The sequence below is a fragment of the Rhincodon typus genome, chromosome 1 (assembly GCF_021869965.1).
Source record: "Rhincodon typus isolate 14 chromosome 1, sRhiTyp1.1, whole genome shotgun sequence".
In the NCBI taxonomy this organism is placed as follows: domain Eukaryota; kingdom Metazoa; phylum Chordata; class Chondrichthyes; order Orectolobiformes; family Rhincodontidae; genus Rhincodon; species Rhincodon typus.
This window is the reverse complement of record NC_063332.1, coordinates 88,155,607-88,299,785: the sequence shown is the minus strand read 5'-3', so window position 1 is coordinate 88,299,785 and position 144,179 is coordinate 88,155,607.

The window sequence follows — 144,179 nt, the reverse complement described above, 5'->3', positions numbered from 1 at the left end:
GGGGCCTGGATTCAATGTTGACGACTCCCAAGGAAACTCTCATGACTGTATACCATTGCGCTACCACTTCTGCTGAGTCTGTCCTGCCGGTGGGACAGGACATATTCAGGAATGGCGATGGTGGTGTCTGGGACGTTGTCTGTAAGTCATGACTTTGGGAATATGACTATATCAGACTGTTGCTTAACTAGTCTGTGAGATGGCTCTTCCAGCTTTGGCCCTAGCTCCCAGATGTTAGTAAGGAGGACTTTACAGAGTCAATGGCATTGTTTTTTGCTACTGAAGTCTCTGGTGCCTTGGTCGATGCCAGGTGGTCCATCTGTTTTTGTCATGTTTTTCCTTCCTTGCACATGATACAACTGAATAGCTTCCTAGGCCATTCCAAAGGGCGGTGGGTCTGGAGTCATATGTAGGCCAAACCAGGTAAGGAAGCTAGTTTCTTTCCCTGAAACTTTTATACCAACAGTAACAGCATCGGCCAAAACAATGCAGAGGATCTTTTTTCTGAATGTTATTTAATGGGACTGAGTGGGTAATGTCACCTTCACTGCCTGGGGCCACCATTCACTCTGTAATCCCACTCCAAGTGCAGTTTAAAGATTCGATCTTTCTATGCAATTCGTGCTGTTTATTGTAAAAAGCACATGGAGGCCCTCTCGATATCTTTTATTCACGGCAATATTTTCTGCTAGTTTATGTGCTATGAAAGGGATAGTTTATTGGTCAGGCAGTAATTAGACATTTTGTGGTGCTAAAGATAGCTAACCTCTTGACTCCGATTCCTGTAGCTGCAGCTAAAATGCCATCTGCTCACACAGATGATGACGACTATGTCTAGGTATAGCTCTGGTGTTCATAACTAGCGTGGATGGAACCTGGCCTATATGGTGGAACCTGTTTGTTTTAATGCTTTGACTGTGTCACACTGGGGCATGTGGGGCTAACTGGCACAAGAGCAGGGTCATCCTTCTCAGCTGGAACTCCCACAAGGTTGAGAGTGGCAAGGAGGATGGAGATAGAGGGCCCAAGCATATCTAGAGTGCCCTGAGTAACAGTTCTTGGATCCCTCTATAAGATGGTTCCTCAATCTAGATGCCTATTGCACTGCCCTGTCTCCTTATGAGGAAAGCTACCTGAAGTGAGTCAAGCTCCCTCATTTCCATGACAATTTGCCCTTGATGCTGAACACCAAAGGCTTGATGATGAAATGCTGGTCTGTGCATGTATCCAGCAGACATGGAGTGGACCGGGCCTAGCTCTCTCTGGCAGCTGCCAACTTATCCTTGGAGAAAGCTGGACACTCACACGCCAAAGACAGTATGGTATTCACAGACACCAAAACAGAAATTGCTGGAAAAGCTCAGCAGGTGTGGCAGCATCTGTGGAAAGAAATCAGAGTTAACATTTTGGGTCCAGTGGCCCTTCCTCAGAACAGCATTCACAGTACTCACAGCATTCATGGAATTTCCCACCTTCGGGTCAGTTTGCTCAGCGCCTCTGTATGCTGTTTTTTGTGTCTCCTTCTGCATTTGGATGAAGCCTTGGATTGCCAACGCCATGGGACCTTCTTCTGCCTTGGGCTGTGCAGGCTTCTGGTCTCTGGTGGTCCTCTGAGTGCCAGCAGCCTGGGCTGTTTGTTCCTCAGCCAGCTGCAGACATATGGCAGCAGTGTGCTCCCAAACGTACTCCAGGTAGCATACCCTCCGAGGTGTGCGCATCTGAGCTGCTGAGGGTGCAGAAGGCAGTCTGATCAGTGATTCCACTGAGTGATCTATGGTTTCTTTTCAGAGATGGCCTGAATGGCTGGCCTGTTTGTGGCAGTGACTGTGTGGATGCTGTGAAATAGCGGTAGAAGTTCGAGTTTTTTACATTCACATTGGTAGTAATGGGAGAGCATTACAGCACCTGACCACTTTGGCTGCTGGATTATGGAGGTCTTGCATCACCACATGAATGGTCATGGTTAGTCTCACTAAGGCAAGGATCTTCTCCTCAGAGGGACTGAGGAGACAGATGTCAGACACCTCACCATCTGTCTTGGCTCTTTCTTCTGTAGTGTGGGATGTTTTCTCCTGGAATGAGACAAAGGGAGGGTTTGAATGAGGTGGAAATTGACTGGCACAACTGCTGGTACTGATTCAATTGGGGATAAATGCTGAGCCAACCCGAGTGAGTGATTAAGCAGCACAGAGCGTATGCAGAATTAGTAGTCTTGGTGGATTGAGGTAGGGAAAGCAGGTACGGAAAGATGTTACATGGAACAGTGGGAGTGGTAGACCATGAGCTTTCCAGTGCACTAACAGAGTTAGAGTGAGTCTAATTTAGCAGAAAGAAAATGGTGGCACTTACCCTCCCAGAGGACAGAAGATCATTGACCTTCTTCCTGCATTGCTCGGCAATCGTTTGGATATTGGTCACTGCATTCACCCAGGTGGAAACGTCAGACCAGGCTGGTAGGCTGTGGTACCATGGTCTCTTCTGGCAGTTCTGAGGGTGGAGGGTGGCCCACCACTCCACCATCCAATCCATTAGGACCTCCATGACTCTGTCAGAGAAGTGGGGTGCCAACTCTCCTTTATTGACCTTTTCTGGGGCAATTCTTCACACAAGTAACTGTGAAAGGCAGTTCCTGATTGACAGCCCTTGACCTGATGCCCAACTGCATTTTAAATATGGCACCTGCACCGGGAATCCCAGGAAACCCCAGAACTGGCAACGTAACTGCTGCTGGTGACCGTACACAAGCATGAGTGGGGTGCCATAGAGGCATGGTGCATACATAACAAGGAGAACAGCGAAAAATTATGTGAGATAACGCACTAGAGCTCCAGAGAGAAGTCTTCTATAAAACACTCCGAAATTGACACTGAGCTGACTTTTTTTAAAAATCCAGCCCTTTGCTTTGAATATAACGTCCTTAAGAATCTTAAGCAAATCTCTCCTTTTAGTCAGAAAATAATCTTCGCCTTCTGAAGTCCCACTGATTATTATACATGAAGTGTTACTCCTCAGTAATCTTTTGATTTGCACCTGACAATTATTTTCATTATTAGTTATCAGTGTAATGTCTTTTGAGTTGCCCGGATTTGATTTATTTTCTTTCATGAACATGAGTGCTATGTTAGGTGGTTTCTAATCCAGCAGGCTGTCCTACATATTCAGTCATTCTGCATGATGATTAACAACATCTCATTATTAATAGTCAGTTTCATCCGTACATACAGATTAGAAATACTCTTAAAAGTTAATATGAAGGATAATTTCTTAGCTGACTTGCATCTACTCTAGGCATTTTAGTGATAAAATAGTTAACTTTTAGTATTTTCCTGAGAAATATATTAAGTACTAATTAATTCTTAACTTATTCACATTTTGAAACTCAATGGACCTTTGATCAAGTGAGTACTATATATTTTGCAGATAGAGATAGATGAACTGTTACATGCATATCTTAAAATGCTGTTCCCAGAAGCAAGATTGAAACTGTTTCAGATCAAAAATTCCCAGAGTATGGCTAACATCTGTAAAATTATGCAGAATAAGAAGGAAGGTGGTCCTGTCTATTGAAAATATGGTACAAAATTCATCATACTAATCCATTTGGCGTGTTCTGGTTGACAGATGTTCAATGTCTTTAATGAAGCATTTTACTTGATTAAATAAAAATCAAGAATATAAATTCCTCTGTCCCTCATTCTGTACCTTTGTAGAGGATTCTGCATCAGTAGAAGTTGACTAATCTAAAGTTATAGCAGTTTTTAGCTATTTTTGACTCAGAAACTGGTAGTTTGTTAAAAATAAACTCACTGCAAAGTCATTTCATCAATGGCACAACTAACAGCATATATATAATTCTTAAATACCAAAGATCAAAAGGTTGGTTAGACAGGGTGGAATTGGATTCTGTTCAAATGACATTCTTTTGGCACCCATAAACATTACAAATTATGGACTCATGCAATCATGACAGTCACATACTTAGCATCAATTGGCCACCTGTCAAGTCAGACACACATGCACTCATTTTTAAAAGTCTCCTCACTTTGCTTTTTCTACTTCACTTTTCATACCTGACACTGGAATACAACATTTTCACATCCTACACATATAAATATATATATTCTATGAAAATATACATATTCTATGATGTTTAAGGGCATCTTTCTTTGGACAGGATGCTATCAATATTTGTACCACCAGTGTAGATTTGCTTCACTTTAGGCCCTGCATGGATATCACCAATGTGGAGCTGGCTGACCTACAGCTTCTGTTCAAATTCTACCAATGTACAGGCCTTACTCTCTTTTATCACTTTCTGTATTCAGTCCTCCAGATTCTTTGATATCCAACCGAACCATTTTGTGTGAACTTGCGATGCTAAAAATGGGCGTTAAATAAAATATACTTACTTATTTTGCAGTGTTGCTCTGATGGTTCGAAAAGAGTTCCCTGCAATCTGAGTGTTGTCTGACTGGATGACGTCAATCAATTGTTGGAAACTGAGTACAGGTTATATGATCGTTTTAATCAGGCGACACAAGCAGAGCTCTGCCTCAGTTACAAAACCAAGGCAAATCTCAGGAGCATTCGGAAATGTTAGTGTTTTTAAACAGTACGCTTTCCATTTTCCAAATTTATACAAACAAAACACACAGATGTTCATCACATGTTATAGGCCAGTACTGCTCAGATCTTCTCAACCCAGACAGAGATGAACCAATCTCACATAAATGCCTACAGTGATCGTGCTGATGCTAGTATTGAGGATGCATAAAGTTTACTCGATATAAAGTTGACATCTGCTTTTTGCTTTTCATATGGAAGTAGCATTTAACCCTTACAATTTCCCTCACAGAAGAAGTGCCTGCATTTAACTTTCCAACATATCACTTGTGCTTTGGTTCTGCGTGTACATCTGCAATAAGGTTAGAGCTATTTATCAAGGTATGATTTTGACCTACTTGAGATGGCAAAGCCTCCTTGCCACAATGTGTGAGGCCATAACATATTGTTTCATTGTGATCAATGTGAGGGATCAGGAGTACCGTATGCTTATCTGCAGTTCTATTTCTGACACTGTCCACAGATTATCTGCTCACTGTACTCAGAGAATACCTAATGGCATTGTTAGAAATCAGATGACTACATTGAAGAAGATATCAATTGGAACATTATCACCAAGCACAACAACACTAGAATCTTTCGGCAGCTGCTATACATCCTCCAATGAGAGAGACTGCAGCTGTAGATCCCCCTGGAAATGAGGAGAATGACAGGAAAAAATAATAGAATTGCAGATGTTGGAAATCTGAAACAAAAACAGAAAATGCTGAAGAAACTCAGGTCTGGCAACATCGGTAGAGAGAAAATAGGGTTAATGCTTCAGATCTGGACCTTTTTCTAATTTTCTAATTAAGCTGTTCAGAGATGTTGTGACACACTTCCGGAGCAGGCAGGACTTCAACCTGGGTCTCCTGGCTCAGGGATAGGGACATGGACATTGCACCACAAGATCCCTCAGACCTAGAATCTACTGACCTCTTCGTTATTATTTAGATCTGTTACTGAACCAGCGTAGGCAGAGAATAAAGATATCTTGGGTAAGCACTGAACCGTGTTATCTGCTAAAGCAGGTTTTGAACACAGAAGGAATAGGTGGCAAGTCTATCCTCCATCAAATTCAGCCTCAGCTTGACCATGTTGCAGCCACCCACACCAAAACATTTAAGTCATTACTTCCATCTGAATTATGTAGAACAGCAGCAGTTTCACCATCCATTTGACATAATAATCTATACTTCTTTGATACAAACTTAGTTCTCTCCTTATTTCAGGTCCTGGCAGGCCTCATTCATCTGTACAAAATTTACTGGTGATCATCTGTAGTCTAATAGTGTAGAATTTAAATCTTCCATTCTTTTTCATTAATCCCTTGATTTATCAGAACTCCTTACTCAGCTTTTCCCTTCACATGTAGATAATGGGATGAACTTGTGACATGAATAAAATAGTATTCACATGTAAACATTGTGATTTACTCATTTGTAAACTGTGGACTGTTACCTGAAATTACATTTTTGGAAATGTTTTGATTTTCTTGACTGATAGTATCATTGTTTCTGCCATAACTTTTCATGGAGAGTTTACCTTAAATTAATCTCAAGCAGAAATCAATGGCAATAAAAAAAAGATTCTGCCTTTAAAGTCGAGGTATCATTTTCAGAAAGAAAATGGCCATTGTGGTGCTTTCTTCTCTTGGCTATTCACTGTGCATGCTAAAGCACTTCCATGTACATTCTAATGCTTTGGTCTTTTCTTCTGCGGTTCTAACTATTACTATGTTGTAAATGTGGCATATTACCAAACCAATGCCTTCCAATGTGTTGGACATTGTTCTTTGGGAAGTTTCTGGTACATATTCTATTCTAAAGAGTAATCTGTGAAAGCAGTAACATCCCAAAAGTATAATAAAGGTAAGCAACATTCTGGAGTCTTCACTTAGAAGTAAGCATCTTTGATTTGCATTCTTCATGAAGGTAATGTAGTCCTCTTGTCTTCAATTTATCCAAAATCTGTAAATGATATTGAGAATTCATTTTACCTACATCCATAATCTCATTGCCCTATTCATTCACTAAAGTGGGAGATATAACTTTGCAATGCAATTGCTTTCTTCATTAATAAAGAAAATTAACACTATTTCATTCATGCAGGAATATATGTATACCATTGCACAAGCATACAGCATTAGATATAATTAGTATAGTGAAGCTCATGATGGTGTAGGGAAAGTTAATATGCGTAATATATTTTCAAGACATGGAATTGCATAGGGAATAATTTTAAACTTGAATGTTGAAGCCCTTAAATATGTTGACAGAATAAGCATACATTATTGTAATAAATTAACTTATCATTTAATAATATTATGCGATTGTATGTTCATAGATAATGAAGAGTTAGGTTAAACTCTGTAGAGTTAGTTTTCACCTTACTCATGCACATGATAAAGTAGTGACAAAACGTTTGAAATAAAAATGGAACACGCTGGAGAAACTCAGAAGGTCTGGCAGCATTGTAAAACAGAAACAGGGTTAACATTATGACTCTTCTTCAGAATTGTTGTGAGTCCTGAAGATTTAAAAAAGTCCTTCACTCCTATATGATATGCAACACTATGAGAAACTTCACATGTTGAAAATGATACATCTCCTGTAATTGCCAATTACCTGGAAACAAGAACCTCAGTAGACACAAACTTTATGAACAGCTTCTGTTTCAATGAGCTCTTTTATTCCAAAAACTTCGAAAAGAATGCAAAAATGAACACAAGGTCTTTCTCTCTATCCCTATAGGTATGATGCTCCTTTTGATAGTATTTATGGAAAGAAGCACCAGAGAACTGAAAACTTGAGAGATAATTGAAATATTCACTTTGCTGATGGTATTCAGAAATGATTGAACCAACCATGGTCTCAGGTTAAAAGATTAGAGATTGATAAGGGTAAAACCCAATGCCACAAGGACATCCAATGGACCCTAGACTGTGTTTATTATAATAAAGATTATTTTATATTCTTTTGAGCTGAACACTATCATCTTTTAATTTTCTACTTGTATGTGTGTAAGGGTTAAAGGAACAAAGGCTTAGTACTTTTAGAGTCAGGTAGCTCAGTTGGATAGCTGGTTTGTAATACCGACTTCTTTTAAATTTCAAAAATATACTTTATTCATTAAAAAAAAATCTTTATTTACATATATAGTCACTCATGCAGTTTGGTTTTGTACAGTGGCTATGAAGAAACAAATAAACATTGTAGTTTGATTCTACCCAACAAACAAACCAAAACCATTTCTTACTTGTACCAAGTTATATTTACATATATTTGGGGCAAGCAGGAAGGGGTTCGATAATTGAATGGACCTCCATTTAACTTCCTAGAAAGACCTTAGACAGTAGTCCTTTCCCACTGTGCCTTGGTGGCAGCTATCCTAAGCTTAATGTATCCCTCAGCACCTAGCCCTGGATCTTGAATGTGTCAGATTGCAGCACTCAGTTGATGTCAACCCCTTGCCCTGTAAGAATAACAAGGTTCGGGCAGATCAAAGAGCATCTTTCACCAAGTTGATGGTCCTCCAGGCACAGTCGATGTTTGTCTCGGTGTGTGTCCCAGGGAGCAGACCATAGAGCACAGACTCCTGCGTCACGGAGTTGCTTGGGATGAATCTTGACAAAAACCACTACATCTTTCTCCAGACTTCCTTAGCAAAGGCACATTCCAGAAGAAGATGTGTGACAGTCTCTACTTCTCCCTTGCTTCAAGTATAGTGTGCAAAGATGCACAGAGTCTGGGCGTACATGAAGGATCTTTTAGGTAGTCCCTTTCTTACCACCAGCCAAGCGATGTCTTGGTGCTTCTTAGAAAGTTCTGGTGATGGAAGTCTGCTCAGGGAACCACCTGACAGAATCCACCTTCTCCTTTTCCCACAGCGTCTCAAGATCGCAACGTGCCGACCATCATGATGGACATGTGGTCAAAGATGTTTTTCTTTGCAAATTTCTCCATGAAGGAGAGGTGATATGGAAAGGTCCAACTGCTTTGGGACAGTAGAACTCAGTACATAATGACACTTGGTGTTTGCATACCGAGGGTCTACATATAGCTTGACACAATCGCACGCAAAGGTGACTGTCAAGATGAGGGCAGTGTTGACCCTTATCCAGAGTTTTGTACATAGTGTCCCGGCGGACACAGTCCATCTTAGACCTCCAGCTGAAGTGGAAGATGGCTTGGGTGACTGGGAATGGGCTGGACCTGCACCATGTACAACAGAGAGAGTGCCTCACATTTGATGACCAGGTTTTAACTGCAATGAAAAGGGACCAGTGCTTCCAAAGCACAGTTTCTGCCTCACCTTGAGAATACGACAGATTAATAGGTTGCACTTTCCATTCCAATTTGAGTATGGATAAGTGAACACTTAAAACCTGGAATTGAATTATCTTGCTTATTTTCTTTCTTTTCTTTCTTAGTTATCTTTGCTACAGACTGGTCAAATTTTTGCGACTGCTTTAGACTGAAGAAGGGTCACTAGATCTGAAGCGTTAACTCTGCTTTCTCTCCACCGATGCTACCAGACCTGCTGATTTTCTCCAGCAATTAATTTGTGCTAACTGAGCAGTTAAAAAAGCAAATTGTTGATTTTTAGTTGGTCTCTGGAATCAGGCATTAACCCTTAATCTACAATATTCCCAAGTAAGACAATTCTTACACTTCTGGATACCTTGCAATTTTTGTTAGTTTTGGTTAGTCTAATGCAGTAAAAGCTAGGCTAAGGTTACAAAGCTTCAGTCCAAGTCTTAAACAAAAGAAGTTGCTGTCATAGAAATACATGCTAAAGCAGCAAAAATTTGAATGTATGCTTGTAAAATACGATTGTCTTATATCACACAAAAAAATCATACATTGATTGCAGTAATGGTGCCAATTTAGTCTTTACCCAGATCATTAAGAGTCATTGTATGTATGATATAAGCAAGCAGTTGATGACTAGCATGTGAAAAGGTTTTGTGCTGTACCCAATATCTCATCATCAGCATAACTTTAAATACAAGTTGTGCTATTTAGTATGAAGGTTTATGATTGTTATTCACAGTACCTCGTTACTGCAGCGTATTTTCCAGTCTGACAAACGTGCTTGAATCACTGAGCAACATTGTCCAAACCCGCAATTAATTGAGTAAAAATCTTTCATGATTGCTGTACTTTGTAAAATGGAGGTGAATTCAAGAATTTGCTCTTTGGGTTTTAGTGAACCATTACTGATTACATTAATTTAAAAAAAAATCGTGTAATATTTCCTGTTTTGTTTACTCTGATGGGACCCTTTTATTGAAGACTTCAGCAGGAGTCTGCAAATTATTAGATTAGTACTCCATTGAGATGAAGAAAAACTAAATATATTTCTATGCTTTCTTTAAAATTAGCTATAGTTCACAGCTTTTCTGTGATGTTGTTTTGTGTAGTAACTGATATCCAATAACATTTATTACTGTAACCAGCTATCCAACTCAGTGATGATCATATTTACTACCACAAAACTACCACAAGACTGTGCCCATACAGTCCTCTGTGGCAAGAAGTCCAAAGACTCTCAACCCTCTGAGAGAAGAAGTTCCTCCTTATCTCATTCTGTAACATTCATTGGCATAAATAAATTCTGTCAACTTGACTTGTGATGATGCCGTCACTTTGAAAAGGTTATTTTGACCTGGGTTTTTTGAAGAGAGATTTTTGAAGAAAGCTGGCTACTGAGGACAGCTTTGGTAAACAACTTAGGAAGCCTTTAGGTTTTTTTCAGGAAAGGCTGCAACAATGGAAGCAGCTTGTTTGGGGTTTCAGAAGATTTGGAAGCTTGAGTGAATGATTCCTAGCTGCTATTTTCGCTGAAAACCCTCTTAATGTTGTTTCCTCCTTGATTGGAGAACTGAATGTAAGAATCTATGTCTGAATTTACCTTTTTGCCAAGGAGTGTATTTAGGGGATAGGTAATAGGTACTGTATCTATTATTTGGTTAAGTTTTTCAATAGTTAAGTTATTCTAAATTCCTCTTTCTTTTGTTTGTATTTTAAAGATAATGTTTAAATAAATTGCTTTGCTGAACGTTGAGTGGTTTGACCAGTCGCATCGCATCTGGAGCATCCACATCATGTCTACTTTCAAAATAAGAAAACATTAGGGTCCATGCTACCTTCTTAAAATATTTTAAGGGCATCTGGTCTGATCCATTACAGACTCAGGTATCTTTTCTAAAGATTGTTATATGATAATAACATCTTGATACGAGGAAATATTTGACTTTTTGTTGCTCTATGACTATATCCTGCATCTGCACATTCTCTGTAAGTGACCTATAATATTACAGATGTGTCATTAATTTGTCAGAGCTGGGCACTTCTTTTGCCTTTCAGGTTTTTGTTATTCCACAGCTCTAACTCTGACTGTTAGTATCTGCTAGTACCTTCTTTTATTGTACAGTTTTGTTGGTTTGTCACATGGGCCTTGTAAAGTGGTTAGGTTCTGTTGCTATCCTATGGTAAGGTTGACCTTTTATTCTCAGGGTTTTTTTGTGAGAATTCCTGACTTCGGCTTATTGTCATTTGAATAACTTACTCCAAAGTCAGATTCTCCTTGGACTGTAATAAATTTGTCAAATACTCATCAATAGTTATAATAGTAAGTCTCTCGCTTATGAAGTCCGATTTCAAAATTTTCCTTTTCTGTAGAGGATATCAATGGAATTACCTATAGATTCCACTGGATACTTTTATCATCTTTTAAATCATGTCAATTCTAGGATTTTATTTGATCTTGGGTTGAAGTAATAAAAAGTATCTATTAAATAATTTGTGCCTCCCTTTATATTTTGGTGATTTATAGTATCATCAGATATTGGTCCTATTGATAACAATCTTGCATTTACTTGTTCAGCTCAAGATATTTACTTTTGAAGCAATTCTGGATCTGATGAATTGTTTTCTGCCAAGATGTCGAACACTGTTTTATAATTATAATACTGCCACTGTGAAACTTAAATCGTTCTGGTAATATTACTTATCCTGCTTTTTCTTTTGTAAATGTTATTTATTCCTAAAACTATAATATTTTTCAAGAGGTAAAGTCAAGTCTTTTCTGAAAATGCTTTCCCTTGGGTCAAATAATCCAGCAATACAGAGTTGTAACCTTGAGGTATTTAAGCAATCACCCTGTTCTTTGTGTACCGTGAATTTAATACAGTTCAACTTTAATGACTCCATACATTATCTGTATACAGTGTTGCAACTCTGCCTGTCACTTGGCCTGCTGTGGGTCTTTGTATTGTACACATAGAAATTAATTGGTTTGCTAAAATGTCTGCTTCAAAATTTATGAAACATTTCACTGTTTTAAATAGACCGATACAAGGAATTAATCAATCCCTGATGAGGAATAGATAAGACAACCAATATCATTAACATCACAGATCCCAGTACTGATCACCATATCCTAGGTCTGCGGGACCAAATTGTGCCAGTTATTCGGGTAGAGTCCAGTCACCAGCAATAAGGGCCTTTTGGCTAACAGCGATAGCGAATGTGTTCCTAATAAGTCTTAACAAGAAAAAGAACTTGGATTAACAACAAGATTTAATTTGTTGGGTGACGGCAACAGGTACATGTTATATTGGCTAGTTAGACATAATCAGCAAGACGATCAGGAGCTAGAGATAACAGTTCTGATCCCATTAGTATCTTAAATTGGACTCCTTGATCCTTCACCGCGGATTGTATTGCATCATCAGGTTGTTTGGAGCCTAATACCATCTCCAACATTGACCATTAGACAACAATACTTTCTACAGGTGGGCCCTCAGTTTAATATTGCATCAGGAAATCAACAACTCCAACAGTGCAGCACTTTCTAAAGTAATGCAATAGAGAGACAGCATAGCATCTTTAATTAAGTCCTAGCATGGGGTTTAAACCCACAGCCTTCTAACTCTAAGACCAGAATGCTGACAATAGTGTTATGGCTAACATTCCTTTACAGAGTTGGATGTCTCACTCATGATGAAGAAAATGCTGAAGATGTCAGCCTTCATCTTTCGAATCACCAGCAGAAGGTTATAGGTGACAAAGAGCCAGTTAGATGAATAGTTAAATGTAATCTTGCTCAATGAAACACTTGCTAGAGTTTCAGAAAGTGATTCAGTAGCCGCAATAAAGCTGTAAAGGACATCAATGTGTTCAAATACAAGGCAGCAGAGTAAAAGCTTGCATCTTCAGAACATTTGATATTTGCAGAAGAGAAGATTGTACATTTTGACTTTCCCCATGGATTTCACAAGGTATTCAAAAAAACACTTTTGCTTTGATATTCAAATCGTATCTTTCACTTTGTAAAAACCATTTCTACAATCATAGCTTCTGTGCCCACATAAGCAATCCAGGCTCTTGGTCACTGGAGTGACGACTGACAGAGTGTTGGGAACACTGAAGAACCAGATTTAATGCTATCAGAAGCCAGTTAAGAAATTCAGCTACTCCATCTGATTCATTCAAAATAGAAATGAGCAATACAAAATTTAAAGTGCCAGGCTCTAATGAAAGCAGCTTCTGTCACCATGTCCTCTCCCCCACCGACCACCACCCCCCACCCCTGACCTCCAGCATTTTTTGTTTTCAGTGCAGATTCCAGTATCTGCAGTAATTTGCTCCTACACTGGATTGAAACTGCAATTCCAACAGGACTACATGCAGGTTCCAGTAACGTATTACCCAAGAATCCAAGGTCACCAAGATTCCAGAGTCTTACCAGCCATCTTACTCCATCCAACAGCAGGTGAAGCAGGTAGAGCAGTGATAATGTCACTAGACTAGTAATCCACAATGAAGGCTGATGTTCTGTGACATAGGTTCACACTCCACATTGGCAAATGGTGAAATTTGTAGTTATTTAAAAAAAAAATCCATGGCATTGTCCGAGGGTCTGGAAACAAGAACACTAAAGACAGTCCTGTTGAATGGAGAAACTCAGTGGGTCTGGCAGCATCCATGGATTAATAAGGTTAATATTTTGAGTCTGGAATAACTCTTCTTTGGCAATGTTAACACTGAAAATTCCTCCCGACTATCATCTGGAGAATATGTCAAAAGTGGAAGAGTTTTTTTTTAAATTCATTCATGTGGGCTTCACTGGCTTATTGGCACTGGCAGTTAAGAGTAAACCACATTGTTGTGGGTCTACAGTCACATGTAAGGATAGTAGATTTCCTTCCCTAAAGGACATTCTTGAACGAGATGGGTTTTTCCTGACAATTGGCAATGGTTTCATGGTCATCATTAGACTCTTAATTCCAGATTATTATTGAATTCAAACTCCATCATCTGCCATGCCAGGATTCAAACCCAGGTCCACCAGAACATTACCCGGTCTCTGGATTGATAGTCTAACCAAAATACCACTGGGCCATTGCCATCCAAGGTGTCACAGATTAGTCAAGCAACAGCCTGGCATAGTCATGCTCATGGAATCATACCTTACAGGCAATGTCCCCAACACCACGATCACCACCCTGGTATGTTCTGTCCCACCGGCAGATATACAACGGTATACAGCTTGGAGGCAGCTGCCTGAGAAGTCCTCAACATTGACCCCTGATTCTATGAAATCTCACAGCATTAGGCCAAACATAGGCAGGAAACCCCCTAACTGATTACCATATACCCACACAACTCCCCTCAGCTGAGTACTCCTGCGTGTTGAATGTCACTGGGAGGAACCACTAGTGGTTCCCAGGTTGCTGAATGTGCTCTGGGTGGGGGCTTAAATGGAAATCACAAAGAGTGGCTCAACAGCACCACTACAGACTGAGCTGGTGAAGCACTAAGGAAGATAACTGCTCGACTGGGTCAGGTGTTGAGGGAAGCAACAAGAGAGAAAAACACACTTGACCTTATTGTCACCAATCTGTCTGCCACTGAAGCATTGGTAAGAGTGACCACCGCAAAGTCTTGTGTAGAGAAAGTCCCATATTAACATCAAGTTGTATGGCACTATTAATGTGCTAAATGGTATAGACTTCAAACTAATCCTGACAGTGCAGCCAAATTGTACTCTTATAATATCTGCAAACTGTCAAACTCCCATTATACCATTACCATCAATCCCAGGGATAAACCCTGTTTCAATAAAAGTACAGGCAGGCATGTCAGGACCAGCACTAAGTATACCTAAAAATAAAGTGTTAACCTGGTGAAGCTATAAGATAGGACTACTTGTGTGCCAAAGAAACAAATATACAGAGCTAACTAATTCCCCAATTAATAGATTAGATCTAAACTCTACAACACTGCAACATCCGGTTGTAAATAGCAGTATACAATTCAGCAACTCACTGGAGGAGGGGTCTTCACAAACATCCCCATCCTCAATGATGGGGAAGTCCAACACATCAGTGCAAAACATAAAGCTGAAGCTTAACAATCTTCAACCGGATACCCCGAGTGGGTGATTGATCTTGATACCTTCTAATGGTTCCCCAGCATCAAAGATTCCAGTTTTCAGCTAATTTGATTCACTCTAAGTGATATCAAGAAAAGGTTAGAGACACTGGATACTGCAAAGACTCTTGGTCCTGATTACATTTCAGCAACAGTACTGAAGGCTTGTGCTCCAGAACTTGCTGCTCCCCTAGCCAGAATATTCCAGTGTTGGATCTACCCGACAATGTAGAAAATTGCCCAAGTATACCCTATATACGAAAAGCAGGACAAATCCACCCACTCCATCAGTTTCCTCTTGAGCACCAGTAAAGTGATGGTAGATGTCTTGTCTTCACTGGTCAGAATATTGAGTATAGGAGATGGGACATGATGTTGCAGCTGTGCAGGACACTGGCGAGGCCACTTTTGGAATACTGCACACAATTCTGGTTGCCTTACTACAGGAAGGATGTTGTTAAATTTGAGGGGGTGCAGAAAAGATTTACAAGGATGTTGCCGGGACTGGAAGATGTGAGCTACAGGGAGAGGCTGAATAGACTGGAGCTGTTTTCCTTTGGTCCTCAAAGATGGAGGGATGACCTTATAGAAGTTTATAAAGTCATAACTCATGAGAGTTATAGACAGGATGAATAGTCACAGTCTCTTTCCCAGGGTAGGGGATTCCAAAACCAGAGGATATAGTTTTAAGGTGAGATGAGAAAAATTTAAAAAGGACTTGAGAGATAACTTTGTCAGGCAGAGGGTGGCACATCTATGGAACGAGCTGCCAGAAGAAGTGGTGGAGGCCGATACAATTACAAAATTTAGAAGGCATTTGGATGAGTATTTGACTAGGAAGGGTTTAGAGGCGTGTGTGCTGAAAGCTAGCAAATGGGACAAGGCAAGAATGGGATGTCTGGTCTTCATGGACGAGTTGAACAGAAGGGTCCGTTTCCTGCTGTATGACTCTATGTTGCGTCAACAACAGTGCTATCAAGCAGCACATGCTCTGCAATAAACTGCTCAGTGATGCCCAGTTTGGGTTCCGCCAGGGCCACTCAGCTCCTGACGTCATTACAACCTTGCTTCAAACGTGGACAAAAGGGCTGAATTCCAGAGGTGAGGTGAAAGTGACAGCCCTTGACATCAAGGTCATATTTGATGAAGTGTGGCATTAAGGAACCCTAGCAAAACTGGATTCATTGAGATTTAGGGGGAAATATCCATTTGTTGCAGTCATAGCTGACACAAAGGAAGATGGTTGTGGTTGTTGGAGGCCAGCAATTATCTGGGTCTGTGAATTAACTGTCCAGCAGTAACACCACTAGGCCATTGCCTCCTCTGTCAAGGTTACATTTTTCAAACAAACTCCTGGTCAGCCTTCAATACACCCATTTCTATATTTAATTGATGTAGGTCAAGATGGGAGGGATTATTCAAGTTTCATGGGGGTTCTAATGAATGGTCACATACAAATTTTGGTCAGAAATTTTCGGTTGTAGGCTAGAAAAGCAGTTGGGGTTCAATCCAAATCAGAATACCATTTCTGTTCTGCAACGTGGACAGGCATGATTTTCATCTCTTAGACACCATGCCAGCCTGAAATCTGCCAATATGCACAGGGTGGAATAAAAAGTAAGCCAATGCGAAAGCATTTCCAGAAACACCAGCTCATTTCTGAGATCATTCAAAGGCTCCTCATCCTCACCCCTTTAATTCCCCTACACCTTTCATCCCCTCAAACCCATTAATCCTGACACACCTTTACCACCACCATCACAACTTATCCCCCTACTCCATCACTGACCCTTCACTTCCTCATGCCCAACTAACCCATCCAGTTTCCACTTCAAAAGCAGAACTGACAAGTGCAGATCATTTGGAAGTCATTAAAAATGAAAGGCATTTGAAAGCCATTACCCTCTTCAGAATCTTAATTATTTTTTCAAAATAATTGAACATATATTTCTTAAGAAATTTGAATTAACAAACTTGTTGAACTGACTCATCATAACCAAATTATATTCCCCAGGATAGCTGTAAATCAAACCTTGAGTGCAGCTTTTGAAGCCAATCAAAAGCTTGTAAACCTCTCAATGCTTTCAAACAAGCCAAACAGTTGTCTGATTGATCCGCAAAAATTGAATTAAAGCTTATATATCTACCAAATCTATCAAACAACAAAACAGATGGCTGACCTGATCTTCAAAGAATGAAAACAACTGGGGAGAGTCAAAACAACTCAGTCTGGCTCTCACATTGGGATATCATTTCAATATTGTATAATACAGAACAGCATACTTATCCTATGCATTATCTATTCTCAGGCATCTTAATATGTATTCACTTTTACAATGCTGCTTCATTTCATTTGACAATTTGGCAGCTGTTAGAAATAATGTCCTGTTTAATTTATATTACTTGATGGTCATTTACTAAATAAGACTTTAAGACATGGAAACAGAATGAGGCTATTGAGTCCATCGAATCTACCCTGTCATTCCATCACGGCCAATATGTTTCTCCTGCCTTCGCCATATAACCCTTGATTCCCTTACCAATCAAGAATTTATTTACCTCTGTCTTAGATACACTCAATCACTAGTCCTCCATAAATAATTAGCACATACCTCTCTTGTTTCTGTTTCTGTGTTGTTGGAGACAGGCATTCTGAAAATTGAAAAGCTTCCTTCAAATCAAAGTTGATGCCTTTAACATGTCTCTGATAGCTTCCTTAACCATTGTGATTTTAAAAAAGAGATTGAACAGTTGAAGAGCCATACACACCCTTCCTTTATGTTGCTGGTAACCCACAAATGTCAAGCAGCTCCACTATGCCATCTTGCAGTCGGTGCAGGATTTCTAAAAACTCATTTCGACATCTAGCTTGGATACCTCATAAGCTACCAGAGGTGAGGAATGTTTTAGTCTATGTGGTGTAGCAGAATAGATATTCGTTAAGTAAGTCGAAAAAAAAGCAGCATTAATAAAAGTGATTAATTGTAACATCATATACTCTCATTTTCATTCGGGAAATTGGTCCTGTTTCCCCCTTCCCAAATGCATGTGTGCACACACATACACACACACAATACACACGCACACACACACACACACACACACAAGCTTTCAGCTGCTTCAGTAATAAATTATGGAATTTCTTCTCAAAACCTTTCATGTTGTTCTCTCTTTGTACCTGTCCTTCCTGTAAGAGGTGCCTTAAATCCTACTGTGATGATCAAACATGTTGTCAAATGTGTTAAATTTTGTCCAATTAGTCCTGTAAAACAGCCATGCAGTATTTTATTAAATTCAAGGTGCCTTCTATAAATGTGGACAGGTTTTGTTGTTGTGTAGGAGGAAAATGGTGAGTGAAGTTGATATGATGAAATGTTCAAGATAATTTAACTCATTCAATGCAATATTGCTATAACTTCATCACTGCAGTGAAATGCTTTGTCCGAATTGGATGAAATTAAAATGTGCTATAGGCATTTTTCTTTCTATTTTCTCTCAGCTAACAGCCATCTTATTGGGATCTTGGTGATGTGAACGTATACGTAGCCCCAAAGACCAGCAGAAAATGATAAGAGAATTTCTGAGACATTCTTTACATTCGAATTCAACATCTTCCACATCAGGGATCTGCTGCCATTGCAATTAGCCATTAACATCGTCAGTTCAGACGACCAGGCAGAAATGAAAGTCAGCAAAACTTTTCCTTCATTTGCAAATAATAAATTTCATGCCTGGAAAGGTCACATGCCCTTTGCACTCAATTAATTTGCACTGCAATTTCTCTTTAATTTTTTGCGCAGTGTTTATTTTCATTAGAATGCAATGATGCAGCAGGCATTGGAATAGAATGAGATAAACAAACCTCCCTTTAATCATTATTTTGTTTTAGCTATTCTAAATTACATATATTGATTTTTCTTAGCTTAAAATAACAGGTAACATTAATATTGTGCAATAATTATGTCATACCATATATCACTTATATGAATGGAATAACTTTACCCATTTCTATTCATTACACATTATAGTTGGTTGTCAATATAAACTCACAGGATATATTGACAAATAAATTTGCATTTATATAGCAACTTTCATGCTCTCAGTATCTTCTAGAATGCTTTACATTGAACAAGGTATTTCTAAAGTGTAGTTACTGTTGTAGCGTTCTTGTTTCTGAGTCACAGGCTTTTGAGTACAAGTTCGAGTCTAGTACAAATATCAAGGCTGACAGCATCTGCACTTTTTGAACTTTTAATTTTTCATATGGTGTGTAAAACTGAGGCCTAATCTACTTGCTCAGACAAACGATCCAAAGTGAAAGATACTTATAAACATAAGCCTTTTCAAATGTAAGGAACTCAACAGGCAATTTACACGCTGCAACAACAGTGGGAAAATGGCAAGACTTGATTTGATTTGATTTAATTGGATTTTGATTTTACTGTTACATGTCCCCAAGGACAAAAGTACAGGAGTACAATGAGAAGTGTATAATGCCACCATGCAAGGTACACCAAGGTACCTAGATACAGAATATTAAGAACAAGGTAGAAAGAAACAACAAAGTTAAAAGTTAACCATTGTAGTAATTATAATATAGCGTAAAACATATGAAATAAGGTTAAAAGTTGCATATTGCAGACGTTCTTAGGTTTAAGCAGTAAATAAAGAAATAAAGGTGAAAGTTCAAACATTACATTCTTAAGTGTTACCTAAGCCTCTCCATCATCTGCAAGGAACAAGTCAGGAATGTGATAGAATTTTCTCCACTTACCTAAATGAGTACAACTCCAATAACACTCAAGACGTTTGACTCTGTCCAGGACAAGGCAGCCCACTTACTTGGCAACCTATTCTTGATCTTTACCATTCATTCCCTCCAAGACTGACTCGCAGTGGCAGGAGTGTGTACCAGCTTCAAGATGCACTATAACAACTCATCAATCCTTTTTCAACAACACATGCCAAACCCGTGACATCAACCACAGAAAAGGAGAAAGGGAGCAGATGTGTGGGCCCAGAACTACGCACAAGTTCTGCTCCAAGTCAAACAGACATTCCTGACATGGAGCTACATCATCGTTACTTCAGTCATTGGGCTCAAAGTCCTGAAGCTCCCTTCATAATTCCACCTACCATCAAGAGACTGTAGCAATCCAGGAGGGCAGCTCACCACCACCTTCTCAAAGGCAATTCAGGATGAGTGACAAATGCTAGCCTAGTGAGCGATACCCACATCATGACAAAGAATTAATACTTACTGTTTATAATTGGAGTAGTGATGATGGTATAGGTATCTATACTAATCTGTGCAGATTTTCTTAACAATATTTGTTCATTTATTCATGCACAGCACAGCAACCTACAGTTGAACTGGAGAAATTAGATCTGTAATCAGGTTGACTTTCATGGCATATTTTGTTTTATTTTACTAGAATTAAGTTATTTCTGATAGACAAACTTCGAGCGATATCTAGAGTTTAGCTATGTGCTTTAATGTGAAGTAATAATGCTACTCAAGGCTACTAGAATTAACCAGAAGACAGCTGCAGGAAATCTTTGCCTGCAGGCATTCACATCTAACTGAAGCTTACGCATTTCCCCAGGTAGGGAAGGCCATTATATCAGCAATCTTAAGGTGAAAACTAAAGTCTATTGATACAATTACATTGAAGTTTTATGTATTATTTTACTTTTTGTATGTGTTTGGTAAAACTTTCCAATTATCACGATGATAGTCTGCAGGCATATCCTACAGAAATGGAACCCTTAACGCTGTATGCAACAATGAGGAAGCAATCATGATGATTATATGCATGAAGATTTACTATTATTATGAAACCTAATTTAAATTTAAAATTTTACACACGTTATCAAATTACTTCAATTTGTCTCTACTTTCTGTGGGTCTCTGGAAGTTATATAACATTTCTGGATCCTGAGCTGTATTACAGGACTGGGCTTTTTTCGAAATAAAATCAGAAGTTGCTAGGAAAACTCAGCAGGTCTGGCAGCATCTGTGGATAGAAAACAGAGTTAATGTTGCATATCAAGTGACCCTTCTTCTGAATTATAGATAGGAAAAGGTTGGTATGTATATATATTTTTAATAAATTCACAGATGAGGGCATCAGTGGCTAGGTCAGTATTTATTGGCCCTCCCTAATTGCCCAGACGGGAATTGAGGGTCAACCACATTGCTGGGGGTCTGGAGTCACATGTAGGCCAGACCAGGTAAGGATGGCGGTTTCTTTCCCTCAAGGCATTTATGAACCAGTTAGGTTGTTTCCAACAATGGACAATGGTTTCATGGTCATCATTAGTCCCTTAATTCCAGATTTTTATTGAATTTAAATTCCACCATCTGCCATGTCAGGATTCAGCCCTGGTTCACAGATCATTACCTGGGTCTCTGAATTAAGAGTCCAGCAATAATACCTAGAGGTCATTGACTCCCCATAGATGCTGAAGATGAGGTGACAGAAAGGGGAAACAGCAAATAATGGACGGAGATGGAGCCCACAGAGAGACATAAAAATAGTTGGGCAGACAAAGGAATGGGTAAAGGTCAGCCCGGGAGAATGAATAGCTGTTAGTGGAGACTGTTAATGACTGAAATGGGCTATTTGTGGTAGCAGTCCATGTGATGACAGGGCCTAGTGTGTGGCTGGTGGGGTAAGAAGATGGGAGAAGGTGCTCAGGCCCTAAAATTATTGAACTCAATATTGAGTCGAAAAGGGTCACTGAACCCAAAACATTAAGTTTGCTTTCTCTCCAGAGATGCTGCCAGACCTGCTGAGTTTTTCCAGAAATTTCTGACCTTCCCTCCAGTGGCAAAGGCCACTGTCATGTCCATTAAACACTGCCCCATATTTCTTATCTTTTCCTTCACTTTTGGTAATACAGCACCTGAATGCTTGGCTGGATGGCTGGTTTGTGATGCAGCCTGATGTCAACAGTGTGGCCTCAATTCCTGTGCTGGCTGAGGTTATCATGAATGACAAGACTACTCAATCTCAGCCCCATGCCACTGGCCTGAGGTGATGTGACCCTTAAGATAAACCCCTCTCTCTCAATGAGACAGCAACCCTAAAGTCCTCTGGGATGATGGCAACTCTACTAACTTTTATTTTGCTTTTCCCAACAGAATGCGGTGACTCAAAGTCAAGTGGAAGAAAGGCAAACACACTGCAGCATTCCCACTAAAGTTAATTCCTCTAGCATTGCAAACAAGATCCATTGGCCTGGAGGCTATATCTACATGCTAAATAGTAGGCTAGAAAAACAAATCTTCTTTTCACAAGAATGGCATCTGATCTCAGGAACAAGGAAGAAAGTTTTGAAGGTCCATTGAAAGAGGACAAATTGAGATTGGTGCATGCATAGAATATTGTTGCTAATGACACTTCATGGTAGTCTTCATCCAACAAGACCCAATGCTATTAGAAACTGATCAGATGATCTCTGCTGTAGAAAAGTCACAGAAATCAAAAGTGATAGAGCTGAATGCTGGCTGTAGACCCTCCCTCCCTCCTTCAGATCAACTCTTAGCCTGTTTTCCAAAGATCTACAGTTCCAGGATTGACATGCTGAAGACACACAAATCGTGAAAACTGGCAGAGTTTGTCTTTCTTTCGATAAACAGAAAATAACAACAGCCCGAGATGGGAAATTCATTGTCTGGGGAATTACAGATCCATTGCTATAACCAGTTACTTTGGCAATGTTCACAATTGTGGGAGTACCATAATGCCCCAAGACACCTTACCAACATTAGCCCTAAACCTCCAGACCAATGCTAACATGCTTTACCATTGAATTCTCAATATAAGGCGTAAGCTGGTATGCAAAATCAAATCCAAAATCTCATATCACTATCTCTCAGGTTATGTTTGTTAATCATGATTGTTGGCTAAAGAAAGAAAAGTTAGTTAACTTTTATGTTTTTATGTTTACAACCTTGGTACCATATTTGACCCTGAATTCATCTTTCAACCACGTTTACATGCTATCATTTTGATTATCACTATAATCAACAACAAAAAAAAACACATGGAGGCTCTGGTGGACAAGGTTGTCCAAAGACTGTTCATCCTCTTCCTCGAGGGCTGGTAGAGTAGGCCACACCACCAGTCCCTAAAAATCTGGTCCAAGGTTGTCACCCAGACCAGTGCAATCACCACAGGGGTCTGGACAGATGACAATCAGTGCTGTGAAATGGTCAATGTCCTTCCCCGCTCCAGCAGTATTAGTGTCATCATCTTCCTTCTGCTACCTCATATGCACCTTATGTTTGCTCCTGTACCCATAGGCTACCAAGGCAATGCACTACCGCTCTCACTATGGCTCACTTTCCCTTGTCTCAAACCTCCAACATCACTCATCTTCCATGTCTACTTGTCCAGGATGCCTCATCACTTTGTGACTACTTGGAACAGCACTAGCAGCTTTGCCCCCAATTTTCATCTCATTCAATCACTCCCTTTCTCTCATTCCAAGAGAAAATGGCCCAAAAAAATGGACAGAAAGGGCCAGGAAGGATGGAGAGGTACCTGCCATCAGTCTCCTCACCCATGGCGAAGACTGTATTCCTCACAGGAAAAGACCAGCATCGATCCTGCAGATATGTGGAGTCTTCAGTGTCCTGCTAACTGAGTAAGTATGATTCTTCATTCCACTGTAAGTCTAACATTAACAACATTCGTGTCATTGATTGTACACTTCTCCTAACTATTTAATGTAAAACTGACACTCAGAGGACCACTGGAGACTAGTTCCTGCTCAGCCGCTGGTGGGAGATGACCCAGCAGGTTTGGAAATAAGGGATTTTGTCCACATAGACAGAAGCAGTAGACGACGATGTTGGAGCCAATGGATCTCATAACCCAGAGGCTGGAAGAGCGCAGAAGCACTAGTGGGACCCAGAGGCCTGTGATCATCTGGCTACCTCCATGGACAGGTTGGCAGCTGCCATAGAAAGCCAGGTCTAGGAACCTCAGGATCTGCTGGTTACACAGATAGACCTGAAATCCACCTCCTTAGCCATTGCTTTTCATGCCTGCAGGCATGTGAACTGGAGATGAGGAACTTTACACTCACACCAGCTGCCCCTTCTGGCACAAAAGAAAATGGGAAAGGTCACTCAACTGTTGCTAACAAGCGAAATTAAGGATGGTATTCGGTCAAAGGAAGGAGCATGCAAACTAGCCAAAAAAGCAGCAGAGCTGAGGATTGAGAGCAGTTCAGATTTCAGCAAAGCACAATAAAAGGAACTGATTAATTGCAAGAAAACAGGATATGAGAAAAAGCTTGCAGGGAAGGTACAAACTGGTTATAAAAGCTGATATATATGTAGTTGGAGGTGCTGCCCCCTTTTAAGAGAGCTAGTCAGGTGACCCAGAGGGATGGGGCTTGGGTCCAGTCTTGGACTGGCTGTGGAGGTATAAGCATCATTAATAAAGTGTTTCTGTTCAGATTTATCATTTGTCTCCATGGCATATAATTCCTGGTTTTAAAGGAAACGCTAATATAACAATAGCTTCTATAGTTTTGTGAAGGAAAAATGATTCGTGAAGACAAATGTAGGCCTCTTACAGTTGGAAAAAGGGAAGTTACAATGGGGTTCAAAGAGAAGGCAAACCAATTAAATACATGCTTTGGTTCTGTCTTCACAGAGGACACAAATAATGTCCCAAAAATGTTAGGGAACACAGAATGTAGCATGAGAGAGGAGCTGGAGGAAATCAGTCTGACAAGGAAAATGGTGTTGGCGAAATTGATGGGATTAAAGCCTGACAAATCCGTACGTGTGTAGGGTTGGTTAGCCCAGTTGTCTGTTAAGCTGGTTTACAATGCAGAGTGATGCTAACAGAGTTGGTTCAATTTCCATACCAGTGAGATCACCCTGAAGGTAAAATGAAGAACTGTGGATGCTGGAGATCTGAAACAAAAACAGAAATTACTGGTGGAACTCAGCAGGTCTGACAAAGAGTCACCGAACTTGAAACATTAATTCTGCTTTCTTCCCACAGATGTTGCCAGACCTACTGAATTTCGTTAAATACAGAAATTGCTGGGAAAAGCTCAGCAGCAAAGTTTTGAGTTTCAAGTCAGGTGATTATGCATCAGGCCTGCTGAGTTTCATCAGCAACTTCTGTTTTTGTTACCATGAATGTCCTGCCTTCTCAACCTCAACCCTCATTTGAGATGTGGTAACCTCAGGTTCAATTCATCTCTAGTCATCTCTCTCTAATGAGAGGGCAGACCTAGGCTTCTCTGGGACTATGCTGACTTTTCCTTGACTGCGCATGCTTTTGAGTCAAAAGACATAGGGATTAAATCCTCATTCTATGCAAAGTATACAGCTTCTGAATTCTTGTGTAAGGTTGACTGAGATATTCATGTTTGTTGGGTATAAGTGCCACCATAACACCCACCATTTTGGCAAAGCTGTGCACTGAAATAGGACTTACCATCCCATTGTCTGAATGACAGATATTATGACCATTTGTTCACATTGTCGATTGTCAATCTGATAAGCAATGAATCCTTCCATACAGTTCTCCAATTGAAAGAGTATTGGATACAAAATAATGATATCAACAATCCACAGGAATGCAATGAATAGAATAGAGCAGAATATCCTTTATTGTCACATGTACTCAAGTACAGAAGTATAGGAGCACAGTGCAAAGTTTGCAATGTTACCTCTTATGGCACCAAGCCTCCAGCATGCTTCGCTCCAGCTCTCAGCTGCTTCACAAATCTTAGGTACAAAACTAAGAATAAAAAAGAAAAGTTGCATTGCCTTACAGTGATTCATAGTATAAGTTAGAAATGAGACACAGTTAAAAGAATAACAATTGCTGTCAGATAAACATTACATTGCGGAAGCTCTGCGCAGACATGTGGTCTGATCGGCCTCGCAAGCTGATGACAGCCTGTGCCAGACCCCAGTCCAACATCGACCCCGCTCTGCTCCAGGCCTCCAGCCCGCTCCAGCTCTCAGCCTCTCCAGGCCTCCAGCCCACTCCGCTCCGACTCTCAGCCTCTCCAGGCCTCCAGCCTACTCTGTTCTGGCTCTCAGCCTCTCCAGGCCTCCAGCCCACTCCATTCTGACTCTCAGCCTGTCCAGGCCTCCCGCCCACTACACTCTGGCTCTCAGCTGCTCCACGCCGCCCCAGGCCTCCAGCTCACTTTGCTCCACCTCTCAGCTGCTCCAAGGTAAGTTCTATTATCAGGAAAAAAACACTTTAAAATCTTAGTGAAAAAGAGAGGAAGAAAAGGGGGGACAAAAAAGCGGACGATTGACAATGCCTGGGCTGAGGAACTTATACGCTGCCTACTCTGCCACTATCATAATGTAATCAATAGACATGCAAATTAGTTCTGGATAGTGTTAAGAAGATGCAACATTATTCATTTGTTTTTCAGGATTTATACTGAAGGGTTGTAGACAGTGCTCCATTTGGATGTGTCAACATTTTTTATATATGAAAGGAGTCACCACAGAACATTGAGAATTTTGTTTTGAAGCCACTGTTTGGAATTCTCATGGCTTAGGCTTGTGAGATATTGTGTTATAGGTCTCTTTACTAACTCACTCACCAGCACTCTATATTCACCAACATCGCATTCCCATTTATTCTTTCATAACCCTTTACTAACTCACTGTTTACTATATTCTGCATTTTCATTCATTCTTTTATAAAACTGCAATTTTTGTAGCGTATTTGACTATTGCCAGATAGTCTAAATTAAAACATTCCATCCCAAACCCATTGCTGCTTCCTCACACCTTCAACCCTTAACAGACCTATTTACATTAAAGGCTACGTCTGAATAAATATCAAAGCCAACTAACCAATTCAGAAACAATACCCTCACTGCCGTAGTATTCTGCTCCACTGATGCTGCTTGCCTGCTGTGTTCATCCAGCTCTGCACCTTGTTATCTAGTATCTCCACAACTCACCCAAAGCTATGAAAAGATTATAATATTAATCAGCCCCTTAGCAACTATCTCTTGGGATTTGAATAGGCTACAGAACATCAAACAAGTTTCCTCCGCGAGCATGTACCTGTTAAATACAATTGAATAGGGCCTCTGTCCCTTTAAGAAAGTTACTATCAAAACTGCGCTTCTGTGAAATTGCATGAATGAATGAAACTGACCCCGGCAAATAGTAAACAAAATCACGACCCAGCAGTCATGTGTTTAATATCCTACAAACATCTATTTGGTGCATATATAATTTCTAACTTAATTGGATCATATAGGTCCAGTATTTTCACTAACATTTACTAACTTAAAAGATAAAAGGATGGACAACTCTTAATTATGTAGGCAGACTTGACAGATACTCTATTCCGAATAGCAACCAGCATTTAGCAAATGTTTAAACAATGTCCTGCTTCCCCAGGACAGATGTTACACAAATTTCTGTGTACAATAGATAAAACTGTGTAACACCATAGTGATAGAATTTGAATATATGTAAGAACTGTGTATAAAGAGGCCACTGTAACAACTGTAATTCGGGATTCCATCACCACCTCAAACTGTGCTACTGCAGATGTTCAATAAAGAGGCTATTTTCGTCACTCACTGTAGGGATTCTGGTTTGTGATCAGTAATCTGCTGATTTTTAGGTCGTTCGAATCGTCCCCAGATCCCTGGTTCTGGACTTAGTTTAGGAATGTGAAGAAGGCAGTAGGCAAATGTTTCAGGGCAAAGAATCTCTGTGTTTATTAAATACAAAGGTGAGTATATCACAAGAAATAAGAAGGCAGAAGCAATAAACAGGGAAATAAAACAAAGGTGAATAAAAATACAAGAGTTAAGAAGGCAAATTCAAAACAGTGAAACTGACACTATCAGTTATTAACTTAACACAGGCTAAGTGCTATTAGAAGCTAAACAGTAGTTTCAAACACAGACATTTAAATCAGCCAAATGCTAGTAAATGGGACTAGATCAATTTAGGATGTCTGGTCAGTGCTGCTGAGTTGAACCAAAGGTCTGTTTCTGTGCTGTACATCTCTGCTGACTCTATGACTTAAATATGATAGAACAGACTACTATATGAATGTTGAAAATCTAAAAATCTAAATCCATAGAGAATTTATCTTTTAGATAAACACTTGTCTAACATACAAGGAACATGGACAGTGAATCAACAAAATGGCCAATGAAAAGCTGCCATGTATATATAGAGGAATAGAATAAATATTTTCAAAATCCTGTTAGATCTCTCCTGGAGTACTGCAAACATTCTTGGGCACCTCACCTCAGGGAGAACACACTGACCTTGGATGGCATATAGCATTGATTTGGCAGGATTGATTTGAGCTCTAAAGGCTCAGCTACAAGCAGTGATTAAACAAACAAATCATTTTATTTCCTCAAAATAAAAAAAACTAAGGTAAATTTGATTGACATTTTCAAGATATTAAACAGGATATAAGGGGAGAGTAATGAAACAGTTTCCACTAAACAGTCCAGCACTGGAACAGGCCCTTCAGCCCACCATGTCTGTGCCAATCATGATGCCATTCTAAAATAATCCCATCTGCCTGCACATGGTCCATATCCCTGTCCAAATGTCACTTAAACTTTGCTAATGTATCTGCTTTCTGGGAGCGCATTCTAGGCACAATCTGTGTATAAAAAAAACTTACCTCACACATCTCCCTTAAACTTACCCCTCTCATCTTAAAATTATGGCCCCTAGTTTTTGACATTTCCACTCTGGGAAAAAGACTGACTATTCACCCTGTCATGCCTCTCATAATTTAATGTGCTTCTATCGGGTTGCGCCTCAGCCTCCATTATTCTAGCGAAGCATTCCAAATTTGTTGAACCTCTCCCTTTAGCTAATACACCTAAATCCAGGCAACATCCTGGTAAACCTCTTTTGCAACCTCTCCAAAGCCTCTACATCCTTCCTAAAGTGTGGCAATCTGAACTGCGTACAGTACTCCAAATGTGGCCTCACTAAATTTTTATACAGCTACAACGTGACATTTTAAGTTTTATACTCAATGCCCTGACTAAAGAAGGCAAGCATGCTGATAAACGTTTACAATCTCATTCACTTTGTGTTGCCACTTGCGCCCCAAGATTCCTCGTATATCAATGCTCTTAAGGGTCCTGCTATTTACTGTACAGTTTCCTCTCACATCTGACAATCAAGATGCATCGCCTCACACTTGTCCAAGTTAAACTCCATCTGCCATTTTTCCACCCAATGTTCCAGCTGAACTATATCCTGCTGTAACCTTTGACAATCTTCCTCAATATCCACAACTCTATTGAATTTTGCTTCATCTGCAAACTTACCAATCAGAACACCATACATTTTCCTTCAAACCATTTATATATTACAGTCAACAGAGATCTCACCACTGATCCTTATGGAAAGCCACTGGTCACAAACTCCAGTCAGCGAAGAACCCTTCCAAAATTACCCTCTGTCTTCGATGACCAAGCTAATTTTCTATTCAACTTGCCAACTCACTGTGAATCCCGTATGACAGAATCTTCTGGACCAGCCTACCATGAAGGACCTTGTCAAATGCTTTAGTAAAGTCTATTACCCTGCCCTCATCAATCACCTTCATCATTTCCTCAAAAACTCAATGAAGTTTGTGAGAGTTTTTTAATCATTCATGAGATGAGGGCATTGCTGGCTAGGCAGCATTTCTTGCCCACCCCTAATTACCCAGAGGGCCATTAACAGTCAACCATATTGCTGTGGATCTGGAGTCACATGTAGGCCAGACTAGGTAAGGATGGCAGTTTCCTTCCCTAAAGGACATTAGTGAACCAGATGGGTTTTTCCCAACATCGGCAATGGATTCACTGTCATCATTTGATTGTTAATTCCAGATATTTCTTGAAATCAAATTCCACCATCTGCCAAGACGGGATTTGAACCCAGGTCCCCAGAACATTATCTGGGTCTCTGGATTAACAGTCCAATGATAATAGCATTAGGCCATTGCCTCCTTCCTCCTGCCTCCACCAGACCTTTCTCGCTTAAAGTTATGCTGACTATCCCTAATAAGTCATTCTTTTCCAAATGACAGTAATTCCTGTCCCTAAGAATCTTCTTGAGTATTTTTCCCTGCCACTGATGTAAGACTTACCGACCTATAATTTTCTGGCTTATCCCTGTTGGCCTTCTTAAAGTAACAAGATTTGCTATTCTTCAGTCTTCTGGGACTTTGCCTGTGATGAAGGAGGATACAAAGATCTCTGTCAAGGTCCAAGCAATCTCCTCCTTTACCTTTCTCAGTATCCCAGGATAGATCCCATCGTACCCTGGAGATCCATCTACCTTAATGTATTTCAAGACTCATCTCCTCCTTCTTAATATTGAGGTTGACAAATCCAGGATTAGAGTCAGAATTCTCTTCCACCAGGATGGTAATTCATGGGGGATCAATTGTTAATGTCAAATATATGACTGATATATTTTTATTAACCAAAGAGATTATGACTTACGGGACAAAAGGTGTATTGGCAGTTCAGTAGGAAATCAGCTGTGATCTTATTGAACAGTATGAAACAGGTTCTGGAGTTGAAATAGTCTGCTTCTCTTCCTATGGTCTTGATTATAGCAGAGAAATTTCTAGGCATACTTATTCTGTAGCTGTTGACTGTTTCAGTTTTCTGTGCACATCTTGAGCTCTGTGCCAGATGATGTGCGGGTTTCTTATATTGGACTATGCTTTAACAATCTACCAAAAGGCAAATACGAACAATATGCTACCTATACTGTCGTAGAATCCCCACTAAAGATGTCCCAGCTGTTCAATTCCAGTTTTTCTCACTTGTCCAGCTACTGATCAAAAGATTAGTCAAATACTCAGACTCAATAAATCTTTCAAAATTTGGCCTCTGATGGATTTAAAATCTGTCATTATCTGAGTGTGAGTCTACTCTCTTTTATGCACGTAGAAAAGAAAGAGAAATCTTCAGACAGCAACGTACCTTTCAGTGAAATTAGTACCATAATTTATCAGAATTGTTATGAAACTTGATTAATTTGAGTTAGCTATTTAAAAATGTATTGAACATAACATTTTTTTTGATTGACTTCTTCAAACAATTATAAGATGATGTTCTAAGAATCAAACCAACTTTCCATGATATTGATTTAAAACTTGAATTACAATTTGTTATTTTACTTTAATCACTTTGCTGACGAGATCATTAAAATTTAGTTACATCCATGAATTTACTTTTAGTAAAACTACTTTAATTAGCATTACAATATGAACATTAAAATCTCCGATGATTATTGCAATACCTTTCTTATGAGATCCTATTGTTTGATATTTTGCACTACAGTATAGCTACTGTCACAGCTTAGACACCATTCTTATCAGGAAAGTGGTCTCATTACTGCGCTAATTCTTGGTGATTTTAATCGTCGTATAAATTAGACAATAAAATTGACAAAGATTGCCGAGAGGATGAGCTTATTGAACTGTTTCTTAGGATGAATCATTCTGGAACCAACAAGGGATTAGGCTGTTGCAGACCTGGTAATATGTAATAAGACCACATGACTAAATTTCCTCAAAGCAAATGATTCTCTAGGTAAGCATAATCATAGCCTGGTATAATTTCACATTCAGTTTGAGGATGAGAAGCTTGGATTTGGGACCAATGTTTTAAAGTTAAAAAATTCCAATTTCGTACATGTGAACATAGAATTGACAAGAGTGTATTGGACAATTAGGTTGAAAGGAAAGACTGAGGAGAAGCAGTTGCAGATGTTTAAGGAAATATTCATAGCTGAACATACCACAGAGAAATATTGTCATGACGAGCTTGGTGGATTTCACTGTTTCTCTCTTGTTCCACTACTCCACTAGTCACAAGATTAATTTAGATGCTTTACCCAGTTGCTGATATGTGCAATTACAAATTTTAATCATATTAGGTTTAGAATTTTTTTAAAAATCAACCAGGCTTCTTTAATAAACAACAATATTATTGAGTTAGTGTTAAATACAACATAGTCAGGAAAGATGTAAAGTTAATTAACAGTTTAAAATAGTAATGTGTAATTATTTAGTTGAATAAGTAGGCCCCATACACATGTGTACTCACACCAATTAGAGAAAACAACTATATATTTTGTCAAAGTTTTTCAATTTGCACTCATCAGGATAATTTGTAAGAATGCCAATTCAAGGACAAAACCAATATTTGCCAACTTGTCAAACAATCAGCGCTCTCCTGTCGGTTTCCCCTTGAATTGGTATTCCTATATATTGTCCTGATTATACAAGATGAAAAGCATCAACAAAATTAGTACTTCTTTCCAGCAATACTCATGTGCTAACAATAACTGAAAAGTGAAAGAAAGTATGACTTTTTCTGCAGACAGTAATTTCAAAAAAGAAAACATTTCAGGTAATAAATGTTCATTATTGAAAGGAAAAATAACATGGTATAAAATGTTGAAGATGGCTTTCAGTTGGTGCCCTGCCACTCCTGGACATGTGTCATTAAATACAGACAATTGTCATGGGATTATTGCAGATGAAATTCATTCAAGAATAATTGAAAATTCATGGAGTCCATAGAATCCATAGAATCCCTACACTGTGGAAGCAGGCCATTTGGCCCATCGAGTCCACAATGATTCTCTGAAGAGTAACCCACCCAGACCCACTCCCTACACAATCACTGTAATCCTGCTTTTCCCATGCCTAATCCACCCGGCTTGCACATCCCTGGACACTATGGGAAATTTAACATGGCCAATCCACCTTATCTGCACATCTTTGGTTTGGCCTTTTAAGAGAACAGCTGGATCGGTTTCACTTAGTATATGAATTGTCCCATGAAGAATTTTCTCAGAAGGGCAGAGGATGAATTGGATAGCTTCTTGTCTCATTCAGTAAGCTGTATCCCAACGGAGCTCCAAACAATATCCAAAACAAAACCATTAGCTGAGACATGTGAATTGCATTTAACAAATCCAAACTGAAGCCATTTACCTTCCAAGAAGTATACTAAAAGAACATGGGAATTTTTTTCATGTCCCCTCTTATAACAAAAAAAAATCCAGTTATCTCTTCAGCAGTCTTAAAGAACCATAGTCCACAATCCTTTAAATATAACATGTCAGTAATGAAACATTTTCCTAACAGTCTGATATGTTCCTTTCCCTACAAGGAGATACACCATCTGTGGATAGCCACGAGTGATAAGAATGTATCAAAACAAAAGAAAGATGTTCAATGCCTCAAAGATTATTGGTAGGCCAGGAGATTGGAGAAATTTTTAGAAACAGGGAATGATTAAAAGGAATCATAAAGTTGAGAAATTGGAGTGTGTGAGGAAATTAGAAAGAAATTAAGAAAAATAAAACTTCGAAAAGTATTTAAGAAAGAAACGATTAGCTGCAGTGAGCATTGATCCCTCAGATAGTGAGCCTGAGGAAATAAAGTTGTGAAATAAAATAAATAGCAGAGACTTTAAAATTGTGTTTGTCTTCACAATGAAAGATAATAGATGGTATGATAGAAAATGTAGAGGAAAAGAAAGGGAGGAACATTGGTCATTATAAAAATATTACTAGAAACCTTTTCTTGGCTGTGACTCAGAGCATGGAAGATGTTTGCTGTAGCAAACGAGTGAGGGAAAGAGATAGAGAAAAAAGGAAAAAGGCTATATATAAAAGATAGGAGTCAAATCAATAAATGATAAATAATGTGGAAAAAGAAAAGCAAAATTTTAGGGAAGAAGCAGCATTTGAAAAAAAAATCCACATTTCACATTAGTAGGCAGTCACTAGTCAGTGTAATGCTCATGACAAAATTGGCAAAATTTCAGATCTCGGATATTTTTAAGTTTCCACTGATGTATATATACACAATGTATAGATTGCCTAACATTGGGTCAATGCATAAACCCCTACAGTGATTATTACAGTGGGAGTGCAATGATCTGGAGGAGTAGTGCATTAACAAAATTTGAGTAAATATTCCAAATGTAATCAATGATAAACCCGTAACATAGGAACAGAGTCTTTTGCTAAACATAATATAACCTACCATTATCAGCTGACTTTTAACCCTTGTCTGCAACCTCGCCACTCCTGGACCCTCTACATTTAGTTTCCACTGGCTCTTCTCATGACAGGACATATTCTATGAATGGCAATCAATTTGAGGGCATGCTTATTGTTTCATTTAAAAAAAAAATGTCATGCAGAAAATTACAAGAAGTACAGAAGTGAAAGTCTCGACAGAGCTGTACATGTGTTGAAATGTATAATTGCTTCTGAAGAATATGCATGTGAATGAATGCATTTAAAATATTCAATGTTACAAAAACAATATAAATGATGATTTTATTATTTTCAATCATGGATTTTAAAAAAATATTCCTGCATTATTGATTAGAATTGGATTTACCCCATACTACCTTCTGATAATGTGGTGACTAGAACTGTACACAGTATTCCATCACTTCATAAAAATTTGATTAGGCCATAGATGGAATACTGTCTGCAGTCCTGGATGCTGCACTATCAGAAAGACATGATTACACTGGAAAGGGTATAGAGAAGATTCACCAGGATATTGCCTCAGATGAAAAGTCTCAGTAATGAGGAGAGACTGGATAGACTGGATTTGTCTTTCTTTGAGAAGAGGAGGCTGAGGGGGGATCTGAATGAGATATACAAAATTATGGGAGGCATAGACAGGGTTGATCGTGAGAATCTTTTTGCCACGGCAGATATGTCTAAGACTAGAGGGCGCAAGTTTACCGTGAGGAGTAATTGGTTTAGAGGAGATCTGAGGAAAACCTTTTCCGATAGAGGGTGATAGAGATATGGAACATGCTGCCTGTGAGTGTGGTGAAGGCTGGCACTCTCACAACATTTAAGAATGATCTGGATGAGCACTTAAAATGCAAGGGCATAATAGGCTATGGATCAAGTGCAGATAAATGGGATTAGTGTAGTTTGGGGTTTGTTGGTCAACATAGACATGGTGGGCTGAAGGGCCTGTTTCTATGCTGTGTGACTGTATGACTCTATAACTGACATTTTTGCATATTTTCCTAGGCTGTACAGTCTGGCCAACCAGATCCACCAACTCTCCGTCCCACCACACTGCCTCATATTGCTGCAAATCCCCTGCCTCCAGATTGCTGCATCTATCCTGCATCCACACCAACCCACCGTCTCCTGATCCCCAACCTGCAGATCTTAGCTCCCCCCTGCCTGCCTTTGTTGCTCAGGTTAGAGCAGTTTTCTCCCTTCCCCAACAGCAGACTAGCTAACACAGTGTAGAGCTGGATGAACACAGCAGGCCAGGCAGCATCAGAGGAGCAGGAAAGCTGATGAAATGAAGAAGGGTCCAGACCTGAAACGTCAGCTTTCCTGCTCCTCTGATGCTGCCTGGTCTGCTGTGTTCACCCAGCTCTACACCTTGTTATCTCAGATTCTCCAGCATCAGCAGTTCCTACTATCTCTCAGCAAACTAGCTACATGTGTTTGACAGCAATTGAGCACTGTTTCTGCAAACAAAGCATGTTTCAAATTATTTTGATTTTAAATCATGTGCTGACCATTTTGAGTGCAACTAAATACAAAATCAATGTCAAAAATCTCTAATAGAGAAGACAGAGCAGGAAACTATAGTGCAATTAATCTAATATCTGTCATTGGGAAATATTCAAATTCATTATTAAGGAATTAATAGCAGAGCTTTGAGAAAATCATAATTTGATCAGATTACCTAGATATATCTTTGTGAAAGGAGAATTGTCTTTGACAAATTTATTCGAGTTCTTTAAGGATGTGACAAGCAATGTGGAACTAATAGAATTGTTTTTGGATTTTCAAAAGGCATTCAATAAGATACCACATTTTTTTGCTCTTTCACAGGATGTGGGCATTGCTGTCTAGGCCACAAATTATTGCTCATCTCTAACTGCCCTTGAGAGAATGGTGCTGACTGCATCAGGCTTAGGTACATCCACAGTGCTGTTGGAAGGAAGCAACTGTGAAGGAATTGCAATGTAGGTCCAAGCCAGGACGGTATCTGGTGTGAAGGAGAATTGTCTCAGGAACCTTGGTGAATTATTGCAGTGCATCTTGTGGCCGGTATACATAGCTGCCACTGTGTGTCAGTGGTGGAGAGCGTGAATGTTTCAGGAGCTACATGAGGTGCCAAACATTTGGACTACTTTGTCCTGGAGGTGTCAAATTTCTTGAGTGTTGTATGAGTTTCACTCATCAAGTCAAGTAGAGATATTCCATTACATACTTGGCTTAAGCCTTGAAGATGGTGTACAGGGTAGTAAACTTCTGTGCCATTGTTGAAGAAGACCTGCACCCTCATATGAACATGTCGCAGTGACTGACCATCACATTAAGTAACAAAACAAAGAAAACACATGATCAATCTAGGCCCGAAACATCAACCTTCCTGCTCCTATGATGCTGCTTGGCCTGCTGTGTTCATCCAGCTCTGCACCTTGTTGTCTCAGATTCTCCTGCTTCTGCAGTTCCTACTATCTCTCATCACATGATCAATCAAACTAGCTTTCAATCTAGCATCTGACATTTCCAGTAGTACTATCAACTGGGAATTTCTTGATACATCTGTGTTGAATTATGCACACTCTTCACTTCAAATTATAGATTAGTTTGACCATCTGCTTCATCCTTGGTAAATTTAACATTTCCATGTGAAAAGTTGCAACAGAAGCTCTGTTCCATTCTCCATTGATGCTGAGATTTTTGAGCATGTTTTCTTTTTAATTTAGATCTTGAACATCTGCTGTATTTCACTTTTATGTTCACATCCTTAGTAATGCTACTTAAGAATTGTAACTGACGTAGCTCTTTCACCAGGTTACTGTTGTGCATGAACAATTTCAGTTAAAGATTGATCAATGATCTAAAGTAAGTTTGCGCTGCTCATTCTCTTTCTCCTCATCTGCATCTTCTCACCCACTTTACTGGTTTCTGTCATCTGAATTTTCCTCTGAGAACAGGAGTGTAACACATCTCTGTGAACCTTATGTGGTCACAAATGTCCACCCTGTTGACAGTGTGAAACATAAACCAATGTAAGTAATCTAAATGGATTCTATCTTCTTTTTGGGTTCTGTCTTGAATCTAGGCAGTCAGATGAATGCTGTCCTTTGACCAATTGTTCAGCAACTCTTTGTTCCTGGACTAATTGTTGTCTGAATGACTTGACTTTGAATAGAGTTCAGGTAACTTAATCTCTCTTGATTTGTTTGCTGTCCATTGTAACTAGTTGAACACCTTTCACTACTGCATAAATGTTGAGTTCAAGAAATGCATGCATGCTTTAAAGTGGCATTTCTGGATTATGAATTGCATTGCACTCGCCACTACTTTAAGCAGTTTGTATTGCTGTATTGCATCGTACCTTTAATCTTGAGACCTGTTTCACTTGGACCATCTAGTTTCATCTCAATATGTTATAAATTCTATTTTGTTCATCCATGCCAAGAAATCTGATAAAACAGTGATACTCACCCAACTTAAAATTAATGAGATGTTATTGAAATCAACAGGTTCTCTTAGACTCCACAGAAATACGAAGAACTACGGATGCTGGAAATCAGAATCAAAAACAGAAATTGCTGGGAAAAGGCTTAGCAGGTCTGGAAGCATCTTTGGGAAAAAAAAGTAGACTTTCTGCTGAGTATTTTTCTGGTAATTTCTATTTTTGTCTTTTAAAAGAGAGCTGGTTTGATTGCCAATTTCCCAAAGTAATACATTAAGTATCATTTCCAATGTTCTGGCTCAACTGCCTTGGCATTTTTCTAAGAGCTACCATTTGATTTTTTTAACCGTTCTGATACTACATCTTCTGGAAGATTGCAGAATAACTTATCATTTTACAGACATAACTTTCCTTATTGGGTTAAGATTAGGGTTAGTACACTGCTTGTAATTGGGAGGCTTCTTTTTCCACTGTACGTTAGTACAGATCCTGAATCTTTCCTATTTGATCTAATTTGTATTGGATTGTCATGTGTGCCTTTAGGGTTTTCATACCTTATAAATTGAATGGATTTTGTTGCTCTTCAGTGATACGCTTGTTCTTCTCCTCCCATGATTCCTACTTAATTCTTCTGTTTCCAGCACAACACAAATTGTTTGTCTAAAGTCAAATCTCTTTTGGACTGCTATAAATCTGAGGAAGATTCATCAATAATTTCAACAACAAATCTGTCTCTTATGAATTCTGATTTCAATGATACAGATTTCCACTAATTTGTAAAGATTTTTAATGGAATTATCTATGGATTCCTTGGATTCTAAATATTTCAGTGAACTCTTGTCTCTTTAAAGAATTTTATTTATTTTCAGATTAAAATAATTGCATAAAGCTTGCAGAACTTCATCAAAAATATCAGTGCCTTTTATGTTTTGATAAGCTACAATGTCATCTGTTCCAGATCCAACTGAATACAATAGAATATTTTTTGTTCAGCTTGTAATTGAGTGTCACGTTTGAGAGCAATTCTATATCTGCAATTCTCAAGAACTGTTTACTGCAAGACATCAAGTCATATATTCTATTTGGCCAATCTCTGAAAGAAAATTTTCCAAGTAGTATTGTTTCTCTTGGCAACTTTTCCGAAAGTAATTATGTACTGCTTTAATTTTCTTTTTCTTAAGTTCTACTGTATCTCAACGCTGCTTCTATTTTCTTGCCCAAGTATCTTCTTACTTTATCATTATTAAAATGATGATGTATTTGCCTTGTCCTAAAGACTTTTAAACTTTCCAGTGTAGCAATGCTTTTTTAAAAATTTTCCTTCTTTTAAAGTTTTAAACACTGTAATATGGCAATGCTATATCTCAATACTGCTTACTGGGGATTTTCCTAGGTTTTGGATTCATAGTGGATATTTCCTGCATTTTCATGAACAATTTTCCACCTATCTTATCTCAAAAAGCAATGTTAATCCATTTCCATGACTCCCCCAATGAAAGCCTAGTGCCAGTGGTCTTAATAGGTTCTTCCTACTCGACCTGTGGTCTAATTTATGGATCTCACACTGTCATTACAGCCTCAATAGTTTTCTTATTATCTTATTGTGCTAATGTCTGTCTCTTTACACTTTAAAATTAAAGTTAGGTGCTGGCATTTTAAGTTTAAATAACCTCTAAATCCCTTATGTCCCTTCTGTAGCTATGCATCATCATGCCCACATGCCCTGGTGCTAGTACTTGCTATGAGGTGTGTAAGTACTCCTTTCAACTTCTAATCTACCCTACCCATTCTGCACTATTAACTTAAGGTTTTTGCCTTACCAAACTGTGATTTGTAACTTTTCTCAAAGCATTCAATACCCGTTCTCCTTTCGAGATGGACTTTTAGACAAGACTGCTCTAACAGATCCTCATTTCCTGAAATAATCTGCAACAGTCAGGTGTGATTAGATTCTGCTCAGAATTGCTCCGGTACTTCTTACCAGGCCCAAAATAAAAGGCTTTACAATTGAGTGTTGTTTCTCCCTTTTCATTGCTTCCAAGAGTTTCTCAGTGGGCTATTTCACTAGTTAGCTACTGCAGAGGCCAACAGGGCATATGAGAAGTTCTTAAAGCCTGAAAGTCTTTAAAGCTATAAATGTTGTGCACTGTGTCTGGTTCCTCTGGAATTAGCTTGTGGTATTAAGCAATAATGCCCATTGCTGTGACCATGTTGTATGTATGGAAATGCCAACCACTATCAGTTAGGACATTTGCTGCCAGCAATAAGTCATAGGAAGAAGGTGCAATTACATACTACATTAGTAAGATATACATTGGCATTAGACTATGAAGAGACCTACAATATCCTAAGCTGGTCTACTTTACCCACCACACCACTTCCCCCCAACACCATCCTCGCCCCCGCCAACACCCACCCCCCGCCCTAGTCAAAGGGCTGTGGAGTTGGGAGTGCTGTGGGTGAGATTTAAAAATGATAATACTGTACTTCATCTCAGTATCCTGGTGCCTCCTGGATAGATTGATATTTGCAAAGTCCCTATGAAGATAAGCAAACAGGAAACCCACTTACCACCACCTTTTGTCCTTGTGATTCTGAAATAACCTGTTAAGCGCCCTGCCCTGTTAAAATTAAATTCTTGAGCATAAATGTGGGGAAATTAAACCACTGGTCCAAGTTAATGCATAGCTATCTAGTTCGTGGCACCAGTCAAAATTTGTCTGTCTTTGTTGTTTAACCTGTTTCTCCATGAGACCTACTTGTACTAATGTGAGTGATGGATGTTTATTTATCCTTCATGGCCCCTTCCAGCCCCTATTAATGCTGGTCTCTCTTCAGCAAGATAGCAGCAGGCCCCAACATGGCTGCTTCCTGCCTTTGTTGCTGGCAACAGGCAGGCAGCTAGATCGGGCCTCTTCAATGCCCTCAACACCTCTAATTGGGCAAAGAGATTGTTTCACACTGAATCTGGCCACCACAGTTTAAACATAGTGCCATGAGAGTCAAGCTGTAGAGGCTTGGGACATGGAACTCATTTGGGTACCAGTTTCTTGTTAAGTTTGTTTCTCACATCACAGATGCTGCTTCACTAGCTGAGTATTTCCAGTAGTTTCTCATTTTATTTCAGTTTTCCAGCAGTATCTTTGTTATAGAAAGTCAGTGAGCTTAAGAGCCAGATTTATGTGCCTAGTACCTGACTAAAATATCATTGTAACTGCAGGCTGTATAGCTTAATTAAGCTATTAAAAGACTAGTTACATTCCCTCACAATTGAAATGCTGTATTTATCATTATTTTGGTGAGGCTTTGTGTTAAGTGTATGGATGAATGAAGTTCCACACTGCCATACTTCTGGTGATGAAGCTTCATTTCCAAAACCTCTGCTTTTGTTCATCTAACTTTCCATCCTGCTGCATATTTGCAAATTTTGTAACTGATAAAAGATAAAAAATAAATTTGTACTAATTGTGAAAATTACATAAGGGAAAGTCATGAGTTTAATCCCCACATGCACCCATTGAAATCCCAGATTATCATTTAATCCAAATACAATTTAGTTAAAATAAATCATCATTAATCAATGGTCTGATGTCATCCCCTACATGGCATAGCCACTTTGTTTTTTACAGCAGTCAATCTTAGCCAACAACTCACTGTGAGCACTACCATGGGAGATCTGTCAATCTACTTTATAATTCAATCTATAATTTCACTGTGAATGGTAAATGAGAATCATTCTGGAAAACAGATTTTAAAAAAGGAGTAAAAATCAAAGCCATACAAACTGGTGAGTAATTTATGTATGTAAATTGTTGTGTAAGATGCCTTAAAAGAAAGGAAAGAGATCAAAAATGCAAATCTGTATTAATCATTTCCTAGAAATGTTGGGATGACATGAAATAACATTTTAAAGGCATTTCTGAGAATTCAGGATGAAAATCCATTTCTTTATTTGTGTATTGGCTGAGGTGTTTGTCTCGAGATTATGGACTGAATCTTACTTTTTTTTGGCTAAGTGTGAGTTGCGTTGAGTTTCTTTGAGTCATTCTCCCTGTGAGGCCCAATGAGATTTCTTGCTGTATCTTACCAAATTTGCCTCAATATTTGCCTAACCTATCCCTAAGGCATCCCTCTCATCCATTTCTATCCCCATTTTGCCACTTGCCATTCCTGAACAGCTCACCATTCAACAGATATCTGCCAAAAGATTGGCATCACTTTCACCCACATCACTTTAAAAGCTCACTGTACACTTGGAAAACAACTATCATTCCATGAGCTGTCCTGCATAATTCCTGACATTTGTGTTGGGCCTGGCAGATAAGAATGAATTGGCACACCACAGAGACAGGGAGGTCCTGCTGGATGGGGTGATGCAAACACAAACCATTCTCTGCCCACAGGACCAGCAGTGGAAGTCATGATATCAGACTATGCCAGCCTTGTCCAAGTTTGCCACATAGCTTGGTGCAGTCTTAGTCATCTGGAGGAATGCACAGCGCTGTAGAAAGAAGGTTAATGACCTTCTCCACACAAGTGAGTGCCACTTTCTTCTCTCTGATACCTCACACTCACTCTATCTCTGCTACTGCACCCACCTTACATCAAGGCTCATACTCTTGCTATTACTTGTAACATTTTCCTCACTCACTGGCACCCACCCCAACTCCTGATAGCACTAACTCTGTAATTCTCTGTGCTGCCTACTGACTTGTTCTGAGCTAAGTGGCCATATCCAAGCTTCTTGATAAGGGAGGTTGTCCTTGACTTACAGTGCCATGAACATCGGACCAAAAGCTATTCACTTTGGTTTGACTAAAGACTGCTGAGAACTATGACAAGCTTCCTTGCATTATGTCTACACTAATCAACATGACAACAGAGCAGTATTGTGAGCTTTCTTTCTTTGTCCAAGGTACCAAAGTGTAACAAAGCAAAGCAAGGCCATGCAAGGCAGGGATACTGTGAACATCTAAGTAGCTCAGAGTGAGTGAATGCTATGATAGCATATGAACAGCCTGGAGATGCAGCCTGGTCCAGTCTTAGAGCTGAGTAAATGTTCCTGACAGCATGATGTCCTTACAGCAGTATTGCAACAATATTTCCTATTGTGACCTTAGATGCAGCATTGAATTGCAGAGGTGTCCTGTAAATTAATCGAATTGTGTGTCAAGAAGGCACTTGGAGGTTGGCACATGTCGAATGCCAATGCCTGTAGGGTTTGCATGTGACCTGTGCCCAACATGGAGTTTATTTGGAGCAAAAGGCAAGCTTAAGATACCAAGTACCTGCTCTGACTTCTTTTTCAAGAATTCTTGACATCTAGCTTGTTTGTTGCATTTAGTAAGAAAGGAAGCTAAACTCAGGTGAGACGATGGCCTAATTGTATTATTGGTGGACAGTTAATCCAGAGACCCAGATAGCATTCTGGGCACCAGGGTTTGAATTCCATTATGGCAGATGGTGGAATTTGAATTCAATAAATATCTGGAGTTAAGAATCTAACAGTAAACATGAATCCATTGCCAATTATCCAGAAAAAACCCACCTGGTTCACTAATATCTTTTAGGGGTGGAAACTGCCCTCCTTACCTGGTTTGGCCTACATGTGACTCCAGAACCACAGCAATGTGGTTGACTGTTAACTCCCCATTGAACAATTAGGGATGGGCAATAATTGCTGCCTGGCCAATAATGCTTTCATCCGGGGAATGAATAAAGGATATGAATAAGCTAAGTTGTGGTGTTTAACAGGCAATAATTCTCCTGAATTGCCAACTTACTGCTATCAAGTAGGAAACTTACCTCACCACTCAGCAAATGCATAAAAGATGCAGTGAGATGTTCCCAGCATTGAAATAAACCTCACCAGACACCTCTTATGACTCTGTCACAAATCCCACTATAGCCCATGTTGCTCATGCCCCAATAACATGCCACTCATGTGTTCTTTTGATTTTGAAGCTAATCCTTTTATTTATTTTTAGTGTTAGTGAACTAACTAATAAAAAAGACACATCCTGGATAGAAGTATGAGTATAATGGATATACCCTTTACTTGACTTTTGTCTACCTTTGCTTTCTATTTTGTATTACTAACACCAAAATGTTCACATCTTGCAGCATGTAAAAATACAGCACTTTATTTTGCATTTGTACAGTCATCTGAATTCTAGTTTTATATTACTTTGTAGTTTGTATGAATGAATTAAGTTTGGTGGGTTCCTGTGAAATTTAAAGATGCTATTATCTTGTCTGGATGGAGATTAAATGACTACTGCAATTCAGTGTTGCATCAAAACTCACTTCACTTCATTTCTATTTTCTTCTGTCCCTGTATTATGTAGTCATACAAGGGACTAGGATAGTGCAGATTAAATCATTCTACTTTGTTTTTTATACATTCACTCTGTTTACTGAAATTCTAAAGAACAAAATGCCAATCCTTACAAAATCCAAAAATGCATCATTTCAACTGAATTACAGTGTTATGCAGGTTAAGAAATGTATGTTGAGCAAATTTCTCCAATTTGCATACCATTAAATAATAATGGACTGGTAAATACAAAATGAGTATATGGTAAAAAATTAAAATAAAATCTTTAATGTTGAAAATACAAAGATAAGCATCTGAAAAAGGAAGGCACTTCATATTCTAAGTCTGCAATATTTAAGAGGATGGTTTTGAGTCAGGGACCTGTTCAAATTTGGCTCCTTGCTCATTTCTTGTTTTCTATCTCCCAGTCCACTGTATCTGGCTGGTAAAACTCCATCCATTGTATTAGAATGCCAATTGTTTGCTCCAAGATGTTCCTGACTGCACGTCCTGGTGTAGGTGAGCTGGTCAATTCTCAGAGGAAGTCTAGGTGTACAAGAAATACTGCTCATCATCAAGCAGCAATCTCTGGTTTGAAATTGGTAGGGGAGGCTATTGGACAAAGGATGAATTGGTCAAGCCTGCTCCCAGGATATCAGGCACTCACCAACAGGATATTTCATACATAGTCAAACACCAGTTGCACATTAAGGATGTGGTAGCCCTTGTGATACCTTTCTTTGTGACCAAGTGAATTCACTCTCCTATGAATCTAAAACAATTTCTAGACTCTTTCAATAGCAGTTAACACAGCCTTTCTATTCTGCAGCAACAGAAGAAAGTCAAAAGCATCCCATGTGCAAATCCCACAGTGATCCCTTTAAATGAAAGTGTGGGGTTCTAGTGGGGGTGAGGGGTGGTCATCCTGCGGCTTGCTTCGCTAGGAGTCTTTAAAACAGTGGTAACCGAACCTGTGAAGGCCAAAGTGGTTATTTTATGCACCTAATCAGTAGTTTTCCATAGCATTAGTTCCAATGGCATGCATTCCTTTAGTGCCTGTGTGCTTTTTGCATGTCCAAATGCACATATAAAAGGCAACCCAATGGCTACAGTATGGTCGGTAGAACATTGTGGAATTTAAGACAGGAGGACAATAGCCTTGGAGGGTGAATTTGAGCAACTTTGAGAAAAGTATTAATGCTAATAGCTGTGGAGAATTACCTTAGCTGAATGGCACAATGCTATAATCAATTGTGTATCAAGAGATGAAGTGCTTATCACTGATTGCAAATTACAAGTCAACATCTCAATATTTTATGGTTTGCTGTTTAGTTGATACTTACAGCAAACCTTTATATTTCGCTCTTCCTGAGAGTCAACCCAAGGAAAGCAATGGGCTCGAATGGTGTCTCCAGTCGTGCACTCAGATCCTGAGCAGATCAACTGGCGAAGGTACTCACTGATATTTTCAACCTCTCCCTGCTATAAGCCAAAGTTCTCACCTGCTTCAAGAAGACCACGATCATCCTCGTACCTAAGAAAGCACATGCAGTGTGCCTTAATGACAACCACCCAGTAGCTCTGACCTCAATAATCATTAAGTGCTTCAAGAGGCTGGTCATGGCCCACATCAACTCCAGTCTCCCAACCTACCTCGATCCCCTACAATTTGCCTAACGACATAACAGGCCTACAGAAGATGTTGTATCCCTGGCCCCGCACTCGTCCCTGGAACATCTGGACAACAAGGACACTTATGTCAGACTCCTGCTCATTGACTACAGCTCTGCCTTCAACACCATTGTCCCCTCCAGACTGATCTCAAAACTGCGTGACCTTGCTTTCGGCTCCACCGTCTGCAACTGAGTCCTCAGCTTTCTGACCCACAGGCCGCAAGCAGTGAGGATAGGTAACTGCACGTCCTCCACAATAACACTCAACACTGGAGACCCCAAGGATGCATTCTCACCCCTCCTACTGTATTCCCTGTACACCTATGACTGTTTTGCCAAATTCCAAATGAATGGCATCTACAAGTTTGTTGATGACACCACCGTAGTAAGACAGTTATCAAATAACGATGAGTCAAAATACAGAAGGGAAATAGAGGGCTTGGTGACATGGTGCAATGAGAACAACCTCACCCTCAACATCAGCAAAACTAAAGAACTGATTAAAAAAAAACCAAAAGAGCTGCGGATGCTGTAAATTAGGAACAAAAACAAAGTTGCTGGAAAAGCCCAGCAGGTCTGGCAGCATCTGTGAAGGGAAAAAGGAAGAACTGATCATTGACTTCAGAAAGAAGGGAAGAGAACTTGCCTACCTACATCAATGGAACTGAGGTTGAAAGGGTGGAGATCGTCAAGTTCCTCGGAGTGACGATAACCGACAGCCTGTCTTGGACTTCCCACATAGAAGCGACAGTCAAGAAGGCACAACAATGCCTCTTCTTCTTCAGGCAGTTCAGGAAATTTGGCATGTCCATAAGGACCCTCACCAACTTTTACAGATGCTCCATTGAAAACTTACCGTCTGGGTACAAAACGGCCTGATATGGCAACTGCTCTGCCCAAGATCGTGAGAAACTACAGAAGGTGGTGTGCACAGCCCAGAACATCATGGAAGCCAAACATCCATCCATGGACTCTATTTACACAGCTCGTTGCCACAGAAAGGCGGCCAACTTCATCAAAGTCCCATCATACCTCGGCAATGATCTCCTACAACATCTTCCATCAGGCAGAAGATGCGGAAACTTGAACACATGCACCAGCAGGTTCATGAACAGCTTCTTTCTGGCCATTATTAGATTGATGAATGGACTCCCTAACCTCAAATAATGCTGATCTTGCTAACGTTGAACTGGCTTACTGCTTGCCCCGTGCAGTGTAACCTCTATGCCTCTGTCTAAGTGTTTTATAACAACCTTTATACATCCTTGCTTACTATGATCTGCTTGTACTGCTCGTAAGCAAAGCTTTTCTCTGTACTCGGGTACACGTGACAATAAATAAATCAATCAATCAATCACTTCCAACTGCTCTCCTAATGCACACAGCAAGCATAAATTGGGGTAGTAGTTTACTATTGTCACTGACTTTGCTGCTGATCTATTTTAGACAGGGTGATTCTTACTGGGACATGACATGGTTCCTGTTGTTTTTTTAATGAATTCATGTGATATGGGCATCACAAGCTCGAACTGTATTTATTGCCCATTCCAATTTGACCCTGAATTGAATGGGTTGCTCAGTTATTTCAGAGGGTGGTCAAGAGTCAACCACATTGCTGTGAGCCTGGAGTCACTTTTAGGTCAGAGCAGGTGGCAGATTTCCTTCCCTAAATGGGTTTTTCCAACAATTAACAATGATTTCACAGTCATCAATACTGGGACTAATTCAAGATATACATGTTGCTTTGATTATCTATTTATTTGTGACTTTATCTCGATGACTTAACATTAAATAAAAAAGGCATAAGCTCTTATTTGGACAGAACAGTGGATCGTCAGGGATTTGGCAGAAAAACAAATTTGGAAGAAAAACAATAACACTAAGGAGGTACATTTTCACTGGAATTCTCCACAACATTGGCTGTAACTTTGGCAAAAGCTGGAATCATGGCATAAGTGCTTTCACTGCCATTTTGAAAATATTTGTGTCGCAAGTTACAGAGAAAATAAGAGGAACTATCAATATGTAGCCCTAGTTACCCAACATGAATAATAGCAAGAAAGATTTCTCATTACTTCACAAATTACTCCTTTACATATAAATGATGAATAGCGTGGGTGTCTTGGATCACAGGTTGTATCCGAGCAGTTCTTTTGGATTTGGTTAAATGTAGTTAAGAGAAGTCTCAACAACAGCAAATTGCTTAAATATGAACATTTATTGAGTAATAATAAAAGATGAAAAAGGAAGGAAAAATAAAAGACTGTACTATGAAAATGTTTTTAGAAATAAATGAAGATGAGAAAGGAAGGGGAAAAATCAATAAGCCTCATGCTCTTCTGGCAGTCGGGGACCCCTCAATCGACAGCTGGTCTGGAGGCTGAGGTTGTTCCTGGCACTGTTCATGATTTCAGTCCGAGTGAAGTCCAGTGACTTGGAACAAAACTCTTTCTCTTATACCGTGTAACAAACAGCAAGGCATAGAGAAAGCGACTACAGAAAACCATGTTGATTTTGCCAGCTTCAGCCATACAGAAATGTTCACAGGACAGATTCAAGGTCATGCAGCTGTCCAATATCATCAACAATTTTAGCCCTTCAGCCCATCCTATATGATCCACCCCTGATGATATTTGACAGTGAACGTTACAATTCCAGATGCAGATGCAAATCAGCGACAGCCATGTGAGAGCGCATAATAAGAGTATGTAAGATGAAAACTACAATGAAAATAACCTTCACCAATATAAACAATACAACAATAGGGTGTACCATCAAATTAATGTTTGCAGTGGCCTTTGGGGAACGACCCTTATATACATATCCCACCCCTGATGTACGGTCAAGGCCGTGATGGAGCCAGCAAGTCGTTCCACGTAAACATTTAGTACTGGCTAGTTCTCAATAAACATATATTTTGAAGTGCTCAAACCAAATACAGGGTTTTTTAAAAGTTTACTGTATGATTTGGACCCATCTATCAGCAATTCTCAGCGGTCATAGGTCAACACTATTCATAGAAAATGCCCTGATTCTGGGGAGATGGGCAGAGTGCTTTGCCCAAATGTTTGGTCAGCCTTCACCCAATGTCCTGTTTGGGGACTGCAGGGCTGGAGCTCTGTGCCTGGTCAGGTTGTTTGCTGGACCCTTTCAAAGAACCATCCTGCAAGAATAAAAATGACACCCCATCTCATGACTTAACTAGGAAGAGAGTGCCGATAACAATGCCCCATTGTTCAACAAGCTGTCAGAAAATAAATAAAATCTCGATTAGACCATGAAGATGGCTAACTGGCTGTCTGGTTGCTACTGAGACAAAAGTGATTCACATCAGGTTTTGACATTAATGGAAAATAACTATTTATTGTAACACAGTAAAATTTAACAAATGGCAGAGAGAAAAAAAATAGATTACTGATCTATTATTATGTTGTATGTGTCTATTTATTCTTTACCACTTATCCATATTTGACATCTAATCTTAAATTGGCTGCATTCAAGTATCTCATAAGTGTCCCTAGTCCTTTTTCACAACTTAACTAGGAAACGTGCACTCATACTGTACCTTATTATTCCACAAGCTATCACAAACATAAAATTCCAGTTGGACCATCAGAATGACCAATTTACCTAACTGACTAATAATCAGGACAAAGTTAATTCACACCAAGTCTTGCCATTCACAGAATATAACTATGTTTATTGTAACATGCTTAAATTTAACAAGGGGCAGAGAAAAGAAAGGATTACTAATCTACTGTGTGGAAATGGTGAAGAAAGACAAGTTGAACTGTGGTGTCAGCATCGAGCCATTTGCAATGCAGAGAAATTGACAAGGGTTTCAAATGTCTTGTGTGTCTGGGCTTGATCATTATTTGAAGGCTGTCCCAACTGATGCAGTTTGATAAGGAAATGTAAGATAATTAATGAATGGGGGCTCTTGTGGTATGGTGGCAGTGCCCCTACCTGTTGGCTAGGAGGCCTAGGTTCAAATCCCATCCACTCCAGATGTGTGACATTAAAAAAAAGTTAATAGTGCTCTGTAAGTCATGCAGTCTCTTCTGAAGTGCTGGTACTAAACAGTGAAACTTACCTGGAAATTTTATTCTGAGGTAAACATGACTCAATTTTAAGAGAATCTAGTTGAAAGCAAAATGTTAAAGGTACAAAAGGCATCTTGCCATTTTAACTTGTGCAGTACAATTAATGACGTGGTGAGATTTAGCAGGAGGTAAGCAATGTATCTATGATTTTGACCCATGAACAAGAAATAAAAGGTAATAGGATCATGGGTGTTTATTTTCCTTCAGGGTTAAGAAAGATATCTTAACGTGACATAGAAGATTTTGTACCACACACTGATCTAAATCTGTATAAGATAATTAATATTTGAATATACATGAGGTCAAAATCCTTTGCTCAGAGAGTAAAAAGTGTGAAGGCAAAGTGAATGCCACTTTCTTTTGTGACTAAAGCACCATTCATGAGTTTCTGAGGATATGAACTGCATGGTTGATTTTGTAACAGACGGCTGAGTATATACTGTGATCAATAAAGCAATTTAAGATTGACTACAAGAGCTGATAGGTAATGGAAGAGGTAAAACATAGTGGGTGTATTCTTGAGAACAATCCCTCAGGGGAAGTATTGAAGCTTGTAAAGTATTGGATTAAGCAAACTCTGCAAATCTTCCTATAATGATCTTTCTATTGGTATCGTTTTAACAATGTATTGGAATTGATTTAATTGTTTCAGAGACGTGAGTCCAGTACAGTACAGCAGCAGAAGTTCACTGAATATACAGGTTAGCTCTGAAATTGGCCAATTGGGAAAAGTAACAAGCACTTGTGAATCTAATGGATGTCAATTGTGACACTGGAGAATAAATGTAACTGTTGACAATAGTGATGGATGCATGCGTAATGTTGTTGTCAATATTTCTCTGTCCACTGTTATAACAAAATTTCAAATGGTCATTTAAAATGAATGAATGACACCAATAAAATGGATTGTCAAATAAACACATTAATTGTTTGACGCAAAACAAAAATACTTTTGCTTCTGGAAATGTGAAATTGAAACAGGAAAGTCTTGAAATAATGTGCAAGTCTGGCAACATTTGTGGACTGAAAAACAGAGGTGGAGGATATAATTTTACAAGTGATAGATTGACTGCTCTGCTGATGAGGAAGTCACTGTAGGTGACAGGCTGCCTTGCAGGCATTTTGCACTAAGAGGAGCATTTGGTAAATTAGGGTCAGTATCCCAATCTAAGGAGTAAATCCTGCTTACAAGAACCACCAGCTAATCAGATTAGCCAGTATTTGTCTCACTTTACCAGCACCATTGAGATCAGTGGCCACTTCTGGGAAGAGCCAGGAACCAGATGACGAGTTTGTTTTGAGGGTGGGGATGGGGTCTGTTCTCAAGCAGACTGTGAGATGGGACTCCAAAGTGGGGTGTAGAGTGCTGGGGTTGGTGTGCACTGGCTCAGGGTCAGGTGTTCCTGAGACCTTTGGAGGCAGCCTCTGATCAGAAAAGGAAACCCATGAAAGAAGAACCCTATCTTCATCCATGCACAGCCCAAAGAGGTCTATTTTCCAGACTTAACATCGCTTGCTGATTTCCTCCCGCTCGCTGAAGAATTGCAACTTGGAGAGACATGACCCTTATGTGGCCAGTAATTGACCACAAGGACATCAATTAGCCTGAGATTGAGCTGGCTGCCCAAGATCTTGCCTGACATCTCCTGAATTATGGTCAGTTCCGTTATGGTTGGGAAGGTGGGCAGTGAGGTGCTCATTGGAATTTTTAGGGAATGATCCTGCTTGCCTCCCATACACAGAACAAAGAACATAGAACATTACAGCGCAGTACAGGCCCATCGGCCCTCAATGTTGCGCTGACCTGTGAAACCAATCTGAAGCCCATCTAACCTAAACTATTCCATTATCATCCATATGTTTATCCAATGACCATTTAAATGCCCTTAAAGTGAGCGAGTCTACTATTTTTGCAGGCAGGGCATTCCACGCCCTTACTACTCTCTGAGTAAAGAACCTATCTCTGACATCTGTCCTATATCTATCACCCCTCAATTTAAAGCTATGTCCCCTCGTGCTAGCCATCACCATCCGAGGAAGAAGGTTCCCACTGTCCACCCTATCTAATCCTCTGATCATCTTGTATGTCTCTATCAAGTCACCTCTTAACCTTCTTCTCTCTAACGAAAACAGCCTCAAGACCCTCAGCCTTTCCTCATAAGACCTTCCCTCCATACCAGGCAACATCCTGGTAAATCTCCTCTGCACCCTTTCCAATGCTTCCACATCCTTCCTATAATGCGGTGACCAGAACCGTACGCAATACTCCAAGTGCGGCCGCACCAGAGTTTTGTACAGCTGCAACATGACCTCATGGCTCCAAAACTCAATCACTCTACCAATAAAACCTAACATACTGTACGCCTTCTTAACAACGCTATCAACCTGGGTGGCAACTTTCAGTGATCTATGCACATGGACACCGAGATCGTTCTGCTCATCCACACTACCAAGAATCTTACCATTAGCCCAGTACTCTGTATTGCTGTTACTCCTTCCAAAGTGAATCACCTCACACTTTTCCGCATTAAACTCCATTTGCCACCTCTCAGCCCAGCTCTGCAGCTTATCTATGTCCCTCTGTAACCTGCAACATCCTTCTGCACTATCCACAACTCCACCAACTTTGGTGTCATCCACAAATTTACTAACCCATCCTTCTACGCCCTCATCCAGGTCATTTATAAAAATGACAAACAGCAGTGGCCCCAAAACAGATCCTTGAGGTACACCACTAGTAACTGAACTCCAGGATGATCATTTCCCATCAACCACCACCCTCTGTCTTCTTACAGCTAGCCAATTTCTGATCCAAACTGCTAAATCACCCTCAATCCCATGCCTCCGTATTTTCTGCAATAGCCTACCATGGGGAACCTTATCAAACGCTTTACTGAAATCCAAATACACCACATCAACCGCTTTACCCTCATCGACCTGTTTGGTCACCTTCTCAAAGAACTCAATAAGGTTTGTGAGGCACGACCTACCCTTCACAAAACCGTGTTGACTATCCCTGATCAAATTATTCCTTTCTAGATGATTATAAATCCTATCTCTTATAATCCTTTCCAACACTTTACCCACAACCGAAGTAAGGCTCACTGGTCTATAATTACCAGAATTGTCTCTACTCCCCTTCTTGAACAAGGGGACAACATTTGCTAGTCTCCAGTCTTCTGGCACTATTCCTGAAGACAATGACGACATAAAGATCAAAGCCAAAGGCTCTGCCATCTCCTCTCTAGCTTCCCAGAGAATCCTAGGATAAATCCCATCCGGCCCAGGGGACTTATCTAGTTTCACACCTTCCAGAATTGCTAACACCTCCTCCTTATGAACTTCAATCCCGTCTAGTCTAATAGACTGTATCTCAGTATTCTCCTCGACTACATTGTCTTTTTCCTGTGTGAATACTGACGAAAAATATTCATTTAGCACCTCTCCTATCTCTTCGGACTCCACGCACAACTTCCCACTACTGTCCTTGACCGGCCCCAATCTTACTCTAGTCATTCTTTTATTCCTTACATACCTATAGAAAGCTTTAGGGTTTTCCTTGATCCTACCTGCTGAAGACTTCTCATGTCCCCTCCTGGCTCTTCTTAGCTCTCTCTTTAGGTCCTTCCTGGCTAACTTGTAGCTCTCAAGCGCCCTAACTGAGCCTTCACGCCTCATCTCTACATAAGCCTCCTTCTTCCTCTTGACAAGAGATTCAACTTCTTTAGTAAACCACGGTTCCCTCGCTCGACCACTTCCTCCCTGCCTGACAGGTACATACTTCTCAAGGACACGCAGTAGCTATCGAATTCAGCCCAAGGTCATTTACTTTCCATTCGAACTTCTTGACTGATCAATACTTCTGGTATCAAAAGCCAAATTTGTTGGTCAGCAAGTCTGGCAGCATCTGTGGAGAAAAAGCAGTGTTAATGTTTCAGGCCCAGTAGCCCTTCTTCAGAAGTTTTGTTTCAGATTTCCAGCAGTATCCCTAGTTTTCTCCTTTATTTTAGTATTTCAAATGCATTCTGTTTTTATTTTATATGTATTATTTATCTGCTACCATTGACAACAATAATTTCAAGCCTTGTAGGTGTTTCTTTTAATTGCTTTGGTTATGAAATTTATTGATTGTTAATTTTCATCATTTTGATATTCCTTTTTATATGTCTGCTTGTTGGGAGACGAGTGAGCCGCTATTCAGCGAGAAAAGGACATTTTCCAAGTGACTTCTTCTCTTGGTAAATTTGGAATAAATATAGTTTTGAGATTTATTTTATTTATTTAAAGGAAACAACCTTAACACTTAGGGCCAGCATTTATTTTCCACCTTCATTAAATTGGTCTCTGAAAATCATTCCCTATGAGCACATTTCAGGGCTGATAAATAGAGACAATCATATCTATTCTCTCCCAACATGTTTTCTTTATTTCATTAATAGTTAAATATATAATTTTAAATGATAGAGGCAGGACAATTAGGAATAGGCTTTTAGAACAGAAGTGTACAGATCTGTATTCAACTTATTACCATTGTGGTGATAAAGCTGTATGCAGCAGATCTAGGATTAAGGGCCAAATAACATCACTCAAAAATAGACACAGTAGGCTACGTGGAATTGGAGAAGGGATAAATAGCCCTCATTAGAATTCCTCATACAGAACTTCACATGCTGAGAGCTGCATAATCAGAAATTGAACATATACCTGAATTCCTAAAAAAATGTGTTCTCAACTTGGGAAGCACTGGAAGAGAATTTTAACAGGACACTGTGTTTGAGCTGATAGATAGACAGGGGGCAAATGCACCTGATATCAGCAGTTTGAGACCTGGGCATGCTTAATTCTCAATTCTTATCTACTTCTGGCACATCTGCTGACTTCTTGAAAAGCACAGAAAAGGGAAGCTGACTAGCAAGCTTGCTACAAAAACAATCTGAAGAAGGGTCCAGACTCGAAACATCAGCTTTCCTGCTCCTCTGATGCTGCTTGGCCTGCTGTGTTCATCCAACTCTACATCTTGTTATCTCACAATCCATGCTCAATACTTTCACCAATAATTCTGGGCAAATTGTAGTTCTGTATTCCTGAAGTAAATGACGGCTTTAGCCCAGTACAACTGGTGGAAACCAGGCTGGTAGGCAATTAACATTGAGCACATTCTAACTGTGACCAAAGAGGGGATTTGTGAGTTGCTTGGCTGAAGAATTTGGTGGAAAAGGATCTAAGGGGAAGAAAATTACTTTGGGACTTGGTAGATTAGATGAGGTCCTACCAATCCCAGAAAGAATGCTTCTCCCACTCCTGGCTCCCTACTACCTCTTCAAGACCCTTGTGATATCCCCTTCTGGAACTTATTCCCCGCCATCCAAATTTTTTACTCTAAACAGTTAGCAAGCTTGCTAAAAACTGAAAGAACTGCGGATGCTGTAAATCAGGAACAAAAACAAAGTTGCTGGAAAAGCTCAGCAGGTCTGGCAGCGTCTGTGAAGGAGAAAACAGAGTTAACGTTTCGGGTCTGGTGACCCTTCCTCAGAATTGATGGTGGCTGAGAAAAAGTCAGTTTATATGCAGAAAGTAGGGAGGTGGGTGGGATAGGGAGTAAACGATAGGATAGAGCCCAAGGAGAGAGAAAGACAGTTGGACAGGCAAAGGAGTTGCTAACGATCGGGCTGGGGGGGGTGCGAATAGTTGTTAATGACTAGTCACTAGTCACTAGTCACTAACAGACTTTGAGATGTGACCTTACATGGGCCTCATTGCTGTGTTAATGTAAGATGAAGCTCTACTGAAATATTCACAATGTAAAGAAAACTTTAGATTGCTACAAGCAGCGCAATTAGCCAGTGAAATCTGCAAGCGTGATTAACTAAACGTTGGTGGAGGTGTGATTCAATCATCAACCCAAATTCAGTCCAGTTCATGAATCAGAGGCCTATAGATGCACCAGTAAGACAACAACCAGAATGGGAAGTAGGCTCCTTTCTCACCCCATTGTTTCTTGTCTACATCGTGACACGAAAGCTCCACATCACTGTCACCCCTGCCAGCCATCGATGCTGTCTGCCATGCATGGCATGAAAAAGGTCAATTTCATGTGACTTGATAAACTGTGGTAGGAAATTTTAATATGCAGCAGATTAAAAATTGTAAACAGACCAGGCAGTCTGCTACTAAAGGGAAGAGGTTGACTCACAAGACAATTTTTGACATTCAGATGTCACGGTTAAGAACAAGAAAACTCATTTTAAATTGGATGCAGGGTGAGCAAATCCATTCTTTCTGATGTAATACTGTGGTCGAAGCCCCATTTTCTCAGCTGCTTTCCATCATATTTCAAGCTATAAGAGAAATTGTCATAGAGATTATTGATACCCAGTATGTCTGTGATGCCACAACATACAAAAAAGAGAAGTTCCTAAATAGAAATAGGGGAGAAGTCTTAATTTTCTCACTTCCAGAGTTGTCCTCAGAATGATCTCCATTCTTACTCATTCATCTCAGGGTCAATACACAAAGCAGAAGAACATGAGACATGAGTGATAATCATTCAGTTCACCTTTTCAATGGGTTGTGGCCATTTGCGTTGGAGGGGTAGTTGGGGCGGGGGGAAGGGGTGGGGAGTGTGGGTTTTGTTCTCTCTTGAATCACTTTTTCCATGATTGGTCTTCACTGCAATTATATTCCAGGTCTTTCTAAGTGCCATAACCATGTTATCAGTTGTCCTGAGAAGCTGCCATCCCACTTTGCCAATGTGTTTACCTTCTGAGGGAATTATAAGGGAGCATATATGTCTTACAGATTCTCCAAGAAGACTGAGACTAATACTTCAGACAAATGAAACCTGCGGTGTGGGGAAAGCAGGGCTTGGATGAAATCTGAATAGTTTATCAGAATAACAGTTTGAAGGAAGACAAACTTGAAGGAGAAGAGGGAGGATGCGGCAGTGGATTAATAATATACTTAGGCTAAAGTATAGCTTCTGAATATGTGCATAGGGAGCTGTGTCATTGTCACGTCTGTTCACATGGAACTGGGACGCGAGTCCTTAGGGTTTCTGTGATGTCCTCCCTTATCTTGTTGGCTATTCAATAAAACCTGTCAATGTTCACATATTTGACTGCAGATCTAATCTTATGACAATATTAATCATTCAGCTGATTTAGCAAATATTCTGTGAGTTAAGGGCAAGGACAGTAAAGTACATAGTTAATCATCACTGTGAAATGCATGAACTAATCACAAATTCAACATGGATTTGTAAAGTTGCACTAATTGAATTTTCAGCAACATTTGACTGGATAAAGGGAATATGGTGAATGTCGTAGATATGACATTTGATAAGATATTGACAAGCTGCTTCATGCAACACTAATTTCTATTTATCAATATCATTTCACAATAAGAACATCCAAAGGGGTTTCACTGGCTTAAAGAGAAAAAGGCTTTTAAAATGTGATCTATTTCATTAAAAGTAGCAGCGATTGAGAAGGAATTTTAAAAAAGTTTTGTTAACTCTTCATGGTTTTGAGAGGATAAGTAGCATAAAATTGATCCTATCACTTCGTACACTTGATAACAAGAGCCCTACACTCTGGAAAAGCACTTAGGAGAACAAAAAGTCAAAGTTAGAAGATTTTTAATTCACTGAGCAGCAGTAAAAATGAAACATCTTGTGTGAACAGCCATGAAGTCAGAGATCGTATGATCTTCCAAAGTGGAATGTGATGATGTAGGAAAGATCAAGGAAATGGAATCAATGTAGAGAGTTCTGGTTCAAGAGCTAAAACTGACAACATGGGCTTCATATATTTTTAAAACACTTTCATGGAATATATGTGTTGTTAGCTAGGCCAACATTTATTGTCCCGAAGAAAGTAATGGTCGGCTATGTTTTTGACCCATTGTAGTTCATGCGGTGGGGGTGCAACCATAATGCAGATTTGGACAGCATTCCAAGATTTTGACATTGCCACGGTGAACATAAAGTCACCATTCTCCTAGAAGACCATAGGCCCACTCTCTCATCAGCGAGAGATGATAGGTGGTGGTTTAACCTGAGGGCCACCACGTGTAAGGCAAAGGGAAATATTGAGATGGAAAGTCCTTCTATATGGTAGATTTTTCAGGTTTGGAAGGTCTGGTCAAAAGAGGATTGGTGAGTTGCTGGAGTACATCTTGTGCATTGTAAGGGCTGCTGCAATTGTGCCTCACTGGTTGAGGGATTGAATGCTTATGGTGGGGTACTGACAGTGTCACAGTTCTAGAGTCTTTTTTTGGAACTACATGCATCTGGAAAATAAGAAGGAAAGCAAAACACTCCTGACTGTGCCTCATAGGTGATGGACAAGGGAATTGACCACTAAGTTACATGCAGAGAATTTCCAGCATTTGACTTGCTCTTGCAAAATGTTTATTTGGTTGACCCAGTTAAGTTTCCAGTCAATGATAACACCCCCAGGATTTTGATGGGGGATTCAGTGATGGGCATGTTGTTATACACCAATGGAAAATACTGATTCCCTTCTTACCTCATGTTTAGAACTCAGCACTTTTGTCAATAGCTATCATAAAGTCTGGAGTGGAGTGCTCCTGGCAGAACCCAAATTAAGCATCAGTGAACAGCTTATTATCCTCTGAGTGCTACCTGATTGTGTTGTCAATGACCCCTTCCACTCCTTTAATGATGATTGAGAGTATGCTAATTGACTGGATTAGAGTTGTGCCGATTTTTGCGGACAGGCCAAACTTGGGCAATTTTGCACATTATTGGGTAAATGCTAGTTTGTACTCATGCTTTAATAGTTTGGCTAGTGATGCAGATCCCTCTAGAGCACAAGTTGTCAATAATTTAGCTGGAATGTTGCTCATACCTTCAGCTTTTCTTGATATCATGTGAATTGAATCAAATTTGCTGAAGACTACCATCTGTGATTTAGAAGGAAACTAAAATGGATCATCCACTTGGCAGTTCAGGCTAAAGATAGTTGCAAATATTTCACTTTGTCTTTTGTGCTTACATTCTGGGTTTCCCATCATAGAGGATGGGAATGTCAGTGGAATTTTTTACTTTGATTGCTTATGTAATTTTCCACCACCATTTATAACTGAAAATGCCAACACTGCTGAGCTTTGATGTGATCTGATCATTGTGAGATTGTATGGCTCTGTTTTCCACATCCTGCCTCCACTAAACAGAATACATGTAACTTCAGCAGTTTGGAACCTCATTTTTTAGGTATGCCTGGTACAACTCCTTAAAACATGCCCTGTGCTTCTCATTCATCCTTGGCTTGATGATAATATATCATAAGGAATTAGGTTACAGGCTGAATATAATACTGCTGCTACTGATAGCACATAATATGTCTTATATGCCCAGTTTTGATGCTGTATCTGTTCTGAATCTATACTATTAAATACCATGGAACTGCCACACAACACAAGAAAGAGTTTTCTCACTGATTCCTACTGATTTCAATTTTGCTAGTGCTTTTTGATGCAATACCTAGTCAAATGCTGCTTTAATGTTAAAGGCAGCTACTCTAATCTTCCCCTGAGATTCCAATACTTCTGTCCATATTTGGACTAAAACTGTAATAAAATCAGAAGACCAATGCCCCTGACAAAAGCCAAACTGAGCACTGGTGAGATATATGCCACATGGTAATACTGCCAATGATACGTTCAATCACTTTGCTGGTACGGCATTAATTGACAGGATTTTTTTTTCTCTGGCTCCAAAATTCTTAGGCATCTTTCCAAATTATTACGTGGATGCCAGTTTTGTAGCCTAAGCTGGACTGTTTAGCTACGTGTTATGATCCCAGTTCATGTCACTACTGGCCAAGTTAGATCCCAGACTGAAAACATACTTGGTAGGTCCTATTCCTTTTTGATTTTAACAAGGAGGTCTTTCACTGAAACAAGAATGTTGCAGATTCATGTTTAAAAATAAAAGTGATGGGAGTGATACAAAAGAAATGAGCATTAATTAGACTAAACCAACTTATTACATAGTACTCAAACTTAATGATTTTGAAACACAAGATAAAACACAATTCCATTATACCAACAGCATTCCTTTGCACTACTCAAGCCAGATAGTATTTCCTTCTTTTTCACCACTATAAGGCTTAATTTGACTGGGAATTCAATTTTCTATCTTTGGAATCTAATAATCAGTTCATGTGGTTCTCACACAACTGAGCTTACACTTTCTCAGGTTCAAATAAACCCATTAAGGATTAACCAAATGCTTCTGATGTAGAACATTGAAACTAAACTCCTTACACTGATTTTTTTTTCTTAGCTGTCCTAACATACCTCTCTTTTGCAGGAGCAACTGTTTTACACATCCAGCTTCAGCCAAGACATCTGTAAACTGACCCAAACTGAAAATAAAATGCTAAATTCCAGGTTGTGGGTATTTGCCTAAGCAGAAAACTAGCTGAAAACAATATATACTACATTATTTGCTTTATTTACTCATGGACTCTCCCAAAGTAAACAAATCCCTCTCACTCATATACAGTCTCTTTCTAATATTAGGTTTTAAAATAAATCACCAGGACTATAAAAATACTTACTAATTAACTATTATATCCTCTTGGGCACACAGAAATTCCATATGACACAAGATCAAACTACAAAAATCCCAAAACAAATTAAATTAAAATATAGATAAATCACACGCCAATATGCAGGTATTTTTGGAACGCAAATCTTCAGTCCTTTTCTTTTGTTTGAAAATTGGCCTGTGTCTCCATAGTTCAATGTGCTGGCTAGTCCTACTAATGCTGTCATGAGCAGATGCACCTCTGACAGGTAGTTTGGTTAAAAAAAAGGAGTCAGTTAAGCTTTTTCCCTTGATTGTGCTGATTCTTACAATGAATGGTGCAGGCACAGTCTTTTAGTTAGGTCCTTCAGGGTTCAAGCAATTTGCTCAGAAGACAGCATTTTCTGGAATGTGACGGAGAAGCCTGGAATTTTGGCAGTAATTAGGACAATAACAGGCTATTGTTTGACTAGTCTGGGGCAGGTTTCTCAAGTTTTGCACAAGTTTCTGATATTAGTAAGGAGGGGTTGGAGCATCTAATGGACAGTGTGGGCCTTTATCTTTTCCAACAACTAGGACTATACAGAGGTGATTCATCCAACTTTATGTTTCATTTTGTTTCTCCATCGTAGTTTTGTGCAACAGACTGGCTGGCTAATGTTTCAGAGGATAGCAATCACATTGCTGTGAGTCTAGAGTGATATTTAAGCTGGGCCGGGTTGGCAGGTTTCCCTCCCTAAAGTACTTTGGTGAGCCAGGTGAATTTCTACATCAACCAGATAGTGTCATGGTCATTATTTTTGAGACTAGCTTCTAGTTCTATCAGCCGCAGTGGTATAATTTAAACTTTACCCTGGAGCATTACTTGATGCCTCTTAAGTGTTAGTTCAGTAACACAGACTGTATTACATTCTTTTCTATTAATTTTACAGTTCTATGAAAGAAAGCAATATATTCAGAATAATTCAATTTTCCAGATGTTGACTGGGGAAATAGTAGGAAATAATTACCCAAAAATGAATGCTTATTTCTACAGATGGTGCAGGGTTGTTACCTTGTTGAATATGTTGAATATCTGATGCAGTCAGAGATTATTGAACTCCCGGAAATTAAGTTTACTCCTTTAACAATACTTAGCAGTGAAAAGTAGATGGAAATGAAAGTAGGTCTGATGCAAGGTGCAGATCTCAATGGATCAATTGCCCATGTTTAATACTACCTTTAACATTTCTACCCTTGGGAAATAAAAGTAAACCAAGGTATAGAGAGTATAAATCAACAGAATTTAGGTTGTTGCTGTGAAGCAAAGTATAGAGCTCTAATCACCTATCCAATCAAAGGATATTATTAGTCGTAAAAGCATTAGAGGGATATGCAGTGAAAGGTTTTTAAGATGTAAGAAAGTTGGGCTTTGCTTTGAACTTAAGAAAAAAATCAGGTAGAGTGAATTGAAATTTTAACACGATGGATTGGATTTTAAGAGCTGACTCAGGCAAATAGTTCATAAGGGCAAAGGGCAAAGAAGAAAGAAAGGGAAAGCATGGCAAAACAAGTTTACAAAAATCTTAATAGAGTGGTGGAATAAGATAACCAGGAAGCTACTGAAGCCAATAAATTAAATGACTTTAATTAAAGCATTTCCTGAAGTGATGTGGCAGGACTGCAGATAATTGGAGTTGATATTACTGAAAAAGAGATAAGAATTGCTTTAAATGTCCTTCTCGGTATAACAAACCCTGTTAAGATTGAGTAAATTATGTTTTATTTAAAATCTAGTTTGACACTATTACCAGTAAATTTTCTACTAGTCTAAGCCAGATTCCTCAATGTAATTTGCTTGAAATCGGCAAACCCATACCAAACACCACAGAATTGTAAGTACAAAGTACATCAAGAACTAATGGAGTAATGGTAACTTTAACATTGGTTTAATACAACGTTGTGAAGGAAGCCATTATTGATAAAACTAATCAACTCCTGACTGAGTTAGAGAGTAGGGAAAGCCTCTACTGATTATGGCCACTTGCAAACACTTGAGGAGCTCCCTAAAATTAAGCAAATTTTGGTGCAAAAGCAAACTCATTTAAAAGGCTCTTAGTTATTAAAATATGTTTAATTTACTAGTGTATACCAATAAAACTAACAAAATGGCTCTGCATTTTTTTTTAAATTACGTTAAATGATTTAAAGAGCCATTGTGGGCAAAGAGAGTGCTAAGGAGATCCAAAGCATGGGGACAGGGATTTGGAGGCATGCAGTATTTCACAGATCACAAGTACAGCCTGCAATCTACTGTAATGAATGCAAAGTCTAAGTTCAAAAATCATTTGCATAATAGGTTTTTGGTCTCGGTAAAGCAGTACTAAAAGCAAGAAGAGTAAACCACTGCTTTTTGAAAGGCTACACAGTTCGGGAGGGTTAGAATGTGAGAGAACCTAAATATCTATTCCAGTCACCATGTGTCCAGTGATTATACAACGCTATACATCTGCCTTAATTCATGGTTAAGCAGAATATCAATGTTCCTCATACAATCCAGGTCTGAGACAACTGATTGAGAATACATTGTGAGATAACAAGGTGTAGAACTGGATGAACACAGCAGGCCAAAATTCTGAAGAAGGGTCTAGGCGCGAAACGTCAGCCTTCCTGCTCCTCTGATGCTGCTTGGCCTGCTGTGTTCATCCAGCTCTACACCTTGTTATCTCAGTTTCTCCAGCATCTGCAGTTCCTACTACCTCTGAGAATACATTGTGTCCTGATTGGTATCTTATGATGTCTGAGTTCAACAAGAGTCAATGGAGTACCTCATCTTCCCCATTGGCAAAAGCACACAGTTCCTAACACTGCAAGTCATGACATCGTACCTGACAGATCATTGAACTCAAGATGAAGGATGCTAGGACAGGGCTCCTGTGGTAGATTTGGTATTGGTGGAGAGAGGGGACAGTGGTTTTGCGGGGGGTCCTCTTGACAGCTTCTTCATTGCAAACCCACATGAACAACTTTTTGGTCAATCTTACATGATGTCAGGCTGGTTAATGTGCTTAGGAAGGGATATTATTAGGTTTGAAAGTAATTCTGCTGTAGTAAATGCCTACAGGTTCCTATGAAGTTGTCCTCTGAACAAACATAACAGTACAGAATCATATGGAGCAACTGCTGCTTGAGGATCTGCCCAGGGACTACCCTCAGTGAGGGCATATGTAATGGGGAAGGTATCAGAGATGATAGTTCTTTTACTAAGAGTACACTTTCTCTTATTATTAACACAGGTGTGCTGTAAGTTGAGGAAGCTTGGCAGAGGTCACCATAGAAAGGGACAGTTCTTACATGGAACAGGATCTACAGGCTTAGTTGCAGCAGTCAGCAAATGACTGAATGCCAGTGCAGATAATGACTGAATATACTCTGAGGGATTTTGAAAATTCCATACCAGCTGCTGATTGAGGACCTATGGTCGCAAGGACTAGACCATAATTCAATCCTCATAGCTCTTAAAGTCTTTGCCAGAGAATCATTTCAGGGAGCTACTGGGGCCCCTGTGGAATTTCGTTGTCCTCAACTGATAACTGAATCTGGGCCGTCATGGATGTTGTCTTCTTTAGAGCCACCATCTCATCTTATTCCCCCTCAAGTCACGCAACAATGACACAGGACTCTCGGCCTTTGTTAGTTTCCTGCAGATTCCGGATGCAATCAATTGTACCGACATAGCAGTCAGAGTGCCCCTTCGTTAGTCAGCATTTTTACCATTCTTCATTCATAGAGTTGTATAGCATGAACAGGGATTCTTCAGTCCAACTAGTGCATGCTGATCATGTTTCCAAATTAACTAGTCTCGCTTGCCTGCATTTGGCCAAAATCCTTCCAAACCTTTCCTTTTTATGTACTTATCCAAATGTCTTTTAAATGTTGTAACTGTACGTGTATCCCACCACTTCCTCTCGCAGTTCATTCCACACATGAAACACTCTCTGGGTGCAAGAGGTGCCCCTCACGTCCTTTTTGAAACTTTCTCCTCTCACCTAAAAAATATGCCCCCTAGTTTTGCCCTCCCCCTCCCTAGGGAAAAGACCCTTGCTATTCACTTTATCTATGCACTTCATACATCTCTATGATGTCACCTCTTAACTTTCTACAGTCTAACAAAAAAGTGCAGCCTATCCAAACCATTTTCATAACTCAAACTTTCCATTCCTAGCAACATTCTAGTAAATCTTTTCTGAACCCTCTCCAGTTTAATAATATCCTTCCTACAGCAGGGCAACCAGAAATGTACTACAATACTCCAGAAGAGACCTCACCAATGTCCTGTATAATCTCAATGTGATGTCCCAACTCATAAACTCAAAGATCTGAGCAATGAAGGCCAGCATGCTAAACACTTTCTTAATCACCCTGTCTACCTATGATGCAAATTTCAAAAGAGTTATGTATCTGAACCCCCAGTTCTCTCTGTTCTAGAACACTACCCAAGGCCCTGCCATTAATTGTATAAATTCTGTCCTTGTTAGTTGTACCAAAATGTAATACCTCACATTTATCCAAATTAATTTCCATTTGCCATTCCTTAGCCCATTGGCCCAATTGATCAAGATCTTCTTGTAATCATAGATATGTTCTTCACTGTCCACTATACCACCAATTTTGGTGTTTTCTGCAAACTTACTAACCATGCCTCCCGTATTCTCATTCAAATCATTTACATAAACGGCAAACAAAAGTGGACCTAGTACTGATCCTTGTGGAACACTGCTGGTCACAGGCCTCCAGCCCAAAAACAATCTCTGACTCCTACCATCAAGCAATCTCACCCTGAATTCAATGTGATCTAACTTCACGTATTAACCTACCATGCCGAACCTTGTCAAAGGCTTTCCTAAAGTCCGTGTAAACAAAGCCTAACACTCTATCCTCGTCAATCTTTTGGGTTACTTCCTCAAAAAAACTCAATCAAGTTTGTGAGGGATAGTAAGTTTGTGACACATGATTTCCCTTGCACCAAGCCATGCTGATTATCCCTAATCAGTCCGTGCCTCTCTAAAGGCGTATAAATTCTATCATTCAGAATCACCTCCAACAACTTACCCAGCAATGATGTAAGGCTAGAGACAACAAGGTGCAGAACTGGATGAACACAGCAGGCCAAGCAGCATCATAGGAGCAGAAAGGCTGAAGAAGGGTCTAGGCCCGAAACATCAGCCTATCTGCTCCTATGATGCTGCTTGGCCTGCTGTGTTCATCCAGCTCTGCACGTTGTTATCTCGGATTCTCCAGCATCTGCAGTTCCTGCTATCAATGATGTAAGGCTCAAAGGTTTATAGTTCCCAGGCTTCTCCTTACAGCTTTTCTTGAATAAAAACACAATATTAGCCATCCTCCAGTTGTCCAGTACCTCAGCTGTGTTTATAGATGATACAAATATTTCTGCTAGGGGCCCTGCAACTTCCTCCCTAACTTCCTGTTACGTTCTGGGATAAACTTAATCAGGTACTACAGATTTACCCACGTTTGTATTTTCTAAGACCTCCAGCACTTCCTGTTCTGTAATTTGAACTGTTTTCAAAACATCAATAAATGTTCGAATCATCTAAGATCACAACAGCCAAATAATGCCCTCAGCCAATACAAGGATGGTTGCTGCACAACGAGGGATAGTACACCTGACCTGGCTGATGACACCTCAAAGAAATCTTCAGATTGCTGCTGAGGAGTGATATAACTCAGCCCATTCTTCAACCTGGGCATTGTCGAACAGATCATAGGCCTCTAGAAACTGGGTTCAATGACTGGATCAGTCAGACAGTGATGCATGTCGCAGACAGGGTGCCCTCATCAAGGTGCTGTGCAGAGATATCCACAATCTCTGTTGCCAAATGGAGCATTGTCTGGCTAAGGAGCAGAATCAGCAGTGAAGAGAAATAATTGAGAAATAAGAGGAGGGGACCCTGAAGTGGGCCCGTAGGAACTTTATAGGATATTGGCTTCCAGGGTGTCTGAACCTGATTAACATGTGGAATAGTCGGTCTTCCGCTGCTACACTGGCACTATCCACCACCTCTTCCTCCGTTATATCGGTGTTGCTTTGTGCTTCCACGAGGAGCTTGAACAGTTCATCACCTTTACTAACACCTTTCACCCCAACCTCAAGTTCACCTGGGCCATGTCTGATACCTCCCTCTCCTTCCTGGACCTCTCTGTCTCTATCTCTGGTGACTGCCCTCGAAACCGACATCTTTTTCGAGCCCACCGACTCCCACAGCTACCTAGACTACACCTCCTCTCACCCACCTTCCTGCAAGAATGTGATCCCCTACTCCCAATTCCTCCACCTCCACCAAGTCTGCTCCAAAGATGGGGCATTCCACTCCTGAACATCTCAGATATCCTCTTATTTCAAGGATTGCAACGTCCCCCCTCCAGTGATCAAAAATGTCCTCAACCGCATCTCTTGCGTTTTCCGCACCTCTGCCCTCACAACCCCTCTCCCCAACAAAAATAAAGGCAGAATCCCCCTTGTCCTCATATATCACCCCACCAACCTTCGCATCCAACGTATCATTCTCCGCTACTTCCGCTGCCTACAATCCCACCCCAAAACCAAAGAGATATTTCCCTCCCCACCCCTATCTGCCTTCTGTAGGGACCGCTCTCTCTGCAACTCCCCCATCTGCTCCACACTCCTCACTAACCCCACCACCTCCGGGACGTTTCCCTGCAACCGCAGGAAGTGCTACACCTGCCCCTACACCTCCCCCCTCACCTCCATTCAAGGCACAAAACAAACCTTCCTCATTAGACAGGGGTTCCCCTGCACATCCGTCAACGTGGTCTACTGCATCCGCTGCTCCTGATGTGGCGTCCTCTACATTGGCGAGACCAAGCAGAGGCTTGGAGGCAGTTTTGTAGAGCACCTGCGTTCTGTTTGCGACAAACGACAACACCTTCCAGTTGCAAACCATTTTAACTCCCACTCCCATTCACTGGGTGACATGTCCATCCTGGGCCTCCTCCAGTGTCACAATGACGCCAAACGGAAACTGGAGGAGCAGCACCTCATATTCCACCTCGGGAGCCGAGAGCACATTGGCCTGAAGGTGGATTTTACCAGTTTCAAAATCTCCCCACCTCCAGCCTCATCCTATGACCAACCCTCCCTCTCATCCCCACCTCCTTGACCTGACACAACCTGTCCATCTTCTCTCCCTATCTGCCCCTCCCACATCATTGACTAATCCCCACCACTGCCGACCTGCACTCACCTATCGCCATCCCACCCACCTTCCCCCAGCCCCACGCCTCCTCTCTATATTTATTCCTGAGCTCACTTCCTCCTCCCCATTTCTGAAGAAGGTCCCGACCCGGAACGTCAACTTCCCTGCTCCTCTGATGCTGCCTGGCCTGCTGTGTTCCTCCAGCTCCACACTGTGTTATATCTGAGACTTTTCCTACCCCTGCTCGTCTTTCCTTTGTACATTTGTCCGGCAAACTTCTGCTTTCTGTATGCCATATTAGGATTTACTTATTTTTCTTATGATTTATCTGTGCAATTAGATATTGGATTTTCATTTCAAATGTGGCTCTGATAGCATCACATTTGTAAAATTTTCAATGCTGACATATACCTAGTCCTGTACTAACATTACCACTAAACAGCTGGGATCTAGTGAGCTCCGCTTATAAATCAAAGACATCGGGGAGTCTATTTCCTTGTGAATACAACTGAGTTGCCCCACATCCTGAAACTGCTCTTTATGCTGCACTTCACATTCTCAATATCACATACAATGCTTCAGAATGCATTGAGCCCTCTCCATAACATTACAATGCCTGAGCACCTTCACTGACAATGCTTCCATTACTTTGTGAAATGTGGATCCCTTTTGTACATTGCACTCTGCCATGATAAATTATCCACTTCCCACGTCTTACCCTTAAGTATTGTGAAGTGGCTGTCAGAACCCCAGGCCTGGGACAGGGGAGACAGGTGATGGATTCTACAATTGCTCTCATAATGTGTGTTTGTGTGTGTGCGTATGTTTGGGTGGGGGGTGGGTGGGGTCAGTCTGTATCAGTTGGACAACCCAGGCCCTGGTTTTTCCTCTGGACCTTCTCATCACTCACACTATCTTTGAGATATATCTGTAGCACCTTCACTGCAATCCCCAACTAATGATGTGTAGATCCCTGAAAGATAAGGCAATGTCCCACTTTGTTAATGTTGGTACATGAACCAAGATGTGGTGATTTAAATGCAGCACATCCTTTACTGGTTAAAGATGTTTCACATTTTTCACTTTGGAGCATCCCCTTCAATTTTATTTGAACCATAAGCCTACAACAGATATTCAAATAGTGCAAGTGAAGATACAGTTTTCAAAGTGCTTCTTCTGTACAATGATTGAACGCCCATGTCATTGACATGCCTTCAGAGTGTTTTTATTTTCCTCTCCCCTCGCACTGTGGTTAACTGTACACCTGAAGTCTGTGGCAAGGGATACACAGACCCTGCTGAATGGCGTATCCTAGTGAATTTGAAGACTTTAGTGGGGCCCCTTGGAGACTTTGGGCCCAGAGGGCTATTGCCTTCAGAAAGTGTCCTTCCCCAGGTACAAATTCAACCCCTTCAGGCTGAGCTGCTGGAGGTAATGGAGGCTTGGGGTGTTGGAGGAGCAGTACTCCTCTGGTGTGTCGTGAGATTAAGCTGCCAGGTTTGTCAGTCCTCCTCTCTGTGGGCACCTTCCGACTCCTGCAATCCTCTGAGTGACAGAATTGGAGTGTTTCTTCATCCATTGTCTGCAACATTGATCAGTGTTGTGCTCACCAGAATATGGCCCTGAGTCTGTCCTGGCTTAGATCGCACAAAGTGACAGTCTCTGAGTTGGTGGAGTGTACGAGGAATGTCCTACTGGTGCATTCTCAGAGGACCTCCTACTACAGAAAGGCTCAAGCTCTAACCTCTTTTTCCTCTGCAGTCCTGAGTGCTGTCAGGTTTGTCAAAGAGAAAAGAAAGAATTATTTGCCAAAGATACAGAACAGCTTCTACAGAGTGATTTATTTTTGCCATCCTGCATGCCCATGTTTCCTCTTGGGTTAATGGCTGTCCTGCAATGAGTCAGAGAGCAGGATTGATTGTACTGAGAATGAGTCCAACAGCAGTTTGTGAGCATATATAAAAATGCAAGGTAGTGAGGCATCACCAGTGAGTAAGTAGGTCAAAAGTACTGACCTGCTGTCAGCCCAGGCTGCATGGGTTAATGGGATGGTCTTCTGGTGTGGTTACCCAGGAAGAAGATATGCCTTTTGTTAGTCACTCACCAGCAGTGTCTGGAGGGCAGCATGAGTGAACCTTGGAGGCTTCTTTAGGAGTGGCATGCACAGGCTGAAGGAAAATTCTCGTATTTCTGCATCTGTAGTGGCATCCAGCTGGTCTTTAAATTCGTCACCATAATCTTCAATTTCAGGAGAGCTGGCCGTTAGTGAGAATGTCAGCTCACCCACCAAGTGCTTTGCCAACTAACTCACACAACATCCAATTGCATAGCTAATGAGCTGAGAAGCTCGTAATCGCATGAGGTAACTTGTTCCAGGCATTGGAAGATTTGGCACCATCCAATATGCTTGATGCTATACTTTAACTTCAAAGAAGAAAATCTTTGCTATAGTTGTTCTGCTTTCCAAGTCTAAATTGTTTATATAAACAATGAACAAAAGGCATACAGTGCCAATCATTTGGAACATCAATTTTAAATTGTTTTCACTAAGAGTGGTTGATATGCTGTAAGGAAATTGCTTTTCTTGGGGCTAAACAATAAATAATTAGTCAGCTTATCAAACTAATCAAAAAAACTCTTTCATCCAAGCAATTTGAAAGTCATCTGATTTCTGTCTGCAAACAGAAAGACACACAATTATTGAGGCTGGGAGGCTGTTCAAGAGAAAGTGCAAATTTTTCATTAAAGACAACTAGTGTCAAAGTACCTCAATTTGAAGATAGTTTTGAAAATGAAGAGTTGCATGCACTACATTGCAAAATTCTATCTGATTGAAGAAGACCATTACAAAAGTCTGCCTTGATATATAAAAGAGTAAACATTCAAATTTTCAGATGTGTCTCTGAATTTCAACAAAGCACTGTACCTTCATGTACGAGGTCACACAATAGCTTTGCAATTCAAGTTTCTATAGTATTCTTGGTCTTGTCATGCTTATAAAGAATACTTACAGAATCTGCTGAAATAAGGAAGTATTAAATTTAACCTTACTCTGGTTTCATCTTGGTAGAAGTCTATAAGAGATAGCAGATCATGTAACCCTGTATTACTTCCTGTGATGATGCATTTTGCATATCACAAAGTCACATTTTACCCCTTAAGCTACAGCTCCCATGTCCAATGTACCAATGGCAGCCTATGGTTCTTCCAATACTTGATGCACCTTTTATAATTTTAAATGGAAGGTAAAATAAGTGAAGTGATTTTAAAGTGTTTTTATTCTAACAACGGCCATTTTCAGCTTTCTCAGTTTATTATGGGGCTGGATTTTGTCTCAGATGTTCTGCTTTGGCAGACCACTTGCCAGCTTCATTTCTGTTCAATACCACAGCATGTACACACTGACAAGAAAGTAAAACTTTTATTTGTGTTGTGGTCTTTCTCATTCCCAGATGTAGATATATCATGAAGAATTTTGAATGGTGTGACTTCTATAATGCTAATTTTTGCACAGTACCATATGCAGAAATAGAAGGTTCAATTTTCCCAGTAACAGTGAATTCCCAATCCTGGGTCAAAAGGAAGAGCAGACACATCTCATTGGGCAGTGCAGCTTTAGGGTAGAATTTTGTGAGCAGCAGGCAATTGAAAGGCCACAACCAGGGCTACCATCCAATTGGTGACAAAGTCCCAAAATGAAACGCTGCCAGGCCAACTGAGGGCAGCTGCTCAGCAGCAACACAGCTAGTGATGGCCACTGCTGAAACTGCACCACCAAGCAAAATGTCCTTCTGTTGTGGGTGCCATTGAAGCAAGATGCGTTAGGCTGGAGGAAACAAGAGAAAGCTAGGAACAAAAACAGAAGTTCCTGGAAACCCTCAGCAGGACTGGCAGCATCCATGAAGAAAAAAAAAACAAAGTTAATATTTCAGGTCTGGTGCCTCTTCCTTAGAAGAGAAAGCTAAATATGCTCCAGCAATGGAAGGTTTCTGGTTGCGGTGCATGAAAGGTTCTGTTGCTGCTAAGGAGGCCATTTCTACTGGGGCCCTCCCCATGGCCCAATGAGTACTCATCTGAGGGGCATCCTCACCATAGAACCCATGGGAATTGCTGCCAAGCAGGTAAAGTGGTTGAATTGGTTACCTGGTGGTAACCATACTCCCGAGTCTCCCATTGCTGGCCTCCATTCCCATATCTTCCCCATCATGTTGCCCACTCTCTTGCCTCCTAGTCTATCTCCAATGAAACAGGAAAATCCAGTACAAGACAAGTTGATCGAAATACATTGATTCAGGAGTAAGTGTCAAAACAGTATCACAAGATGTTTTTCACCCATCTGAAAGGACAGACTGGATGCTAAATGAGTGCTTGAGTGAAAAGATAGCACCTCTAATAGTGCAGTTGTTTGTCTGCTGTGCCCTTATGTGTCAGTTTTGATAATAGGGATGAATTTCCATTTTGATTTGCTCACTCAGACACTGCTAGTTAGTTGCAAACCCTGCAGAAATTCTAGAAAAACAGCATTAATAATGTTGCTGCAACCTTTCAGGAATAATCCTGGTGATGGGTAGATAGGGAGGGGGCTCACTATGCATTCACACTCTGCAACGGATTTTAAAGCCATAGCCTTCTGGGTCATAGGTAAAACTGCTATCTCTGAAACAAAGTTGATGCTTATTTGAGAGCATTACTCAATCCCTATATAGCTGTCTGATCATTCACAAGAGATATCTCAACGGGATTTTACTGTGACAGCCCTGGAGTAGCCACGTATATCAAGATTTGTAGGTTAACTTTGATATATCCCCCTGCATTATAATTGTTTCTCCATATACAGCCTTGTGTAATGATTCATTTTCCTTCTTATTTTGAAGTTGACACCGATGCTACTTTTATTTTGCCTGCTGTTGAATCAGGGATATTGAATATGCAATTCCAATTTCCGATACTGCTGCACCCGTAGAAATCTCCACGGTAGTTTTTATTCCAAAACAAACAAAATAGACCACAAAAGCTAAAGCTTTGAATCACCGAGATGAAACACGTCGCATTGATTTATTATTCAGTAAACAATTACAGTCATTTTTCTTAAATGTAGGCCTCTCAATATTTCTAAATTAAACACTTAGTTAATGTATTTCTTCCAGGCTTTCAAACAGTAGAAGGGTTATTGCTTCTCTGCAAAGGAAAAACATTCCTGATAGAATAAGACTAAACAAAACCCTCACTTCATGAATTATTTATTCTCAAGATTTCAATTAATGATAGCTCCAATCTTTTTATACTTGTCTTCAATTTTTTTATTTCCATTTGAAATTATGTATGCAGAAACAATTTTTTGGTGGGTGAATGGCACTAGCACTAGCATGTTCAGACATTCAAGAGGTTACCATTGTTGCCCTTGATATGATGAAATGTTAATCATTTTGTGTAACACTGACTCTGCTGTAATCAGTCCAGAATTAAAGCACCCAACAGTGGTTCCAACTCCTGCAGTAAGTGGCTAGAAAGACGTATGGACTCACTGCCTTTTTTTTTGCAAACTGGAATGTTTGAAGGTTGGTGCAGTAAGTTATTTTGTTGTTTTTCTAAATGAATTGATAGCTGTGCAGCTGATAATTGATTGAAAGTGATTGAGTTCTCCCTCAACAAGTTCACCAAATCTGCGGAAGAGCAGGCCTGTGAACAGTAGTGGTCTTTGTGAATTCCTGACTCATTGTTTCTTCAACCAGTATATTGAAGCCAGGTAATAATTTCTGAGAGTCTGCTATCAATGTTTACCCCTGCCCTCAAAATCAGTGTTGTTTTGAGTGGTCCTACCACCAGTACTATTAATGCAACCCCTGCAGGTAACTAGTTGGTTACCAAAAGCAACTTGCTATACTGCGTGGAAACAACTGCACATCTTTGACTATGGGACTCCACCGTGCTCATATTTTAGCAACTTTAAAAAAAAAATGATGTGACTGTAGTGGACTATAGTTTTGTTTAATCTCAGTCTTATTTTACAAGCTTCTATGACTGGAAATTTCACTATTACTCTCATCCCTGGGTTTTTCATTGGGGCATCCATATTTAATTCAGGCCCTCCAGGTTTTCAGGGCCTTATGCTGTGATTATATTCTATATGGTGAAAGCTTGGAACTAAAGATCTTCAGCTCAATGCAATTCTAATGAAGATAAAGGTGCCTCATCCAGCATTATGCTCTATTACCTAGAGGACATTATAGGAGATAACCATCTTACATCATTAAACAAGGCTATTGATTACAGTGAAAAACAAAAGAACTGTGGATGCTGTAAATCAGGAACAAAAACAAAGTTGCTGGAAAAGCTCAGCGGGTCTGGCAACATCTGTGAAGGGAAAAACAGAGTTAGTGTTTCTGAGGAGGGTTCTGAGGAAGGGTCACCAGACCCGAAACATTAACTCTGTTTTTTCCTTCACAGATACTGCCACACCTGCTGAGCTTTTCCAGCAACTTTGTTTTTGTCCATTGATTAGAGTGCTTAGAGATGATAGCTAAGCAATTCAGTTAACTTAATATCTGGCAGTAGGACAATTTCAGGGGTGTAGGTAAGTAAACACTTCTTCATTTAACAACACCCCCACCATTCCCCATTCTTTGCAACATTCCAGGTGGTTGGCAAGTGCAGTGCCAAGTCTTCATGAGCACAACATTCCCTTTTTATAGATTGTACCTTTACTCTTTCACTGTTTGAAGTTCACAATTAACCCTGTCATGATTCTGAATGCAAGTCAGTTTGTGCATTGTACCTTGATAAAGCACTGTACACGATGTTCAAGAATTTATTTACTTGAGCTTCATCATTTGAATCTTTGGTTAAATTGCCATTTCCTTCATTTGAGTTATATTTGGCACATGGAATATCTTGATTCATTCTTTTAGCATTGTAGTCCTACCTGGTTGCAGCTAGAATAAATGCTCAGCAGAAATACATATGTATGTGGAAAGTCAGTTGTCGAAAAATAATGACAAATGGTATGACATCGAACTGTTAAGGTGCCTGACTTTGCAAATCAGTGCTACTTGCTCAATAAATAATAGAAACAAGTGATGATGATTGATCAGATATCAATACATGATTCCTACTGAAGTTTGCAGCAGCTCCAGACCTAGAAGAAGTTTAAATGTAAGAGTTATGTCTGGTTGCAGAGTTCATGAGTAAGCAACATGGAAATGAGTATTGTTGAGAAAAGGCACATTTTGTCAAAGCTTTCCGTCTTGTGCTCATCAGGACAATTTGCAAGAAATACCCAAGTAAAGGGAAAACAGCATTCATACTGTATGAGAGGAGAGCACTGATGAGTTGCCAAGTAAATTATGTTTGTTATTTAGATGATATATTTGCATTATTTGAAAGTAAATGACATGTTTGTTGTTCTTGAATATATATCTGTATGTGAAATTTTTTTATACTTGCTAAAGGGATCCAACTTGCACTCAAGGTCACCTTTGAAATGTAACAATGAAATGAGTTCCCTTTGCATGATACAAAAGAGAAATGGATGGATATACTTAGCAGGTCTTCTAGCATCTTTGCAAAACATTGAATGTATTCATGAGGCGACTAGATACAGCACTTGGGATGAATGGGATCAAAGGTTATGGGGAGAAAGCAGGATTAGGCTATTGAGGTGGACAATCAACCATGATCGTGAAGAATGGTGGAGCAGGCTTGAAGGGCCAAAAGGCCTCCTCCTGCTCCTATCTTCTACGTTTCTATGTTTCTATGTAAGAAGCCAGAATGACTGTTTTGATTCCAGAAATGAAGTTGAATGATTTTCGATGTTGCTATCATCATCTTTTTTTAATACTGACTCTCCTATAAGCAGGCCAGAATTAAGGGACTCGGCTAGACTACACTGGGCGGCTTGACTCAAAATGTTAAGTCTGCTTTCTCTCCACAGATTTCATGAGCATCTAAAAATATCAGGTATCTACACTCTTTTAAATTCAAGTCCACAAGTATGAAGCCTTCATAATGCCTCCACCCTTGTAAAAATGAAATGCCATTTCAAATGCATTTCATTACAAACTTTTAAGAGATTTTTTTTAGAATGTGTACCTTTTCAAACACCTGGGCAAGTTTATCCGAATGTAAATGATAAGTATTATGTTTTAGAACATAGAACATAGAACAGTACAGCACAGCACAAGCCCCTCGGCCCATAATGTTGAACCGACCTATTATCCTACTAAGTTCAAACTACCTTGCGTACCATACATTTTACTATCCCCCATGTGCCTATCCAAGAGTCGCTTAAAAGTCTCTAAAGTATCTGACTCCGCTACTACTGCTGGCAGCACATTCCACACGCCCACCACTTTCTGTGTAAAGAACCTACCTCTGACATCTCCCCTATACCTTCCTCCAATCACCTTAAAAATATGCCTTTTTATGTCATTTCCACCCTAGGAGAGAAAAAGGAGAGAATTCCCCTACATCCACACTCTGTACAGCTTAGCTTGTACATCCTGTTTTGTTCCTTCAGGTTCTTATACATTTTTGAGTGGCTTTGTTCGGACTCAGCATTTTTCTATCTCTAAATACGCCTTAAACATAAAAACATAGAACAAAGGAGCAGGAATAGGCTAGTTGACCCATCAAATCTGCTCTACCATTCAATATGATCATGGCTGATCATCAAACTCAATACCCTAATGCCACCCCCCTCCATATCCCTTGAACCCTTTAGCCACAAGAGTTATAACTATCTCCTTCTTGGAAACATATAACGTTTTGGAAACTGAAAGAACTGTGGATGCTCCAAACGTAATATCGAGTTCAGTCATTTTAGGGCCTAAACTCTCCCATGTCCTAGCCCCCTAGCCCACACACCAGGCCATGTTATCAAATAGCTTGCCATTACACACCACCTTTCGTTAGTCACTAACAGTCCCCATTAACAGCCATTCAGCTCCTAGCCAGATCGCTATCAATTCCTTTGTCTATCCAACTGCCCTTCTCTCTCTTTGGGTTCTATCCTTTATCCTACCATTTACTCCCTACCCCATCCCTCACCCTAATTTCTGTATAAACCAATATTTTCCTAGCTACCAACAGTTCTGTGGAAGTGTCACCATACCCGAAACGTTAGCTCTGATTTTTTCTTCACAGATGCTGCCAGACCTGCTGAGCTTATCCAGCAACTTCTGTTTTTGTACATAATGTTTTGGTCTCAGTTACTTTCTGAGGTAGTGAATTCTATAGGCTCACCACTCTCTGGGTGAAGAATTTTCTCCTCATCTCAGTTCTAAAAGATATACTCCTTATCCTTAAAGTTGGGCCCCTGGTCTGTACTCTCCTACATTGTGGACATCCTTCCTGCATCTAACCTGTCTAGTCCTATTTCAGTTTTATAGGTTTCAATGAGATCCCCCTCGTTCTTCTAAACGCCAGTGAATACAATCCTAACCAGCTCAATCTCTCTTCATATATCAGTACTGCCTTCTGCACCAACGCACATACTTTCAGACTTATATGTGCTTGGGCCTTCCAAATTCCTACATAATCTGCCAAAAGTTGCATTGATTACCCCCAATATCTCGATATATATGCAGTACCACTATCTGGCAAACTACTGTCCACTCTTCATCTGCAGGCCTATGATGAGGTTTTGTAACAATACCTGTTTTGAAATATTGATTTGATTGAAAATAAACATTATTAATTAGGTACAGAGCACATAGGAATTAAAGCATTTAAAGATAGAGATTCACTAAATCATTAAATACACCGTCATAATGAGTTGGAAAAGCCAGAATAATTCACTTTGAAATTATGGTATACCTAGGAGGGAGCATGGAGGCAACACACATATGCTGTTACCTGAGAACAGACCACAAACATTATAAACAATAGTTTAATCACTGAAAGAAAGGTGTTGAAAGAAACAGGCAACATTATATCTAAGTATAAAAGTAACATGTTAATTAAAGGAGGAAAACTGGAATGATTTAGCTGATAAGAGATGAGAAAAATGCTTATCACATGATCATCACTCGAAACTAGGATAATAAAGCAGCCATAAAGACAGAGAAATGAAACATCCCTCCTCATAAACCTTGAATGAAAGAATCTTATAAGATATAAGAAAGAATAATTACCTATAAGGTACCTCATTCCAAATCTTGGATACTATAATAGATTAGGTACAAAAATAGAGAAATAGAGAAAAAAGCTAAAAGTAGAAAGCGGTGAAAAGGATATTGATATAATTTTTTAAAAATTACTAATAAATTGACTCGATAAAAGCTCACAACTTCATAAAAGTATCTTCACTCAATAATTAAAGTTTTATGCTAAATGATACAGCATCACAATGAAAGTGGGAGGATCCTATACAGAGATAAGAGCCACATTTACAAAGCAGGAAGAATCTGACCAACAGAAAAAAATAGCCATTTCATTGAAATTTCAGGAGTATTATGAACCCTCAAATAATATTTCTTCAAAGATATTTTCTCTCATGACGAGAAGATCTCTTAGGCACTCGGATTTTAAGGTAAAACCCTACTTTAAATGTTGATGGACATTTCATTCTGAGACATTGTTACATATTCTATTTTTAGCTATTCTTAGATATTCATAGATGTTCTTAGATATTCTTAAGAATATGTCTGTCCACCAAGTGTGATGGAATATTCCCAACTTGCCTGGATGAGCGCAGCTCCAACAACACACAGAAGCTTGGCACTATCTAAGAACAAAGCAGCCTTCTTGATTGACACCACATCCACAAATTTCCACTCCTTTCACTGTTGACACTCAGTAGCAGTACCATCTGCACGTGCAGAAATTGATTGCGGCTGCTTAGACAGCACCAAACACGACAATCCGGAAGGACAAAGGCAGCAAATAAATGGGCATCCACCACCTGCAAGTTCCCCACCAAGCTTACCATCCTGACTTGGAAATATATTGTTCTTCCTTCAACATCACTGTCTCTAAATCCTGGGACTCCCTCCCTACCATCATGTACCTGCACCAAATAGATTGCAGTGTTTCAGAAAAATAGCACATCACCACCTTCTCAGGGTCAACTAAGGACGCGATGCCCACATCCCAATAGTGAATTAAAAAAAATGAATAGCTATAAATAAGGTCTTACTGGATTCTATTAGCTTTGAAATTGAATCTTTTAACAGTTTTTAGCAGAACCATTTCCTTATTCAATTAACCATATACTTATCTGTATATTTATCCAATTTGCTTGTTAATTTCTGTTAATTAAATTGTAAATTAGTAAATGTCACATTCAAGCTTTTCTGTTCCAACTGACACAAACTCTCCTCCTTATATACTTTAGTGGGGAAGTATATATTCTGGAGGGAGAAATCCTTGACCCTTAACATATCTGGGATGTCTACAGCATAGCTAAGATTTATTAAAAATAAGCTGACTATGTGGAGGAAGGTAACATAATCTGTGGGATAGTTGTGTGAATTATGTAGGCCCAAGGCTAAGCATTGACTGGATTGACTAACTTAGCTTAAGTAAACAAACATTATTGAGAAAATGCTCCTGAGCTAAATCTGAATAAGAATTAAAAGCTATAAATCACATAAGTCTCCACATCCCCATCAGAATTTCATTTCAATATTGTAGCATTCCAAATAGCCTCAGTAACACTTCTAGTTTGAGCTGATTGTGGTTTTTTATTTAACTATGAATCAAAGCCTCAATCAGAAAAGATTTATTGAACATTTCTTTCATTCCCTTCACATTGTTTAGCCAACATCAAAAATCATACCACACCACGTTATAATACAACAGGTTTGATTGATGACACAACCTTTTGGAGTCTCGCTCCTTCTTCAGGTGTTAGTGAGAGAGGTGGCATCAGACACAGAATTTATAAGCAAAAGATCAAAGGGTCATTGAACTGATGCGAATGTGTTGAACAAACCAGTTAGAAAGAATTAATATACAAATTATCGAATTTCTTTCAAGCCACTGCCCCGAGATAACCCAATGCATGCATGGCAGATACTCATGCAATTCGGCCAACATTGTATATCCCATATGAAGCAGGCAAGGATGCCCCAAGGCATGGCATATTTGCAAAACTATGCAGATGCTATGACAGCGGATGAATGGACACTGCGCAACAATTGCCAGACAGGGATGCTCCCTCCCAGTGGAGGAACACCACTGTCAAGTGTGAAGGACATTTTGCCTCAATCTTCAGGTAAATGTCCTCCAAGGCGGACTTCGGGATCAATGCTGAGCAGATGCTGATCGTCAAGTTTGGTACCCATGAGGACAGCCTCAACCGGGATCTTGGGTTCATGTCACAGGACAGGTGACCTCACCCACTATACACTCTTTCACACAAACACACACACATACACCCATACACGCGCACACATTCTCTCTCTCACACATGCACACGCTCACTATCTCTCTCGCTCACACACACTCCCACACCCAGACACCCACAAACACACACACACACACACACACACACACACACACACACACACACACACTTTCTCTCTCTCTCTCTCCCTCAAACAGACACACAGACATATAAATCTATGGGGTGAATTTGCATTTGCAGATTTGTAATTGCAGATACATTCTATTTTGTTCAAAAAGCACACAATTTGTAAACAATGTGGGATTTTATAAATTCCTATTTCGGAAATAAAACCAGTCTGACTCCAAGTTGATACATAGCCAGATTGTAAACAAGGCCACACCAAAAAGCATTGTCTGACCCGGGATGTCACCTTTCGTATACTGAGGGAACTGATAAAACCTTTAGTTATCTTGGAGCAGTGATTTGAAAGAAATTCAGGAGTTTGCATGTTATTCCTTTCTAACTGATTAAAGATTTAACAGCCATCTTAGGTTCGTTCAACACATTTGCATCAGTTTTATGACCCGTTGATCTTTTGCTTATAAATTCTGAGTCTGATGCCACCTCTCTCACTAACACCTGAAGAAGGAGCGAGGCTCTGGGAGCTTGTGTCTTCAAACAAACCTGTTGTACGATTACCTGGTATTGTATGATTTTTGACCTTGTCCACCCCAGTCCAACATCGGCACCTCCACATCTTGTTTAGTCATCGCTTGGGTCACCACACATGAAAGAAAAACACTTGGACTGTTTCTCCATAACTGCTCTGACTTCTTGACTTTTCTTGGCATTTCCATTACTACTGCTGAAGATGCTACTTTCACTCCAGACAAATCATTAATCCCCAGAATTGGTGTCTATAGGCAAACTATGGACAATACCTGCAGTTAGAGTCCCAGACATGAGTTCAGACTCCAAGTGCACCCAATAAAATATAACTGGTATACACTCCCCACCAATTCCAACTAACTATAAACTTTGCATACGATAAGATCCCTGGTGGAAAGATTATGTCTATCCCAGGAAACAAAGTTTAAACGGCTCTTCTTTCCCATAATATAATCATAAGTTTACCTTCCACATTTGATGAAGAAGGTGTTATCTTTCTGACAAGAACTCCCTGTAATTCTCAGGTATTTCGGTGGCTTCCCCAGCACTGACAAGAGATTTGTTTTTCTTGGACTCCCAGTTGCAATCAGAGTTATCACTCAGTTTGTTGTCCTCTCTGTCAGGGCTTCTTTGTTTTTGCATTGACCCTGAATATCCCAATAGGCCCTTTTGGTTGAATCGGCAACTTCCAGAAATTTGTGGGAAGGAGTCATATTTTGTGGCTGTGGAAGCCTTCAGCTAATGAAAGGATGTTGGTATATATTTTACTAAGACAGCTCTTGGTTGTCATGTCTTATGTTACTTGCTTCTTTACTGGAGACCACCTGCCTGGCTTTCTGACTGTCAGGTTTCAGCTTCTGCTTTGAATATTGTTTGGAATTGTTAAGGAGAAGACTGATGAAGGAAAGAAGCTTCCCAGCTGATACTTCCTGTTCCTGAAAAAAAAGATTCTATCCTGTGTGTCCAATACGGTGCCTGGAGCCCTGGTCCAGCTCAGGTCTCACGTAAGAAGCCACTAAAAATGGTCAGCATTTTTTCCTGAATGCTGCAAAGGTCCTGTGAGAGAACTGCAAGTATTCAATGACACCCATTTCTGTGTCAGGATGTCAGACCAACAGCCATCGGAACATTTCAAGCTAAAGGCTACCGAGAGAGCACCTTCCAAACCTGTGACCACTTCCATGTAGAAAGACAAGGGTAACAGATACATGACCACTTGCAAGTTCCCCTCCAAGACTTACACCATCCTGACTTAGAAATATTATGGCATTCTGCTGTGTCAAAATCCTGGAGCTCCCTCTCTAATGGCATTGTGGATCTACCTACTGCAAATGAACTGCAGCAGTTCAAGTAGGTAGCCTACCATCACCTTTCCAAGGGCAACTAGAAACCGACAATAAGTGCTAATCCAATCAGCAATACCCACATCCCATGAATGAATAATAAGAAACCCTTTCTGTCTCCAATTACTAAGATGTATAGGCTTTTTTTTAAGTGAAGCAAAGCTCTGCAGAGAGAAATTTGTTTTGAAGTGTGTGTGTGTGTATGTTGGATTATTTGGAGGGGTAAACATTTACTTTCATATTACAAACTGAATATGTTTCGGAACTAGTATTGCATCTGCATGTAATAAGTTTTGTTGAAGTATAAATCAATTTCTTTGTACTTACCATTGAAACCTGATTGAGATTTTTTTCTGTTAGTTTCATATTGAAAACCGAATAGAATAATTAAATTTTTGTTGTGACTCATGGAGTAGGGGAAGACTATGCACTCCTTCCATCTCACTCGTAATGATATATCTAGTTTCTTAATAAATATTCACTGCCATTCAGTAACCAAGGAGTAAAGCTTTCAGAATGAGAAGAAAACAACAAACTGTGCTTTTCATCTCACTGTTTTTTCAACACACAAAAGTTAAAGTGGAAATAGCAAGAACTGCAGATGCTGGAGTCAGACACAACAGAGTGTGGAGCTGGAGGAGCACAACAGGCCAGGCAGCGACAGAGGAGCAGGAAAGTTGATGTTGCGGTTCGGGACCCTTCTTCAGAAGGGTCCTCCAACTCCACACTATGTTGTCTCTTAAAGTTAAAGTGCAATCTTTTTGTCCGGGTGATTGTTGAAATGAGTGATTATTGCTTTTTTTTTTGTTTGCTAATTAATAATTTAAATTACGATGTTTGGAATCCCAAGTGGCTCTATGTGCCTACTGGCTAAGGTTTTGGTCAACACTGCTTATTCTTTCTGATATGCTGAGAAAGGAAAAAAAGAGAAAGAAAGAAGATTAATTTTTCCAACTCCTTAGTACAAGTCTTGTAGATGTCCCTACGTTTTCCACAACTACATTACTTCAGAAATGGAGTTATTATTGCTGTGTAGTTAAACATTGCAACAAACTTTTTAGACAGCAAGAAGCCACCAACCGCAAATAGTCCAATATTTTAAAGAAGAATCACTGGACCAAAAACATTGTCTCTGACTCACAGAATGCCTAAAGTGTAGAAACAGGCCATTTGGCCCATCAAGTCTACACTGACCCTCCGAAGACCATCCCACCCAAACCCACCCTAATCCCTGTAACCCTCCATTTCCCATGGCTAACCCACCTGGCCTGCACACCATGGGAAATCCACCTAACCTGTGCATCTTTGAACTGTGGGAGGAAGCCTGAGCACCCAAAGGAAACCCACACAGACACGAGGAGAATGTGCAAACTCCACACAGACAGCCACTCAAGGGTGGAATTGAACTCCGGTTCATGGTGCTGTGAGGCAGCAGTGCTAATCACTGAGCCACCGTGCCGCCCCACATACTGATTTCTCTCCACAGATGCTGCCAGACCTGCTGAGTTTTCCAGCTATTTCTGTATTAGTCCCTAATTCTGCTGTTTCAGAGTTGCTGACTGAGGGGAGATTATTGCCCAGACTCGAAGACATTGAACTCCATAAGGATTCATTTACCACAGAAGTCATAAATTTTAGTTTCCTGAGGACACATACAAAAATAATCCAGGAGATCAGAGCATTCCCATAGAAAGTTATATCCCGGAACTCATCTGCTTCCAATAATGTTCTTGAAAATTTCACATCCATTTAAACCAATGGAATTGGCACCTCTGTTCAATGCCTCATGTAAGGGACAAAATCACTGACATACCAATGTTCCCTTCATAGCCAAGGAAGTACCTTGTTAAATTGGCTAAGTTTTATCAGAAATCAGCTAAATGTCATTTTTGGCAAGATTCACAGAAAGGTTTCATTCTGTGAGGCTTAACAAGTTTTCTTGCACTATCATTCCACATTTGCCTCATTAATGATGCATCAGACCCCGATGGCATATTTAATGATTTCAATGCCACTATTATCCACAGCTTCAGTGATGCCAGTTCCACCAATGCCTGTTCCATGCTGGTAAGTCTGGTTATTTTCCAAATGAGCCTGTTCAGAGATGTTATTAAATATCTCGGGAGTTGGCGGGACTTGAACCAGGATCTTCCAGCTAGAGGCAGAGACACTACTGCTGTACTGCAAGAGTCCATTGTGCCAGCAAGGCTATCGTATGCTTCTTCCTCGTCTAGTTAGGCTCTGCTCCTCATTATGCAACACCCTGTCCTACAATATAAGAAGAAGCAGGTCAGTGAGTGTGATGTAATCTGTTAAAATGATGTGACTACCATGGTTGAATAGCTAACAATGTGTCCAATGAAATACGAAATGTGGGTATGTGGCTCACATCAGTGCAGTGAGGGTGAGGGGAAACTTTGATGGCAGACATGATTCATGAGCGATCGATTGTTAATCAGAAATCCTTAGGCATGTTGCAAATTAATTGGTACATGAAGCTGGAAATATGCCATCTGAAGATGAATTCAGTGACTTTGATCACTTGCATGAGATCATTTATATTATATTCAGGCTAAATTACTGGCATGGCCAGTGATGGCTATTTGATCTCACTGGCTAATCAATTGTTAATGGTGGTTCTCTCTCCCCTCTGTGGATAAGGAAAATCTCTTCTCTCTGCACCCTGCATCCATGCATCCAGTGCAGTACCTGACAACTTTGGAACATGCTGTCTCCCCTGTTGCTCCATTAGGCACACTTCCACAGGCAATTCCAGTACCTGCTCTATGGGCCCATCAACAACATACTGAGCACTGAAGTATTTTGGAGAAAATCATAGAAGACTGGTTTGCAGTGGGAAGTTAGTGTAAGTGTTCTACATTCGGTTTTCTGCTCACATCTCCTGGAAATCAGAAGCAAGCCATCACAGTTTGTAAACTCAGGAAAATATAAGAGTTGATATTGTAAATAGATTCATGAATTACTTTCCTTTGCAAATTTAAATTAAATGTAAATGAAAGTGTCATAGAACGAGCATTGGAGTTTATGCGTGACTTTGATTCTCCCCTGCTGTCTTCTTGAATAAAATTATAACTTTTACACTGGTATAAGTCTTTTTTTCACCTATGTGGTTAGGGTGCTTCACAAGCTTTTTTTGATATTTTAATGAGATTAGCAGCTCTGTATTAGCGAAGTGGGAAAGATACACTTTTATTCAGAACATTATTGTGTAATTTTGGAATTTATTCTGTGATTGTATGTTACAAGACTAAAAATTTGCAATTATGAAACTGGACACAAAGGACTGCATCTTACCAGAAACTGACAAAGTGTAATTTCTGTCAGGCTTCCTGGAGAGTTTCTCTCCACAAGGATGAGCACGTTTTCTCATGTTATTGTCACAAACTCGTCTCATTCATTGTTTCCCATGGCCCCATGGAGCCCCGTTGCTTGTCTCCAATGTTAGTCTGATTATTCCACTTGCTGTAGACAGAGGTACTTACCACTGCTAGGGTATTCTGAGATCCCAGCCACTGACACCATCTTTAAATCGCAGCCTTGCACCCGGTCAAGCATTGGCAGCCTGGAGTTGCCCTTCAATGTGCACATAGTAGGACAGCAACCACAAACCAATGCTTCTAGGTAGCACAGCTGATACGTCATTGCACATACAGCTATATCCTCTTGCAATTACTGCTGTCTAAGCATCTGGTGACACAGCTTATCTGCTATTAGCTTCCTACCTTATCACCCTACGTTACTGCTACCCTTCCACCAATGGTCAGTGTAGTTCAGCATCTTATCATTGTTTAATGTGAAGCCATCACATACAGGAAAGCTTTCAAATGCTCAAGCCTGTTTGAGCATGTAAAAGGTCTTGCCAGCAACATTGCAATGAAAGGTGCTGTTGTGCTCCAAAGTGCAGCATTGAAATGCAGAACTCTACTATAAGTGGATTGGAGATGTGCCATGATGCTATGGAAATGCCATCTTCCCAGCCCCTAACCGTGGTACATCTTAAATGCCAAGGTCCATGAATGTCAAGTGTGTGTAGTCACTGCCCATGGAGTGTGTCTTGATGTGTTGGTGCCACATGTCCAAGATGCAAATCCAGGCAAGAAGCAGCACGCTGGAGTTGCCAGACACCTGGCTTGGCTTTCATATCGAGAATGTTTGAAATCTAGTTTCTATATTATTGAGGCACGATCAAGTAATAATAAGGCTGTTAATAAGTGTCAATGCATATTAATAAAAGCTGACAAAAACAGAAATTGGTGGAAAAATGCAGCAGGTCTGGCAGCATCTGTGGAGAGAAATCAGAGTTAACGTTTCCGGTCCAGTGACCCTTCTTCCGAACAGTTCTGAGAAAGGTTCTCTCGACCCGAAAGGTTAACTCTAATTTCTCTCCACAGATGCTGCCAGACCTGCTGAGCTTTTCCACCAATTTCTGTTTTTGTTTCTGATTTCCAGCATCTGCAGTTCTTTTGGTTTTTGTTTAATAATAGCTAATACCGCACAATGGTGAAAATCATGTTTTGCATTCCACACTCAGTTGAAAAATCAGATATTTTGCTCTCACACTGGGAGGCTCCACAGTCGTTTGGGGGCGGGGATTGGGGGGTGTTGGGGGGGAGGGGAGGAGGCTGGGAAGGTAGTTCCTAAAATTTTAACAAAGATTTTGAATAAATTGTCTTAAATCCTGGGAGCTGCCACCGAAATCGAATCGTTCCAGTTGACAGCAGGGCTCCAGGCACTGGTAATCTTTAAGTATATTTTCTGTGTTCTGGTAAATGGCCAGGGGTATTTGATGCTTCAAAATGAGTAATTGAGCATTTATAACTACCAAAGGATAAAAAAAAGTATTCCTTTCTAGTGCATCTTATAATTTGAGCTTTCTGGATCATTTTAGCTATGAAGAGAATAAACTCAAATGGAGTTTTGTTTGTGTTGATAAATTTATACCCATAACGTATCATTTTAATGTACAACCCGAAAGATTTTTGATTGTTTACACAATTCATTTTCACTCGTTATAACAAAATGTACAACATGTCCATAACTTTATTTCAGCAAATACAATTTACTTTCATAGATTTTCCAGCTTGATAGGCTCATGACACCATTAATATGGTTCACTGCACATAGTGTCTCTTTGTTGCTTCAGACCTTCCTTTAATTTGATCTTCACAACTATTTTTAAGCTTTGTATCAAAATGCAAGACAATTCTTTGCAATAATAAAGACAGAGAATGCTGAAAATACTCAACCGGTCTGAGGCTTGGGAGGAGAAAATGAGTCAACGGCTGGAATTTTACAGCACCCAAAGGGTGGGACAATAGTTAGAGCACGGGAGCTGGTGGATGTCGGTGCGATCCACATGCAATAAGGGTCGGCTGCGAAAGAAACTTTGGCTCAGGGTTGATGGGCTGGAATCTAAGGTCATGGACTCTGTGACACATCAGAAAGGGAAAGAGTTACCTGGACACTCTGTTTGAGCAGGCAGTCACCTTAGATAACATCAAATTTGGTCTATGTTCATGGACAGAATGATGTGACAGTGAGTGAGTCAAGTGTTGGATTTCGGAACTTAGCTTTAGAGGAGCCTCAGCCATATTCTTGTCCATGAGGTGTAAGGTTCTTGCTCTCAGAGTGGAAGAGGGCACAGACTACAGGGAGGATGGGAAAAATGACTACTGAGTGATGATCCAAAGCACAATACAATTAGGGAAGAAAGCAAAGCTGTCTTAGCAACAGGGCAGTACATAGTTAGAAGAATAGATTCTGTTCTTTGCAGCAAAGACAGAGAATTCCAAAGGCTGAGTTACTTCATTGGTGCCAAAGCTAAGGACACCTCTTCTGGAAGGAAACTTGGAATAGGAGGGGAAGGATCCAGTTGTGGTCCACATAGATACCAATGACATAGGTAAGACTGGAAAAGAATTTTTGCTAAGGGATCTTTTTAAAAAATTCATTCACAGGATGAGGGCGACACTGACCAGGCAGCATTTATTGCCCAGCCGTAATTGACCAGAAGGCAATTTAGAGTCAACCACATTGCTGTGGGTATAGAGTCACATGTATGCCAGACCAGGTGAGGATGACAGTTTCCTTCCCTAAGGGACATGAGTGAACCAGATGGGTTTTTCCTGACAATTGACAATAGGTTCATAGTCATTATTAAGTTCTTAATTCCAGATATTTTATTGAATTCAAATTTCGCCATCTGCCATGTTGGGATTTGAATCTGGTCCCCAGAATGTTATCTGGATCTCTGGATTAACAGTCCAGTAATAATACCATATTGCCTCCCCCCATAAGCACATAAGCACATAACAACAACAGCATTGTTAAGACTAGAATTAGAAGCTAAATTAGAAAACAAAACCTCAAAGGTAATAATCTCAGTTTTCCAATTTATGGGGCATTGGTACTGATACTGGGGTAAAGGGGAGTTCCATTGGGATAGGTTTCATTTGAACCATGCTGGGACCATTATCCTAGAGAATTATATAATGGGAATTGTAGAATGGGCTTTAAATTAATTAGTGGGGAAGGAGGGTTGGTGAGGGAGATGTTTGTTCAATCGAAGGGAAGTTTAAAATAAAATTAAATAAAAATGAGATAGCAGAGTGCCAAGTTAATGCAGAGGTGAATGTCAATCAAAGTGTGACAGGAAGGGGTAGAAAATATATAGGGTTTTGTTATTTTAGACAAGATACAGAGGGAGGTAAAAGAGGTGGAGGAATTGTATTACTAATCAGGGAGAATGTTGCATCTGCACTCAGAAAGGACATACTGAAGGGCTCATCCACTGAGGTAGTATGGGTAGAGCACAAAAATAAGAAAGTTGCAATCACTCTGATGGGATTATACAATAGGCACCCTGACAGCCACCAAAATATTGAGGAACAAATATACAGGCAGATTATGGAAAGCTACAATAACAATTGGGTGGTCATAGTGGATGGCTTTTATCTCCCCAATACTGACTGGGACATCCAGACATCAAAAGTCTTGGATGGGGCAGAATTTGTTAGGTGCATCCAAGGAGGCTTTTTGAAACAGCATGTGGATAGTTCAACCAGAGGAGGGGCCATATTGGACCTTGTATTGGCAAATGAGTCTTGTAACAGTGATCACAGCTCCTCCAGTTTTAAGATAGCTGTGAATAAGTTAGGATCTTGTGGGAAGGTACTAAATTGTTGGGGGTTGGGGGAATTATTATAGTATAGGCAGGATCTAGGGAGAGTTATTTGGGAGAAGCTGTTATCAGGCAAGTCCACATTAGACATGTGGGAATTGTTTAAAGACCAGCTGATCAGAGTTCAGGATTGGCATGTTCCAGTGAGGAAGAAGGACAAGGATGGCAAGGTAAGGGACCCTTGGATAACAAGGAAGGTTGTGAATTTAGTCAAAAGGAGAAAAGAAGCATATGTAAAATTTAGGAAGCTAAAATCACACAGGGTCTATGAGGAATATAAGGAGAGCAAGAAAGAACTTCAGCAAGGAATTAGGAGAGCAAGGAGGGAACATGAAATAACTTTGACAAGTAGGATTAAAGACATTCTATGTATTCATTAAAATAAAAGGATCACTAGGGAGAAGGTAGGACCACGCAAGGATAAAGGAGGGAACTTGTGCTTAGAGGCAGAGGATATTGGCAAGATCCTAAATGAGTACTTCTGCATTGATATTCACACAAGAGAAGCATATGGAGGATAGTGAGATTTGTGTGGAGCATGCTGATATGCTAGGTCATTTTGAGATCAAGAAAAAAGTGATGTTGGGTCTCTTGAAGAGCATTGCAGTGGATAAGTTCCCAGGGCCTGATGGTATCTACCTGAGGTTATTGAGAGAGGCAAGAGAGGAGATGGCTGCAGCCTTGACCAAGATCTTTACATTCTCTCTAGCCACTGGAGAGGTCCTGGAGAACTGGTGAGTAGTAAATGTTGCTCCTCTGTTCAAGAAGGGAAATAGGGATAATCCAGAAAACTATAGACCAGTGAGTCTCACAACAGTGGTTAGGAAGCTGTTGGACAGAATTCATAGGGATAGGATTGATGCACATTTGGAAAAGCATGGCCAGATTAGGGGCAACAGCATGGCTCTGTTGGGGCAGGTCATGTCCCAAAGCAATTGACTGATCATGTCCAAGCCCCTGCACTGAGGTTGAATGTTGCCTTTGACTTAGTGTTATCTTCTCTAGCTTGATCCTACTCCGCATCAACTTTGAGGCATGATCATGTTGTTATTGTCATGCAGTGTGTTTGTCACGTACGCTACTGGCATAAGGTGCAGGTGTGATTTTGTACATCAATATGTCCATCCCCTTGACTGATGTCTGCTGACAACCATGACAACCTGCCTGGCACTGTGTCTGTACTAAAAGACACAACAAGACAGATGTACTGAGACTGTAAACTCTGCCTGAGTGTCAAAGCACAGAAAAGTGAGGCAGAGAGTCTGTAAGCATCCAAGTAGGTACAAATGGAGTGAGTACTAAGAAAGCAAACAATGAGCCGTAAGATGCACCACCGTCCAATAATGAAATGGGTGCCTGTCTACACACACACAGAGTGGCCTGGCCATAACATTAAAATAAAAGGTATCTTTGAGCTCCAAGAGCTGCATTAGAATCCAGATCTTCATTGCATGTGGATTGGAGATGATCAAGGATTGTGCAGAATGTTTGGTACATGGCTGATGACAACCTCTGTGGATGAGGATGCAGATAATCACTGCTCCAGGACTGTGCCCTGAGATATTAAAGGCTGTTATCGAAGATGCAGGTCTGGACGAGCAAGTAGTAATCTGGAGTTGCAAGGCGCCTGCTCTAACTTTCCTATCGGAAATTGTTGCCATTTAGTATCTATCTGGAACATGAGAGAATAGGAAACTGCATGTGAATGAGGTGAGAATATGCAGTTCATGGAATGCTGCTGCATGCAAAAGGATGCAAATAAACTTTTCGCCACTCATTAATGAGATCCTCATCTCGTCATTCAAAATGTATTTGTAGAACCAGACTTGATGTTCTCAATGTCAATCATCTCATTTCTTTGATTTTGCTATATTTTCCCAACAAATTTGCCAATGGCCACAATGTTCAGTGTCTGGGAAGGTCCTGCTCAAACTCTCACAATCATACATTTTGGGATTGTGGAAGTATGTGGTCATGTGCATCCTGGCAATTTCATCAGGATACACCCATACCCAATACACTTTCAACTCCTTAATCTTTCCCTTCCCACATGCTAATCATTTCCTCACTTCTGTATGACAGTATCATTTATCATTATTTCACGTTAATTTGGTGAACTAGTGTGATGCTGAATTCTTATGAAAATAAATCTATCAGCGAAAAGCCAACTAGATAAAAGGTTCACAGTAACGATGGAAAAAGGTTTAATTTCTTGCTTCAGTTGACATGGCAATCCTGATTATAAAGAAGCTTGAAGGTCTGTGAAATGGTTATGTTACTGAATTAGCATGATAGTACTCTTTGGACCCTGCAACACTAAGAAAAACATCTCTGGACAAATAAAAGGAACATAAAACCTGAATTTTACAATTGGCTTTGCTCAATATGTGGGTATAAAGTGAATAAGTCATAGAAGCCTGTAACAGTGGCTGTGTATATTCATTTACACTGTCTCAAAATTATTACTGCACCGTTGAATGAAAACTGGAACAAAAACAAAGTTGCTGGAAAAGCTCAGCAGGTCTGGCAGCATCTGTGAAGGAAAAAACAGAGTTAACGTTTTGGGTCCGGTGACCCTTCCTCAGAAGGGTGTTGTTGTTAATGAAAACTGGGTTCCTTCCAGTTCATGCTCAAAATTTCCTGATATTCACAACAACTTACTGTTGGCTCATACACTTAACACTGAGAAAATACGTTTCAGTATATCTAAGGTTATGCTCCTCATGGAGGTATTTTTGAAGTGCTGTAAAAACAGAATAAGCAGAATCTTTTGTAAACTAGCCTTGTGCTTTTTTCTAGGAGGTATGATCGATAGCTGGAAACACTTATGCAATTTTTAGGTCCAAAACCACCATAAATATATCATAATGGATTTCCCCATGGAAATTCCAACTTATTTTTGTTTCTTAAAGAACATCAGGAGGCTCAGTGAAGGAATGCATGCCATCACCACCAGTACTCCCTGGCCAAACCTCAGCAACAGATATACACATCTCCTTACTTTTCAGAAATCTCCGCCTATGGAGGATGTAACTTACAGGAGAGTAAGTTTGGGCTAAACTCTACAAGGTGACTTGTAGCCAACCTCCTTTTTAATCTAGGCATCGCCAAGATCTAATAAGATCACAAATGTTCTTAAACTTTATGGTCTGATTGCAATCTACATCTCCACTAGGGATGTCCCTTGTATAAGGCTTATGCATTGATATTGATGTATGAATAAAAATAACAACATCTTCTTTGCTCTAGTAAGCAATGTCATCTCCTTTCCCTTGGCCAACTGACAGCAACATAAATTGAGATTGTGGTTTTTCTGGGTAGGATTCCTGAATGTCCAGGGATTAGAGATTACAGCTAATGTGTTCCTTTATGCATTGTTATAATTTGTGTAGACTAAGAAAGGGTTCCATTGTCTGAACATTAACTTTAAGGTTTTGGAGTAGATCTGTGGCTCAGGTTGTGGGTGTTAAGGTTGGTTGGCTCGCCGAGCTGGTTTGTAGTTTCGCAGACGTTTCGTGACCATGCTTGGTAACATCCTCAGTGCAGCCTCCGATGAAGCGTCAATATGTTTTCCCGCCTGGGTTTTAAACTCTGGGGTCCATTGAGATAAACTGCCTCACTTCCGGTTTTCCTTCGTAGTGGAATGTATATGGAGTCGAGTTCAATGTGTTATAGCATGCTTCGTGGAGTGCCATGCTTCCAGGAATTCTCGTGCTTGTCTCTGCCTAGCCTGTCCCAGGATCTTGGTGTTGTCCCAGTCGAAGTCGTGGTTCTCCTTGTCCATGTAGATTGAGATGAGTGAGTATTGGTCGTGTCTTTTTGTAGCCAGTTGGTGTTCATGTACTCTTGTTGTTAGTTTCCTTCCTGTTTGTCCGATGGAGAACATTAACTTATTTTATTTGGTCAGCATCAAATTATAAGTTAATGTGAGGAACGTGTAATGCGTGGAAGCAAAGTTTATATCTAGCCAGACTCTGCAATTTGTAAACTGTCGAGGTGAAACAGACATTACTCATGCAGCCAGGCCTTGGACAATCAACTTCCTGTCAAAACCAGACAGGCCTGGAACTGCCTGGCCAGGCGCTAATGGTCACACTGTTTCAGAACAAACTGTTGTTTACACCTTCAGTGAACCCACATTTTTTAGAAGAATGCTACACAGAGTTGGTGTCACCCAGATAAGCAGGATGCCAGAGGCATAACGTAGCAAGGACAGCACTTGACAGTTGAAGGCTCAAAACCGCTCTGTGACGTCTAAATAAGGCAAGCAGTCACCTGATTGGATCTTCCTGTCTGAGCTCGATGCTAGCATTGGACACAAGCTGCAGAATCTTTGAGAAGGGCGTGAAGAGGGGGATTAAATAGAAAAGCTGGAACCCAAGCTCTCTCTGCTTCTTGCACCTTCATCAATGACATCTCCAGCGAGATCATCTCAATGAGATGACCCAAAGACCAGACCAGTCCTAAACGAAAGGGGAAGCCCAAATCGATAACTGCAGGTCCTGAAACATCAGCCAATTCTCAAAGACCGAGGAACAGTCTGTCCGAGCCATATTGAATAGGCATTACCAGTCCGGTACTAGACAAACATTTCAAATACAGTGGTAGGGACCCATGGATAAGGTATAGCGAATCCTTGGAAGTGTGTATCAAAAGTAGATAGGTAGTGTAGATTTGATTCTATTTACCTAGAAATTTAAGACTGGTTAATGAAGGGCCCTGTGAAGAAATTGATAGATTCGATAGAGTTTAATTAAAGTACAACAGTAGAATCTGATAAATATTTTTTTCTTTCATAAAGTGTTCAGTAAAGTTGTGTTGGACCTTCCCAAGACTCTTGCCTATCTCACCACGTAACGCACCTGAGTTAAAAAGGATTACTGCAAACTGGTCAAGGTTAGTTCTGGTACATTTAATCATCTTTTGCTTTACAACAGTGTGCACAATGTAAGCACAGATTCTAACCCAGAATTTTACATGAGGACCCTTTGCAGATTGGAAGTCTGTGCGAGTAGCAGTAGTAAACTCAAATAAGCAAGAAGGTCCAAGAACTTTAAAGCTGTTTAAATTTTAACCTGCTATAGGATACTGTTTTCCTCTCAGGATTTCTGTGACTTGCTTCACAATAGCAGTCAAGGGTAAAACTCAGGAGACTTTGTTAATGGGCAGCACTGCTGCTTCACAGCATCAGGGACTTGGGTTCAGTTCCAGCCTTGGTGACTATCGATGTTTAGTTTGCATGATCTCCCCTTGTCTGCGTGCTCTGGTTTCCTCCCACAGTCCAAAACTGTGCAGTTTTGTTGGATTGGCCATGTTCAGGGATGTGCAGGTTAAGTGGGTGAGCCATGGTAAATGTGGGGTTACAGGATTTTGTGGGGGCTTGGGTGGATGCTACTCAGAGTGTTGGTGCAGGCTGAATGGCCCCTTTCTGCACTGAAAGGATTTTATGATTCTGTGCCAGGAATGCAGCAGTCCTAGAATTGGAATATGACTGGCATTCAGTAATAGTAAACATTGGACTTAGGTACCCTCATAGATCCATTTAAATTCCTTTGGAAACCCTTAAGGTTCAGCAACCACCTGAGTGTATGTCTGAAACAAAACAAAAGACTAGTCTTCAGTGCTTACACTACTGCAACAATTATTTTCTTCACGTTTTCTCCGCAATGCTTTTAAAGTAGAGGCAAAGGGATATCACATTGCAAGGTCCCTCTCAGGCCAAAAGGCCTGTATTCAAAAACTCACAGTTAGAATTTCCCAGTAAACAGTGAGCAGACGAAACATTCCCGAATGTTTTCTTTGTAAGTAACAGGAAATAAATTATATGCTTTATGTGCAGAGGCAAACTATTGTGTGCAAAGACAAGCCTGCACAGGTCTGAGAATTGTAAATGTGGCTGAATGTATTATCAGTAATGTTACATTGAATGAACAGCACAGAATCAGGCTATATAGCCCAACTGGCCTGTGCCAATATTTATGCACTGCATAATTTTAAAGCCTAGCCATTAAACTGGATGAGTTAGTAAAAGTGGAATGAAAGGCTTACTCACTTCTTTCCCACCCTGATCTGTTTGCCTGCCATTTTAAAACCTTTCTACATTTAATCACACATTTAATTCAGGCAGTCACTTGATTGCAAGATATTGTATAGATGTCCCTGTCAGCAGAGCTCTTCTTACATTGGTTTTATTCCCCATCTGCTGTTTGGCTTTTAAACCATGCCAATTAGAAAGAACAAACGTCTGGCTAGAGTACTTCAGGCAAAGGTTAAAAATGCAAAGTAATTCATGAATGCTCACATCTATTTCTGAAGCTGTATTTCTGACTGATTGGAAACAAAACCCCAGGAGAACAAAGAGACGGATTCAGAAATTATGGCAAAATCATTGCGTCTAATAAGTTTTAAATGTAAATCTTATGTGACTACATAAGTTTCATGAGTAAACATTATGATTCAAATGCGCTGAAGATTGTTTTTTGGTACTTAAAGTATGCATTGGAAAAATTTTGATGGCTATTCTCAGTATTGTTTAATAACTGTTTTTTCGTGCAAAGCCTATCATGAGGTGATAGGCTAACTATTTTATACAATTGTTTAACTTCAATACTTCAATCAACCATCATTTTATCTGAACTAGCTACAATCAGTGTTGGTTTCAGAATTTTGGCCTGAAAGAAATAAACTATATGGTTGCCAGCAGCAATATTCTACGTTTTTGTCATATTAAACCTACAGTTGGGTACGGCAGAAAGCTATGAAGGTCTACCTGGGTTTTCTATTTCTTACTGCTCAATTTTCAACTGCTAATATGATTCACCAGATTTATATATCTTAATACATTCTACAATGAGATTCATCTACAGATTGTCAGTACTCATTTGAGTGTTGTCAGGCCTGGACCAATTTCCATAGCTCTGATTATTAGGATACCTGGTGTACAAACAAAGAATCTTATAGCACAAAAATGTTCAGCACAACCTAACAGTTTCTGTGATAGAGCTTTCCAATTTTAGTCCCAGGCCCTAGCACTTTAGCTATAGTCTTGCCAAGATTAGCCAAATGAGACGGACAGCCAATATTGTTTAGCAATCAGAAGAGGCAGTTGTGCATTAAAAGGGTCAGAGGAGCAATATTACACGAAAGATCATGGTCTACCAAATGCAGGGAATGATGTTCTGGTGGAATTGTCAAAATCATCCAATAATATGTGCTTGTTGCCACCGAAAGACATAAATGGAAGGTGGGAGTTTCCTTGATTTGTACTGGGCGTGAGAATTGGGCTGTGAAGTTATTTTCCAGAGTTTTTCAGCAACTGTTGGATTTTCTTACTATTGATTATGACCACCTATAACTGGTTTCAAGTTAGAAATTAACATTGGCAATACATCTTCGGATGCATTTCCTGTCATTAATACTTTAGTAACACTGGCCATCAGGAATATCCATGTGTCTCCAGCATACAGTATTATTAGATTGCAGAGTTGTATTTTAATAAATTACAGGGCAACCTTGCCATACAAAATTGATTGTGGGATGATTAATTATACCATGAAAAGTGAAATATTAAATAAAAATGAATTTTGCTTCTTCATTTAGAAGTGGTCTACTGTGGCAAATGCTGCAGCAATTCCATCCTCTCCCCCCACAAACCTTAGAATGGCAAATGGAACATATATCAAATATCAGCAGAGTTCTGCCAATAACATTGGACTTTACAATGAGTTTTAATCAAGAATGATGACATTTAATGTAGCTGGAAGTATCTGCCAAACTATCAGCAATAGTCTGAAGAGGATGCAGAAAACACTGCGTGGCATCTGCATAAGTGTTTTCAATTTTCAATTTGATTCGGGTCATTTTTTTGACTATTGCTCATAACCAGAGCATGACCAATCCTGCCTACAGTTTCCCTCATTTCCCCACAATTTAGCCATCAGCTACACAGCTTTTTATATACATTTCAACTCATGCACTTTTTATACGAAACAAAGCCTCTCCTATTTTTATGAACAACAATACATTAATGCTTCATGAATGTGCCTGGAGCCCTTTATCACTGCATCTCTCCTGGGTTTGGCATAGGTAGAAAGATGATGTAAAGCCATTTCAAATGTTTCTAAAGAGTAGTACGATCGGCTATGTTCTCCTCGAAATAAATGGAAAAGCCTTTGACAAGGTTCCGCACAGAAGACTAATTAGTAAAGTTAGATCTCATGGAATTCAGAGCAAGCTTGCCAATTGGGTTGATGATAGGAGACAGAGGGTGGTGATGCACGGTTTTCTTTTACTGGAGCCCTGTGATCAGCGATGCTCTTCAGGGGTCGGTATTGGGTCCACTTTTGATTGTCATGTATATAAATGATTTGGATGAGAATACAGAAGGCATGGTTAGTAAGTTTGCAGATGACACCAAAATTGGTGGTATAGTGGACAGTGAAGAAGGTAATCTAAAATTACGAAAGAACCTTGAACAATTGGGTCAATGGTCTAAGGAGAGGCAGATGGAGTTTAATTTGGATAAATGCAAGGTATTGCATTTTGGTAAAACAAACAAGGGCAGGACATATACAATTAAAGATAGGGCCCTGTGTTGTGTTGTAGAACAGAGAGACCTACAGGTTCAGGTAAATATATCTTTGAAATTTGCATCAAACGTCGACAGTGTGGTTAAGAAGGTGCTTATCATGCTTGTCTTCATTGTTCAGACCTTTGAGAATTGGAGAAGGGGTGTCATGTTGAGGTTGTACAGAATGTTGGTGGAGTCTCTTCTGGAGTACTGTGTGCAGTTCTGGTTGCGCTGCTGTAGGAATGATGTTATTAAACTGGAGGGGCTTCAGAAGAGATTTACCAGGGAGTTGCCAAGAATGGAGGGGTTGCGTTATAAAAATAGACTGGATAGGCTGATTAAAAACTAAAAGAACTGAAGATGCTGTAAATCAGAAACAAAAACACACATTGCTGGAAAAACTCAGCGTGTTTGGCAGCATCTGCGAAGAGAAATCAGAGTTATATGTTCTGAAGAAGGGTCACTGGATTCAAAATGTTAACTCTCTCTCCATAGATGCTGGCATTCTTGCTAAGCTTTTCCGGAAATATCTGTTTTTGTTTCTGGATAGGCTGAGACATTTTTCACTGGAGCATAAGAGGTTGAGGGGTGACGTTGTTGAGGTTTGTACAATCATGAGGGGCATAGATAAAGTGCATAGCAAGGGTCATTTCCCTAGGGTGGGTGAGTTCAAAACTAAGGGCATATTTTGAAGGTGAGAGGAAAAAGTTTTAAAAGACATGACGGGCAACATTTTTACACAGAGAGTGGTTCGTGTGTGGAATGAACTGCCAGAGGAAGTGTTGGATGCAAGCACAGTCATAACATTTAAAAGACATTTGGATAAGTGTAAGAATAGGAAAGACTTGGAGGGATATGGGCCAAACACAGGCAAGTGGGAACAGTTTAGATTTTGAACATAGTCGTTATGGACTAGTTGGATTAAAGAGTCTGTTTCCATGCTGTATGACTTTTTAAAATTTGGGAGAATTGTAGTGTGCAATGTGATTTTTTAAATGGATGTGTGTACTGAACAATACGTGAAAGGAGATGAGTGGGATAATTCTCTGCGGAAGGTAACACTTCCAGATGAATACTAATGATATGAAGATCATTGTACTATCTCCTGAGCTTGGTTGTAAGTGATTTATTCACTGAATGAGGACATGTAAGTGATTCATAATAACTTGGCTACCCTTGTGATGTATTTAAATTTTGTTGTACTTTTGGTCATCAACTCCTCTGTCCATTTCTATTGGAAATTGTTTCTCTAAAATCTAAATAGTGTAGTCCATTGTCTACATAAATTAAGGGACCATAATATCTAACCCTTTCTCAATGAGGTGAAGGATTCTCAACTTCCTGCAGGCATTATAGGCACCCCTGGTAAAAGTAAATATAAAGAGGAAGGAGATGTCCTAAGGGCCTGTTTTCAATGCTTTTTCCTCTTTTTTTTTTATTCAGAGACTGATTTCAAAATTTATTTCCACTATTTTATTTGTTGTTATCAACATCAAACTGATTTTCTGCAAAAGCAATGGAAATCTCCAGTCCCTAAATTATTGCTGCTTGTGTGGTTCCTTTAAGATTGTTTCTGACTGCAGCAATATTCAATTTCTTGCCTCTCAAATGGCAGCCTCTGATTCAGAGATGGTGTGATCTCCAGAATCTTCTCTGTATCATTAAAGTTAGGTTTATCGCAGAAAATTAAATGGGTCAGGTCAGCTTAATTTAGGCACAATGCATTTTCTGCTATGATTTCACTTGGGTGTTTGTATCAGGGCAGGGTTATTAGGATTTCTGCAACTCACTATTAACCTGTGTGTTTTAGCATATTCCAATTTTGGGCAGCTTTAGTCAATTTAGACAATCAGTAGTTGTCATCCTGCAATTGCTTCACATCAAATAAATCGTGAAACTCTCACAAGCATGTTGCTGACACACCTTCAAATTTACCTAAATTAGATCATAAGTGTTTTACATTCAGTATACAGCTAAGAACTCACAAGGTTACAGCTACTTTGTCAAGGCAGTAAATCACACTATTTTATACGTTTATTCTGTCAGGGGAATTGTCACAACTGGATGCTCCTGCTAGAGAAAAATTTCTCTCTTTGTACATTGTACACAGTGCAAACATAGCAAACAAAGACTTTAGACAATTAAGTCTCTTAAGCACATATCAGGATTTGTCATAAAGTTGGTAGGCAGGCCTGTTTGATGTATCTTCACTCCAGTTTCATGCTGTGAACTAATTGTTGGATTGTCTCAACTGTGGCCTGAAATTTAACTTTGATATACTTCTGTGGGTAATCAGCGCAGAGCAGAGCAAAGTAAAGTAAACCTATTTGAAGTACAATACTGGATCATGGATTATGTTCTCATTCTGATTCTTAGGGCTATTCTGAAGTCTTTCATTTTATAACTTGACATATTGATGGTGTATTTTAGCACTGGAGGCAGGAAAATCAATATAAATTCAAATATTTTCATTTTGCAATTATAATTTCATGATTAGATTAGTTATGTATCTGTGAGAGTATCCCAAAGATATTTTTTCCATCATTATAGACTGAAAGCAATAAACTGCATAACTCTTTCCAGGCTTTGTAAATGCCTTGGTGTCCATTTTTATTAACAGTTGTTACATCCTGAACAGTTATTATATACTGAAATCAACACTCAAGAAGACCTTATGCTAAATAATACTAAAAAGGGAAGCTTTTGTATGCAAACTACCAAAAGGTGGTTTGAAGGTAAAGGAGCATTGTCATTTAATATTTTCCTGTAACATTTCTTCTCCTCTAAGGAAGAAAATGAAGATCAGAAATAATATTTATAGTCATATTATTTTTATTACATGTTTTGATGTGCATATCTTTAATTTGCACAAAGGTTACTTCACTGCGTGCACTTGATAGGCAGTGATTTTGTAACGTTTGCCAATTTTTCTTCACCCGCTTATTCTTCTCTGTCCTGAAGGTGTTGCAGTACAGATTCAGAGAGCACAGCTATCCCCTGGAACCTTGCTAAGGGAGCCTTGATGGTGAATGTTCACAAGATTTTCACTGGTTCCATTAGCGTTATGTTTGATGCTATCTTCAGGTAACATCAACACAATTTGCTCAGGGGTCACTGAATAATGAATAGGAATGGGAACTATGACCAATTTCCTTTCTCTACCCCAAGGTGCTGAAGCCAATTACTGCAGTTTCAATACTATCCTAGTTAACTCAATGCAGACCAAAAATCAAATATGGGGTTTCTTGAGTCTAACTGCTTCAGCCACGCACTAGACAACTTGTTATGTTATCTTTAAAAGGAGCTAATAAATCATTTACATCCATAGTAAGGCATCTTCTGATTTCTTCATCCTTAACTGCAATGAAGAATAAGATTTTTAACACATTTTAGTTTTAAAAAAATCATCCATTTTAGTATCTTGTCTGTTGGGCTGACTGTAATGATAATGTCACTACCAGAGCAGAAGGTGTGAACAGACACCCCTCTGTTCAACCTCCTCAATTGTTCACAACATCCTGCTTCCCACAGAGAAATGGAACACGCATCAAGTTTCATTTTTTAAAAATAATTTTTCTTCGGTTTCACAGTTAATAAATGTGCTCTTTCATTAAGTCCAGAAAACCTTTTAAATTAATCCTTATTGCCCACAGCAAAAATAGTTAATCACATTTTTAATTGGAGGCAGGTATAACTTCATGTAAAATGTACTTAAAACAATGGCCAACTTAGAGGCATTATGAGCTAGGTACCCAAATGATGAAATTAATTTTCCAAGTAATTTTGCCTTTGATAGCTTTTTATGGGTGTGGTAGTCAGTCTCAACCATTAGACATTCCTTCGTATGACCTTGTGAGTTTGGTTACTTCCAAATCAGGGGACTCTGATGGACAGTTTATAGTGACTCAATTCATTTTTTAACTGTCTACCAAAGTTCAAGGTTTTAAGCTAGTTGATGATATTTAAAAGATTAATGCCCTTTCTTAATATATTGTGATGTCAATACTGCAGTTATTTTCAAAGATATTGGGCCTGAAATCCCACAGTTTTGAAAGTTGGTGGGCAGATGCAAAAGTCCAGTTTGGAAATGCAGAGCTGAAATAAAAGTCAGTTTTGTCAAAGTTCTAGTTTTGATGAGCAACCAACTGCAAGGGAAGGTGCATAAGAATAGAAAACTATTCATAGGTGCAGAGTATAATCTCTAGGCTCTATAATGGAACTTTGTTAATTCATTTAGTGATAATTTTTGACTATTGTAAATCATCTGAGCTTTACAGTTCTATGAGAAATGTACTGAAAATCTACTGTAACTTTGACAACTGGCTACAAAATTTTATCAGCATGATGACTTGCAATTGCAATACATTATATGTGGATTCATTACTACTAATCCTTCTGGCTGGAATTATTTAAGCAACTGATACAATTCAGAAGATGGTCTTGTTATTAATTAAACAGTAAATGTTTATTGCGAATTATATTATATCTAAGATACATTTTTTTTTTGTGACACATCAGACCATAGACATAAGAAAAAGGAACAGGAATAGGCATTTGGACCCTCAAATCTGTTCCACCAGTCAATAGGATAATGACTAATCCAAACCTCCTCACTTCCACTTTCCTGCCCTTTTCCCATAGCCTTTGATTCCCAAGCTGATTAAAAATCTATCTATCTCAGCCTTAATTATATTCAAGGGCTCTGCCCATAGCTTTATATGGCAAAGTGTTCCAAAAACTCATACCCCTCTAAAAGAAGAAATTCCTCCTCATCTTAGTCTTAAATTGGACCCCTCTATTCTAAGATCATGCCCTCTGGTCCTGGTCTCTCCCATGGCGGGGGAGCATCTACCCTGTCAAGGCCCTTAAGAATCCCACAGGTTTGAATGATATCAATGTCAGTCTTCTAAACTCCAATGAATAGATTTCCAAATGTTAAGCCTTTGCTAATAAGACAATCTCTCCATGTTAGAGATCATCCTATGCGTCCAAAGAAATAATATACTTCCTTAAATGAATTTTAGAATTAGTTTTATTGTCATGTACTCTCAAATGAATGCAATGAAAAGTTTGCAATGTCACCACTTATAGCACCATCTTGGGTACAGGATATCTAGGTACAGACATTTAATTATTTGTTACAGAATCAAAAGAATAATAAATAAAGTCCAGCATAGAAATACAAAGCTTTTAAAAAGGGAACCAAAACTGGTCACAGTGCCCCAGAGATAGTAGGAACTGCAGATGCTGGAGAATCTGAGATAACAAGGTGTAGAGCTGGATGAACACAGCAGGCCAAGCAGCATCAGAGGAGCAGGAAGGCTGGCATTTTGGGCCGAGACCCTTCATCAGAAATGGGGGAGGGGAAGGGCGTTCTGAAGTAAATAGGGAGAGAGGGGGAGGCGAATAGAAGATGGATAGAGAAGAAGATAGGTGGAGAGGAGACAGACAGGTCAAAGAGGCGGGGATGGAGCCAGTAAAGGTGAGTGTAGGTGGGGTGGTAGGGAGGAGATAGGTCAGTCCAGGGAGGACGGACAGGTCAAGGGGGCGGGATGAGGTTAGTAGGTAGGTGATGGGGGTGCGGCTTGAGGTGGGAGGAGGGGATAGGTGGGAGGAAGAACAAGTTAGGGAGGCGAGGACGAGCTGGGCTGGTTTTGGGATGCGGTAGGGGGAGGGGAGATTTTGAAGCTTGTGAAATCCACATTGATACCATTGGGCTGCAGGGTTCCCAAGCGGAATATGAGTTGCTGTTCCTGCAACTTTCAGGTGGCATCGTTGTGGCACTGCAGGAGGCCCAGGATGGACATGTCGTCTGAGGAATGGGAGGGGGAGTTGAAATGGTTCACGACTGAGAGCTGCAGTTGTTCATTGCGAACCGAGCGTAGGTGTTCTGAAAAGCGGTCCCCGAGCCTCCGATGTAGAAGACGCCACAACGGGTACAGCGGATGCAGTATACCACATTAGCAGATGTGCAGATGAACATCTGCTTGATGTGGAAAGTCTTCTTGGGGCCTGGGATGGGGGTGAGCGGGGAGGTGTGGGGGCAGGTGTAGCACTTCCTGCGGTTGCAGGGAAAAGTGCCGGGTGTGGTGGGGCTGGAGGGTAGTGTGGCTGACAAGGGAGTCACGGAGAGAGAGGTCCCTCCGGAAAGCAGATAAGGGTGGGGAGGGAAAGATGTCTTTGGTGGTGAGGTCGGATTGCAGATGGCGGAAGTGTTGGAGGATGATGCGTTGGATCCGGAAGTTGGTGGGGTGGTACATGAGGACGAGGGGGATTCTTTTTTGGTTGTTATTGCGGGGACAAGGTGTCAGGGATCTGCTTTCTGGAGGGACCACACTCTCCGTGACTCCCTTGTCTGCTCCACACTCCCCTCCAGCCCCACCACACCCGGCACTTTTCCCTGCAACCGCAGGAAGTGCTACACCTGCCCCCACACCTCCCCGCTCACCCCCATCCCAGGCCCCAAGAAGACTTTCCACATCAAGCAGATGTTCATCTGCACATCTGCTAATGTGGTATACTGCATCCGCTGTACCCGTTGTGGCCTCCTTTACATCGGGGAAACCAAGCGGAGGCTCGGGGACCGCTTTGCAGAACACCTACGCTTGGTTCGCAATGAACAACTGCACCTCCCAGTCGCGAACCATTTCAACTCCCCCTCCCATTCCTCAGATGACATGTTCATCCTGGGCCTCCTGCAGTGCCACAACGATGCCACCTGAAGGTTGCAGGAACAGCAACTCATATTCCGCTTGGGAACCCTGCAGCCCAATGGTATCAATGTGGATTTCACAAGCTTCAAAATCTCCCCTCCCCCTACCGCATCCCAAAACCAGCCCAGCTCGTCCTCGCCTCCCTAACTTGTTCTTCCTCCCACCTATCCCCTCCTCCCACCTCAAGCCGCACCCCCATTTCCTACCTACTAACCTCATCCCGCCCCCTTGATCTGTCCGTCCTCCCTGGACTGACCTATCTCCTCCCTACCTCCCCACCTTCACTCACCTTTACTGGCTCCATCTCCGCCTCTTTGACCTGTCTGTTTGCTCTCCACCTATCTTCTCCTCTATCCATCTTCTATCCACCTCCCCCTCTCTCCCTATTTATTTCAGACCCCCTTCCCCTCCCCCATTTCTGAAGAAGGGTCTCGGCCCGAAACGTCAGCCTTCCTGCTCCGATGAAGCTACTTGGCCTGCTGTGTTCATCCAGCTCTACACTGTGCCCCAGATGTGGTCACACGAGCATCTTGTAAAATTGCAGTAAGACTTCCTGACACTTACACTCCAATCCACTTGAAATAAGGGGCAACAATCCATTATATCCCTCTGTAAATTGTTTATATCCCTGCCTTTCAACCTATTTTTTGTTGTCTGCAAATTTGCTTACAGTATAGCCACTGCCTTCCTCTAAGTCATGAACATATATTGTAAACAGTTATGGTCCCAGTACTGATCCCTGTGGAACCCCACTGGTCACAGCTTGCTATCCTGGAAAAAAACACATTATCTGCACTAGCTTTTTCTTACCATTAGCCAGTCCTCAAGCTCAACAGTAAATAGATAGTGCTACTTTAGCTATTTGAGAACATTCACTGAAGCTGTAAATGCACTTTAGTGAATTCACAGAGAGCTCTCTGTGACCCTGGTTGGCTCCTCCCCAGAAAAATCCTTCAGAATCTGATGGGAAGAGTTTATATTGTGATGGCCTTAACCCATTAAGCTACTGTTCAGACAGCCAAGGAGAGATGTTCGGAAGCACTTTCACACACAAAGGGTGGTGGATGTTTGGAACTCTCTTTCACAATGGCAGTGGATGCTGGATCAGTTGTTAATTTTAAATCTGAGATACGTAAATGTTTGTTAAATAAAGGTAATAAGGGATATGAGTCAAAGGCAGATATATGGAGTTAAGTCACAGATCAGCCACAATCTCATTGAATGATGGAACAGGCTCGAGAGGCTGAATGTTTCTCTGTCCCTTACAGCCTGAAAAGAATTAGTTAAAAAGTTTATAAGAATCATGTGTTAATACTGAAGGCTAAAACTTATTTTATGCTTTTATTGAGTGTGAAAGTCAAGATTTGAGAATTGCCTGTGTTAATTCAGGTAAAAGGTGGCGACACACAGGTTAGGTGCTGTCAATTCCTTTCGACAAATGCATTGTTGGGACGTTCTTCTTGTACATTGCTGGTTGGACAGACAAAAGAGTTGCTAACGGTCAGGCTGGGGGAGGGGGGGCAAATAGTTGTTAATGACTAGTTACTAACAGTCTCCATTAACAACTATTCGGGTTGACCAAGTTGGCCAAGGCAAAATATTTGCCAAATAACCAAATGAACAATTGGTCTTGAGCACATTCCAGATTTCTCACTGGTTAAATGGAATAGTTTTGCTGGCAGTGATCATATTCATAGGGACAATAGGATGTTATAATTCAAGTCACCTGGAGTTTCTAAAAGGGGAAGGAAGTGAACATGACTTCAAGAAGTTGCAAGGCAGTGTAAAATTCGAGAAATCCATTGTTTGAGAGACCTTCATTATGGGCCCTCCATTAAATGGACTGACATCTGTCCCCAAACTAAGCCCAACAACTAAATATTCCAATTCCCTTGCAATGTTGGGTGACTTTTCCATATAAATAAATCTTACATTTAACATGGCAGGGAGTAATGAAATATAAAGTAAGATGTCATGCTATTATTGCAGTATGATGGCAATTCCCTTCATGCTCCACCACACTACCTGCCAGTTTTCTGTTGGTCATTTTGAGTGCTTGGCATTATTAATTAGTGCAATAAGATTGTGATGATAATAGAAATGAGTGAAGCCACAGTAAGTTGGGTCCACAACAGCTTATCAAACCTATTGCAGAAAATCATCCCTCATCTTGTAACACTGTGCTGCTTTATCATATAAATTGATGAATTGATGGTGATTTAAATGAAGTTACATGTATGGAAGCAGGATAAGTGCACATTATTAAGACACTTTGCATGTTGAGGAACAACATTAGCTTGGACAAGTTACACTGAATACTCTATTTTTGTGCTCTTATATTCCTCAAGTATGTGACAATTAAATCTAAATCTAATCCTCTTCAAGTTCTTCTAACTTTTCTGATACTTCCTTAATGTTTTGAATTTTAATAAAACTCTTATTACTACTTTTACATTATAAAATAACTTGCTTTTATACGACAATTTAGGCCTTCTAAGCTTTTTATTTCCCCACTATTCTCATTATATTCATTGTGATTATCGTTAATATTGCTAGTTATATTTTGATCCAGCGCCTTCTTTTTATGGGGTGGTTGAGCATTAACCTTTTGACTTAATCTCTATTATTCCTAGTAAACCTATTCTTAGATATATCTCCAATAGGAATACATTCATCTGCTCCTTGAATATGTCTTGCTGATTAGTTGATCAATTTGCTACGTTTTCTGACCAATTCATTTAGGCAATACTTCTTCTTATTTTGTTTAACTCTGCCTTTATTTTTCATTCCAGCACCATAATCTTTGACGATTCATTTCAAACAGTTTTAGTTGTGCCGTTGGATAGAACTGTAATGATACCCAAGTTCCAAATCCAAAAGTCCTACCTCCAAACCCATATACCCATCGCCACCATTTTGGAGAAGCGTGTTGATTCCAATTTGCATACCTGTGGTCCATGGAGCTGCCGCTTACTCAATCGAATGTAAGTTTTGCTCATGGAATGTCTAAAACATGACATGTATATTTTAGACCTTGGCTAAAATATCTAAATTCATTATAGTGAATTGGAGAAGTATTGCTCTAGAGAGGAAAGGTACATATTTGGATGTGGTTGCACATTGTCTTTAGGAAGAGGTCTGGTGCCCTTTTGGAAAATGTGAAACCATTTTTTGAATTGTTAACATTAAGCAGGAATGTGCATAAAATGAGCAAGAACTGATGGAACTATCAAGACAGTTATCAAGAGAAATAGCTGTCATAGAGTCATAACGCACAGAAACAGATATTTTGATCTAATTCATCCATTCCAACTAGGTTTCCCAAACTAAACTAGTTCTATTTGCATGCATTTGGCCCGTATCCTTCTAAACCTTTCGTATTCAGGTACCTGTCTAAATGTCTTCTAAATGCTATAACTGTACCTATCATTTCCTCTGGCAGTTCATTCCATGGACACACATCATCCTCTGTGTAAAACAGTTGCCCCTCTGGTCCATTCTAAATCCTTCTCCTCTCACCTTAAAATTATGCCGTCCAGTTTTGGATTCCCTCACCCTTGGGAAAACACCCTTGGCTATTCACCTTACCTATGCCTCGCATGATTTTATAAACCTCTATAAGGTCACCCCTCAGCCTCCTATGCTCCAGGGGCAAAAAGCCTACTCAGCCACCCTTTATAACACAAGCACTCCAGTCCCAGTAATGTCCTTGTAAATCTTTTCTGCACCCTTTCCAATTTAATAATGTCCTTCTTATGGCAGGGCGACCAGAACTGTATGTAATACTCTAAAAGTGGCCTCACCAATGTCCTGTACAGGTGTAACATAACATCCCAACTCCAATACTCAATGCTCTAACCAATGAAGGCAAGAATGCTAACTGCCTTCTTCACCATCCTGTCTACCCATGACGCCACTTTCATGAAACTATGCACTTGAACCCCTAGGTCTCTCTTCTCAACAACACTTCCTAGGGACCTCGATTTCATTGTGTAAGTCCTGCCCTGGTTTGTCTTACCAAAATGCAATATCCAGCATTTATCCAAATTAAACTCCATCTGCCACTCCCCAGCCCATTAGCTCAGCTGATCAAGATCACATTGACTCTTAGACAACCTTCTTCATTATCCAGTATACCACCAATTTTGGTGTCATCCACAAACTTACGAAATGTGCTTCAGATATTTTCATCCAAATAATTTATGTAGATGACAAAAGACTGTTTTCCTAGCACCAATCCCAGCAAAACACTCCTGGTCATAGGCACCCAGTCTGAAAAATGACCTTCTACCAACATCCTCTGTTTCCTACTGTCAAGCCAATTTTGTACACAATTGGCTGGCTGTCCCTGGATCCCATGTGATCTAACTTCACTAACCAGTGTATCATGTGAAGCCTTGTCAAAGGCTTCACTAAAGCCCATGTAGATAATATCCACCACTCTACCCTCTTCTATCTTCTAGGTCACATCCTCCAAAAATGCAATCAAGTTTATGAGACACAATTTCCCGTGCACAAAACCATGCTGACTTTCCCTAAGTCAATACAGTGTGAGCTGGAGGAACACAGTGGGTCAGACAGCATCAGAGGAGCAGGAATGTCGATGTTTTGGGCCTAGACCCTTCATCAGTCTTGATCAAGGACTGATGAAGGGCCTAAGCCAGAAATGTTGACTCTCCTGCTCCTCTGATGCTGCCTGAACTGCTGTGTTCCTCTAGTTCTACACTGTATTGACTCTGACTCCAGCATCTGCAGTTCTTGGTATCTCTGACTGACTATCCCTAATCTTTCCTTGCCTCTCCAAATGCTTACGAATTCTGTCTCTCAAAATCCCTTCCAACAACTTATCCAACACTGATGTCAGACTGACCAGTCTATAGTTCCCTGGCTTCAAAAAAAGCTGTTAAATTGTTATGGCATTTAAATCTCACGCTCATTAGATTTATTTTTGTTTTAAAGTGCTTGCTTTTCACTCTGTCTGTTGACATAAGCCTGAGGGTTATCATTACAGGATTAGAGATACATGACTGAGTTCACAGCATTTCACTATCACAGGGATTACCTGTCAGTTCACAGTTTGATTGGTAGTTTCATTCCTTTATAAATTCATAGAATTGTGATTATAAATTTAAACATTTGAGTTTATACAAGATTAAAAGAAGTTAAATTAAGCAAATTCCTTTTTTTAAGTGACAGTTTTATTCATACAATAGTGAACTTATCAACAGATAGTTAAAAACTTGATGCCATCTCAGCACAGCACAGAGGTCTGCAGTGTGCACTGCTGAGCTGACATGATAGGTATAAGGTTGAAGAATGGAGAGGACAAGGAAGGGGAGCAGGAAATGACAATCAGAATGTTACAGAAAGGACAGAATGTATAATCTTAAAAACGCTTCAGAAGATAAAACTAGTGTTTGCAAATATAATAAAGTACAGGTCTAAAGGCCTTTGCCTGAATTGCATGGCAGTCATAAAAAAAGGATATAATAACAGCTCAACTATAAATAAATATGCATGATCTGATAGCCATTATAATAACATGGCTGCAAAGTCTCAAAGACTACAACCTGTGTATCTGTTATTTGGAAAAGTCCAAAGGTAGCTCGGTTAATTACAAATTACTTTAATACAACAGGGAAAGATGCCCTTGGTATTAGAGACCTAGATGGCGAACCAGTTTTGAAAAGACATAATAAATAGGAAGTGGAAAATGTCACTTGTGGGGAGTGGTTTATTGACTCCCCCTAAAAATAACCACACTGATCATTGGAGTATGTAGCAAAATCAATACTGGACATCAGAAACATATGGCAGTAATCATCAAAAGTAAGATGATTTTATATTAGATATAAACTAGACAAATAAGATTGGCAAAGGTAGCCTGGGCAATGAGTTCATAACATGTATTCAGGATTATTTCTTAGAGCAGATATTTTGTATTTCTTCCCCCGAGAGTTTATCAACAAGATCCCAGAAAAAAACTGTTGAAATCAAGAAGTGAAAGGAATGTTGAATAATTACACTTGCCAGGGAAGTTGAGAATATTATAAGAAGGCAAAGCTGACAAGTGCATACTTCTTGATTGACTTCATCCTAGTAAGTTAGAAGAAAGGGCTGTTGAGATGTTGATTTCACACTTCCAAAGTTCCCTAGATTTTTAAAAGGACTCATCAGATTGGAAAGTCAAGAATATTATTCCTGTATTAAAGCAGCAATGCAAGCAGAAATCCACAGGTCAGCTCCTCGAACATCTGTCATAAGAAATGGGGAAATTGCTGGAATCAATTGTTAAATAGCTTATGACAAGACACTTAGAATATCTGAGCCAACATGGTTTTGTGAAAGAGGAATCGTGTTTGACTAATTTATTAGAGTTCTTTTGAGGAATTAATGTGTGGACTTGTGGAGATGGTCTATTTAAATTTCAGAAGGCATCTATTGAAGTGCCACTTAAAGGTTACGACAGAAAATAAGAGTTCCTGGTATGAGGGTCAATATGTTAGCATGGATACAGAATTAGTTAGCTAACACGGAACATATTTAGGCAAAAATGTGTCATATTTAGTTTGGCAAGATGTGTGCCACAGGGATTACTGTTGGGACCTCAATGATTTACAATTTATTTCAATAATTGACACCAAGTTAGATAGGAAGGCAAGTTGTCAAGAGTAGGTAAAGAGTCCACAAAGGGATATAATAATGTTAAGAGACTGGACAAAACTGAAATAGATACAATATAACGTGGGAAAATATAAACTTGCCCAATTTGGAATGAAGAATAGAAAAACAGGGTATTACTTAAAAGGAGAATGGTTACAGAACTCCAAGATAAAAAACGATATGGAGTCCTGATACAAAAATTATGAAAGGTTAGTGTGCAGGAAGAGCAAGTCACAAATGGACATTGTTGCTTATTGTTAGGCTATGGAAACTAATATTAGAGGTATTTCACTACAGTTTTACAGGATATTAGTGAAACCAACCTGAAGTACAGCACACACTTTAGATTGTCATATTAAAGAAAGCTATAAACACATTAGAAACAGTTTGGATATTGTTCATTCATGATCCCTGTGATGAAGAATTTATTTTCAACTATAAGACCATAAGATATAGGAGCAGAATTAGGCAATTTCACCCATTGAGTCTACTCTGTCATTTGGGGCTGATGTGCTTCTCAGCTCAATTTTTTTTCATTCACTTGTGGGATGTGAGCATTGTTGGCTGGCCAACAATTATTGCCTGTCCTGGTTGCTCTCGAGAAGATTGTTGTGAGGTGCCTTCTTGAACTGTTGCATTCCATGCCTTGTGTGTTGACCAACAATACCATTAGGGATGGAAGTCCAGGATGGTGACGCAGTGGCAGTGAAGGGACAGCAATATATTTCAAGGGCAGGATGGTGCATGGCTTGGAGGAGATCATACAGGTGTTGGTGTTCCCATGTATCTGCTGCTCTTGTTTTTCTAGGTGGAAGTGGTCGTGGATTTGCTGAATTTCTGCAGTGCATCTTGTAGGTAGTACACTCTACTGTTACTGAGCATCGGTGGTGGAGGGAATAGATGCTTGTGATATGGTACCAACCAAGCTGGTAGCTTTGTCTTGGAAGGTATCAAACTTCTTCAGTGTTGTTGAAGCTGCACTCATCCAGGCAAGTGGGGAGTATTCCAGCACACTCCTGACTTGTAGATAATGAACAGGCTGCAGGGAGTCAAGAGTGAGTTACTCACTTTAGCATTCCTATCTGCTGACCTGCTCTCATGGCCCCTGTGTTAATGTTGTGAGTCCAGTTGAGTGTATGGTCAATTGGAACCCCCAGGATGTTGATAGTGAAGGAATCAGTGATGGTAACACCATTGAATGTCAAGGGACAATGGTTAGATTGTCTCTTATTGAAGATGATCATTGTCTGGCATTTGTACATCACAAAGGTTATTTGCCACTTGTCATCCAAAGCCTGGGGTGTTGTCCAAATTTTGTTGCATTTGAACATGGACTACTTCAGTATCCGAGGAGCCATGAATGGTGCTGAACGTTATGCAGTCATTGGCGAACATCCCCACTTCTGGCCTCATGATGGAAGGAAGGTCATTGATGAAGCAGTTGAAGATATTTGGGCCTAGGACACTACCCTGAAGAATTCCTGCAGAGATATCATGGAGCTGAGATAATTGACCTCCAACAATGACAACCATCTTCCTATGACTCCAATTCCAGTTTGTTCCCCGATGCGCAACAGTCACTCTGGAATTTAGCTTCTTTTGTCCCTGGCCATCACCATGCAGGTTATTGCTGAGCAGGTGCTGCTGGTTAGCACTGTTGATGACACCTTCCATCATTTTACTGATGTTTGAGAGTGAACTGATGGGGCAGTAATTGGCCATATTATTTTGCTTTTTGCTATCCTTGGGCTGGTGGACATTGAAATTTCCCACCCAGAATACATTTTGTGTCATTGCCACCTTCAGTGCTTCCTCCAAGCATTGTGCAACATGTAGGAGTGCTGATTCATCAGCCGTGGTAGGACAGTATATGGTAACCAGCAGGAGGTTTCCTTGTCTGTGTTTAACATGAAGCCATGATGTGTCATTGCGTCCGGAATCAATGTTGAGGATTCCCAGGGCAATTCCCTCCCAAGTGTATACATGCAATTGTGCTGCCACCTCTGCTGGTCTACTGCCAGCATGATGTATCCCGGGATTGTGATAGTAATGTCTGGGACGTTGTCTTAAGGTATAATTCTGTGAGTAGGACTAAGTTGTGTTGGTGTTTGACTAGTTTGTAATACAGCTGTCCAACTTTGGCACTAGCCCCCAGATGTTAGAAAGGGGGATTTTGCAGGTCAACAGGGCTGTGTCTGCTGTTGTCTTTTCCAGTGCCTAAATTGACACCAGGTGATTAGTCCTGCCTTGTCCTTGTGACCTTTGATCCCCTTGCTAATCACGAAAATCTTATGAGAAAGTTTGGATAGCTTTGCCTGCATTTATTGGATTTGAGAATATGAGAAGTGATCTTATTAAAATATACAAGATGTCAAGTAGACCGAGTAGGGCAGTTGCTGTTATGATTTTTCCCTTCATGGGAGAGACTAGAACTAAGGGATGCAGTTTAAAAATAAGGGGTCTTACATTTAAGATGGAAAAAACAAGAAGTCACGTGGCACCAGGTTATGGTCCAACAGGTTTTTTTAAAATCACAAGCTTTTGGAGCACTTCAGATGAAGTGGAAGGAAGTGCACAGGCAAAGAATATACTGCATCATTTAAGATGTAAATGAGCACTCTTTTATCTTCTCTCAGAGCTCTCTTCCATGGAGAACGGTGGATACTGTGTTTAAGCATTTTTAAGGCAAAGGCAGATAGATTCTTTATTTTAGATAGATTCTTGACTGGCAAGGGCATCAAAGGTTATTGAGGATAAGCAACAAAGTAGAATTGAGGCCACAAACAGGTCAGCCATGATCTCATTGTATGACACTGCAGGCTCAAGGGTGAATCACACACTCCAAACCTTAATTCATGTGCTCAAAGTTTATTGGATTGAACTCAGTGTAACTTGTCATTCAATGATGCTTGTTGTTGCTGCCAACATAGATATAGCTTACATTGTAATAGAATGACGTGGAGAAAAAGAGATTCTCATTAACCTTTGTTAAGAAAGGACATAACCTGATGTCTTGCCAATTATTTACCTGCAGCACAAAAGTATGTTTGTTGTCATAGCCATCTCAAAAAAAATTACTTTCAATTATGGATTACACATGTTAAATTTGATTTAAACGGTAGTTACTGAAAGTAGTATCAAGCTATTTTAATATTGAATGGATGAGACCTGAAAATGAGATTTATAAGATATTTTTATATATAATAACAAAGAAAAAATAATAATTGTCCAATTAAGCACAACAACCTGCTAATGTCTAGTTATCTACATTTACTTTTTCAAATTACAGTATTACATTTTTATTAATATTGTCAATGCCAATATTTTAATGTAACTTAGCAGTTCAGTAGTATTACATGCAGGTCCATCAGTTTGATAAACCCTAGCTGGTCTGAGGATTAAGGACTGAAATGAAAAAAGAGCTAGGGGCTTTTGTATAACAGGAGCTAAGTATATTAGGAATATAGGATTAGAGGTTGGTTTGCAGTCTGTAGAAACTTTGAAACAATGTCATGATAATATTTTATTGGATTCACAAACACACCATAATATCACTCCTCTTGTTTACCAACATTTGGTCCGCTCAGAATTAAAGTTACTGACCTGTTATTAAATTCAAGCTTGAACAATGCTGTACAAAGTTGTATACAAACAAAAGCAGTTTATTGAAACATTGGAAAATTAGATCTGAAATCGCACAAAACCCACAATGCCAAACTTAACAATAACAATTTCATCATGTAAATAAAGTTATTTTCATTCCCCATACAGTTAAGCAGAGTACTTTGAATTAAATAATTCATTTTGTTGCATTTGAAAGCTCTTTAATTGATCAGTGGGGATAAATGCATAGAATTTGGTTGTATGGAATTTGAGAACTGGCAAAAAAACATATCATTTGACAAAATCTCTCATCTTGTACTCATCAGGATGTAGTGCTTAATTGACACCACATTCACAAACATCGACTCCCTCTACCACCAATGCTCAGTAGCAGCAGTGTTACTTTCTACAAGATGTACTGCAGAAGTTCACCAAAGATCCTAAGACAGTACCTTCCAAACCCACCGCCCTTGCTTCTAGAAGGACAAGGGCAGCAGATACATGGGAACACCAACACTTGCAAATTGCCCTCCAGGCCACTCACCATCCTGACTTGGAAATATATCGCCATTCCTTTGCTGTTGCTGATTCAAAATCTTGGAGTTGCCTCCCTAGGGGCATTGTGGATCAACCTACAGCGCATGGACTGCAGCAGTTGAGGAAGGCCGCTCACCACCATATTCTCAAAGGCAACTAGGGATGGGCAATAAAGGCTGGCCAGCCAGTAATGCACATGTCCCACGAATGAATAAAAAAAATGACAATTTTCAAGAATACTAATTGAAGATGAAAACCAATATTTACATCAGGAGAATGAGAGAAGAGTACTAACTCATTGACAGTTTGAGTTTGATCAGTAGAGGAATTGCCATGGAGAATATACCAAGTAATTGTGATTGACAGTTAACTGCCAGGTTTTGTTTTAATTTTAAACTAGACAGACTGATTGTGACCAGTCAGAGCATTACTCTGAGAAGTACACCGGCACTGGCTGTCACCTATTTTATTGGGTTTAATCGAGCATGTTATGTTTACATATTCTTTATGTCTGCAAAGGCTTAATTGAGTTACACATGCCCAAGCACTATACTATGAATCTAACAGACATTCTAAAATTGGTTGTTAGTTTAATACATCAAACACTCACAATTATCCAGCAAATATTTTCTAATTGTAGAATCACATCTAATATTGGACACTGTGTTGCCAGTTTTACAAGTGTTGCCTGGTGTCAGTACTTTGCTTGCTGTGAACAATCAAAACGATCTGCTGTTTAGCATGATCTGCTAGTCTTTACGACTATTTAATTGCATATTGTGTATCAACTATTTTTACCTTTCTGCAAGCAATAAACTTGCTGAAGTTGGCGTGGGTACACAGCCAGAGAGGTGTAGGAGCAGCATAGACTGGAGTTACACAACATGCCCACGCAGAATCCGGATATGGGTACGACATGGAAATTGCCTGGGAATTTGAATTGTCCAATTTGCCTGTGACTGGAACCCTCCGAAGTGTCTATTAAAGTAGAAGAGCTCAAAGGATCCAACTTGTTTAACCAATAATTTGCAGGAAAATTTAGAGAATTAGAAACCTTGTCTAATCTCAGGGTGACTATTAAACTGAACTCCTGAATCACAACTGATTGTCATCCCCCTCTCTATCCTACTGCATTACCAATCGATAACTACCCATTCCTGGGCATCTGAAACTACACCCACACCCCACACCCATCCCTGTCCAAACCCAACACTAGTAACAATGACATCTCCTTTCCGCCAACCCCAAACCCACCCTGACTTTCCCTCCCACCTGGACCAAATACCCCACCACTGTTGCTAGCTTTATTGCCCCACGACAAGAGTATTCTTCATTGAACTGAAACCCAGCACTGTCCATCCCCATTCCCTGCTGCCAGCCTGACAAACATCTTCAAAAGCCAACACCATGCCCATCCCCACAAATCACCTGCAAGACCCAAACCTCCCAGAACTAATTATTCTCACCAAGTGGCCCCTGAAACAGTAAACCACACTCTACCTATCCTATGCGCTCCATCATTGACTTGGCAACTCAACACACCAAGCACACTAATTGCCTGGGGTCCTGGCACACTACTGAACTGGCATCCTACTCAAATGGCACCTGATATACTTGGTACACTAACTCCCTGTCTGTCTGATATTCCATAGAATTCCTACAATGTGGAAACAGGCCATTTGGCCCAAAAGGTCCACATCAACCCTCCAGGGAGCATCCCACCCAGACTCTACCCTATCCCAGCCCAGTCTACTGATGCTGCATACCCTCTGCACTGCCTGCTCACTCACTTGGGTCACCTGATCATCTTTCCTGCACATGCACCACCACTGCCCGATGTACCAGCCATTTTCATCTCACTCTGTCCCTCCCTTTCTCTCCTTTCCAAGAGAAAATGGCCTACAAGAGGGCAGAAAAAGCCAAGATGAGTAATGGGGTACACGACACTAGTCTCTTCACCCGCAGAGAGGACAGGATCCTGCGCTGTCCATTCCTATGGAGATAATGAAACATCCATGTCCCGCCAGCTGACTAAGGAGCCACATTCCTTACATTGCGTTTTCACCTGCCATGATCAATCCCCCCTATTAATCATGACACTATCTCTTTTATGATTTGCCATGACACCAGACCCAGCCAGTCCAGACAAATGCTACCCAAGCCAGAGAAATCTCAACCATCTGGCATGGTTGGCATGTTCATGGGCTTGGTGGGCAAGAGGGTGTCATTGCCACACATCTCCTCCAGTACCTCTGAGGTAGAAGCCACAGCCAAAGCACTGGCAAGGCAACCTCCTCCACCCTCCACCAGCTCAGCCACTGGCATCTCAGTGGGTATTTTAGTTAGAGTACTGTCAGAGGCCTAGCTGGTGATCACCTCACTGCCATGTCTCTGTATCAGACCAAGGGTGAAATGCCCCACGTTGATAGCATTTGGAGGGCTGCAAGAAGCTAACTACTCATTCAGCCCTAGGCAGGATAGGGCACTGTGATGCTGATCATCTCTGAATTCATTTAAATTGCACGAGCAGACTTTGATCAGCAAGCATGTTTGTGGCTGTGTGTGCCAATGGTCACCAGAGTGAAATGGCTGCAGAAATGCTGAAACACCATGGGGAACCTGGTGCCTCAGGCTGCCTCCATGGACACACCTGACCTTGTAAAATAGTACAAGCTTTGCATACATGCCACAGGTACACAAAGGAACTGTGCTCTCATTACACCTGTGCATTAATCCCCTTGGACAATATGGAACAAGTTATCAGAGAAGACTACATAAATGATCATTAAAATAGGTCCATGATTATACATATTTCTAGAGAAGAGCAAAAGCATACTTGCACATGTTATGAAGTCAAGTAAGGAAACAGCTTTAAGCCCCTCACTGTCACTTTGTTTCGGTTCTGTCAGGGCCACTCAACTCCTGATCTCAGTTCAGCCTTGGTCCAAATATGGGCAAAAGAGGAGAGATCCATTGGTCAAGGCTACATTTGACTGGGTGTGCCATCAAGGAGCCCTAGTGAAACTGAAGTCAATGGGAATAAGAGAAAAATGCTTTGCTGGTTGGTGCCATACCTGGCACAATGGAAGATAGTTGTGGTTGGCGGAGGTCAATCATTTCAGCACCAGGACATGTATGTAAAAGTTCCTCAGGGTACAGTCTTACATCCAACGATCTTCAGCTGCTTCTTGCATGACCTTCCCTCCATCATTAGGTCAGAAGGGAAAACATTCACTGACAATTGCATAATGTTTGGCACTTGGCACGATATCACTGTTTGCGTATCTCCACTACATGCTACATGGACTGCAGCAGTTCAAGAAGGCCATCACCACCTTGTCTAGAGCAATTAGAGATGGATAATAAATATCAACCAAGCCAGTGACACATACCAATCATGAATGAAGAAAATATATTGCAACTCCTCAAACACTGAGCCTTTGTCCACATACTGCAACTCTTGATGATGACAAGTAGCAAGTAACATACATGTCACACAAGAACCAGACAATGAATAACTTAAACAAAAGAGAACCTACCATTGCCCCTTGACAATCCAATGACATTATCAACACTGAATCTCCAACTATCATTATTCTGGAATTACTATTGGCTAGAAATAGAACTGTACAAATTATATGAATACTGTGAATACAAGAGCTGAGAGGATGTTTTCCCTCATTAGAGAGTCTAGGTTCAGGGAGCATAACGGGTCACCAAATTAAGACTGAGATAAGGAGCAATTTTTTCTCTCAGAAAGTTGAGAGTCCTTGCCACAGAGAGGTGTGGGGGCTGGAGCCTCTTTATATTTAAGACTGAACAGATGGATTCTTGATCAACAGGGGAAATCAAGGGTTATAGGGAAAGGGCAGGAAAATGGGCATGAGGAATGTTCGAGCGGCCACGATCCTATTGGATAGCAGAGTAGGCTCAAGGGGCTGAATGGCCTACTCCTGTTCCAACTTCTTATGGTCTTATCTAGCTAAGTAACATATTCCTATTTTCTCTTCGTACTCTTTAACTCTTTTAGCCCTCAGAACTATATCTAACCCCTTCTTGAAAACATTTAATGTTTTGGCCTCAACCACTTTCTGTGGTAGAAAATTTCACAGGCTCACCACATTCTAAATGAAGGGTTTGCTCCTCATCTTATTTATAAATGGCCTACCTTGTATCTTTAGCCAGTGATTGCTACTTCTGGATTCCCCACTCATCAGGAACATCCTTCCTGTTTTATCGTGCCTACTCCTTTTAGAATTTTATAAGTTTCTATGAGATCTGCTCTCATTCTTCTAAACTCCAGTAGATATAGTCCTAAGCATTCTAGTCACTCATCATAGCTCAGTCCTGCCATCTCCTGAAATCAGTCTAACAAATCTTCAGATTGATAAAATCAGCATTAACAATGCTTTACCCTCCCTACTCTATAACAAACACTAAACATCAAAGTACTTTATTGACAAGTGTTTTGGAATGTCTTGAGTCAAGCAAAGTGTGGTCCAGAAATACAAGTTAATCCTTTTAAGGAATTATATATCAGAATTTTAAAAAAATACGTTCAAGTGCCCTTTTACACCATCCTATTCACTGCCTGCTGATCATGGCATTTACACATACTTCATAATATCTTGATGGAGCATTAGCATTCATTACCTAAACAAACAACATTAAACACTATGGAGCTTCCCCTTTCAAAACATCCAATTTCTCAAAATCTTACAATTAACATATTTTCCCAATGCACTGTAATACCAAGACTATTTAGAAATATTTTGATGGCCCGTTGACATGCACAATTTTACGATATTCATTCATGTAGGGCAGATTAATAGGGCATGATTCGCCCATGATTCTCCATGCAATCAGTTCCTAATCTCAGCTCAGATGTCACAGTAGTGCACATTGCCTGATGAAGGGTGGTAAAAATCAGAAAATGGCTTGGCATTATGCTCCTCCCAGTGGCAAATATAGGAGCAGCATTGTCAGAGGACTGAAAATAGATTGCCTAACTGTCCTCTCAACCAAAGAATTATATAGATTATGTAGATGAGCTAATGAGGCAACAGGAAACAATTAATGAACATGAGGCTGAAGCAAATAGGCTCATCTGATAGAGCTGCTTACAATAGCGTTATTTTACCTCTTGGAGCTATTTTCCAATCTCGCCCAACCAAACCAGGAAAAAGACATTCTCTCTAATGACTTAAATGACTTCAAATTCAAATTACTTTAGTCTGGCCCCAGTGTGAGTGAATCTGGTAGATAAAATGCTCTCAGATTTTAAGTAATTAGAACTGACATTCCACAGCCACCAGCAGATACTGCAAGGATATGGACTTTAGATGTGTACTAGTTTGAACACAGTTGGGATATTCTTCAATTTGGATTGTGTATCAAAACTCAGTCGCACCAAGATTATGGTCACTTGATAAGAGTCCAAGAATTCAGTCAATATTTGCATAACTGACATGAGTGGAGGAAATGGGATTTTTCTTCAATTAAAACTTTAGTTCCATGACAAAGCTAAACTACACTGCATTTGGAGTGCTGGTTCATGAATACAAGATTAGAATGGGACTATGCTCTCCTCAGAAGACAGTGTTAAATAATATTAATTTTTCCTGTTTGTCCTTGCCCTTCCTAAAGAACCTCGTACCAGTGAACCATTTATCCACTGCAGCTCTAAAACTGAAATTATTCTATCCATCAGGGAAGTAGGCTTGATTGTCTCTTTTGTCACAAATTAAAAGAATGTAAATTTATTCACATAAGAATTTTATAATTGAACTCAGAAGTTTTGAATCATGGACAGGAACAGAAAAAGAGGAAATTGCAGCACAAAGTTTACCACAATATTGAGATCATGCATAGCCCACTATCATCTTGGGCTGCCCCGGTACCCACCAAAAGCAGTTGGCAACTTAGTAGTTCATGAAAATTGACTGCTGCAATATCAATACTGTCTCAATACAAATTCCAACTTTGAATAGCAGCCAAAGGTGTTTGCACTGAACACTCCAGCTGCAGTCTTATGCTGGACGACTGCAGGGTGTACTGAAGCAGAAAAAGTAAACTTTAAAGTGTTATTAATGGACTGTGGAGTATTAATTACACTTGCTCCCATATTACCACCATTCCTGCTTTAAAGAAATATTCATATTGACTTGATTCCACACTAGAACCATTCATTTCTTAGCCCCTCTGTTTGGTGAACCATTCAAAATATTGAAGTTTTTCTCAAACGATGGCATCCAGCTGCCGCTTGATGGAATCATGCACATGGATTTTATCTTCAGGCTATGTTGTTCAAAAGAAAAAAATAAAAGCAGTCAGTATATGCCACTTTTGTTGGTTATAGATGAAACAAAGAAATATTAACAAATCCAGCTATTAATCACTTAAATGTAACCTATTAAAAGATGAGACTTTATTTACAAAGATGAAAAGTTAATTGAAGTCTCAGGTGATTGTTTGACTAGTTAAAAAATAATCAATCGTAACTGACTTAACTGAAATAGGGGATAAAATTAGAATTGTTAACATTTAGCACCAAACTTGTAAATTATATGGAATTTGACTTCAGTTTATAACTGTGATGTGTGCGTCAATATAGTTTTAAATCATGTCATATGAAAAATCATTCCTTCGACAATTTGTGTTGTTCTTCAATTTTAATGGCAATTGCATTTCCAATTTTAATTCAGATCATTTTAGATAATCCTCATAGATTCACCTTCACAGATACTAACCTCTTAGCTTCTTCGCAGCTGGGATAAGGTTCTTCATTTTGAAATATCTTCTGAATATTAATGAGATGACAGCCTTTCTCCAAGCCACGGTACATGCATCAGACATGATCTGAATATTCGCTGCAGGTTTCATGCGGTGAAGGTTACATTAGCGCACAGTTCAAATGCATCCCTCTCAGGAATGGAATGTGAATACCACACATTTTTCTAGAGGTGAGAGACTCTTCAAAGATAGTGTGGAATTCTTGTGACTTTGCCTGAGAGTAACTCTGCACTATAGCTTCTCTGCTATTTTCCTTTCTTCACATCATATTATTCTAAAGCATCTGTGTCCTTTGCTTGTCAAGAATTATTCTTGTCATAAACTGAGATACAGCAATAATGTAACATATGGCCCTTGCTTCAGGATGAAAGATACATATTCAGTAACTTTCACCCTATTAATCAGCTCCTGGTGCATTGGCCTTAAAATATTGCAGATTCAATTTGATGTAGTAGTGTTCAAATCAATTTCTTCTTCAGTATGAACTGTCACATATTGCTTTAAGTGCAGTCCAGAACCACATTAATAGTTATTTATATTCTTATTGCTTCCAGCATTTTCTTTTGCTTAGTTTGAACAAAACTTCAAGTAAATCTTTGTGATCTGGTGAAGTAGATTGCCACCATCTTGTAGAACCCATCTGATTTTCACTCCATTCAGTTCAGATGGTGTAAGTGAAAATTGCGTGCCCAACAAAAAGCCCTTAAAGATTACACAGAAACCTCTTGTTTGAGGCCAAGGTGTTTCATTATTCAATCACCAATATCCTTTGGGGAAGGAAACTGCAATCCCTACTCGGTCTGGCTTACATGTGACTCCAGACCCACAGCAATGTGGTTGCCTCTTAACTGCCCTCTGGGTAATTAGGGATGGGCAATAAAGCCACCGATGGCCTCGTCCTGTGAATGAATTTTAAAAATATTTTACATTGCATAATATTATATACAAAAAGACAATGTTTTTACAGGAAGGTTGCTGCAGTTACTAAACTATATCATAAAAATAAAAGAAAATGAAATTAATGAAAATTCCACAGACCATGTGTAATGTACTTTGGATGAACATAAGTGACCAAACTCACATATGCTAAGCCCATCCCCAAAACTTTCGCTGTCTAACCCTAGTTGTGACTACTCAAAAATGGCTCTTAATTGTTCATTTTGGTGTTGCCAGAAGTGTTTGATTATCTCACCCTTATCATGATTAAAACACTGCCACCCACTATTTCAATAAATTTAGAAAACACAGTTGGATGGCGTTGATCTCATTGTGAATAATGAAATAGACTCCCAGCAAAAAACAATTGCATCTCTGATCTTACTGAGGATTGAAATGAAAAGGTTGTTTATGGAGAAAATTTTATGAGGACTGAATGTTACTTTTGATTTGCCTAATTGTGAGTTTGTTGATTATTTTTGCAGCTAGTGAGTTCTCTCGCCATATATTACCAAACTCATCGCTCCTATTACCTACCTTGCCCCTATGGCATCCCTCACGTCTAATTGTGGCTCTATCACAACATCATCTGTTGCCAGAACAATACACCATTCAGTATGTATTTGTCCAAATACCATCACCTGATGCACCCATGCCATTTTTAACAGACCGAGTGCATGCAGACAATCACTGGCATTCTCAGGCTGGCTGCTGGGTGACAGATGCTTTGTCAGGATATCTGAGAAGGTGTGGATGGTGCTGCGGTTCTCTAACATGGACCTTGAGGCCCTGGTTGTGGGGTGGGGAAGAGAAGGGGTGTCCTTTACCCAGACAACCGGTGGAGAAAGCCACAGCATCAGAACCTGGCAGCCTAGTCCTTAGTGGCCACTCACATTAGTGCAGACTCTAAATGCAGGGATATGGCTGGGGCCAGTGTCACAAAAGAAGGGGATTTACCTTCTCTACCCTGTTAGGGAAAATATCACACTCTTCTCTAAGCCACCTCACCCTCACTCTGTGTTTCCACACACACTTCCCATCAAGGTTAATGCTTGACCACTCTCAATATTGCCTGCAACATCTGCCCTCACTTACTCTCACATCCACGAACCACACACACCATTAATCCTGCAAGTATTCTGAACTGCCTACCACTTCCTTTGAAACACCTCACCTGTTTTCCAGTATCTGCACTGCCACTCACAGTTGTGACAAGCTCTTCCCGCTCACTCAATCCTTCCTTTATCTCACTCCAGGAGCAAACTGCCCAGAATACTGCAGGGCCCAGACAGGTGGAGGGGGAGCTCGATATCATAGTCCTCAGTCCCTACCAGGAGAGAGTCCAGATCTTTAAGGAGAAGATGGGGACAGCTCTTGTGGGGGTGATGAAAAGCTGAAGTCATCACAAGTGTCCTTAAAGGTGCCACCTATTGGTCACAATGCACAAGAACAATCCAGTGTCTCTCAGACTGCATAAGGGCGTGGAGCTGTAATCTTTTGTTCTTATACGCAGTGCTGCCATTTTTGGGTAATGCACGCGTTGAGTTGGGGGTGGGTGAAGCAGTGAGGGAAACAAGGTTTCAGTAATTCTACTGCTCTTATAGTCTTGCACTGATTTACATGACTGGGTTTGTGATGCAAGTGCCTCTGATATTCCCAGTGCAGGCTCATTGAAAGCGTGATGAATGGATCCTGACACAACAGGGTTTATGATCTCTGTTGCCACAATGCAATGACGACTTGTGTAAATTTGGGAGGAACAAATCTTTCAGTAAAACAGAGGCCCAGCAGCAACCTCCAATGGCTGGTGAACTGGTCTCTACAGATAGTCTTCTCAGGGTGCAGTGGAAGTACAGAAGGCCCAAAGTCTATCATCCTTGATACCAGATAAGATAATGTACTTTGAGAGCAGCCATAATGCCCACATCTTTGAGAACTCCCATGCTCCTGCTTCATTTCAAGCACCAGATGCCACCGAGATGGTTCCTAGGAGACTTGAGGGTAACTCTCTGCAAACATGGATAATGATTCAATAACATAAGCCCTTGATTGAAGCAGAATGTAAATACAATGTAGCTCAGAGCCATTATGACACAGCTGATAGGTCTGCTGAAGATGGATCGATCTGGGAGGAATGTTTCAGTACTGTCCAGACAGAGAGTATTACATAATCTTTTCATACTGTGCTCTGTATGACTGGAGCAGGCAAAGAGGGGAGATGATAGATGCAAACAGCTGAAAGAGTAGCAGCAGTCTTCTGAGGAGAAAACTGAGGACATTGAGGGAGAGGGATGTCACATTCAGCCAATAACTGCTGTACAGCATTGGGTGAATATATAAACATAGCTGGAGAGACTCAGCAGGTATGGCAGCATTTGTGGAAAGAAAGCAGAGTTAATGTTTCAAATTCAGTGACGTCTTTAGAAAATATCTGGGAATAAGTGGAACATATGTAGAAAATGGGGGATTTGGGGGAGAGCTGCAGTGGAGGAGAACAGCACGGATAGACGGAGATGGATATTATATGGAGATAATATTCCAGGAAGAAAGAACAGCTGATAACAGGGACCGTATGTGGGTGAAAATCGGTTGGCTGTGCTGAAAGCAGCCCATGTCATGAGAGGGCCTGGAGTGGCAGAGTGGGTAAGGACATGGAGAAGGTGTTTAGGTTCTAAAGTTATTGAACTCAATAATTCCTTGAGAGCAATTGTGATCACATGACATTTGATAGTAGCTGTTATCGATAATTGGACAGTGATAGTCTTTTAACATTAAACTAGCCAAAAAGAATCAAGAATTGCTTCCATAGAGAACAAGGAGCAATAAGACTTGAAAAAAAAATGTATCCCACTCATGCTGATGTATTTATGTTAACTTAGAATTCAAGACTGCCCACTGAAGAGTTGGTTGACTTACATGCCCGATCTCTGAAAGGGCACAGTTATTAAAAGTAAATTTAGGATGGTTTCTGAATTTCTTTAACATAATGGTATAAATTCCCATTTATCATGTTGTTTTTCCTCTTGTCCCTTTTTAGGCTATTGTTGGATTATAGACTAAGAAAAAGATTAAATTAAGTTGATTCCTCCAATTCCTTAATCTTCACTTGTCAATAGATTGTTGTCTGTCCCTTTCCAGACCTGTGCATGTAAAATAACACTATGTGAAATACCAGAAAATTGTTAACATGCCAGCAAAAGTGACCATCTTGAAAAAGTGAAAGAGAGAAGTGGAAAGTGGAAAAAACAAATTTGTTGCAAGTTATTGTAAAACACATTATACAAACTTCCTCATTCACAAAGTTATTGCTAAGCAAACTCTATTCTCTTCATTACACATGACACATTTTGTAACTAATTGCAATGTTTCTGGCTCAAAAGCATTTTTATCAACTTGACAGAGCACTCTTAATGAGGAGGGATAAATTCAACTATAAAGATTACAGCCCCATAGTATCTCTCCTTGATATCTTCAGATGACTTGCAAACAAGTTATGATCACTGAAGGTTTACAAATACGTTCCAATCTTTATTTATATTTCTCCTGAATATTTGACAACTCAAGGTTAACAGAGTGTTAGATTTTTAAATCTATCTTCAAGGTGAATGTGTTGTTGCTAAATTATGGCAACTAGTTTTCAATGGCAAAGGTTAATTATTGAAATTATACTCCACCTTTGATCAATAGAACATAGAACATAGAACGTAGAACATAGAACATAGAACAGTACAGCACAGTAAAGGCCCTTCGGCCCACGATGTTGTGCCGAACTTTAACCCTAAACCAAGGTCTTTCTAACCTCCACCGCGACCTTATACTATCGTCCATATGCCTATCTAATAGCCGCTTAAATGCCCCTAATGAGGCTGAATCCACTACCCTCTCCGGCAATGCATTCCACGTCCCTACCACTCTCTGAGTAAAGAACCTACCTCTGACGTCTCCCCGATATCTACCTCCTTTCACTTTAAAACTATGTCCCCTCGTAAAAGCTACCTCCACTCTAGGAAAAAGTCTCTGGCTGTCTACTCTATCTATACCTCTGATCATTTTGTACACCTCTATCAAGTCACCTCTCATCCTTCGTCGTTCTAAAGAGAAAAGCCCTAGCTCTCTCAACCTTTCCTCGTAAGACCTTCCCTCCATTCCAGGCAACATCCTGGTAAATCTCCTCTGCACCTTTTCTAACGCTTCCACATCTTTCCTGTAATGAGGTGACCAGATCTGGACACAATACTCCAGATGTGGCTGAACCAGGCTTTTGTATAGCTGGAGCATAACTTCACGGCTCTTGAACTCAATCCCTCTATTAATGAAAGCTAACACACCATACGCCTTCTTAACAATACTATCCACCTGGGTGGCAGCTCTCAGGGAACTGTGAACATGAACCCCAAGATCCCTCTGCTCCTCCACACTGCCAAGAATCTTTCCGTTAGCCCTGTATTCTGCTTTCAAGTTTGTCCTTCCAAAATGAATCATCTCACACTTTTCAGGGTTAAACTCCATCTGCCCCTTCTCAGCCCAGCTCTGTGTCCTATCAATGTCCCTTTGTAACCTAGAACAGCCCTCTGCATTGTCCACAACGTGACCCACCTTCGTATCGTCCGTGAACTTGCTAATCCACCCTTCCACTCCTTAATCCAAATCATTTACAAAATTCAAAACTGGAAGAGGACCCAGAACAGATCCTTGTGGTACACCACTCGTAACTGAGCACCATGTTGAATATTTTCCATCCACTACCTTTGTCTTCTAAGAGTCAGCCAGTTCTGAATCCAATCTGCCACATTTCCCCCTATCCCATGTCTCCTTACCTTCTGCATGAGCCTACCATGGGGAACCTTATCAAACACCTTACTTAAATCCATGTATATCACAGTGTTCTATTTCTTCCCTTCTTCTCTGAACATGTGATTGTGTCAGAAATCACATGACACCAGGTTATAGCCCAACAGGTTTATTTGAAAATTCAAGCTTTTCCAATTATGGAAGTATTGCTCAAACTTATGTACAATAAGTAAGCTTCCTTTGGAAAAATGACCATGCATGAACACAATAGCTACCTCCTGATATTAAATAAATTGACCAACTTCTTCAAGCAAACATATGAATATACAATTTGTATAATTTGGCCTTTCAGCCCTCAAACTTGCTCTGTATTTAATAAAGTCATGGCTGGTTGCATTGTAGCCTCAACTCCATGTCTGCCTTTGACAGGGTCCCACATGGGACAACTGGTGAAGAAGGTAAAAGCACATGGGATCCAAAACAACTTGACAAGGTGAATCCATACACAGTATAAATGGGAATGTAGCGGGATGATACGTAAGTTTGTGGATGACACAAACAGTGGCTAGGTGGTCAATAGCGATGAAGAACATCTTAAATTATCGGAAGTTATAGATGGGTTGGTCAGATTGACAAATCAGTGGCAGGTGGAATTTAACCATGAAAAGTGTGACGTGATGTACTTTGGGAAAAGTAACTAGACAAGGAATGGCAAAATACTAGGAATTAGGAGGAACAGAGGGATCTTGGGATGTTTGACTGCAGATCACTGAAGTCTAGCATGACAGGTTAGTAGAGTAGATAAGAAAGCATACTGGACACTTGTCTTCATCAGTCATCAGATAGATTGTAAGAGCAGCGGGATTATCTTGGAGCTGTATTGGACTTTGGCTGTCAGTCTGGTTGCCTCACTATAGGATGGAGCTGATTGCACTCAAGGGTGAGGGGATTCACCAGGATGGTACCTGTGATAGAGCATTTTATGTATGAAGAGAGACTAGAGAAGCTTGTGTTGTTTTCTTTAGACAAGAAAAGACTAATCGGGGACCTGATTGAGATGTGTAAGGTTATGAGGCGCATGGACAGGGTCAAGAGGAAGTAGTTAGGAATAGGAAGTTGCGTCCCTTAGTTGAAGTGTCAGTAATAATGGGAATAATTTTATGGTGAAGGGCAGGAGGTTTAAAGAAGATTTGAGGAAAATACTTTTCAGAGTGGTGGGAAGTATGTGGATGAGCACTTGAATGTCATAACATGGGGTTAGTATAGTTAGGTCAATGTAGACTTGACGGGTTGAAGGGCCTTTCTGTGTTGTATGACTCTATGGTTCTTTCTCTCTCTACAACTCCACATTGCCTGCTACCCTCTATAATCTTTGACACACGTGTTACTCAAGAATCCATCTACTTCTGCATTAACTGTCTGCATCCGTTGTTTTCTGAAAATCCTTATTATCGCTTCAAAACTCTACCTTCCTACCTATTTTTTTGTCATCAGCAAATTTAACATTTATTTCCTCAATCCATTTCAATTGGATAAATTGTAAATAGTTGAGGACCCAGAATTAATTCCTATGACAATCTATTCATCATATCTTGCCAAAGCTAAAATGACCCTTTATGCTGAATTTCTATTTCATGTTAGCTAATCAGTTCACTACTGCCACCATTATGTTGCTCAGCAGCTCTTATTTTTGTAGTGAGCTTTGAAGTGCACCCTGTCAAACGCCTTCCAAAAATTTAAGTACAGCACATCCACAGGCTCCCCTTTATTCAGACTGTTTGTTACAATCTCAAGAAGCTCCAACAAGTTAACAAAACACTATTTCCCTTTCATAAAACCATGTTGATTCTGCCTGATTATGTTAAGATTATCTGAGTTATCTGTTCTACTATCCTTATTAAAAGATTCCAGCATTTTCCATATGACAGATGTTAAGTGATTTGCCTTCAGTATCCTTCTTTCTGTCTACCCACCTCTTGTGAACAGAAGAGTCATATTTGCTTTCTAATGCATTGTGCTGTTGAATAAATTTATTTTGCTTATGTCTCTTTCACTATTTGAGAAGTCATAAAGACACTCTTTTCTCCAAAATATACATCGAAGCATTGCATGGAATATCCAAGTAATTCAATGTCTAATTAATCTGATTTGCCAATTAATTGTTAGCATAATTAATGACCCATGGGAAATTGGCACTCATGTTGCAGACTGAAATATCTGTTCAGAAAAGAATGAACTTGTGGACTGTGGGAGGTGGAGCCACAACATTAACATGAACGCTTGGTAACTGGAACAGTGGACTGCAGAATTGGAAAATTCAGCCATAATGTCATTAAATTATAAGACTTTAATCTTCTAGAGTGGAGACATTTGAAACTAAAAACATAAAGCTCTTTCCATTTGAATTAAAATGACCTTACTTTGCTGCCACTGACTGCAGCAGATATTCAAGTTGTTCATTAGCACACCAGACTGAAGTGGAAAATCCTCATCATCTGCAATTAGTTTTGGTCAGTGAAGACATTCAGCTGTTAAAAAGATTTATCGCCACAGTTCAGCTGTGGAAAGGAAGCAGATGCACTAGTCAAAGTTGACAACATGTGCAGTGCCTAAAAATTCTTAGGAGATTAAATTCTTTTTTCAAAATATGAAAGAATTCACGTGTTAATATGTTCATTATTAAGTAATGTCTGGCTAAATACATCACATTCCCTGAATCCATGGGTCATAAATTAGAGACAGAAACAGGCATTTTCCCATTTTGTTTTTAAAAGGTTTTCATCTTCCAAAGCATGTACGATACTAATAGTTGATCTGTTGCTTGTTCAGATCAGATTGAATGTCAAGGTATCTTCAGGAAGGTCTTCCTCCTCCAGGTACCTTCACATCTTCAACATCTGAAATAGAAAGAGAGGCACAAGAATGAGCTTTCAGTGAGAAGGCAGATCTATGCAAGAAGTGACCATGTACATTCCTTGTGTATATTTAAGGCTGAGGTAGATTGATTCTTGATCAATAGGGAATCAAGAGGTATGGGGAAAAGGCAGGAAAGTGGATATGAGGAATGTTGGATAAGCCATGACCCTACTGAATGGTGGAGCAGGCTCAAGGAGCAACATGGCCAACTCCTGTTCCTATTTCTTACAGTTTTCTGAAACATCTGTTGTTGTCATGCAGAATGTGCTTATGATGAGAAATAAAAAAGTAGAGGGGAAAAAGACAGAATGTGAACAAACCCTTTGCAACCTCTCCTTTAGGCACTGCAGACCACAAATGTCAACACGTTTTCTTCCCTGTGAGAAAGAATGTTGTAAAACATAGTGGATCCATGAGCTAGTGAAAGGCAACAAAACAAATAAGAGACCTGTCAAGAAAGGTAAGGGAATGAGAAAAAAAAAGAGCTCCTATCTATCACAATGAGCATCAGCAGGACCGAGATCAGGGTCTGTGAGGATCTTCAAAATTTTCAATGGCAATGTACCTACCAATAAGAGCTAACTTACAAACCATTCAGCACTCTTCTCTCACACAGTGTAGATGTTGTTTTGCCTGTACATAGGTATTTCTTGTGGATCATTCTGATGAATGCTAGAGAAAAAGCTCTGACAAGATGCGTCTTTAATTAATAATGCTTATTTAAGCTGGAAAAGAGTAAATTTGGAAAAATCTAGTGAGAGTCAAGCAGAAAAGGAAATCAGAAGACATTAAAGATTTAAAAGGATCATGGTCAAAGATTAAATCACATTTTCAGTGTAAAGCTTTGTAAGGGTTCCTGCCAAAGAACTTTAATTTGCAATTTGTGTGGAAGTTTATGCTCTTTGTTTTAGACCATGAAAGGTTAGATAGTGTCCAATTGATTCCAAGCAAAGTCTTATTGAAGAATGTAATGCCACGTTAATGCAATATTGAGTTTTAAAAACTGGAAAAAAATAAAATACTGCACTGAACCCGAATAACTCAGCAATAATTGAATTTAAACAGCATTAGTGAATACAAGAACACAAGCTTCAGAAACAGCAGATTACAAGCAGTATTGCAATCGCACAGGTTTAATATATCATCATAGTAATCAGAACTAAGAAAAATAAAATCAGAAGAAACAGAAGAAAGTATCATACTTCCATGAAGATTTAAGATCAGAGAAGGACCATATGGAACACAAAATTGGATATCATGAAGGAAACAGTTCTTAAAATACAGCATTCTCTTAAAATTAAACACTAATGGTTCTTTCCTGCTCATCTGATGCTGCCTGGCCCGCTGTGTTCCTCCAGCTGTACACTGTGTTATCTCTGACTCCAGCATCGGCAGTTCTTACTATCTCTAATGGTTAACTGTCAATTTCATCAAGTTTCAGTGATGGTTTCTCTCTAGGAGATCTCATTTTTTGCAATATCAACCCGAACTGGTCACATTAGCTATCTGCTACATTCCTATGGTGCCCCACTTCTCTAATGCTAGCCCAATTATTCTTCTTGCTGTCATTAAAAGAATGTATCACTCCCTTGATATCCCAGAATAGTCTGGCATCCCTGACACTGGTACCATCTTTAACTTTCTGTTGCATACCCAGGTATGTACTAACATTGCTCTGCAAGTTTCATCACCTTTTCCACAGACATGACAGGCAAGGAAAAATTGGCACCCTGATTTGCATACTGGGGCCATGGTGTCCTTGCCAATCTTGTGACGTAGGAGAAGGACATTCTCTTCCCATAGGACTAGCCACCAGGTCAGAGATGTCTCCACATAGTAAAGGAATGCACAACACTGCTGTTCTTCCATCTGAGACATTGTGGAGCTGATGATATGCCCGCTAAAGATGAGCTTCAATGTTGGGAGCTGTCTGGGGAGAGCTTTCTGTAAAATCCAGACAGAGTGTGCCACATTATCACAGCACTCTGTACTCTACACAACACGCAACAGGCAAAGAGAGGATGTGGTAGGTGCTGAAGAGATGGGAGAATGGCAGCAATGTTTCAAAGTAGGAGATAAGGACATCCGACAGGAAGAAAATCAATTTCCTCATGATAGATCACAGCAATATCAGATGCAATAAGTGAGACAGGACTTTATTGACATCTGGTCCCAGTCAATGAGAGTTGGGTGCGTTGATCATTCATTAACTGTAAATTGTTGTAGTTCGAAAGGCAAGCAGCCTGTTTCTGTTCTAAGTCACAAATGCGTTTTTTTTGTTCCTTTATTATGCAGTCCCTGAATATAAACAATTGTTTTGAATCATGTGAAGGTTCCCCTGTACTTGCTGGTTACATATTGATCAGTGATAAGGAATTTAGACTACACTGGGTACTGATGAACGAGTTGCACTGACTTTCCCAAGGTGGCAAAATGGAATGGGTTCCCTAAAGAACAATAAGTGTCAGATTGTGCAGTTGTACGTGCAATGAAGTGTCAGTTGTACCACCTCTGTACCCTGAGAAACATTGATTTGTGATTGTTCTCTCACTATGTGTATGGTATAGGACAACTCCAGCCTGCCAATGCTTGAGCAGATGCACAGAAACTTCAACATGGCATTGGCTCCATGAATCCTGGGAGGTCACAGTAGCAGTGAGTCGTTTTGCCTCAGCGATTGGAGAATTCTGTTAATGATGTGCCATGGGGGTGGGGTTCAAAGGAAATAAGGCAGGTTTGGGATGTTAACATGAGAAAACATATCAGGCCTCATAGAGAGAAACTCTCCATGCAACTCACCAAAAAATTACAGTTAGCCAATTTCTGGCAACATTCAGCCTTAAGTACTTACTACGATCATTTAATAACCATTGAAATAAAAGCAAGCTACTGCAGTTCTGAGGATGGGTCACTGAACTCGAAACATTAACACTGGTTTCTCTCCACAGATGCTGTCAGACCTGCTGAGCTTTTCCGGCAATTTCTGTTTTTGTTACTGCAGATGCTGGAGATCTAAAATGAAAGCAAAATACTGGAGCAACTCAGCAGGTCTAGCAGCATCTGTGGAGAGAGAAACAGAGTTTTTGAGTTTGAGTCCAGTCTAACTCTCCTTCGCAACCTGGGCAAAGAAATTCTTGACATTCACCTTTTCTGTGGCATTTTCAGACCGACAGTAAACAAGGCAGGGAATTTTTTTTTTCACTTTATTCATTCACAAGATGAGGGTGTCACTGGCTTAGGAGCATTTATTGCCCAGAGGGCAGTTAAGAGTCAACCACATTGCTGTGGGTCTGGAGTCACATGTGGGCCAGATGAGGTAAGGATAGCAGTTTTCTTCCCTAAAGGACATTAGTGAACCAGATGGGTTTTCCCCTGACAATGGATTCACAGACATCATTAGATTCTTAATTCCAAGTAATTTATTCAAACTTCACCATCTGCCATGGCAGGATTTGAACCTGGATTCCCAGAATGTTGTCTGATCTCTGGATTAACAGCACAGTGATAATATCACTAGGCCATCATCTCCCCAATAATTACTCATTGTCTATTTGAAATGTTATTAAGTTGAAATATACCATAACTCCCACAATTTTTAAAATTCATTTTCAAAGATGTATTCAATTTGTTTAAAATGTATTTGGTGGACTTTACGAAAAAAAAAATCCGATGTGTAGATGCACTTCATTGCAGCAATAAGTCAAAAATTTGAAGAAGGTTTTGAAACAGAGTCCTTGACTGATTTGAAATCTATCAGCTTTTATAAGGCTACATTTCTGCTTCTACTCTAAATAAAAGTATTGGCTATCAGAGTCTTTGCAGAATTCAAAATTCCTTTATTTAAAACTTCTATTGGTCTGAAAATAAATCATGCAAAAAACATCTCTAGTGTAAAATTGTTGAAAATTTGTTGCTTAAACAGAGCCTGTTACTTTGAACTGTTGGTTAATTTGAATTTAAATTCACACCTTGTATGTATGATAAAACTTCAGATACATGGATGCTCCAGTCTCCCTTCAACTGGAAAGAGATAACAGATTGAGGGAATTTTGACATTATGAGTAATATAAGACACCCACGTATATAGGAAATTACCCAGGAAAAAGGGGTAAATTTACGGTACAGCATGTTAAAATTCTTTTCACTTTCTCTCCACAAACCAGGAAATTAGTAAGTCATTCCCGACAAACACAAAACATATCACTGCATCAAAGGAAAGGGACCTGCATCTCAGCGACCCTGAACTGATTAACGTAGGTAGGAGCAGCTAATCTTCCTGAGATAACAGACCTCATTGCACTAGAATAAATGAATGAATTCAGTGAAGAATTCAGAATTGATGCTGTTTCTACATTGTCGATTAATATCTTCCAATACAAGAAGGCAATCAAATTTAAGTCCACAGCAGTCTGTTCTTAAAAAAGGGGTCAAAAATGAGAGTGTGGTTAAATGACTGAAAATTCATCTTGTTATAAGCCTGAAGACAACTTTAACATTGGTTTGCTGCATAGGTGATTGTTGCCAATTTTTAAACTCCATGTCCCAATCAATGAAGGCAAGTGTGCCGTATGCTTTCTTAAACATCATATCCACTTGTGATGCCACTTTGAGGGAACTGTGGAACTGAACCCCCTAGATCCCTCGGAATGTTGATGCTTCTAATGGTTCTGCAATTTACTGCATACTTCCCTCCTGCATTAGGCCTTACAAAATGCATCACCCCACATTTTTCTGGATTAAACTCCACCTACCATTTCTCTGCCCATGTCTACATCCTATCTAGATCCTGCTATATCCTCTGGAAATCCTCATCACTATCAGCAACTGTCGCAAGTCTTCGTGTCATCTGCAAACTTTCTAATCAGACCACTACATTCTCCACCAAATCATTTACATATATTTACAAACAACAGGGATTCCAACACTGAACCCTGAGGACAACAACGCTGAACCCTGAGGACAACTTTGGCCACAGATCTCCTCTCAGGAAAGCACTCTTCCACCGCTATTCTCTGTTTTATGTCCAAGCCACTTCTGTATCCATCTTACCAGCTCACCATGAATCCCATGCAACTTCACTTTCTGTATGAGCCTGCAATGAGGGACCTTGTCAAAGGCCTTGCTAAAATCCATATGGATAACATCTACTGCCCTGCCCTCATCAACCGTCTTGGTCACTTTCTCAAAAACTCAATGAAGTTTGTAAGACATGACCTCCTGTGCACAAAGTCATCCTGTCTATTGCTAATAAGTCGATATTTTTCCAAATCATCTGCAGATAAAGGGTCTGCTTTTGTGGATAGCCTGAGAACACTCAGCTTTACCTCTTAAAACAGATCTATGTCTCTCTACAGCTTTTGTTTTGTCCAAAATCCAATCTCATTTCAATTTGCTCCAGTTAAATATTAGAAAGACTGAAATCATCATCTTTGTCCCCCACCACAATGGTTACAGTATTGAGACCAGCCCCCTGTGTGGCCCATGTTTCGTCATCAAGTAAATAGAGTTCACAGCATCTATATCCTGTTTGGTCAAAAAATAACAAATACAACAAAGAACTATCTCCATAATGCCAACTCCCACACCCTTACCTGAACTTGGATTTGAAATATTTATTCATTCTACACTTATCCATTATTTGTTAACTTCACATTCAATGATTCTAATGCTGTCTTGTGTAACTTCTCATCCTCCACTTTGTGCACGTTTCAGCTTATTCAAACGCGGTTGCTTGTACTCTATCGTATGCTAACTCCTCTTTGTTGACCCATGTTGATTCCCAGTCCATCAACGTAACAAATTTAAAATTCTTAATTCGCTCCGTGATCTTGCTTTTCCTTATGTATGAAACCTTCTCCAAATGCTGCAACACTCCTAAACTCTCAAGTCTTTTTTGTATCTCCTTCCCCTTCACTCCCTCATTGGCATCTGATCTTTCAGTCCACTGTGTACTTGTTATGTATGTTGTTGGGTGTGTGTGTCCATTTAAGAGAATGGGTTAGGTGACCCAGAGTCAGGACCTAGAGGGTCAGTCTAAGACCGGCTGTGGAGTTGAGAGGATGTGCAATAAAGTATTCCCTGTTCTAGTTTACCCTCCATCTACCTCATGTTCTATTTATAGTTCTAATGAACCACAAACACAGCTGTACTGCCCTTTGGAATTTTATCCTTAAAACCTTCTGACTTATGACCTCTTCTTCTCTTCAAGACCCGCATTTAAATCCACCTCTCTGTTTAAACCTTTGGTCACCACTCCTAAAATGTCAATTTTTCCTTCTTGGTCTTCATTCAATGAAAGGCCTTGGGATATTTTCATGTTGCAGTCATTACAGTCATAACATTAGGAATATTAGTCATAGTCGAGATAGCAATAATGCTTGTAACAACCAGTGACATGAGGATGTTGATAGTGAGAAAAATAGAAACTGGTCTCTTTTGTAAGCTGTCCAAAGTAAATATAAATTGCCATCACTAAAAGTGCTTAGGTAGCAGAAAAAGAGCTAAGCAGGAAATTACCGTTATATTTGGGCACACACTGGAGAAGAAAGGAAGCTGCTGCAGATATAGAATTGCAGATGCCTAGAGGCAAAGTTCCCAGCTTAGTGCAATCAGTGATCTAGATACAAATTATGCTCAAAAGTTGCAAGTGTTTCAAATTGATTGTTTTTGCTCAGGTTTCTGCTCAGACGCATTTGCACATGGCCAATCATAAAATCTTCCTTAAGCCAGCGAAATCAGATGTTTTAGAAATTCTTTTTGTATTAAAAAGTACTTTTTACTTAAATTTAAGTGTGGTAATTTCAGGTATCTCAGAAAAAAAAGTTGTCAATTTTATCACCCTGTCAGTTAACTAATGTGAAATAACTGAATACCGTTTAACAAATCACTACAGATCCATTCATTGGTTTCATTGATATACAACAGTCAGTTTCTTGATAATTAAATAATTTTAATGTTTAAAATATGCCGATTATTGGATTATTGCAAGAAAAAGAGTTTAATTTTAAAAGCCACCTTGAAAGCCTGCAAATCATTGCAACTAACGGAAATTTATCACAGTAGTTAATCCATTCTGAGGGTGTGGTCAGTTCTGTGGACAAGCAGTCTTTATGTTAGCTGGAACCTATAGAACAGCATACACAGGGAAAGATTTCTGCTGTTGTTGAGGTATTCATTGTCACATCAAAGCATGGTATCAGAGTTCAAAAAATTTGCCTTGATAGGTAACATCTGTGAGGTTCCTGTACCAAAATACAACAAAACTAATATTTATGTCATCTAAACATAACAGTCACTATTCAACAAACAGGTAGTGTGTTAATCACGTCACAAAGCAGTGCTACAAGAAATATTTGGTAATAAACATCATTACCAAATGTGATGTTGTGACACCCTGATGCTCTGTAAGGAATTCGCCTGCTCCAGTTGTTGTGGAATAAACTGAATATAGAATCCATCGCCAACTGCCTACAGCACTGTCAATTTATCCCACAAACAGGAAACTGACTGCAACTCAAGATTCTACAGTGGCAGTACGGGTCATCTCTGAAGTAGGGAACGAGTGCACGAGTTCTTACTTTAACTTCCAGCAGACAAGATACTGAATACATTAACCATGGAATTGGTTTCCAGCTCCATTTACAGCTGAAGATCATTTGGCTGAACAAGTGAGCCTCCCTTTCCACCTCCCTCCATCCCACTCCAGCAGAAGTACTACCTAAAGAGCAAAGAGTGAGACTGTTCAGATTCAGAAGCAACTAAAGACAATTAGAATTTAAAGCACATTTGCAACATTATAGGTTTACTGATCAATCACTCCACGCATTCTGTCTGCTTCTTTTTACACCTCCGTCTCCTAGTGTTGTCCTATATAGTAGCTTTAAAGGAACATGACAAATTACTATTCTACAGTCCTGTAAAATAGTACAATACTGCACCAACTACCTAACTTCCATGTGAGGAGTTTTTGTATTAGTTTTCCTGGTCTAGAGTTTGTGTTAAATAGTGTATCCTTGAGGAAATGTCAATTTTCTTCTTGGATTCTCAGGAGTGTGGAGCTGCATGTTGAAAGGGAGGACAGAGGGCTCTTCTGCCCTGTCAAGAGAAAGTCTGCTAAGTTATGAACAATAATTGCCCCCCTATGGCTACACCATTTCATAAGGTGCTGTGTCAAAAATTATAGCAGAATATAAATGCTCGTAGTGTATGGGGTAACGTATTCGCATGGATAGAAGATTAGCTTACTGGCGAAAACAGAGATCATGTCTAAGTGGGTCCCTGTGCGATATGACAGGACATGTGACAAGTAGAGTTCTTAGGGGTTTGTGCTGGGCTGTTTCCTTGCAATTTACCTTGATGACCCAGATGAAGGGGGCAAAAATATAGTAGATAAATACACAGACAAAGTTTAGTATGTTGTTTAGTATGTTTAGTATGTTGAGTTTGCAGATGAATATAGATAGGTTAGTTGAGCAGGAAAAAAACAATGGCAGATAGAATACCATGTGAGCAACTGTGAAGTTATTCAGTTTTGCAATAAGAATGAAAAAGCACAGTATTAAACAGAGAAGAACTGCAGAATTCTAAAATGCAGAGTAAATACAAAGTTAGTATTTAAGTACAGCACATAATTGAGAAGGCTAATAGGATGTTGTCCTTTATTACAGAAGGAACCGAACGTAAATGTAAAGTTGCTACATTTTAGTGATACAGGGCTTTGGTAATACCACATCTTGAATAATTTGTGCAGTTTGGGTCTCCTTGGTTTAAGAAAGGATGTAAATGTATTGGAGGTGGCTCGAATGAGATTTACAAACTTGAAAGTCAGATTGAGTGTGATATATTATAGGGATTGTAAAAAAAGACTGGGCATGTTTCCACTGGAGTTGAAATGAGTGAGGAATAAAGTGACTGAAGTATGTAAGATCTTGAAGGTTCTTGACAAGATAGATGTGAAAAGGATGCTTCATATTGGGATGAGTCCAGACTAGGAGGCATTGCTTACCAATCAGAGTTCACTTTTTTCGGACCAAAACGTGCAGATTCTTTTTCTCTAAGAGGGCTCACAGACTTTGGAATTCAATACTTCAGTGGAAGTGGGGTCATTGAATATTTTTAAGGTACAGGTGGATAGATCTTTTATAGGCAGGGGAACCAAATATTATTGGAGATAGGGAGATTTGGAATTCAAAAAATGGATTAGCCATGATCTTATTGAATGATGGAGCAAGCTGGAGGGACAAAATGATCTGTTTTTAATCCAGTTTTGTGTCTTCATAAATGAAGCACAGACAACAGGTTGTGTACAGAGGGAAGAGAATGAGGGAACTCAAGAATATGCTTTAGCCGCAAATGTCTTTCGAAAGCACATTGGCTATCTCTAGTTGAGTCAAAGCCAGAGTGTAGCGTCATTGTTGAAACAAGGAGGTGGCCACTAAACTGGTCAGCGTATGACCTCAACAAGAAGATGCTCTCGATCAATGCATGCCATTGTAGCAACTGCTGGTGTGGCCTCATACTGGAACTGTCAGCATTACCTGCTATTTTTGATTCACCACATACACGCAGAGACTGGCAACTCGTGACAATGGATAACACAATGTGGAGCTGGAGGTACACAGCAGGCCAGGCAGCATCAGAGGAGCAGGAAAGCTAACGTTCTGGGTCAGGACTCTTCTTCAGAAAAAATCCTCTGATGCTGCCTGGCCTGCTGTGTTCCTCCAGCTCCACACTGTGTTATCTCAGACACCAGCATCTGCAGTTCTTACTATCTCCTTGTGACAATGGATACTTGCTCTGTACATTCTCCTCCACCATCTGAACACATGGAGACACTGCAACTGGAATGAGCGTCAGTGAGTTAAGCCACTGTTTTCATAAAACAAAGGCATTCACCATCTGCACTGCTCGGGACAACATCTTCCAGTTATCATTGCAGCAACGTTTGTGGTGCTCATCTGTAACTTCAACAAATTCTCAATCATAAAGGCCGAGTCCATTCCCGGAGTTATTGAGAAGCCAGCTTAGGAAGGAGAGAGGGAGGAGAAAGAGGATGTTTGGAAGATATATACAGAATCGCTTTTGTTCATGAGAAAAAGCCAGCAGTAAATATCTATAACATTACAATTTTATCCAATAAACCTCCAATCATACTAAACTAATCTAATCAGGCTTGTGAATCCCCATGGTATCTGGTGCAGAGTAATGGTCCACCACAAATGAATTGTATAGATTGTAGATAGTGGGATGATTCCAGATATACCCTCCATGATTTCCTTTCCTCATGCTTCTCCTCTTCTTAAGTTGACTTCTGAATAGCCAATGCAATGCATGAACTTCTCAATGTTAGTTTATCTCTCCCATTCAGCACCACCGTCCCCACATCACTCTCTCTCCCAAAAACCCCACAGAGAAACTAGATGGCAACAATTCCTGACATGAAAATCAGAGAGGTTATCTGGTGATTCCAACTTGTCATTTTCTCCTTTGGACGTCCACCTTGGACACCAGTCATCAACATCCCAGGACTAATCCATGGGTAGTGATTGTTTCTCACCCATCCCCCACCACACCAACTTCACCAAACCTTCATGCACTATGGCAGCGATCCACTTACAACATGATTCTGTGCTTCAGTGCTGTACTTTGGAGTACGCCCGTACTTTTCACTGTAATGCTGCTGCCAGGACACTTGGCCTGCAAGGACAGGCACCCATCTCATTCAGCGAGAGGGTCCCTCAGGGATCTTCACTTGCTTCTTTAACACTCATTCACCTTGTGCCACCTTGAATGCTCATAGCATCCCTGCCTTGCCTTGCTTTTCCAGTAACCCAATGGGACTACTATAACTAACATGGTGACTCGATATGTTAGGGTTGGGAGAGTAAAGTAGGATATGGACAGCTAGATAAACAGATTGGGTGAGAAAATGGAAATGGTTAAAGTTGATGGGGCTTGATGGGGAGGACTAACAAGAAGAGAATACGTACATTTAGAAGTTCACCAAGGTTAAGAGGCTGATCCTCATACAGAAGCATGACTTCTGTATCCATCCACATAAGTGTGTAATTGAGCTGAAAATGGTTGCCAAAGAATGTGGTGAATGTATTTCATTCATTGAGGGTAATGTTAGACACTTCAAAGAGTTTCACCATTATGCAGTCATCATGCACTATGGGTGAAAGACACCTATAATTCGTCCCCACTCCATGTGAATGTTAAGTGTTGGACCTACTGTGTAGAGAACAAATACTGGCTGCGTGCACCTTCAACCATGTCCTGCAGCATCAGGAATCAATCCCATTAATGGCTGTGATACACTGCAAGCTGGAAAGTTTCATCCTAGTAACCAAAGTAACAAGCACTTTCCAAGTTCCTTTGCCTGTACATGGTACAAGAGCTGCTCACTTCAGAACTTGTAACCGTAAAACCTCATGCAGTGTGAAAGATAGCTCGGCACTGAACCTGCAATTTGTATAGTAGTCGCAGCTGGACAGTCAGATGATAAAAAATGATCATATGTTTATAAATGTGAGAACATACTTACACCTGTATTCCCTCAGAAGGTATTCTCTTGCCTCCCATTACCTTTCAATGCAGTCCAGGTGTCTGTGCCTGGGGTGGAGGGAGCCTGTTGACCTTGGATTAATCACTGGGTGACCTGGAATGTGCTGAGTATGTCCTGCCCCGAAGCAAGTGAATTCACCTCAGCTCGCACTGCCACAGGGCTGAGGGTAGCAGGCAGGCTGGAGGTGAAGCTCCCGGCCACCACTGGAAAGCACTGACAGGAGACTCCCAGAGGTTCCTCCTCCATCTGAGTATGTACTGGGATCATCCAGTTTCCTTTTGAGGAAGGGGAACCTAGGATGAGGTCAAGGTCCCTCATCTCCCTGTTGCCTGGCTGTTTATGTTCAGCACCAGTGCTGTGGTAATGGAATGCATGTTCCTGCATGGATCCAGCAGACCCTGACCCGGCTATCCATAGCAGCCAAAAGCAATGCTGCGGTCCTGCAAATGTTTTTGCCAGGTTTCCCTCCAAAGCCAGCATGCTGCTCCTGCGTCTGCTTGCACATTTGTATGAAGCTCTCAGTTACTGGCACCGTGATGTCCTCTCCTGCTGAGCAGGAGCCCGATCTCTGGCAGTATACGAGTGGCGATAACTTGGTGTGTTTCTTCCTCAGTCAGCTCAGGCGACATGGCAGTCCACTGCTCGTCAGCATTTACTTCTGACTCTAATCTATCTTATATAACCTATCGAGATGTCAGTTTTGAAACTTGGAGAGAGTTCAGAAACCTGTGGAAGGAGACACTGAGGGATGTGAAACTTCCATGGTTTCATTCTCAAATGAGGAACAGATTTCCTGAGCACCTGACCTCCTGGAAACTATGTAGGTTTCCCTACTACCTGCCATACGAGTTCACCTCCGCTATCCTGACAGCAGTTTACATCCCAGCCCATTTGGAAGTGAAGAGTGCACTTGATGAAGTATACAACACTCCAAACAGTCATGATACTGAATACCAAGAGACCTCGTTCATGACTTAAACCAGGCCAACCTCAAGAATGTGCTACCAATATAACATCAACATGTCTCCTGTCCCACCAGATGTCTCAACTTTCCTTAATAAAAACCGAAAGAACTGTGGATGCTGTAAATCAGGAACAAAAACAAAGTTGCTGGAAAAGCTCAGCAGGTCTGGCAGCATCTGTGGAGGAGAAAACAGAGTTAATGTTTCCGGTCCGGTGACCCTTCCTCAGAACCACCGGACCAGAAACGTTAACTCTATTTATTCCTTCATAGATGCTGCCAGACCTGCTGAGCTTTTCCAGCAACTTTGTTTTTGTTCTCAACATTCCTTCACTGTTGCTGGGTCAAAATCCTGGAATTCCTTCCCTAAGGACATTGTGGGTCAACCCACAGCAGGTCGACTGCAGCGGTTCAAGAAAGCAGCTCACGACGACCTTCTCAAGGGCAAATAGGGATGGGCAATAAATGCTGGCCAGCCAGCGACACCCACATCCCATGAATAGAAAAAAGCTAGTATGTTATGTGACTCAAACATATCAACGTTATGGTGAACCACGACTCTGTGTCTGAAAACTAATTTTCCTGCTCTGACTTAGATATGGAAATCCTGACATCCAGGTTGATGACTGGCCTTGTTCAATTTTGTTGGCTTACAGTGGTACCCTGACAAAGAGGCCCAAGCATGGAGATCCAGCAAGATGCACAAAATCAAATTGACAATTTTATGAGAAGTGGGCTTTCAACAGGAAGGAACCACAATCTCTGCTCACTTCCTGAATTGATTTAATTTTGTGTTGCACAGCTTTTGATCACTTTCATATCAATAGTTCCATTGATGTTTAATGTGCTGTTTGATGTTCCTTGAATTTCCATGGGGATTAGCCTGATCTTCTGCTGTATCTGTGGTTTCTCAAGGTTTTCTTCCGATCTTCTGCCAAAATGTTATTGCAGGAGATTGGGAAAAAAATCCTCTGAAAATCGTACTCCATAGTGTTAAGATTTGTTGGGTCACTAAAAATCCTTAATATGCATTATTGTGCTGCATGAATCTCTTGGCTCAGCAACAAATGAAAATTCCGACACTGCGCATTAAATAGTTTTTTATTCCACTAAGAAACTTCTATTAATTAAAAAAAGCTTTTATACTTTCATCCTTCCTA